We start from the raw sequence: 144,179 nt of genomic DNA on the forward strand, positions 1-144,179 counted from the left end.
GTGGACACAGCTACTGCATGAACTGTATTAAAGGCCACTGGGATACAGAGGATTATAAGGCAGTCTATACCTGCCCTCAGTGCAGACAGGACTTCACACCGAGGCCTGTCCTGAAGAAAAACACCATGTTGGCAGATTTAGTGGAGAAGCTGAAGAAGACTGGACTCCAAGCCGCTCCTGCAGATCACTGCTATGCTGGATCTGAAGACGTGGCCTGTGATGTCTGCACGGGGAGGAAACTGAAAGCCTGTAAGTCCTGTCTGCAGTGTCTGGCCTCTTACTGTGAGAATCACCTCCAGCCTCATCATGAACTACCTGTCTTTAAGAAACACAAGCTGGTGGAGCCCTCCAAGAAGCTCCAGGAGAACGTGTGCTCTCGTCATGATCAGGTGATGAAGATGTTCTGTCGCACTGATCAGCAGTCTATCTGTCACCTTTGCTCTGTGGACGAACACAAAGGTCACGACACAGTCTCAGCTGCAGCAGAAAGGAGCGAGAAGCAGAGAGAGCTCGAGGTGAGTCGACTAAACACCCAGCAGAGAATCCAGGACGGAGAGAAAGATGTGAAGCTGCTCCAACAGGAGGTGGAGGCTATCAATGGCTCTGCTGATAAAACAGTGGGGAACAGTGACGTAATCCTCTTTGCACTGATCCAAGGCTTGGTGAGAAGACGCTCTGATGTGAGGCAGCAGGTCAGATCCCAGCAGCAAACTGAAGTGAGTCGAGTCAGAGAGCTTCAGGAGAAGCTGGAGCAGGAGATCACTGAGCTGAAGAGGAAAGACGCTGAGATGGAGAAGCTGTCAAACACACAGGACCACATCCAGTTTCTACAGGACTACCCCTCAGTGTCAGCACTCAGTGAATCTACACACTCATCCAGCATCAAGATCCGTCCTCTGAGGTACTTTGAGGACGTGACAGCAGCTATGTTAGAAGTCAGAGATATACTACAGGGCGTCCTGAGAAAGAAATGGACAAACGTCTCACAGGCAGTGACTGAAGTGGATGTTTTATTGTCAGAACCAGAACCAGAACCAGATCCAGAATCTGAGCCCAAGACCAGAGCTGGGTTCTTAAAATATTCATGTGACATCACACTGGATCCAAACACAGTAAACACAGAGCTGTTATTATCGGATGAGAACAGAAAAGCAACATTTACAGATCAGACCCAGTCTTATTCTAGTCACCCAGACAGATTCACTGGTTGTTGGCAGGTCCTGAGTAAAGAGAGTCTGACTGGACGTTGTTACTGGGAGGTGGAGAGGAGAGGATTAGGAGTTTATGTAGCAGTCACATACAAGAATATCAGCAGAGCAGGGGATGAGTGTTTATTTGGATTTAATGACAAATCTTGGATGTTAGATTGTTCCATCTTAGGTTATAACTTTTATCACAACAAAGTCAGGACTCCTCTCTCAGGTCCTCAGTCCTCCAGAGTAGGAGTGTACCTGGATCACGGAGCAGGTATTCTGTCCTTCTACAGCATCTCTGAAACCATGACTCTCCTCCACAGAGTCCAGACCACATTCACTCAGCCTCTACATGTTGGACTCAGGGTTTATGGTTTTGAATATGGAGAGTATGCTGAGTTGTGTAAACTGAAATAGACAGAAGTCCTTAAGGAGACAGATGTTTCACTTTCTGTGTTTGAAATCTTCACCTTGATTTTTATCCATGCTCGTTGCTGAGATGTGATGGTCGTCACCTGTCAATCAAACTGTATGGGCGGTACTTTGACCTCTTCTCGTCTGTTCTGTAAATGTTTGAGCGTCTTTAAGTGACGCTCCTTCCTGTGTCTGTTTAGCCGTGGACTCTTTCACTGCTCACCGTGACTTTTGTTCACCTGAACTGACATTTCTCTGTGTGAAAATGATGATTTGTGTTCATACATTTATATGCTGTTGTTTCTGTTCTGATTCAGTGTCTGGAGAGAGAGAGAGAGAGAGAGAGAGAGAGAGAGAGAGAGAGAGAGAGAGAGAGAGAGAGAGAGAGAGAGAGAGAGAGAGAGAGAGAGAGAGAGAGAGAGAGAGAGAGAGAGAGAGAGAGAGAGAGAGAGAGAGAGAGAGAGAGAGAGAGAGAGAGAGAGAGAGAGAGAGAGAGAGAGAGAGAGAGAGAGAGGCAAACTTTTCTTTCATGCTGATTTTCTCTTCTCACCACTTTGTACATTTGTATAAAATCTATCAAATCCCACTTAAAGAAAGGAGTTAGTCAGAATAAATGTTGGTGTTCATATTCAAAGTGATGTAAAAATGTGTTTTCAAAATGTAATCGTCCTGATGAAATCAATAAGGAGATAAATCCTGGTTTAGATTCTGATCAAACAAAGTGATTGTGTGGATGAAGTGAATGTGTTCATGAAATGATTGAAGGAGAGACATTGAACACACTTTACTGATTTGATGTGTGAACAAGCTGAAGTTTGACATCCTGAATAAACTCACATGAACTCAACCTTTTCTTCTTTGTCTTCATTACAAACAAACAAAAAACCTTCTCCTGTTTGTACCAGCTGAGTTTCTGCATGTCTGCAATTCTGCATGAAGTTAAACAACTTATTCTGTTCTGTTCAAAGTCCTGTTGTACTAAAATTCAGACTTTAATGTGTTCATTGAAAAAGCTCTTTTATTTATTTTTTTGAAATTTTATTTATCCCTGTGGGGCAATTAAAAGCATCAGATCCTCATTTAGAAGCAGAAGACGATTTTTATTTGTATTTATGCTTTAAAAAATGAATTAATAATATTCAATCAATCAATCAATCTTTATTTATATAGCGTCAATTCATAACAGGCGTTATCTCGAGACACTTTACAAAAGCAGGTAAAGGACCTTACTGTTTGTCTGTTAACATTAACAAAAGAGCAGGTAACAAGACCATGCTCATTGTTATGTTTACAAAAAGCAGGTAAAGGACCTTACTGATGGCTATATTACAAGAGCCCAGCTGAATCCATCATAGCGTGGCAAGAAAAAACTTCCTTTTAACAGGCAGAAATCTTCAGCAGACCCGGATCATGACGGAACAGCCATCTGCTAAACTGTGCTGGGCTTGAAAATGGGACGAGATGCAGAAAGAAGGATAGGATAGGTTTGGGGGGGTCGCTCAAACATTTACAGAACAGACGAGAAGAGGTCAAAGTACCGCCCATACAGTTTGATTGACATGTGAGGTAACAAATGCATGTTACCTCCAGGTTGGATTACTGTAATTCTATTTGCATGCATATTAGATTTGAACTGGATCTATTATTGAATGATTAATTTTGTGGCTCTGATGTAAAATCTTAACAAATAACATCTGCTTTTGTTTTCAAATATTGCTCTTGAGCGCGGCTGCTAAGGCTTCTGGGTAATTGTGGCATGGTGTGTTTTAATAGACTGGTGTAGTTTTGAGTCCTAAAACCAGGAAGTGAGTTAGCATGTTAGCTCCATGGGTTCTAACCTCTAAAAGTCAATGGAGATTTTGAATGTGTTTGTGTTTAGACGCCTGAAATAAGGTCTGTGGTTAACACAAGCTGAAGAGATGTTGACGTTTTGTTAGATGAGATAAACTACGTTAGCTAAGACCCCACTGGTGAATTTTAAAGTTTTTACGCAAACTTTAAACGGCGGTTGCTAACAAGTAGCTAACTGAAACTACAGTGGTTGTCATGGAGACATTAAACATCATCACGCCGGGAACTCTCTCCCTAATCCTCCTTACAGCCTCTAGTCATGTTTTTCAGCGTTCTTGTAAATATTAGGTTAATAAACAACTTATTAAGCTAACGTTTAGCTAGCTTGTCAAATCCGCTGATTAGATCGTGGTGTAGTTAGCTTGTAGCAAAACGTTAGCTTATTACTTCTCTGGGCTGCATTAACACTAAATTGACAGATTTCAAAGCAGAGAAGACTTTGTTTGAAAAAGTTTCCTTTTAATGACCAAATGAGTCTGTGAGCATTTGAAAGAGAAGATGGAACAAAGGAAACAGAAACATGTGAAACATCTCTTCAGCTCATCACAAACTTTTTACATTTCTCTTTATTTTTATTTTTTTGTACATTCAATAATCTTTTTGTAAATCTTAAACATCACTCATCTTTACACACTGACACTTTAAACTGTTTACAGTGTTCTGTTCTATATTTAATATTTTTGTACAACTCATTTTATTGTTTAGTTTATATTCTATTGTTGTGAAACTGAGTGTTTATTGTTATCATTGTTATTGCATGGCCTGTGGTAAAGTCCTTACATTTCACTGCACATCTGTCTGAGCACATTACAAATAAACATCTTGAATATTGAATATTGACTGTTCACAACATGTTCACACATACAGGTCACTACAAACAAACACACAACAGAGATGTACACTTTAACACTGGAACAGGTACAACTGAGCATTTGGGATGCTAACCGAATTAGCCGGCTAAACTGTTGGCTTAACTCGTGGTCATAAACTTCACAGAGAAATGACCTTTTGTGACACAAAGAACTTGTGGAAGGACTGTTGATTTGAATCTAACACCCAGGATATGACACACAACACTTGTGTTCCAGTTCATCTGTGAAAAAGGAGATTTGAGTCCAGAGTATCAGACAGGACACGTTCCTCAGCTCAGTCTGTATATTGACTGCTGAGGAAGCTCAGTCTCACACATTACTCAGTTGTGGTTGCTCCCCCTGCTGGTGTCTCCTCAGAACTACATCAACATATTAGAATAACTTCACATGAACCACATACAGAGCAAAACTGAACACGTCTGTAACTGACTGTAAATATCACAACAGATTATAATATGTGAAGTCATTTCTAACCATCACATAGTGGGCGAGTCGTCCCGCGTGGTCGTTTGAGCTTCATGTGATGAGCTGAGGAAACATTTCAAAACATCAAATGAGACTCAGAGAAAAAGAGTCCAAACTTTGAATTCATGTGAGGAGATGAAGGGCCGTGTTTGTGTAACGGTCCAATCAGTGAGCTGTGTGGACACTGAAATGATAAAGTCACCTTACTCTATGATCACACATTAAAGGCACACTCGGCCATTTTAGAAAACTAGCATGATTTTAAAAGTAGCATTCTCTCAGTGCTCCTTCTGCGTCTCTTTCTTCCTTTTTCAGAGAACACGAGTTCTTCATTTGTGTCAGGACCTAAAGACACTTTAAAGCAACATATTCAAAAGTGAATCTGGAGGAAATGAGCCACTCTGACTTTGCTCCTTTAAGTCTGGACTCATTTATATGGACTTACTTTTCCATCAGTGAATTGTGGAGGATCATCTGTGGAGCAGTGACTCTTCTCAGAAGATGTCGATTCTCTCCCAGGTTTTATCCTCGTCCTGATTTTAGAAAGATAATGATCATGAGGAATATTCATCAGCTGATATTAACTCATTATGATGTGCTGATTATTTTCATGTATTCAATTGATTCATGTTATTATCATAAAGTGTAGACTGGGAAAATGTTGTAGTGGTCAGCTGACAGACATCATCTTCAGACTGATCTTTGTACCTCTCTGTTCTGAAACTTGGAGGATATCCTTTGGAGTGCCCTCTTTTCACAGTAATGATTCTGGGTGCTGAAGATCCACATTCACTCATCTTCATGTCATTGGTGACTTTCTAAAATGAAATGAATAAATCACACAGCCAGCAGGTGTCACTGTTAGTCAATCCAGTACATGAACACTTCATGCCTGAGAAATCTAATGTGTTGATCACGTCTCCTCCTCTTCAGGTTCAATAAAGTGTGTTGTTGTAAATCCACTCTGATCCTGTATTTTTTTTAGCTTTTTCTTTTCTCTGTGCAAACACAAACATAAACACCTGAGACAAACACTTTTACTAACATGGTTTACTGACACAGGGGAGATACAGGTGGCGTCACGATAGGGTGCTATCAGTGCTCGCAGACATCCTGGAGCAAGAGAGGAGGAAGAAGCAACCAGCCAAAACAAGACCGCTGTTCAGCACCATCGCTTTTGTGAAAGAGGGCCATAGAACGGCTTCCCACAACCAAGCCAGGCAGAATCTCCTGCAGTCAGCCCAGAGATGGGAAATGGTGGTTGACCTAGGGAGGAAACTCCACTTCCCAGAAGCAGTCCTGTCCACCACCCAAAGACCTGACACTGTCATTTGGTCTCCAGAGGGGAAGAAGATCATCATGGTGGAGTTGACAGTGCCGTGGGAGGAGGGCTGTGAGGAAGCTGCAGAGAGGAAGAAAGCCAAATACCAGCAACTTGCCCAAGACTGCCGGGATAAGGGGTGGACAACATGGCTGTTGACAGTGGAAATTGGATGTCGAGGATTCCCAGCTCAATCTGCGTGGGATCTAATGACAAAGATTGGGCTGAGAGGCCACTTGAGGAAAGCAGCTGTTCGTAGACTGGGGGAAGCAGCAGAGAGAGCCTCCTGTTGGCTCTGGCACAAAAGAGAGGACACAAGCTGGAAGCCTGGAGGAGAGAGGCAGTGACCTGGCCAGTCACTGCTGACCCGCCAACTGGAGGGTGTTGTGGTTAAGGGTCGAAACACCCAGTGAAGGTTGGGGACCACCTGAAGACCTCTCTTCTAGGCCAAGGCTTCACCCATTGGGAATGGGTGTATGTTTGCATAGTAGATGTGTTATACAAATGAACTCCCTGGACAACCAGTGACTTCCAGGAAAGTCTGGATGGCAACCGAGGAAGGTCGGTGACGCTGGAGAGACAGCTGACCTCCAGGAAAGACTGGCGGGGTAACAGGGGCCAGCAACCCCTGTTGCAGCACTCGCAAGAGGGCACCAAGAAAGCTACAGAATCAACAAAAGAGCAATACCCCCAGAGTCTCCCGAGAGGGGGGGAGGAAGAGAGACTCACCAGGACAGATTCAACGGCAACAAATTGGACAGTGACACAGACACAGAGAAGGCTCAGGCAAACCACCTTGACTGGGGAGGCGGCAGAAGTGAAATGCAGGTGTGGAAGGATCTGCAAAGGCATAAGAGGGCTAAAAATACATCAGAGCAAGTCAGTGTGCGGACAAGGATGGAGGCAGGCACATCGCTCAGGCGAACCGTCTGGTGAGACGCAGGAGAACCCTAGGCAGGAAGCACACCATAGTCCTAGTGATCTCTCAGTGCCGGCAATACCCCAAGACCGCACAAGGACATCCTCGAAGGTCATTCCAGATAGCTCACCCCAGCCGACGAGGGAAAGAATCAAGTGGCCCAAGATGAGTGATGGAAAGGAGTGGTCCATGTTAGATGAGGACCTAGACAAGGTGCTAGGAGCAGTCCAAGCAGGATCAGTAGAAAAGAAGGTGGATTCATTGTCAGCCATCACCTATAATGTGGCAAAAGAGCGGTTTGGAACAATGCCAAGGAAAGAGAACAGCGACAGAGCAGAAAAGCAGGACAACAGAAGAGAAAGAAAGATCAAACAACTTAGGAAGGAAATCAAGACCCTGAGGAAGCAGTTCAAACTGGCAAGTGTAGGAGAAAAGGAAGGAATAAAAGAGCTGACAGCCAGCCTCCGCGAGCAGCTCATCAGAATAAGAAGAGCTGAGAGGTTCAGGCAGAGGCGGAAAAAGCAGGAAGCGGCACGAGCTCAGTTCATAAAGGACCCCTACCGCTTCACCAAATTACATCTTGGGGAGGCAAGGTCGGGAACTCTAATGAGTTCCAAAGAGGAAGTGGAGCAGTCTGTTGAGGAATCATTTGGAGACCAGTCAAGAGACGAGGCCCTAGGAGGAAATCATGGGCTTGCTAACATCGACCCACCTACTACATCCCTCAGCACAGCGTGTCCATCATGGGGAGAGGTTCAACAGGTAGTAAGGCATGCAAGATCATCTTCTGCTCCAGGTCCTAGCGGTATACCATACAAAGTATACAAGAAATGCCCTAAGCTCCTCCGAAGGCTGTGGAAGCTTATGCGGGTAATTTGGTCTAAGGGATCCATTCCAACAAGCTGGAGAAGGGCAGAAGGGTGCTTTGTGCCCAAAGAACGGGGATCCACACAGATCAGCCAGTTCCGAACTATCTCCCTACTTAGTGTGGAAGGGAAGATGTTCTTTTCAGTGCTGGCCAGGAGAATGAGCGCTTACATGACCCAGAATGGATATATTAATACCTCTATCCAGAAGGGCGGTGTTGAAGGGTTCTCAGGGTGCTTGGAGCATACAGGGGTCCTCAGCCAACTTATCCAAGAAGCAAAGGAGAAGAAAGGCAGCCTAACAGTTGTCTGGCTTGACTTTGCAAATGCATATGGGTCTATTCCACATAACTTGATCCAAGCTGCTTTGGACTACTACCACATCCCACCTGACATCCAGGGCATGATCACCAGTTACCTGAGTGACATCAAGCTGCGATTCCAGTCCGCTAAGTTCACAACAAAGTGGCAGTCAGTGGAGAAGGGGATAGTGACAGGGTGCACAATCTCTCCCATCTTGTTCATCATGGGGATGAACCTGATCATATCCGCAGCGAGCACAAGATCAAGAGGGGTGAAGACAGCTGCAGGATGTCAACAGCCAGCAATCAGGGCAATCATGGATGACCTCACTGTGATTACACCAACTCACGTGCAGGCAAGATGGGTCTTGGAAGAACTGGACCGCATGGCCACCTGGGCAAAAATGGCTTTCAAGCCCATGAAATCAAGGAGCATGGTGATCCAAAAGGGCAAAGTAACTGGAAGGTGTGAGCTACGAGTTCAAGGGGAAGTGATCCCAAACATCCAGGGGAACCCAATTAAATGCCTTGGGAAGTGGTATGATGATTCCCTGTCAGACAAAAACAGTATCTCCAACACAGGGAAACAAGTCGAAGAATGGCTTATGAAGATTGACAAGTCTGGCCTGCCTGGGAAATACAAGTGCTGGATTTACCAACATGGCCTGCTCCCAAGACTCATGTGGCATCTCACCATATATGAGGTACCCCTATCAACTGTTGAAGAAATGGAGAGGAAGTTCAACAAGCACCTTCGAAGATGGTTGGGAGTACCCCCAAGTTTTACATCGTTGGGGCTCTACATAAGATCAGGCCAGCTCCAGCTTCCAATGTCATCAGTGGTTGAGGAGTTCAAAGTCGCCAAGTGCAGACTGTCATTGACATATAGAGACTCTCAGGATCAACTCACCAGGGAAGCAGGAGTCAGGACAAGATCTGGCCGTAAGTGGGCCGCCAGCACGGCGATCAACCAGGCAGAAAGTTCGCTCAGGACCAAAGACATCATTGGTAACCCTTGCACTGGAAGACAGGGTCTAGGAACCACACACTTCCAGCAGTGGTCAAAGTCAACCCCTAGGGAAAGGAGAACCTTGATCCAGGATGAAGTCCGAAACCTTGAAGAAGAAGGGAGAAGAGCAAAATCCATCGAGCTCGCAACTCAGGGAGCCTGGACAAGGTGGAACCTCCCCAAGAGAACCATCACATGGAGTGAAATGTGGCGGCTGGAGCCCTTCCGGATATCCTTTCTACTCCGAGCAGTGTACGATACCCTACCGACCCCAGTCAATTTGCACAGGTGGGGGATGAGGGAGGACCAGTTGTGTAGGTTGTGTGGTGGAAAAGGAACAATGGCACACATCCTGTCAGGGTGCAAGACAGCACTGACACAGGGGAGATACAGGTGGCGTCACGATAGGGTGCTATCAGTGCTCGCAGACATCCTGGAGCAAGAGAGGAGGAAGAAGCAACCAGCCAAAACAAGACCGCTGTTCAGCACCATCGCTTTTGTGAAAGAGGGCCATAGAACGGCTTCCCACAACCAAGCCAGGCAGAATCTCCTGCAGTCAGCCCAGAGATGGGAAATGGTGGTTGACCTAGGGAGGAAACTCCACTTCCCAGAAGCAGTCCTGTCCACCACCCAAAGACCTGACACTGTCATTTGGTCTCCAGAGGGGAAGAAGATCATCATGGTGGAGTTGACAGTGCCGTGGGAGGAGGGCTGTGAGGAAGCTGCAGAGAGGAAGAAAGCCAAATACCAGCAACTTGCCCAAGACTGCCGGGATAAGGGGTGGACAACATGGCTGTTGACAGTGGAAATTGGATGTCGAGGATTCCCAGCTCAATCTGCGTGGGATCTAATGACAAAGATTGGGCTGAGAGGCCACTTGAGGAAAGCAGCTGTTCGTAGACTGGGGGAAGCAGCAGAGAGAGCCTCCTGTTGGCTCTGGCACAAAAGAGAGGACACAAGCTGGAAGCCTGGAGGAGAGAGGCAGTGACCTGGCCAGTCACTGCTGACCCGCCAACTGGAGGGTGTTGTGGTTAAGGGTCGAAACACCCAGTGAAGGTTGGGGACCACCTGAAGACCTCTCTTCTAGGCCAAGGCTTCACCCATTGGGAATGGGTGTATGTTTGCATAGTAGATGTGTTATACAAATGAACATCTGAGTCTGCTCTTCAAAGGACCCGCTCAAATCAGAGACAACCGTCCTGCTCAACAGGAAGTCATACACCCTGTTGTGGTCAGGACCAGACTCACCGAGACCATCAGAGTGCTCCGAGACGGCCTGGTGCTACACCGGGGCTAGGGGGCGCTATAGACCCACCACAAATCTCTGACTGGGATTTAAACCAAGACCAAGAGGAACTTTGCTTGATTATCCTTCAACACTTAGTTTAATTAAATGTCCTTAAATGTAATGTTAGTAATTTTATCATTACAATAATAATAAAATAGTAATAACTGTATTATATCATGTTGGTGTGTCATCAAACTCACAGCAAACATTGATGAACTAAACTAATCAATGTGGTATAAACAACGAGAGATCACTTCTGTGTAAATATTATTTTGGTGTGAAGTTATTGATTTTTAGTTTTCTATCTTGTTCCGTTATTATTGTGTCACATTATCAGAATCAGAATTACTCCCTCACTCCCCTTCTCTGATTGGCTGGTTCTGCTGGCTGCTGGTCCCTGCACCTTGGAGCCACAGTCTGCTCCTGTTGGCCAAAGCAAGTTAAAGCTAAGCTCAGAGCACGGCTCGTTTGGGGGAAAATCCGGTTCTAGCTTGCAGTTCTCCTTGTTGTGATTCCAACGAGGTGTCGGTTTGTTAAAATTAATGTTCCGCTGATGATTTATTGTGTGGTGCATTGATTACTGTGTGTTAGTGTGCACTGCCTCTTAAAGGTGTATTATTGTTCCACCTTGGCCAGGTTAGGTAGCCTCAGCAGATCCCTTTTTATTCCCGGTCTTTTAGACATCGTTAAATAAAGTATATATTTCTACTGATAAAAAGTGTGGTGTAGACTCTCTTTCCTCTGACACCAGAAAAGACCTGATTAACAAAGATGGAGTCAGTTTACACTCTAACACTTATAGACAATGACTACACATTTCAGCCAATGCCTAACAACACTACAGAGTTTTAATCATTCATTTAAGGAGTGTGACAGACTGCAGAGTCCAGAGGCTGGAGATGTTCTTCATCTTTGTCCATGTTTCTGTCTGTGTCGTTGTGTTTGGAGCCTGTTCTGTGCATTGACAAGTAAATGTAGGCTGATATCTAAATTCTTTCTTCTCTGAATGTGAAGTGTAAAGAGGAGAAACTCACCGTCTGCACTCCGACACAAACAGCACATCACTACAGTAAGTCCAGTCAGGAAACCTGTTTATGTTCACCCTGAGTTCTGCCTCCCTGGATGACTTCTCCTGATGAATGAAGGCGAGGTTTACTCCTCGCTGTCTTTAATACACACACCAGACACCAGACACGCCCATACCAGCACCGGAGAAATGATTAACTCAAAAGATAGTTACCTTTGAACCCTGCAAGAACATTTATATGACACCAATATTCTTGCAGGGTTCAAAACTTTTGAACCCTGCAAGAATATTGATATGACACCTCAAAACACACACAGCGTGACTCAGTCGATTAGTATACGGTTTTTTGCTCCTTTGCCCTTCTTGTATCAGTTATTTGATAACTAAGTTTTTGAACATGGAACTTGAAGACAGGTCACAGGACAGGAGTCTGACCTTACCCATACATTTATGATTAGGGAGAGCGGGGTAATGTGAGACAATTTTTACATTTGCTCACCTCCAGCTGAGCTAAAATGATATATCAGTAAAATGAACACATTGCCCGTTAATTCCGGATGTTTCCTACTTATGGAAATAATCAGAATGTCTTTAGGACAACGGGTCATGGAAATGTGTGTGTTCTTAAAAAAGTGGTCATTTCTCAGTTTGCCCCACCATCGAGGTAAACTGAGACAGAGAAGAGAAATCAATGCAGTAAAGTGAACCACTTTAAAATGACCATAAGGAAACATGTTGTAGCAATAAAAATAAAAGGTTTTAATGAACAATGACAGTGTGGGGGTCATAACAGTTAGTGTCTGGGGGTCAGCACAGGCCAATCAGAACCAGCTTGTACACAGTTTTGGTGTTCCTAAGTCGGCGACTTTAAAAGTAAATGAAAAACAACATAATGACTCAAGATGTATGAATGAAACTTCACAGTGTGGGGATCAGAACAACTGGTGTCTAGGGATCAGCATGAAGAGCGATCAACACCATCGAATAGCCTACACAGCCTCTGGGTCAGAACATGGACGCATAGTCACAACCAGCTTGTACAGTATTTGGGTCAGAACATAGGACCATCAGAACCTGTTAGCTTGGCCTTGGACTCAACAGACACAGGACCCACCTGGATAACATAAGCCTCATACTGTGCAGACAGACAATGTCTCACTTTACCCCGTAGCTGCTTTTCAGGCTAAACTTTGACTGGCATCAAGCACATGGCTGTACATGTTGGAAGTTCATCAGCTTGTATGATATACGTTTTTCTACCTGAAGCTATTTGCTATGGCTCAAGTCTGTCTCCTCGGCCTCTCGCCAATGTGGTGTGTCTAATCTTGTAGCCCTCACTGATGATGCCAGACTCCTGTTCTCAGACTTCTCCTCTGCATTCACCACCCTGCAGCCCCACATCTCTCAGCCCTCTTTATCTGGACCAGCAGATCATCCTGTGGATTCTACCCAACCAATCACAGAGAGTTCTGGTCCTCAACACCTTCTCCGACCTGCAACAAGAACACAACACACCTCAACCGTCCAGGCTTGTTCAGGAAACAGTGCCTAATAACCACGGCTGACATACAGTTCAAAAGTTTTTATATAAGAACATTATGTCATGGCTGTCTTGAGTTTCCAATAATTTCTACAATTATCTTATTTTTCTGTGATAGTGATTGGAACACATACAACTTTGTCACTAAAATTCATGAAGTTTGGTTCTTTTATGAATTTATTTTGGGTCAGCTGAAAATGTGTCTGAGAAATATACAAACAGCAACATGGATTAAAAAATTTGGTGCTTCAGAAAGTTGTGTCAATAAAATTAGCTTCATAGCAGGGCCTCTGAACTTCATGTGAGTGACTACAGTTGGTGACATCTCTAAGATAACATAAGCATGTCAAAGTATCAAAAGATAATATCAAAGAAAATGTTTAAATATACAAACACTATAGCCAACATTACAAATGAGAGTGTCAGAGTATGTCCATTTAAATGGAGCTCATATGATACAATTATAAGATCCTCCCACTAAAGCGAACTGCAACACTTCGTTTTATTGACTGCTCGATAAGCGCGACAAAGTTTATGACTGAAGGAAGAAAAAGATACTGACAAGGTTGGCTTATTGGCTGATAAGACCACAGAGACTCCCTGTGTCTCCAGTGACTTCCACTTCGGGCACCAGTGAATCATAAACTCCCTGAAGTAAAACACAATTGGCCAATGATCTCATTCTGTCGTCTCATCGTCTCATCTAGGATTCCCATTGGTATTCTGTTCCTGAATGTATGCATGATCGAACTTCCATCACCTCTATTATTTCTTTTTTTCAAACTTTGTGCTACCTGTCACAATGAGGAAGTGGGTACCTGCGCTGCTTCTGCTAACCTGGTTCACTGTGGGTCCCCTGCTCGCGTTTGAAGCCAATCATGGAAGTCAAACACTGCGGTACAGCCGGGAGGAGCTGGTATTTTTGCGGGATGTGGACTACCCAGTTCCAGCGGGTCTACAAAACTGGACGAGATTCTATCGGGCCAACGCGGAGCTGGCAGCGGGACTGCCCAGAGGAGGAAGCGGGGAAGGAGGGGAGGCGCTAGGCAGAGGCTAAAGGATCTCTCCCGTACATCCAAGAGTCCACCGCTACCATCTATCCTGCTCGCCAATGTCCGGTCACTCCGCAACAAACTGGACGAGCTACATGCCAACATCTCATGTCAGTGGGCATATAAGGATGTGAGTCTGATCTGCGTCACGGAGACCTGGCTTGACAGCACCATCCTGGACTCACAGCTCTCCCTCAGTGGCTTTGGGTCTCCCTTTCGCTTGGACCGGGACACTGTGAGTAGTCGGAAGAGGCATGGGGGCGGGGTCTGTGTGTATGTCAATCAGGCGTGGAGTAGGACGGCCACTGTCATAGACTCCAGCTGCACAGCTGATGTGGAAGTGCTCGCACTAACTTTCAGACCCAAATACCTTCCCCGTGAGTTTGGTCAGCTCGCGCTTGTGCTCGTGTGCATCCCTCCATCGGGTAATGTGACGCGCGCGGCGGAGGCTGTTGCGTCTTGGGTCCACAAGCTCGAGATTGCCTCTCCTGACTCTCCTGTGTTTGTTCTCGGGGATTTTAATGGATGCAGACTGAATAAAACTCTCCCCACTTACCACCAGTATGTGACCTGTGCCACCAGGGGCGATCAAACAATTGACCTCTGCTATGGCAATGTCAAAGACGCATACAGAGCTTTTAAAAATCCACCACTCAGTACTGCAGACCACAATGTTGTCCACCTAGTCCCAGTATACCGCACCAAACTACAGAGAGAAGGGGTAGTCAAGAGACAGGTCCAACAGTTGGACAGTGTAGTGCAGGAGACCCTTCAGGGCTGTTTTGACTGTACACTGTGGGAAGTGTTCACAGAGGGCAACACTTTAGAGGAGGCCACTGATGCAGTAACATCATACATCCCCTTCTGTGCAGAGATGTTGGTCCCTGTTAGAACAGTTCAAGTGTTTTCCAATAATAAGCCCTGGATCACAAAATCACTCAAAACTACCCTGAATGAAAAGAAAATAGCATTTAACTCAGGAAACAAACAGGAAGGTAAACTCATCCAAAACAGACTGAATAAAGAAATAAAAACAGCCAATAGAGCGTATAAAGACAGGGTGGAGAGGCTTTTTAACAATGGAAAGGCCAGGGATGCTTGGCAGGGCGTGAAAACCCTGGCTGGGCTCCCCTCCAACTCCACCTCATCTGGGCTCCCTGCAGAGGTGTCTGTCCGCATGGCGGGGGATCTTAACAACTTTTACTGCAGGTTTGATCAGTGTGACTACTCCAAGGAGAGGGAGGAGCTCACTGCAGAGCTCGTCTCTTTGCTTCAGTCCACTGAGGACCTACAGTTGCTGCCTAAAGATGTGGAGCACTCGCTGAAGCGGATTAAGCCCAACAAGTCCCCTGGACCGGATTACATCAGTGGGCGCCTGCTGAAAGTTTGCTGCAGTCAGCTAGCTGGAGTCTTCTGCTCGCTGTTCAACCGCTCTCTGGCTGAGCACTCCATCCCATCAATATGGAAGTCCTCCATCATCTGCCCTGTGGTGAAGAAGAGCAACCCTGGTACCAACAATGACTATCGGCCTGTGGCTCTGACATCACTGGTCATGAAGCGCTTTGAAAGGATGGTCATGGCCCAGCTGCAGGCCGATGTAGGGGTGCACTCTGAGCCGCAGCAGTTTGCTTACCAGCCACGCAGAGGGGTGGATGATGCTGTACTCACCCTGCTGCATGGTGCCATAACCCACCTGGAAAAACCCAAGTCCCACGTCAGCCTTGTGTTTGTGGACTTCTCGAGTGCATTTAATACAGTGCAACCACACCTCATGGGACGCAAGCTGCTCCGGATGGATGCCAACCCCCAGCTCATTCTCTGGGTCCTCTCCTTCCTCACAGAGAGGGATCAGAGGGTCAGGGGTGAACGGTCACCTCAGCACTGTTCGGACAATATCAACCGGTTCACCTCAAGGTTCGGTCATCTCTCCACTTCACTCTGTACACTAACGACTGTAGGAGCACCACCCCGGGAATAATCTACATCAAGTATTCAGATGACACAGTCATCATGGACACCACAAACACTGTGGGACTGGAACTGGACTCATTCTCACTGTGGTGCAGGGACAACTGTCTAGATCTGAACACATCTAAGACCAAAGAAATTATCACTTACTTCCACCATGACCATTTCACCACACCCTCACTTACAGTCAATAATGAAATAATCGATAAGGTCACCTCATATAAGGTTCACCAATCCATTCTGGCAGTTTTCTATAAATGTTTCATTGAATCCATCCTCACATTCAACATCACCGCCTGGTTTGGTTCACTCACTCTCACTCACCCCAACACTCTGAGTAAAATCATCAAAATAAGCAGTAAAATCATTGGTCAGGAACAGAAGTCACTCACTGACATCTACAACAGCAGAGTCCTGAGCAAAGGCACCCAGATCTCCACTGACCCTTCACACACCCTGCACCCTCACTACACTCTGCTGCCTTCAGGGCCCTCAGGTACAGCACCCTCACTACACTCTGCTGCCTTCAGGGCCCTCAGGTCCTGCACCCTCACTACACTCTGCTGCCTTCAGGGCCCTCAGGTACAGCACGCTCACTACACTCTGCTGCCTTCAGGGCCCTCAGGTACAGCACGCTCACTACACTCTGCTGCCTTCAGGGCCCTCAGGTACAGCACCCTCACTACACTCTGCTGCCTTCAGGGCCCTCAGGTACAGCACCCTCACTACCCTCTGCTGCCTTCAGGGCCCTCAGGTACAGCACCCTCACTACACCCTGCTGCCTTCAGGGCCCTCAGGTACAGCACCCTCACTACACTCTGCTGCCTTCAGGGCCCTCAGGTACAGCACCCTCACTACACTCTGCTGCCTTCAGGGCCCTCAGGTACAGGGCGCTCCCACTGAGGACAAAGAGGGCCAGCTCCAGCTTCCTCCCCACCTCCATCCGCCTGTTAAATGGCTGACTGTGACTGTGATCACTTTTCTGACCTATTTGTTCTTAATCTACCACTGCTTTTAATCTATTGTCGTTTTTAAGATATTTATTAGGGACTTCGTGACCAATCAGAATTTTTAAAGTGTGAATGTTGTGTGTTGTGTCTTATGTTTCTGTACTGGCGCTTTCCCTGCAACCAAGTTCCTAACGGATATATAAAGTTTATTTGATTTGATTATTATACTGTGATATTACTTAAGCAGTCATACTGAATATATATATATATATATATAAAATTATACTAACTGAATGAATACTTTTCAAGGACTCCTACTTCTGGCTGGGGACAAGTGATGTTCTGTTTCGCTGCAGACTAGTGATGCTAGCTGTGTGCTAGTAAGAGGAAAAGCAGGGATGTTAGCTCGATGCTGGAGCACACTCAGCCGTATGAATCTTTAGTAGATTTTTTTCTTGTACTTCACAGCATGATGGAAGCCTGATGTGAATTACATGTATCATGTGCTCTGTGTGACTGCAGCAACATAGATCAGTTATTGATGTGTTTGATAAGAACATATACTGAATGGCCTCATTGAAACATTATCAGTATGCTAATTAGCAGAGCAGAGGCATTGATGTAGTCACTGATCATGTCCAGTAGAGGGCAGTGCTGCTTCACTAATGTAGATAAAAAGGCTTCATGATATGCTCAGAAGCCTGTCACACAGTCTCTTTGTTGTGAACTGCATGTGTAAGTTAAGAAGCCTGTTTATATCATTCATATGTTCGTGTAACATGTCTGTTCATACTGACCTGTTCTGTGTTGGCTTCATACAGAACCACTGACTCATCACAGAACATCATTTGTGCTGGGCCCACTGCCCAACACAAATGATGTTTTGCTTAATATGTAAATTATGTGATCTGATTTTTTTTTTTTGAATCTCAGAAATAGAATCTGATTATCTATGAACCGCTCAGACCACTCAGGTGGTCTGGTCCAGGTCTGCTCTCTGTCCCCAGAGTCAGAACTAAACATGGAGAAGCAGCCTTCAGCTTCTATGCTCCGTATATCTGGAACAGAGTCAGAACTAAACATGGAGAAGCAGCCTTCAGCTTCTATGCTCCGTATATCTGGAACAGAGTCAGAACCAAACATGGAGAAGCAGCCTTCAGCTTCTATGCTCCGTATATCTGGAACAGAGTCAGAACCAAACATGGAGAAGCAGCCTTCAGCTTCTATGCTCCGTATATCTGGAACAGAGTCAGAACCAAACATGGAGAGGCAGCCTTCAGCTTCTATGCTCCGTATATCTGGAACAGAGTCAGAACCAAACATGGAGAGGCAGCCTTCAGCTTCTACGCTCCGTATATCTGGAACAGAGTCAGAACTAAACATGGAGAAGCAGCCTTCAGCTTCTATGCTCCGTATATCTGGAACAGAGTCAGAACCAAACATGGAGAGGCAGCCTTCAGCTTCTATGCTCCGTATATCTGGAACAGAGTCAGAACCAAACATGGAGAGGCAGCCTTCAGCTTCTACGCTCCGTATATCTGGAACAGAGTCAGAACTAAACATGGAGAAGCAGCCTTCAGCTTCTATGCTCCGTATATCTGGAACAGAGTCAGAACTGAACATGGAGAAGCAGCCTTCAGCTTCTATGCTCCGTATATCTGGAACAGAGTCAGAACCAAACATGGAGAGGCAGCCTTCAGCTTCTATGCTCTGTATATCTGGAACAAACTCCCAGTAAACTGCAGGTCAGCTGAATCTCTCAGCTCTTTTAAATCCAGGTTAAAGACTCACCTGTTTACAGCCTTTAACTAAAATGTTTTAATAAAGGATTTTAATCTTTTACTCTGCACTATTTTAAATCCTTTAAATTAATTTTATTTGAATTATTATTACTACAAATTTTAAGTTTGAATCATTTCAGTAATTTGTACCTTTTCTTTCCTCTGCCATGATGCTTTTGATGTCTTGTGTGAAGCACTTTGAATTGCCTTGTTGTTGAAATGTGCTTCATAAATAAACTTGTCTTGTCTAACAAATAAACAAGTGGAAGTTGAAGACGTGTGATTGTTAGCGATCAGCTGCAGCAGGTTCAATAACATCCAGCACAGTTAAAGAGGGGAAGCTGCAGCTCTCTCTCACAACATGTGCTAAACTTACAACCCCGCCCCCCCCCCCTGCCCCCCCCCCCTCTCTGCCCCCGTGAACACTGAACACTGAAACAACTCTGCACATTTATTGCACAAGTCCAATTTACCAGGGGCGTGAACCCCTGTGTGTTATATATATTATATATTCAAATAAATATATTCAAAGACTGTCTGCATCACTAATGACTCTATCCTGTGAAATCCTTCAGACTCACCTTTCCAGTAGAGATCTCTCCCCTCTCACTCCCTGTGCTCCTCTGTCCTGACTCCTGCAGGTCAATGGGGTGGTGGACTGATTATTATTATTATCAGTGTATTTTTATCATTATTATTATTGTTAATATCCAATGATGATAATCATAATGGATTTTCAGTCATGTGGGCGGTCTCTATATGAACAAGTGGAATGGACTGAAGGGTCTCTCTACCTGACACGGTGAAGTGAAGGGAAACTGACAGATTCATCATCATATTTAAGTCAATAATGACAGGTTATATGATCATTTATTTAAACTCATATTCTGGCCACTTTATATTGAATTTGTCAGGACGTTTTTATTAAAAAATAAAAAGGGGGGGGGGGTTTATGTAAAAACACCAAATTATTTAGGGAGGCTTCAGACCCCTAAAATCGGCCTAATGACGCCACTGCTCAGAATAACATCAATAAACACTGAGCGAGTCCGACCGGGTTTATGAACTTGCTGCTCGTCTCTTTTCTACAGGTTAACATAACTCCCTGTCATCAAACAATGACCCTTCACCCACGGAGAGCCCCCTGCCCCGGGTCTGACAAGTTCAAAATCCTGGAGGACTGAAGTCCCGTACTCCAGCCGGGCTACAGTTCCGATAGCCGGGCAGCCGACTCAACAAAGCCAGCGCTCAACCAGAGCTCATTTCTCAAAGTGTATTTTATAGCCTCCATGTTATAAAGTGGTGTTTGTGCTCAATAGACAGCGGGGCACGCTCCCATGGTGTTAATGTGCTTTGATAATAAATCCTCTTCCTCGTCCTCCTCATTTGTAAAGACCTCAGCAGAGATTCAGTGAGACGCAGCCCGGGTCTGTCTGGATCCACACACACAGCTGGTTTCCTGTAAATGGAGGAGGGAGGGGCAACATGTGATCCGGGCTAATGATTAACAGGTAGGTCACCTGAGGAGGCTGAAGGTGAAAGTATTCACTTAGTTAGACTCCATTTTAAACGGACAGAAAGAGAAGAGAGAAATAAAGCGTAACGTGTGGTGAGTGTATTTAGGTCTATGTGTGTGTGTGTGTGTGTGTGTCTGTTTGTGTGTGTGTGTGTGTGTGTGTGTCTGTTTGTGTGTGTGTGTCTGTGAGTGTTTTTAGGTCTACGTGAGTGTGTGAATGTGTGTGTGTGTGTGTGAATGTGTGTGTGTGTGTGTGTGTGTGTGTGTGTGTGTCTGTTTGTTAGTGTTTTTAGGTGTGTGTGTGTGTGTGTGTGTGTGTGAGTGAGTGAGTGAGTGAGTGAGTGAGTGAGTGTGTGTGTGTGTGTGTGTGTGTGTGTGTGTGTGTGTGTGTGTGTGTGTGTGTGTGTGTTAGATCAAACTGTTTCCTGTTCCTCTTGTGTTGATCTCTCAGTGAGTGTTTCTGTGTTTCCTCTCAGACTGACTTCAGATCAGATCATGGATGTGAGTTCAGAGGAAGAGGAGGACGGAGCAGAGTCTCCTGGACCCAGCTGTTTGTCTATGAAGAGTGATCGGTCCAAACATCAATCTCTAGAGTTCAGTAAAGAATCTGGAGCCTCAGACTCAAAGTAAGTCTTCTCACTAACTCCTTGTCTCCTCACATGTTTCCTTGTAGGCTCAGTCACCTTGTAAAGCTGTAATCTAAGAGGACTCTTACAAACCTTTGAACCTGCCCGTTATCCTCCTACTTCTCATTAGTTCGTTTATTAGCAACAGAAGATTCTCTATCGTATCGAGACCACCTCTCCACTACATATTCCATGTTTCTGGCTGACCACTTTCAGACCGGGAGATAGGGTCACATGGGTCCTGGGGCTTATGGCATCATCTGTCCAGGCTGTGCCATTAGCCCTTTTCCATATGCACCCAGTGCAGCAGTGTCTCCTGGGTCTAGGGTTGAGCCCAGGAAGCCGGCTGCAAGACCCCATGTTCATCACCAGACAGCTGCGGTTGGCCCTCTGTTGGTGGGAGAACAAGGCAAATATTGGCAGGGGGAGCTTACTGGGCCCAGTGACTCATCGCCAGCTTCTGGAAACAGATGCTTCTCTGACAGGTTGGGGGGCAGTGCTCAGGGGGTATGGTGTCAGCAGTCGTTGGCACGATCCCAGCACAGCCCAGCACATCAACATTTTGGAGCTGAAGGCGATCCACCTCGCCCTTCACCATTTTCTCCCGCAGCTTCGAGATCAGCAGGTGCTTGTGAGGACAGACAAGCAGGGCAGCCTGGGTTCCCAGTACCTGTGCAAACTGGCAAACCAGTTGTGGCTTTGGGCTTACCCCAGGTTACGGTCCCTGAGGGCGGTTCATGTGCCAGGGGTGACCTATCTGGCATCAGACCGGCTGTCCAGAGGGGGTCTAGACCCCGGAGTTTGGAGGCTACACCATCAGGTGGTTGCAGCTTTCTGGTGCCACTTCGGATGAGCGCGGGTCGATCTGTTTGCATCACAGGAATCCACCCACTGTCCCCCTGTTGTTTTTGCTGGGGAAAGACAGCCCTCCCCTCGGAGTGAACGCCCTGGCTCATCCCTGGCCAAGGTCTGTGCTTTATGATGATCCACAGAATCAAGATTCAAATCACATCATTAGTGCAGCTCTAGTATAAAGACCCTCCTGCCAGGGAGCACGTTGTGTTCAGGTGCAGGTTGTGTCAAAACGCTGTGGAAACCGTACCAAACTGTACTGATCCGTACCGCACTGCTTTGTGGAAACGGGGCTTAAATGGCTCAAAATAATCCTCAAAGTCCTTCAAGTAGCTGTCCTGTTCTCCGTGTTGTTCTCCGATGTGCGGACGCAGACTTTACTTCACGTTAGTTCACAGTCTGTCTGTGTTGTAAACTAAGTACGCTTCAAGTTCACATGAAGCCGTGCATGTGTTGTATTACCATGTTATGAAGAAGAGGTTACCGTGCTCAGGCCCGGTTAGTCCTGGAGCAGTGTGAGTGCAAGGCCAGCGGGGGAATCAGGAGGGGGGGTCAGTCGTTGGGTCAACTGGACGAGGAGGACGGAGCAGAGAGTTCACCCTGATACTGCTGATCCAGCACAATGTAATTCACAATGTTTCACCACGTCTAACCTGAGGTCAAAGGTGGACTAACCTGAGCTCAGCTGTCTGAAGTGAAACAGTGGATGACAGGATCAGACTCTTTGATTCTCTGACTGTGAAGAAGTGCACATGGTGTTCAGTCTGACTGAATCAAATGAATCCAAACAGAAGAAAGAAGGCGTTACCTGCTCTCTGTGATCATCTGACTGTTTAGATTGTGTTTGATAAATCTTCATATTTTCTATCAGTCAACCATCAGTTCAGTTCTAAAGACATGTTTTCACAGGGGGACAAAGAGGACTCATGTTAGAGAGGAACAGATAGGAGGATCCAGACCAGGACCTGGACTGCAGACAGTCAGTCAGAGCAGCACTGAACAAAGTAAGACTGTACACCTTTGTGCTTCTGTGATCTCCTAAAACACGACTTTTATTGGTCAAAAGTCTAGAAATTAAAACTCTTTTTACTTCTTTTACAAAAACATCTGAAAACAATAATCAGATTGTATCATTCTCTCTTTCAGTAGATAGAGGTCAGCAGGAGGTTTTAGATCAACATAAAGACAGTCTGAGGACGAGATGTGAACGTGTGACTGAAGGAAGTGATGAAACAGGAAGTAGGACCCCCCTCAACAGGATCTACACTGAGCTCCACATCACAGAGGTGCAGAGTGAAGAGGTGAACACCCAACATGAGGTGAGACAGATGGAGACAGACTCTGAAAAGAAGAAGACCCTCCATGAGACTCCAATCAGGTGCCAGGACCTCTTTAAAGCCTTACCGGACCAACAGGAACCAAAGACAGGAGCTCAACCCGACCAACAGGAACCAAAGACAGGAGCTCAACCCGACCAACAGGAACCAAAGACAGGAGCTCAACCCGACCAACAGGAACCAAAGACAGGAGCTCAATCCGACCAACAGGAACCAAAGACAGGAGCTCAACCCGACCAACAGAAACCAAAGACAGGAGCTCAACCCGACCAACAGAAACCAAAGACAGGAGCTCAACCCGACCAACAGGAACCCATCAGAGTGGTTCTGACATACGGCGTGGCTGGTGTTGGAAAAACCTTCTCAGTGCAGAAGTTCACTCTGGACTGGGCCGAGGGCTCAGAGAACCAAGACGTCAGTCTGCTGATCCTGCTTTCATTCAGGGAGCTGAACTTGATCAGAGATCAGCGCTACAGTCTTCTTGAGCTGCTCCGTGTTTTCCATCCAACATTACAGAAGGTGGCAGCAGAGACGCTCGCTGTCTGTAAACTGTTGTTCATCTTTGACGGCCTGGATGAAAGCAGACTGTCATTGGACTTCACAAACAGGGAGGTTGTGTCTGATGTCACACAGAAGTCATCGTTAAACACACTGTTCACAAACCTCATCAAGGGGAATCTGCTCCCCTCAGCTCTCATCTGGATCACTTCTCGACCTGCAGCAGCCAATCAGATCCCTCCTTCATGTGTTGACAGGGTAACAGAAGTACGAGGCTTCACTGATGCCCAGAAGGAGGAGTACTTCAGGAGGAGGTTCAGTGATGAAGATCTGTCCAGCAGAATCATCTCACACATCCAGACATCCAGGAGCCTCCACATCATGTGTCTGATCCCGGTCTTCTGCTGGATCACTGCCACAGTTCTGGAGCACATGATGAGCACAGAGCAGAGAGGAGAGCTGCCCAAGACCCTGACTGACATGTACTCACACTTCCTGCTGGTTCAGACAAAGAGGAAGAAGAACAAGTATGGTGAGGGACATCAGAGTCCACATGAGCTGACGGAGGCCGACAAGGAAGTTCTTCTGAAGCTGGGGAGGCTGGCGTTTGAACATCTGGAGGACGGAAACATCATGTTCTACCAAGAAGACCTGGAGCGGTGTGGTCTGGATGTCACAGAGGCCTCGGTGTACTCAGGAGTTTGTACAGAGATCTTCAAAACAGAGTGTGTGATCTTCCAGAAAACAGTCTACTGCTTTGTTTATCGGAGCGTTCAGGAGTTTCTGGCTGCAGTCTACATGTTCCACTGTTTCACCAACAGGAACACAACAGTACTGAAGACTTTTCTGGGAGAAACACGTGTAGATTCAACTTTTGATGTTCTCCTAATGGAAGCAATGAAGAAATCCCTGAAAAGTAAGAACGGTCACCTGGACCTGTTTGTTCGCTTCCTTCATGGTCTTTCTCTGGAGTCAAACCAGAGACTCTTAGGAGGCCTGCTGGGTCAGACAGACAACAGTCCAGAAATGACCCAGAGAGTCATCAACAACCTGAAGGAGATGAACAGTTATAACATCTCTCCTGACAGAAGCATCAACATCTTCCACTGTCTGATGGAGATGAAGGACCTCTCAGTCCATCAGGAGATCCAAGAGTTCCTGAAGTCAGAGAACAGATCAGAGAAGGAACTCTCTGAGATCCACTGCTCTGCTCTGGCCTACATGCTGCAGATGTCCGAGGAGGTTCTGGATGAGTTGGACCTGAAGAAGTACAACACATCAGAGCAGGGACGACTGAGACTGATTCCAGCTGTGAGGAACTGCAGGAAGGCAAAGTAAGTCCAGATGTGATGAGCATTAGAAATCAGTGTCATGTACTAATTTACTTATTTTAATATAAACTAAATATAATTCTCTCTGTTCACTAAAAACTGTTCCTCTGTTAATGTTCAGGAGAAACAGTCAGTCGTAGTTTTTTATCTTTTTGTCCTGAGTTCATAAATGTTTTTGATAGTTTTTTATCAAGGTTCAAGGTTGTTTATTGTCAAATATGCTCCATGTTAAACATACAGCACAGATGAAATTGCAATCCCCCCAACCCCCAGTGCAAACCTGCAGTGCATAAAAAGAGCACTAAGAAAACTAGCAATAAAAAACGATACTATAAAACAAATAACTTAACTAAAGACATTTGGCCAACAAATAATGAACAATCGACAGACAAGGGCACTTGTGAGTATTTCACCATGAGGCAGTATGTGGATAAGTTAAAGTATTAACAATATAAACAGAGTACAGATTAAGTTAAAAAGTGAGGTAGTGCGTTGTAAGGTAGCAAATAGTGCAAATAGCATAAACAATAAACGGCTGTGCAGAGTTTTTAGAGTGCGTGAATTAGTGGAGCACGCGGGGGGTGGAGGTGGAGGGGGGTGATGTCAGATACTGTAGGGGCAGACTGTGGCAGGAGGCAGAGGGGGGATGGAGGGCAAAGGGGGGGAGGAGGCAGAGGGGGGGAAGGAGGCAGGGGGGGGGGGGGGGGGGGGCAGAGGGGACGAGTGGGGAGGAGAGCAGGGAGGGAGTTCAGTCTCCTGACTGCCTGGTGGCTGCCTGCCTTATGTGAACACATTCAGGAGAGAATTCCCAAAGAAGTGACTGAGATGTGTGATAGTGTTGATCCCTGAAAAGAGAGATATCAGATACTGTGAGCGCCCCCTTCCAGCCTCTGCAGGCATTACTAATCAATCATGAGCATCATCTCTGAACATCTCAGCAGGTAGATCACAGATAAACTGTTCTTACAGGAGATCCTTCACCTCACTACATTTGATTCTTTGCTGACTTGTTTGATTTCTGGATCATTCTGCAGCAGTCTCTGTATTTTCATGTTTATAGAAGTGAGCCAGACGAGAATGAGATGGTCCTCCTCCAGAGTTACTGTTCAATGAGTTTCAAATGGTTTTCTACTCCAGAGAGAGTCCTCTGAATAGATCACACTTCAGATCACAGACTATAGATGAAGAATATTCGAGAGGACAGAGGCTCCACCAGTTCCAGGGAATAAGTCCAACTCAGTGGTCTGTCAGGACCAAAGAGCTCAGATCTTTCCAGTCCAATCGAATATTCTCCAGTTTTTAACTGGTTTTCTGTCAGAGGACAAAGAGTAACACGTCATCTATCTTCACATCATAATCCAAGTCACAGATCAGATGTAACAAAGGCTAATGTTCATCTTTAAAACTTACAATATAATTAAAGATATGACTTAACCACAACCAGAGCCGGCCCAAGGCATAAGCGAACTAAGCGCTTGCTTTGGGCCCCGCGGCCACTAGGGGCCCCCCAAGAGCACTGTCATGCAGTGTGCACTGTCGCTGTAAATCCAAAGAGGAAGAGTCAAAAAACGTTTTAAAAAAAGGACATATCCTTCAGGTGCAGAAAAAGAAAGTGGAACGGTGTAGCCATAATTAGCAGCCACCTAATTTTAAAACAGCAGTTATGTAATGGGCTTGCTGGTGGTGCAGTGGAACTGCTCATGTCTTTATATTTTACAATCTTCGTGCTGGCGGCCCGGGTTCGCGTCCAGCTCGTAGCGGTCCCTCCTGCATGTCTATCCCCACCTTCCGACCCTATCGACTACCCTTTTCTGCAATAAAGGTTGTAAAACGCCCAAAAATGAATCTTAAATAAATGTTTTTTTTTCTTAAAAGCTAAATGTATTTTTTAACTGGCCGTTCAAATAGCAAAATATTCATGCCAAAGGAATTTAACTTTGGTAGACTGTGTTCTCTCTGTACAATGTGAACATTAAACAATAATTAACTAAAAATAAAAACAGGTAATTTAAGACTAATATGTACAAGACTGATGAGACAAGAGGACTTTTACAGGAAATACAAAGCTTTATCACCTGGAACGTTCAACCCCAGGCCACGCTTGTAGCTGTTGTTTGCTGATGTTTTACATTTTGAACAATATGTGGCACCCTGGACATCATTCATTGGTATTATTTATGTTCTCAACTGGGCCACCACCATGTCTTTATAAATTAAGTTTCAAACTCTTCATGAAGATTAAAAACAACATGAAGCCTCTGGTTTCCTCTGGTTCTGTTAAGAAGTGAAATCATGAAGACCTGTGATTGAATAATGTGTGATTTGATAAATGTAGTAAGATCACAGAGCTGAATGAGATCAGCAGCCTGTTCTTCATCTGTGCACATGAACAGCTGGATGAATGTTGAGCTGACATTTGGAGGATTTAGATTTAGTGAATACACAATCAGAAATGATCCTCTAATCATTTAGAGAAAACTTGATTCATCAGGACAAAGTGATGTTGAGATACTCATCACAAGCTGAACACATGTCATATGTAAAGACATGCCAGGCTGACAATAGGATAATTTAAACAACACTGCCAGAGCCACAAGGAGTTTATAATAGGTGTGTGAATGATCAACAATCAATATTATTGGCAGAAATAGAGGGCCCCATGGAGGCTTGGGCCGGCTCTGACCACAACCAAAGTAGATCAGTAGATAAATCAATGAACTCATTCACTGCTACTTATTGGACTTCAACAAAGGAAACTTCCACAGTCTCACAGTCCAAACTATCAGGATTGATGAGGCATGCACATGCAGTCAGCTCCATTGTTCCCAAAGAGTTCACAGCAGGTGAGCTGGCTGCCTTTATCAGCTCTGAAGCTCCGCCCATCCAGGAAACATAAAGCCAGGTAGAGGAGAGTGAGTGAAGGAGGGGGGATTTTACACCATAGACATGATGTCCTCCTAAATAAAACTCCATTAGTTTCCATTCATCAGTAACATTTAGTGAATGATTGACAGGTGAAGAATGTGCAGGTTTGAAAACCAGTGATGAGACTGTTTGTGTCAGCGACAGATTCCACTGAAGTGTAAAGTTAAGACCAAACAGGACAAACTGTTTAATCATCAGATGTGAGACGTAAATATCAAACGCTTCTTTTATCAGTTATATTTCTCTGTTTTATGTGTCTCTACAGACTTTCTAACTGTAAACTCTCAGAGACTCACTGTGACATCGTGGCCTCAGCTCTGAAGTCCGACCCCTCCCATCTCAGAGAGCTGGACCTGACCTGGAACAGGCTGCAGGATTCAGGAGTGAAGCTGCTGTGTGAGGGACTGCAGAGTCTAAACTGCAGACTGGAGACTCTGAGGTCAGATCACTTCTTCAGTCCTCTCTTAATTTAATTAAATGTATTTACATGTTATTATTCCACTCCATCGTTTCCTTGACTCATTTACTCCAGTTACTCATAAAGTCTCTGTTTCTTAGTCTATACGTGATTCTTTCCATCCTTAAAGTTCTTCAGCTGTTACCTTCATGCATTAATAGATGCAGATTTATCATCCAATCAGCTCCTTGTCATTTGCTTTCATGCAGCTATGTGTATTATTGTGTATAAGTATGTATTCCCTTCTTCTCTATTCCTGCTGGAGCAACACCAACTATTTATTTTATTTTTATTGAAGCTGTAGTGACGATCAGCTGATCGGCCACTCAGCTGGGTGCGGGAACAGATCTTGGGATTTGACGCGCTGAATGAATTAATGTCCAAACATTGTCTCCTGTTGGGTGAGGTTCCCATTTAATTTATATTCGGATCTTATACAACAATATGGTTTCTTAAGTGATGGTGAAGTGATGGTTGAGGTGATGATCCTACATGTCCGTGACAGCGGTAAAAACCGTCTGACCTCCCCGTCACCCATGCCTCATTACCTGGCTCCTAACACCCGTGCAATATATAACTTCCCCTGCCACACCAAGCTACACTCCCCCCTGTGGTAGACAACTGATATATATATTTAGCACCTACACACCGGCCCCTAATTGTGAAGACATGAACAATTACAAACAAACAAAAAAGAAGCAACAAAGAATAATCTTCTTCCATCTTCTTTGAGTCAGGAATCTCCAGTGCCTGACTCACTCATTGGGTCATGACCTTTACACTGCTTCTTGGAGTAGAAAGAGCTTGGATATGGGTCGTTCCAACTGTCCTGTCTTTGTTCTCAACTGTACTATACGTACAAATCCATTTTTGTCTGAGAAAGTCTTCATCACTCTTCCAATTATCCATGATCCTCGTGGAGCAGCTTGTGGACCACAACAATGTCTCCTGTAGTGAAGCTTCTTCGAGGCGTTGTCCACTTTTCTGGTTGTATGGCTGAGCCAGCAGAGGTTACAGCAGCAATAATTTCCTTCCTTTTCCTACTTAGCTCCACGAAAACTATCTTGAACCGAAGGAACCAAGCGACTGAGGTCTTCAGCTTAGCCCAGTCAGAGAAGTAGTTTAGGAGTTTAGTAGTCGCACTTTCAGGATTTGCAATTATGATGTTCGCCATGAAATCACCTTTGACCTCTGGATCTTCTGAAGTAATGGGCTGTGGGTTAAAAGGTTTTGGCCAATCCACCTCTGGCTTTCGAAGAAAATCTGGTCCATTAATCCACCTCCTACATGGCAAGAAGTTATCTGCAGTCAGACCTCTGGAGGCTTCATCAGCAGGATTGTTTCGAGAGCTGATGTACCTCCATTGAACAACATGTGTTGCTTCTCTTATGGAAGCCATTCTATTTGCAACGAAGGTGTGAAACCGTTTGGTCTCATTACTGATGTACCTTAGCACAGTCTGACTGTCTGTCCAGAAACAGCACTCCTCCAAGTTAAGCTGTAGTTCCTTTTTATGCAACTGATCTTCAGGGACCACTTCTGCATATCCATTGTCGATCATCTCAGTAATAAATGCTGTATACTCATCCTTGTAGATCTTATTTCTTTCAAACTTTCTTTTGAGACACTGAATGCGCTGTTCAGCTATGCACCTGTTGTCTGGCATGGTGATGTCATCCACTTTAAAGGGTAAGTCTGTGCAGTAATGACCTTCCTGTATACACGTAGACTTCTCCAAGATATCCAAAAATCTTAGGTCCTCCCTTGACATCTCATGTTTCTCCTCCAGTGCCTTCTCATTGAAATCTTGATTATATTGAGCAACCAACAGCTCCTCCAGTTTGACGATGGATATCCTATTGACATAAATGGCTGAACAGCTTCTCTGACAAGCACTATTGGCCCTTAAACGACCGTTGACGACCCACCCCAATAGGGTCTTAACAGCATAAGGTCCATCGTCTTTACTGTTGATTATTTCCCAAGGCTCTATGAGTTTTGGTGCATTTGTCCCAATCAAAATTTCCACCTCAGCGTCCAATTCTGGAATCGTGATGTCTTTTAGATACTCCCACCTTTCAATATCTCGCTGAGTGGGGATGTTGCATTTTGACACAGGAATTGTTTCTTGAGTAAACATTTCTGGAAGTTCAACAAATTGGTTAGCATTCAATCTGGACACTTTAATAATGTCACTTTCAACAACCTTTTCCTGGCCCATAGTGCGCAACAGAATATTGGTCCTGGTGCCCTGCAAATTCAGCTTCTCCTTAAAACGCTTAGTACAAAAGGTTGCTGTACTTCCAGGGTCTAAGAAGGCATACGTCTGCCATGTTTTACTTCCGTTCTTTGATTTTAACTGTACTGGCACAATTGACAGAGTACAGTCTTTGTCTCCGGCCCCAGTGCAACCACCTGCCTGCAGTGAGACAAGTGCGCTACTGACTGATGTTTCCTGTGGTTTGTTAACCCTTTCTTTGTTGTACACATGCAGAACGGTTGGATGTTTTAAATTGCACTCGTCACAAGTCAGACGACTTCTGCATTCTTTGCTCATATGACCAACTCTCAAGCATCCAAAACAGATTCCTTTTTCCCTCATGAAATCTATTTTCTCCCTGTGAGCAATTTTATTCAGCTCTGAACATCGTAGCAATGGGTGTTGCTCTTTACAATAAAGGCATGCTACTGAGGCTGGCTCCTTAGATGTTGTGGGTTGCTTTGGTGTCCTGTAAACTGAGGCCTGAAGAGGTACAGTATGGTTAGTAGCTGCAACAGTTGTTGAAAATCTGCTTCTGGATAGTTGATTGCTCCTATTTACAGCCTTTGTTAAGATACTTGGTTGCACATCTGAAATATCTCCAAAGAGTGGATGAGACAGGATTTTGACTTGGTTCTCCAGAAAATTCACTATGTCTGGGAATGTGGCCCTATATCCTCGTCTTTCAATGTCACATGCTGCAGACCTCCACCTTTCCCTCAGCCTGTATGGACACTTCATTATAACAAGTCTCATGCTTGATGGAACGTTCATCTCGTCCATGTACAGTACTTCATTCATTGCATTGCAGCATCCTCTTAAAAACAATGTGTATTCCTGCAGCACCTGAACGTCCTCCGTTTTCATAACAGGCCATCCAAATGCTCTGTCCGTATAGGCTGTTGCTATTTTGTGTTCGTTGCCAAAGTGCTCCTTCAGAAGATCTTTTGCTCTTTGGTATCCTTGCTCTGGCCTCATGTGTAGACAGCTTTGTACCAGCTGCCTTGGCTGCCCCCTGGTGTATTGTTCCAGATAACTCAAACAGTCTTGATAGCTGCTGGTTCGCTCTTCAATACAATGTTCAAAACTCCTAATAAAGGAAATATACTTTAAGGGGTCACCATCAAATACAGTGATGTCTCTTTGTGGTAGAGTAGTTGCCATTTGCTGTTGCACAAGCATCGCTGTAATTTCATTTTGCCTTTGCATGATTCCACAAACTGCATCCTGGTTAATAACATTTGCAATATTTTGTGAAGATTGAAGCCCGTGCCTTTTATTTTCCTGTGCAGCGACTGACCTGAAGGGTTCAGCAGCTGACGCTGTGACAACATTTTGAGATTCAGGCCTTAGATTTGAATGAGATGTTCCAGTGTTTGGTGACAACTGTAGATTGCGAGTTCTGTCCTCCGCTTGTGAGATCCCATTATGCTGCACTTGGTCCGAATTTGTTTGCATCCTTAGTTTTGGTCTCACATCATATGCAGATGAAACATGTGGTGCTCTTAAACTTTGATATACTGCTGGAGCTTTTGTTTTTGGTACAAATTCCCTTATTGTTGCATCAAGTCCAAGGTGTTGTTGTTTGCGAGAGTTTTGCAGTAGCAGCAGCAAGTTGTGTATCAAACTCCAGCTTTTCCTTCATTTTCCTTAGCTTTTCCTTTTCCTGTTTGAGGTTTTCCTCTTGTGTTTCCAGGTCATGTCTCTTTTGCAGAGCAGCAGCTTGCTCCATCAAAGCTGCTTTTTCTGCCTTTGCCTTTAAACGTGCACATGCAATCGAACCAGAACCAGATGATCTGCTGGAATGACTTCTTTTGCTTGACATTTTGCTGGACATATTAGACACACTGTCTTCAGGATTAATGTTGTCTTGGTACACAGATTTCACATTTTCATCATCATCATTTTCATTTTGTTCATCATCAACATTGTCATCACCATCATGTAAACCACCATTTTCTTTCAACCATTTTGATATTTCTTCAACAAATATGTCATTGTCAGCCTTTCTGGAATCAAACCATGTTTCCTGCTTTGTCTGCTCCTCCTGAGGCAGAGGAAACCCAGTGAACAATGAGTTATGGAGATCAGTAGCATTTTGACACAAGCTTTTGAACTCTATCAGATTTTGTTGAACAACAGAGAAGTTTTCCTTGGAAGCCAGAAGAGTGGTGATTTGTGGTTTTAATTTGCTGGCTTGTTTTAAATTGGCATTCATTTCCTTTTGTAGCCTCTCCATTGTCATTGTGATTCCTTTTAAAGAAAGTTTTCTTGTTCTTTTTCCAGTGCCATCATCTTGTGTCTCTGTAGACTCCGTTTCAGCAGTTGGGCCTTGCATTTCATTCATTTTCAAAACTGTGCACTGCTCCTTTAATGGAAGACGCTTCAGCACAGGGCTTTCACACAACCTGTGCGCTTTCGGTGTCCAATCCACACATTACAAAACCATTTGAGTAGCGTTTTCCTCCTTATATTTTAATGAATGCGAGCAGATCAACAGAATTGGGGACATGAATGAATGAATACATTGTCAACGCGGCCCACTGTCGCGTGCACAGCGCAACGCCGTTCCAAACATTTCAATCCGCGTGAACGCGCTCACCTGGGAACTCCTGGTCATGCTTTGCTTCACTTTCGGGATGGTTTTGTGACATTCAAAGAAGAAACAGAGCCGCTATCCAGGACCTTCCCGATCGTGCCCATTATCCAGGTGAGATCACGGTTTTTACTTGTGTAGTGACGATCAGCTGATCGGCCACTCAGCTGGGTGCGGGAACAGATCTTGGGATTTGACGCGCTGAATGAATTAATGTCCAAACATTGTCTCCTGTTGGGTGAGGTTCCCATTTAATTTATATTCGGATCTTATACAACAATATGGTTTCTTAAGTGATGGTGAAGTGATGGTTGAGGTGATGATCCTACATGTCCGTGACAGCGGTAAAAACCGTCTGACCTCCCCGTCACCCATGCCTCATTACCCGGCTCCTAACACCCGTGCAATATATAACTTCCCCTGCCACACCAAGCTACACTCCCCCCTGTGGTAGACAACTGATATATATATTTAGCACCTACAGAAGCGTTTATTTAAGCAGGTTGGTCCCATTGAGATGAAGAACCTCTTTTTTCACAGGAGACCTGGTCGAGACAGGCAGCAGCAACAACACAAAGTTACAGACACAATGATAATAGAACCACCTATGAGTCAAATCTGGGAGTCAGTAGCTCAAGCAGTCAAACTAAAACCATGTGCATCCTGTAGAATCTGCTTCCAGGTCTTTCATTTTAGATTTAAAAACCTTCAAGGACTCCATTCTGCAACAGATTCCAGGCTGAGGGTGCAGAAAACACAAAAACCTTTTTACCAGTTTCTGTTTGAGCGTTTGGAACAGAGAGCATGAAAAGGTCCTGAGAACACAAAGAATACTGTCCAGTACTTTTCTGTGTGATAAAAGCACAGAGATAGTGAGGAAGCAGACCAAGAATGACCTTCTACTGTATATAAAGGTGTACCAGTGTAAGCGCCTACGGGTCACCAGAGCACGCCATCCAACCCGAGAGGACATGTAGAATATGAAGTGGATGAAGCCGTTTCTGTAAATATTAATATTTGTAATCTTCTCCTGAACAAATCCCCAAAACCTTCCCAACACGGGACAAGAGTCAAAGATATGCTGATGATTGTCTTCCTGATCCCCACACTTCCTCCAGCAGGCTCTACTTCCTGATCAAATGTCTTTTGAGGAGATTTTTGCTCTTGTGAAAATCCTCAAGTTTACTTTCCAGTCAAATTCTCTCTCATGAGTCCAGGACAGCATGGACACATCAGCTGCTGAGAAACATAGAAACAAAGACAAGACGCTTCAGGTTTAACACGAGACATCACATCTGAACCAGAGGAGGGAAATACCCACAGACTTCTCTCTCTCTCTTTCAGTTAAGTTAAGGGGTTTGTTTTTTCAGTCTTAAAAGAGACAAACTCAAAGGACAGCGTTCCAAAATGGTTTTATAATCATGTTTGAACATTTTCAGGATTCAGCGCCCAGTTGTTTAAAGTTAAAATGGAGGTGAGTGTTATTTCTGCCATTAGGTCTTAAAGGAGCTACATGAGGGCCGAGAGCCACAGGTTGAGTATCACTGATTTAGAACAAGTTTCAGATTGAGTTTTGAAAACGTTTCTATATCCTGTCAAATTATTCAGATTTAAGAATCGTCGTCATGCAGAGATTTCTGACAATGTGGAGAAAAGTTTCAAACTCTTCATGAAGATTAAAAACAACATGAAGCCTCTGGTTTCCTCTGGTTCTGTTAAGAAGTGAAATCATGAAGACTTGTGATTGAATAATGTGTGATTTGATAAATGTAGTAACATCACAGAGCTGACTGAGATCAGCAGCCTGTTCTTCATCTGTGCACATGAACAGCTGGATGAATGTTGAGCTGACATTTGGAGGATTTAGATTTAGTGAATACACAATCAGAAATGATCCTCTAATCATTTAGAGAAAACTTGATTCATCAGGACAAAGTGATGTTGAGATACTCATCACAAGCTGAACACATGTGACTGGATTACACATTATTGTTATTCTTCTTTTATTCTTTATTCAGATTGGAGGACTGCAGTTTGTCAGAGATCAGCTGTTCTTCTCTGGCCTCAGCTCTGAAGTCCAACCCCTCCCATCTCAGAGAGCTGGACCTGATTGGGAACAAGCTGCAGGATTCAGGAGTGAAGCTGCTGTGTGAGGGACTGCAGAATCCAAACTGCAGACTGGAGACTCTGAGGTCAGACACCTTTTCTTTCTTTGAGTCTGTGCTGCTGTTCAACACCTCAGGAATGATGAACACTGTGTGAATCCTAACCTAAAAACAAGCTGAGCAGCATGAAACAAGCTAACATTAGCAGCAGCTCTGCTCCCAGCCCCCACTGACCTCCTGAGTCCACTGAAGAGGGTCTGCTAATCTCATGTTGTGTTTGTCCTGCCTGCCTTCATGACTCATTAGATTGTTAGATGGTCGAGCCTCTGATCTAAGAACAGCTTCCTGTACGGCTCACAGGTTTAAAGAATGTGTGGTGATAATCACAAACAGTTCATGAGCCTCTCATCACCTTTAACTTCCAAACAAGCTCCATATGAAATACACAGATCCAGAGAAGAGCAGCACAGAGACATTTAGGAGTGTAGAGAGGACTCTGACAAACCTCCATGAACTGTCCTTTAGTAACAGATCACATCATGACGGGACATGTGTTTGGATGGATTGTCTGATTTTATTGTCATATATGCTGGACCTCATCATTCTGACTGAGAGTCCACTTTACAAGAGATCTGAAGAACATCTGTTTCTGGATCATTCTTCCTCTCTTTCATACCGTTCATGTTTTTTATGATCATATATCAAAACAAACTCTGTGATTTAAAGGTACTGTGAGGAGGTTTGATCTGCTGATGAAACACACTCAAAGTAATCTGGATTTCTCTTGATGACTGTCTAAAGTCAATGAGACCACCAACATTATAAAGTCCTTTTGAAAGTCTGCCTGTTTCCAGCTGCTCGCTGTCACATGAGGAGAATCACAGGACGCTGTCTGGAAAAGCCTTTCTTTACATTTCCTACAGAAGAGATTCACACTGACTTGTAGTTTGTAGAGTTCAAAGAAAGCAGGAGGAGTTTTTAGTGAGGGAATACTGTACAGGACAAGATCAGTAAAGAGAGAAGAGGTTTCACTTTGTCCACAGGGGGGCGCCAAAACAGACACGTAATGAAAGTTCCTCACAGGAGCTTTGAGTGTTTGAATCTAAGAAGGATCAGGAAGAACTAAAGTATTAATGCATCCTAATAAAGTCCTTCAATGTTGGAATGAACAGATGATGATCACATCAGTGTGTTCATGTGGACAACATCACACATTCATGTATAAAGCTCACTGTCATCTACATTTACTTCTTTTATTCTTTATTCAGATTGAGGGGCTGCAGTTTGTCAGAGATCAGCTGTTCTTCTCTGGCCTCAGCTCTGAAGTCCAACCCCTCCCATCTCAGAGAGCTGGACCTGAGAGACAACAAGCTGCAGGATTCAGGAGTGAAGCTGCTGTGTGATTATCTGCAGAGTCCAAACTGCAGACTGGAGACTCTGAGGTCAGATCACTGACTGTAATATTTATTTAAATCATTTCAATCCACATCCTGAATTATTGCACATTTCAGAATTTATATATTTTCAGTATTTGTCTGAATTTGAATCTTGGGAAATTCCATTTCTTTGGAGATTTTTCATTTTTTCCAATTTGTTGGATAATTTAGAGATTTGATGTGAAAATGTTTTTGTGACTCTGTGAAGTAAAGTTGAACAAGGTGCACATGAAGCCTCTGGTTTCCTCTGGTTCTGTTAAGAAGTGAAATCATGAAGACTTGTGATTGAATAATGTGTGATTTGATAAATGTAGTAACATCACAGAGCTGACTGAGATCAGCAGCCTGTTCTTCATCTGTGCACATGAACAGCTGGATGAATGTTGAGCTGACATTTGGAGGATTTAGATTTAGTGAATACACAATCAGAAATGATCCTCTAATCATTTAGAGAAAACTTGATTCATCAGGACAAAGTGATGTTGAGATACTCATCACAACCTGAACACATGTGACTGGATTACACATTATTTTTATTCTTCTTTTATTCTTTATTCAGATTGGAGGACTGCAGTTTGTCAGAGATCAGCTGTTCTTCTCTGGCTTCAGCTCTGAAGTCCAACCCCTCCCATCTCAGAGAGCTGCAGCTGAACTACAACAAGCTGCAGGATTCAGGAGTGAAGCTGCTGTGTGATTATCTGCAGAGTCCAAACTGCAGACTGGAGACTCTGGGGTCAGACACCTTTTCTTTCTTTGAGTCTGTGCTGCTGTTCAACACCTCAGGAATGATGAACACTGTGTGAATCCTCACCTAAAAACAAGCTGAGCAGCATGAAACAAGCTAACATTAGCAGCAGCTCTGCTCCCAGCCCCCACTGACCTCCTGAGTCCACTGAAGAGGGTCTGCTAATCTCATGTTGTGTTTGTCCTGCCTGCCTTCATGACTCATTAGATGTTAGATGGTCGAGCCTCTGATCTAAGAACAGCTTCCTGTACGGCTCACAGGTTTAAAGAATGTGTGGTGATAATCACAAACAGTTCATGAGCCTCTCATCACCTTTAACTTCCAAACAAGCTCCATATGAAATACACAGATCCAGAGAAGAGCAGCACAGAGACATTTAGGAGTGTAGAGAGGACTCTGACAAACCTCCATGAACTGTCCTTTAGTAACAGATCACATCATGACGGGACATGTGTTTGGATGGATTGTCTGATTTTATTGTCATATATGCTGGACCTCATCATTCTGACTGAGAGTCCACTTTACAAGAGATCTGAAGAACATCTGTTTATGGATCATTCTTCCTCTCTTTCATACCGTTCATGTTTTTATGATCATATATCAAAACAAACTCTGTGATTTAAACGTACTGTGAGGAGGTTTGATCTGCTGATGAAACACACTCAAAGTAATCTGGATTTCTCTTGATGATTGTCTAAAGTCAATGAGACCACCAACATTATAAAGTCCTTTTGAAAGTCTGCCTGTTTCCAGCTGCTCGCTGTCACATGAGGAGAATCACAGGACGCTGTCTGGAAAAGCCTTTCTTTACATTTCCTACAGAAGAGATTCACACTGACTTGTAGTTTGTAGAGTTCAAAGAAAGCAGGAGGAGTTTTTAGTGAGGGAATACTGTACAGGACAAGATCAGTAAAGAGAGAAGAGGTTTCACTTTGTCCACAGGGGGGCGCCAAAACAGACACGTAATGAAAGTTCCTCACCGGAGCTTTGAGTGTTTGAATCTAAGAAGGATCAGGAAGAACTAAAGTACTAATGCATCCTAATAAAGTCCTTTAATGTTGGAATGAACAGATGATGATCACATCAGTGTGTTCATGTGGACAACATCACACATTCATGTATAAAGCTCACTGTCATCTACATTTACTTCTTTTATTCTTTATTCAGATTGGAGGACTGCAGTTTGTCAGAGATCAGCTGTTCTTCTCTGGCCTCAGCTCTGAAGTCCAACCCCTCCCATCTCAGAGAGCTGGACCTGATTGGGAACAAGCTGCAGGATTCAGGAGTGAAGCTGCTGTGTGATTATCTGCAGAGTCCAAACTGCAGACTGGAGACTCTGAGGTCAGACACCTTTTCTTTCTTTGAGTCTGTGCTGCTGTTCAACACCTCAGGAATGATGAACACTGTGTGAATCCTAACCTGAAAACAAGCTGAGCAGCATGAAACAAGCTAACATTAGCAGCAGCTCTGCTCCCAGCCCCCACTGACCTCCTGAGTCCACTGAAGAGGGTCTGCTAATCTCATGTTGTGTTTGTCCTGCCTGCCTTCATGACTCATTAGATTGTTAGATGGTCGAGCCTCTGATCTAAGAACAGCTTCATGTACGGCTCACAGGTTTAAAGAATGTGTGGTGATAATCACAAACAGTTCATGAGCCTCTCATCACCTTTAACTTCCAAACAAGCTCCATATGAAATACACAGATCCAGAGAAGAGCAGCACAGAGACATTTAGGAGTGTAGAGAGGACTCTGACAAACCTCCATGAACTGTCCTTTAGTAACAGATCACATCATGACGGGACATGTGTTTGGATGGATTGTCTGATTTTATTATCATATATGCTGGACCTCATCATTCTGACTGAGAGTCCACTTTACAAGAGATCTGAAGAACATCTGTTTATGGATCATTCTTCCTCTCTTTCATACCGTTCATGTTTTTTATGATCATATTTAAAAACAAACTCTGTGATTTAAACGTAGTGTGAGGAGGTTTGATCTGCTGATGAAACACACTCAAAGTAATCTGGATTTCTCTTGATGATTGTCTAAAGTCAATGAGACCACCAACATTATAAAGTCCTTTTGAAAGTCTGCCTGTTTCCAGCTGCTCGCTGTCACATGAGGAGAATCACAGGACGCTGTCTGGAAAAGCCTTTCTTTACATTTCCTACAGAAGAGATTCACACTGACTTGTAGTTTGTAGAGTTCAAAGAAAGCAGGAGGAGTTTTTAGTGAGGGAATACTGTACAGGACAAGATCAGCATAGAGAGAAGAGGTTTCACTTTGTCCACAGGGGGGCGCCAAAACAGACACGTAATGAAAGTTCCTCACAGGAGCTTTGAGTGTTTGAATCTAAGAAGGATCAGGAAGAACTAAAGTATTAATGCATCCTAATAAAGTCCTTCAATGTTGGAATGAACAGATGATGATCACATCAGTGTGTTCATGTGGACAACATCACACATTCATGTATAAAGCTCACTGTCATCTACATTTACTTCTTTTATTCTTTATTCAGATTGAGGGGCTGCAGTTTGTCAGTCAGCTGTTCTTCTCTGGCCTCAGCTCTGAAGTCCAACCCCTCCCATCTCAGAGAGCTGGACCTGATTGGGAACAAGCTGCAGGATTCAGGAGTGAAGCTGCTGTGTGATTATCTGCAGAGTCCAACCTGCAGACTGGAGACTCTGAGGTCAGATTACTGACTGTAATATTTATTTAAATCATTTCAATCCACATCCTGAATTGTTGCACATTTCAGAATTTATATATTTTCAGTATTTGTCTGAATTTGAATCTTGGGAAATTCAATTTCTTTGGAGATTTTTCATTTTTTCCAATTTGTTGGATAATTTAGAGATTTGTTGTGAAAATGTTTTTGTGACTGTGTGAAGTAAAGTTGAACAATATACACATGAAGCCTCTGGTTTCCTCTGGTTCTGTTAAGAAGTGAAATCATGAAGACTTGTGATTGAATAATGTGTGATTTGATAAATGTAGTAACATCACAGAGCTGACTGAGATCAGCAGCCTGTTCTTCATCTGTGCACATGAACAGCTGGATGAATGTTGAGCTGACATTTGGAGGATTTAGATTTAGTGAATACACAATCAGAAATGACCCTCTAATCATTTAGAGAAAACTTGATTCATCAGGACAAAGTGATGTTGAGATACTCATCACAACCTGAACACATGTGACTGGATTACACATTATTTTTATTCTTCTTTTATTCTTCATTCAGATTTGATTGGTGCGGTTTGTCAGAGATCAGCTGTTCTTCTCTGGCCTCAGCTCTGAAGTCCAACCCCTCCCATCTCAGAGAGCTGGACCTGACAGGGACCGAGCTGCAGGATTCAGGAGTGAAGCTGCTGTGTGATTATCTGCAGAGTCCAAACTGCAGACTGGAGACTCTGAGGTCAGATACCTTTTCTTTCTTTGAGTCTGTGCTGCTGTTCAACACCTCAGGAATGATGAACACTGTGTGAATCCTCACCTAAAAACAAGCTGAGCAGCATGAAACAAGCTAACATTAGCAGCAGCTCTGCTCCCAGCCCCCACTGACCTCCTGAGTCCACTGAAGAGGGTCTGCTAATCTCATGTTGTGTTTGTCCTGCCTGCCTTCATGACTCATTAGATGTTAGATGGTCGAGCCTCTGATCTAAGAACAGCTTCCTGTACGGCTCACAGGTTTAAAGAATGTGTGGTGATAATCACAAACAGTTCATGAGCCTCTCATCACCTTTAACTTCCAAACAAGCTCCATATGAAATACACAGATCCAGAGAAGAGCAGCACAGAGACATTTAGGAGTGTAGAGAGGACTCTGACAAACCTCCATGAACTGTCCTTTAGTAACAGATCACATCATGACGGGACATGTGTTTGGATGGATTGTCTGATTTTATTGTCATATATGCTGGACCTCATCATTCTGAATGAGAGTTCACTTTACAAGAGATCTGAAGAACATCTGTTTCTGGATCATTCTTCCTCTCTTTCATACCGTTCATGTTTTTATGATCATATATTTAAAAACAAACTGTGATTTAAAGGTACTGTGAGGAGGTTTGATCTGCTGATGAAACACACTCAAAGTAATCTGGATTTCTCTTGATGATTGTCTAAAGTCAATGAGACCACCAACATTATAAAGTCCTTTTGAAAGTCTGCCTGTTTCCAGCTGCTCGCTGTCACATGAGGAGAATCACAGGACGCTGTCTGGAAAAGCCTTTCTTTATATTTCCTACAGAAGAGATTCACACTGACTTGTAGTTTGTAGAGTTCAAAGAAAGCAGGAGGAGTTTTTAGTGAGGGAATACTGTACAGGACAAGATCAGTAAAGAGAGAAGAGGTTTCACTTTGTCCACAGGGGGGCGCCAAAACAGACACGTAATGAAAGTTCCTCACAGGAGCTTTGAGTGTTTGAATCTAAGAAGGATCAGGAAGAACTAAAGTATTAATGCATCCTAATAAAGTCCTTCAATGTTGGAATGAACAGATGATGATCACATCAGTGTGTTCATGTGGACAACATCACACATTCATGTATGAAGCTCACTGTCATCTACATTTACTTCTTTTATTCTTTATTCAGATTGAGGGGCTGCAGTTTGTCAGAGATCAGCTGTTCTTCTCTGGCCTCAGCTCTGAAGTCCAACCCCTCCCATCTCAGAGAGCTGGACCTGAGCTGGAACAACGACCTGAAGGATTCAGAAGTGAAGCTGCTGTGTGATTATCTGCAGAGTCCAAACTGCAGACTGGAGACTCTGAGGTCAGATTACTGACTGTAATATTTATTTAAATCATTTCAATCCACATCCTGAATTGTTGCACATTTCAGGATTTATATATTTTCAGTATTTGTCTGAATGTGAATCTTGGGAAATTCAATTTTTTTGGGAGATTTTTCATTTTTTCCAATTTGTTGGATAATTTAGAGATTTGTTGTGAAAATGTTTTTGTGACTCTGTGAAGTAAAGTTGAACAAGGTGCACATGAAGCCTCTGGTTTCCTCTGGTTCTGTTAAGAAGTGAAATCATGAAGACTTGTGATTGAATAATGTGTGATTTGATAAATGTAGTAACATCACAGAGCTGACTGAGATCAGCAGCCTGTTCTTCATCTGTGCACATGAACAGCTGGATGAATGTTGAGCTGACATTTGGAGGATTTAGATTTAGTGAATACACAATCAGAAATGACCCTCTAATCATTTAGAGAAAACTTGATTCATCAGGACAAAGTGATGTTGAGATACTCATCACAACCTGAACACATGTGACTGGATTACACGTTATTTTTATTCTTCTTTTATTCTTCATTCAGATGGGCACACTGCAGTTTGTCAGAGATCAGCTGTTCTTCTCTGGCCTCAGCTCTGAAGTCCAACCCCTCCCATCTCAGAGAGCTGGACCTGAGTTGGAACTACAACCTGCAGGATTCAGGAGTGAAGCTGCTGTGTGATTATCTGCAGAGTCCAAACTGCAGACTGGAGACTCTGAGGTCAGACACCTTTTCTTTCTTTGAGTCTGTGCTGCTGTTCAACACCTCAGGAATGATGAACACTGTGTGAATCCTAACCTAAAAACAAGCTGAGCACCATGAAACAAGCTAACATTAGCAGTAGCTCTGCTCCCAGCCCCCACTGACCTCCTGAGTCCACTGAAGAGGGTCTGCTAGAGGACTTGTAGTTTGTAGAGTTCAAAGAAAGCAGGAGGAGTTTTTAGTGAGGGAATACTGTACAGGACAAGATCAGTAAAGAGAGAAGAGGTTTGACTTTGTCCACAGGGGGGCGCCAAAACACACACGTAATGAAAGTTCCTCACAGGAGCTTTGAGTGTTTGAATCTAAATTTATTTGTAGGAGACATACAGGTTGTGGATGAGTTGCATGCGTGTGTGTGTGTGTTGCAGAGGCAGTGACTCACGTGGGAGTAGGCGTGTGCAAGTGTGTGTGTAAAGGTGCGCACTCACCTGTCACACAGATGAGAGAGTCAGGGTTGGATAGAAGCCATAATTTTTCTTGACCGCTACGCCACGCCACGCTATGCTAGCGCTATTCATTCATTCATTACCTTTTTATGTTTATCCATCCTTACTGCGCTCTGATCGCTCTGTGTTTGTTCATAATAAATGCACCAAACACATCTGGATCTCAGCGTTATCTGTCACAATAACATCCTAGCGCGTCACAAATTTGGAAAGCTCAGGACCCAACCTCAGACTCTCAGCAGCTAATAAAGTCCTTCAGTGTGGGAATGAACAGATGATGATCACATCAGTGTGTTCATGTGGACAACATCACACATTCATGTATAAAGCTCACTGTCATCTACATTTACTTCTTTTATTCTTTATTCAGATTGAGTCACTGCAGGTTGTCAGAGATCAGCTGTTCTTCTCTGGCCTCAGCTCTGAAGTCCAACCCCTCCCATCTCAGAGAGCTGGACCTGAGTGAGAACAAGCTGCAGGATTCAGGAGTGAAGCTGCTGTGTGATTATCTGCAGAGTCCAAACTGCAGACTGGAGACTCTGAGGTCAGATTACTGACTGTAATATTTATTTAAATCATTTCAATCCACATCCTCCATTGTTGCACATTTCAGAATTTATATATTTTCAGTATTTGTCTGAATTTGAATCTTGGGAAATTCAATTTCTTTGGAGATTTTTCATTTTTTCCAATTTGTTGGATAATTTAGAGATTTGTTGTGAAAATGTTTTTGTGACTCTGTGAAGTAAAGTTGAACAACGTGCACATGAAGCCTCTGGTTTCCTCTGGTTCTGTTAAGAAGTGAAATCATGAAGACTTGTGATTGAATAATGTGTGATTTGATAAATGTAGTAACATCACAGAGCTGACTGAGATCAGCAGCCTGTTCTTCATCTGTGCACATGAACAGCTGGATGAATGTTGAGCTGACATTTGGAGGATTTAGATTTAGTGAATACACAATCAGAAATGATCCTCTAATCATTTAGAGAAAACTTGATTCATCAGGACAAAGTGATGTTGAGATACTCATCACAAGCTGAACACATGTGACTGGATTACACATTATTTTTATTCTTCTTTTATTCTTTATTCAGATTGTGTGACTGCAGTTTGTCAGAGATCAGCTGTTCTTCTCTGGTCTCAGCTCTGAAGTCCAACCCCTCCCATCTCAGAGAGCTGGACCTGAACTACAACGAGCTGCAGGATTCAGGAGTGAAGCTGCTGTGTGATTATCTGCAGAGTCCAAACTGCAGACTGGAGACTCTGAGGTCAGACACCTTTTCTTTCTTTGAGTCTGTGCTGCTGTTCAACACCTCAGGAATGATGAACACTGTGTGAATCCTAACCTAAAAACAAGCTGAGCACCATGAAACAAGCTAACATTAGCAGCAGCTCTGCTCCCAGCCCCCACTGACCTCCTGAGTCCACTGAACAGGGTCTGCTAATCTCATGTTGTGTTTGTCCTGCCTGCCTTCATGACTCATTAGATGTTAGATGGTCGAGCCTCTGATCTAAGAACAGCTTCCTGTACGGCTCACAGGTTTAAAGAATGTGTGGTGATAATCACAAACAGTTCATGAGCCTCTCATCACCTTTAACTTCCAAACAAGCTCCATATGAAATACACAGATCCAGAGAAGAGCAGCACAGAGACATTTAGGAGTGTAGAGAGGACTCTGACAAACCTCCATGAACTGTCCTTTAGTAACAGATCACATCATGACGGGACACGTGTTTGGATGGATTGTCTGATTTTATTGTCATATATGCTGGACCTCATCATTCTGACTGAGAGTCCACTTTACAAGAGATCTGAAGAACATCTGTTTCTGGATCATTCTTCCTCTCTTTCATACCGTTCATGTTTTTTATGATCATATATTTAAAAACAAACTGTGTGATTTAAAGGTACTGTGAGGAGGTTTGATCTGCTGATGAAACACACTCAAAGTAATCTGGATTTCTCTTGATGATTGTCTAAAGTCAATGAGACCACCAACATTATAAAGTCCTTTTGAAAGTCTGCCTGTTTCCAGCTGCTCGCTGTCACATGAGGAGAATCACAGGACGCTGTCTGGAAAAGCCTTTCTTTACATTTCCTACAGAAGAGATTCACACTGACTTGTAGTTTGTAGAGTTCAAAGAAAGCAGGAGGAGTTTTTAGTGAGGGAATACTGTACAGGACAAGATCAGTAAAGAGAGAAGAGGTTTCACTTTGTCCACAGGGGGGCGCCAAAACAGACACGTAATGAAAGTTCCTCACAGGAGCTTTGAGTGTTTGAATCTAAGAAGGATCAGGAAGAACTAAAGTATTAATGCATCCTAATAAAGTCCTTCAATGTTGGAATGAACAGATGATGATCACATCAAGGTTCAAGGTTCTTTATTTGTCAATTCCAAAATATGTCAGACATACAGTGAAATCGAAATTACGTTTCCCCCCTCCCCACGGTGCAATGTAGATAAAAAAGGTAAATAAAATAAAACAAGGTAACAAAGATAAATAATATTTACATTAATAAACCTAAATGTGCAAAAGGTACAAAGTTAAATGATAAAAACAAGATTAGAAGAAAAGTGAAACTTGTGCATGCGTGCATCAGTGTGTTCATGTGGACAACATCACACATTCATGTATAAAGCTCACTGTCATCTACATTTGCTTCTTTTATTCTTTATTCAGATTGAGGGGCTGCAGTTTGTCAGAGATCAGCTGTTCTTCTCTGGCCTCAGCTCTGAAGTCCAACCCCTCCCATCTCAGAGAGCTGGACCTGATTGGGAACAACCTGCAGGATTCAGGAGTGAAGCTGCTGTGTGATCTTCAGAAGAATACAAACTATCGACTGGAGTCTCTGAGGTCAGTCTCTCAGTGTTCTTTAGTAAACCCTCCACATATTGCACTTTATTTTTTTAATAGGGACAATGTGATTGAACATAGTCTCAGCACAAATCATGAAACTGATGAGCTGCAAGAGTTCATAGTTGTTGTTAATTTCCAGCTTGTGTCTCTAGTTGGTCCTTTGTGTAAACAAACACATTAAACCCTAAAACACTTGATGAGGATCCATTAAAATACATGAAGCACAATATGACAATACAAATGCTTTAAAGCAGAGAACATTACAGATTGAAGATACAATCTAAAAGTGGCTACAGCTCTCATTTCATTCATTCAGATTCTTGTTTGTTGTTGGAGAAATCCTTTTGTGGGTGGACACTATGAAGAGAGTTCAACATACTCAGGGTTTGTTTTCTGTGATCTGGCTTCACTAACCCTGACAGAAGAGATGGTGCTGAACAGTCACATGAAGCTGCTCATCAACCTGAGAAGTAAACCCAGAGTTTCAGAGAGCACGCTCACATAAAAGGGGCGGAGCTATCTTCATTTAACCTATCACAATCATCACAGAGTCTGCAGTCAGCAGATCATCATATCTAACAAACTGTGAACAAACTATATGAATAATATGAAGAAGTTGAAGACAAACAGGCTCAAAGACTAAAGTTACACAGCTGCAGGAACAAATGCAGGAAGGACAACTGACAGAAACAAAGAAACATCAGAGAGGATTCATGTCCAAACTACGGCTTCTTCTATTTCCTTCCCATCGTTAGTTCACCTCAGAACTGAGCACAAGAACTCGTGTTTCTTCTCTGAACTGAATGTGTTGCTCTGACTCTTTCATGTGGAGACCAGAACAGTTTGAGAAGTTCAGCTGCAGCTCTGAGCATCACAAACAGAGCGGCATGGAGACACTAAACATTCATATGAAGATATCATTCAAAGGCAGAAGAAGCTCTTCATCATTGAACATCTTCAAAACAACTCAAAGGCTGCGCTGCTTTTTCTCTGTTAAAGGATGAAGGATATCAGGAACAAACAATCATGACCTTTAAGGACTATGATGTCAAATCAGACGGGACACAGGAAGTGTTTGTCGCTCTCTCTCCATCAGCTCACAGAGCTCCACCATCAAGAGATCTGATTGGTCAGTGAGATTTTCACTGGTTGATCTCTTATCTCCAACATAACCTGCTCCTGAGCAGGTTTGGTGTGCAGCATCAGTTACCATGGCGATATTCCCAGTTTAGAAGTGTACCACCTTCAGGACTGTAAACCCAGGGTTAACCCTGAAGTGACCCTAAATCCTGCTTCGTGGTGCAGGCCCCAGGTCACTACAGGTCGTCATGACGACATGTAGACATGTTCATCTCTCCCTCGTGAACCTTCTGTCATCATCGCTCCCTTTGACCATTAAATCTCTGGAATAAACAAGATTTCTAAACGGTAGGTCAAGGTGGCGCCCTCTACAGGCCTGGAGCTCCTCTGTTTGCTCCCTGTTGCATGTTTGTCCTGGTTGGAGGGTTTTTGAATTTTCATCCTTTTCTCTATTTGATGAACATTTACTGTGAATGTTTTTATTTGCTCTTTTTCAAACAGCTTCTTTATTTGATCAAACATGTCCCATAACTCAGTGTGAAATCACACTCCAATGCAACAATTCAGCAAAGTCTGAAACAGCCGAGTGACAACCCCCCTAAGCTGGCGGGAACATAATTTGAGCACGCTTCCTCTAAGGCCATCAGGCCCAGGAGCTTTGTTAAACCTGATTTTAGATAGACATCTTCCAACTTCCTCCTCACAAAGCTGGATAGGTGTGAAGCTTCCGATCTGATCACAGACAGAACTACAGCCTGCTTTACACCAATATGAAACCGTTCTGTGTTAAAGGACAGAGGTGGAGTGGGGGCGGAGCTTAGTTTCCACGCTGTGGGGGAATCTGATGACTTCCAGCTGATGAAGGGAGTCAGTGTAGAAAATGATTTCTGTCATCTCTCTTCTTCTCTCATTAGATACTTTCCATTGTGATCCCTGTCATGTTTGGGGGCGCGTCAGATCTTACTTACTTAGACTTAGTTCCTCCCGTTCCTATTGGAACATTGGGCGACGAGTCCCCTCCATTTGTTCCAGTCACTGGCGACCCTTCTAGCTCCACGCCAGCTGACTCCCATCTCTCTTAGGTCGTCCTTGGCTGTTTGTCTCCACGTCTTCTTTGGCCGTCCTCTCTTTCTCTTTCCCCCTTCTGGTAACCAGTCCATCGCCACACTTGCCGGTCTCTCTCTTGGCAGTCGGAGTACGAGTCCAGCCATTCTCCTTCTCCTGTCAGAGACTATGTCGGACAATGGTGATGCCCTTCTCATCACCTCTTCATTGGTGATGTGGTCTCTCCATGAGATCCTCAGGATGTATCTGAGGCACCGTCGGTGGAAGACATCCAGCTTGTTAGTGATGCTTGATGTCTTCATCCACGTCTCGCAGGCATAGGTCACTGTAGGGATGATCACTGACATATAGAGGCGCAGCTTTGTGGACGTAATGATAGATTTTGATGACCAGATGTTCCGGAGGCGTTGGAAGACTCCTGCAGCTTTTTCCGATTCTAATCTGTACATCCTTTTCTGCCTCTCCAGTGTTTGAGATGTTGCTTCCAAGATACGTGAAGTTGTCAACGTATTCTATGCCTTGTTCGCCTACGGTGAGCAGTGGAACATTTTGGTCTTGTGCGACGGTCATGGCCTTGGTCTTGTCTTTCAAACGTCAGATCACTGAACAATAAAATGAATGAAATCACAGCACGTCTCCGTTTTGATGAGGATTTTCAGAGGAGCAATGTGATCTGCTTTACTGAGACGTGGCTTCATGAGGACAGCGCGAGTGTCGACATGGAGGGTTACTCGCTCATCAGGGCTGACTGTGATAGTGTGTCATCTAATAAATCCATCGGAGGAGGTCTCTGCATGTATATTGACAATACCTGGGCAACACAATTCAAAGTGCATCAGAGAGTGTGCTCTCGAGATTACGAGCTGCTGTCTGTTTCCATCAGGCCATTCTACTTACCGAGGGAGTTTGATTGAAAAGGCCAAAAATAAATCTTTAAAAAAACAACAACCTAGAGACGCCCCTGTCTGTCAGTATAAGTGTCATTACCAACAGCATCATGACTTCAGAGTTTATGAATGTGGCTCTGCTGCTCTCTCTCTGTAAGTAAATTTTAAATCTTATTTAATTTTAGAAACGTGTTTCACTAACACGATGTTTCCTCTTTAAAGTGTTTGTGTACGCGCACATGCAGTGATCAGTCCTGATGAGTGTGTGGTTCCTCAGGTGTGTGTCAGACTCTGGGCAGGTCAGTCAAAGAGGACCTGATGGAGGTGAACTCTGTGGTGGGAGAGGACTGCAGACTAAGGGGGGTCAGTAGATCAGTCCGGAGGGACTTGGGTTGGGAACCGGAGGATTTGCAGGTTCAAGGCCGGGACCAAAATATAGAAGTCAGTCTGGTAGCTGGAGGCAGCCACCACACTCTGTGTGTGTGTGTGTGTGTGTGTGTGTGTGTGTGTGTGTGTGTGTGCGTGTGTGTGTGTGTGTGTGTGTGTGTGTGTGTGTGTTGTAGGATCATCTGGCTGAGTGGAAGATAAAATGAAGGTTCTGCTGTTTGTTGACGCTCTGCAGCTGGACGTAGAGCATCACTCTGTACAGACACAGAAACAGCCTGTTCTGAGCAGGGCTGAAATAGACCTGATCAAATACAGGATCAGAGTGGATTTACAACAACACACTTCACACACATGATGAAGAGGAGGAGACGTGTTAATCACATTAGATTTCTCAGGCTTGAAGTGTTCATGTACTGGATTGACTAACAGTGACACCTGCTGGCTGTGTGATATATTCATTTTTGTGAATTAATGTCTCTGACTTTCATTTTAGAATCAACAATGACGTGAAGATGAGTGAACGTGGAACTCGGAAAAGACGACGCTCCAGAGATTCTCTTTTTAATTTCAGAACAGAAGAAAAGGTACAAAGATCAGTCTGAACACAGCAGCTGCAGCTTTGCTCTTTGTAGAGTTGAAACCTTTAAGAAGACGTCCTTTAAAATGAACAGATGTGTTTTCATCCACAGCTGCTGTTTGCTTTCTTCTTCTCTTCTTCTTCATGCTTTGCACATCTGTACATGTGAGCCTGTTGTGTTTCCTCCTTCAAAGATGACCTCTGCAGCTTCCTCCAAACTCTTTCATCTGGATCCATGTTTGACCATGAAACAACATATCTCTGAGCTGCTTTACTTTCTAATCCTCTACTGCTTTGTTTCTGTGTTACAGGGTGAAATCAACTGACAGCACAGCACACACACTGCAGGTGAGCAGCGCCATCTAGTGGCCCAATAAACACATGATTTAACTCATTATAATAATAATAATAATAATAATGGACCTTTCAGTATTATCTGGGGTTTCCAAGATGATCCAAACAAATCAGGTATATTTATTTCCTTTTGTGATTTAATGTCTCTGACTGTCATTTTAGAAAATCAACAACGACATGAAGATGAGTGAATGTGGATCTTCAGCACCCAGAATCATTATTGTGAAAAGACAACGCTCCAGAGATTCTCCTTTAAATTTCAGTGAGACAACGCCACAAACAGAAGAGAGGTACAACGATCAGTATTAAATTCAAAGCGCCTACCTTCTCAAATTTAGAGGCGGGGCCTCAAATGGACTCTATATAAACTATATGACATACTGGCTGCTGCATTGTTGTCAGAGAAGCTTCATCACAGCAGGTTTCCTTAAAGTCAGATCATTTCCTCCAGAGTCACCCTTGGGAATGGCCATCAGCGCCCTGGCAACGAGTGCATCCCGTTCATGAACTCCATGTTCCTGATTGCTGCTGACTCTCATTCAAAGTGGCCGGAGGTGATACAGATAAAAACCACTTCAGAATGGTGTTAGGGGCACAGCACTACATTGGTTCAAAAGTTATACACACGATAGGGAGCAATATGTTCATGTAAATAATAATGAATCACAGTGTAACATTATTAAATATGGCGTCCCTCAAGGATCTATATTAGGTCCACTTTTTATTTTATATGTAAATGATAATTAATCACAGTGTAGCATTATTAAACATGGCGTCCCTCAAGGATCTATATTAGGTCCACTTTTTATTTTATATGTAAATGATATTTTAAATTCTTCTCCTATTTTGCATTAAGTCATATTCGCTGATGACACAAATTTATTCTGTTAAAAACTTGAAACATCTCCAAGATCATATGAATCAAGAAATAAAAAAGGTGGACACCTGGTTCAAGTGTAATAAAATATCTTTAAATATAAAAATAATCCGCTCAAATAGAAACCGAAATGATGTTGAACATGTGTGCTTAGAAATCAATGGTCGAGCTATCGAGAGGGTCGACTCCACTAAATTTCTGGGAATATTTATAGATGAATTTTTAAACTACAAAAAAACACATAAATGAGCTGAGTAAGAAATGATCCATGTATGTGGGCTTCTTTTGTAAAGTCCGACATTTCCTTCCTCTCAAAGCTCTTTGAACTCTGTACCGGTCTCTAGTTGAGCCTCATTTGAACTATTGCAATGCTATATGGTGTAATTCATATCCCAGTTACCTTGACAAATGACAGACCCTGCAAAAGAAGGTAATTAGAGTCATATCATGGACCAAGTGAAATGCCCCCTCTGATCCTCTCTTCTACAGATACAAACTTCTGAAACTCCCTGAATGTAACACTTTCCATAATGCCTGTATGATGATGTCGTTTTTAGACTCAATGACAGACTCTGCCACCTCATCCCAATTTCTCTACCCACTCATGTATACACCACAAGAGGGAGACAGCTTATAAAGGGACAGAGTCTTAGTGTGAGCGTTAAAGGACCACAGACTTGGAATGAGGTGGAGAGCACGATTAAAGAGTCTGCATCTTTGTCTATTTTTAAAAAAAGATTCAAACAAAAACTGCTGTTAAATTGTGTCTAAATCACAGCTCAGTTTGCTGTTTTTAGCTTCATGTACCTGTGACTGATGTGTTTGATATTTATGTCGTTATTGTGTTGAACCATAACTTCTTGTGCTGATGGAATCAGCCTCAGATGGTTCGGCTTAGCTTAGATTGTAGGTTAGAAATAGGAATTGTTATTACTCAAACTTGTTTGTTATTGTTGTTATTGCTTGTTATTTGTTATTGATGTCTCTGGACCCCGTTCATAAGCTACAGAAGCTTCTGTGGTTACCCTTTTTTACAAGACCATTGACTACCGTATGAGTATTGAATTTGTATTTTGTATTTTAAAATGATTTGTAAAATAAAACCAACCTTGAGAAAAGACTGTAAGTGTCCTCAGGTCAAGCTTTGTTAAAAATGGCCGCCCTGATCACAATTCACTTCAGAGGAGTTCACTCTTTTCATGAAGCAACATGGGATCAAGCATTATAAGTCAGCACCTCACCATCCAGCTACGAACGGATTAGCTGAAAGGTTTGTCCAAACCTTCAAGAAATCCATTAAAGCAAAGGAAAGAGAAGACATTACTCTCCAACACAAGCTGGACAACTTCCTGTTTGTCTACAGAAACTGTAGCGACTCCAAGCCCTATTGTCGCTGGAGAGGAAAACCCTGGGTTCGGTTTATTTGTATGACGCGCTGCTCGGCTATCACAGAAGCACAGACTTCAACCAAATGCGTTTTTGTGGCATTTAATTAAGAGTGTCGTTGGTTTTACATACATTGCAGATCAGTGTACACGTTTATGGCTGTATTCAGGTGCTGAATGAATCAAGCGAACGGTCAACAAAAACTACGGCAACCCCCGGCCCCCTCTCTCTGCTACAACTTTTCCAATTCACAAGAAGGGGAGCCTTATAAAAACTCCGCCCGTGAACATGTGACCTCGAACCCTGCAAGTCACCACCCAGTCGTTAGTGACAGGTCCCATTACCTCATTTATGGCTCCTACACAACCAGCTCCTTAATTATTACAAAATAATTACCAATAACACTTCGACTAGTAGGAGACATAAATAATTTCCACAAATAATCAATAATTAAATTTCCATAATAGTCCAATCTGAAATCTTCTTGAGTGATAGATTCAAGAGATATTGAGAGTCACATCCAAATGACCAAGAAATGGTTTGAAAATGCAGACTGTCAAAGTCACACACACAAAAAGTAATCCACAAGATAAATCGAGTAGAACAAAAAGCAAAAAAAAGTAATCCACAAAGTGCCCAAAAAAGTGCCCGAGTCCACACTGAGACCGAGCTCTTTCTGCACCTAATCTGCCTCTGCCTCCTGCAGTAGACAGACTTTGGTGATTGGTCGATCCAGGCAGCTCGTCCGTGTTTTGATCTTCACCTGCCGAACAAATCCTCTTCGGTCTGGGAAGGTTTGTATAACTCGTCCAACCAGCCATGAGTTCTGTGGAGCTGTATTATCCATAATGAGGACAAGATCTCCCTCTGTGAGATTCCTCTTTGTTCCCGTCCATCTTTGGCGCTCCTGAAGCTGAGGTAAATACTCCTTAACCCATCTCTTCCAAAACAAATCGGACATGTATTGTACCTGTTTCCACCTCCTTTTCACATACATGTCTGTGGGCTGGAACACTCCTGGCGGCAGCGATGGAGAGTTCTTCAGAAGCAGCAGGTGATTAGGAGTTAATGCTTCCAGATCATTAACATCCATAGAGGCTTTAGTGATCGGCCGACTATTTATGATTGCTTCAGCCTCACACAGTGAAGTGTGTAGTCCTTCCTCATCCAGGTTTTGAGTTTTCAATGTGGAATTCAGAACTTTGCGCACCGATCTTATGAGCCGCTCCCGTGCACCTCCATGATGGGAGCCGGTGGGTGGATTGAAATTCCATTTTATTCTTCTCTGCAGCAAGACATGATTGATCTGCTCCTTATTCCTTTGCTCCATAGCACTTCTCAGCTCACGCTCTGCTCCTATAAAATTGGTGCCATTGTCTGAACGGAGCTCCTGAACTTGGCCTCTTCTTGCCAGAAATCGCCTGAGTGCGTTTATAAAAGAGTCAGTTTCTAGCGATGGAGCGACTTCAATGTGGATGGCTCTGATGGCCAGGCAGGTAAAAATGACACCATACCTCTTCACCATGCTCCTTCTGCTCTTTACTTCGAAAGGCCCAAAGTAATCTACACCAACACGAGTGAAGGGTGGCTCATCAGGAACAACTCGTTCATGAGGTAAGTCTGCCATCTGCTGGTGAACTGGCAGAGCATTCAGGCGGCGACAGGTGATACATTTTGACAGCACCTTTCTTATTGCAGTACTGACAGCCGTTACCCAGTATCGCTCTCTCAGCTTAGACAGCATGTGGTTACGGCCTGCATGTCCCACTTGACGATGTACATGCTGTAGCAGAAGCTCTGTTATATGGAGACCTTTGGCCAGTATAATTGGATGCTTCACCTCTGCAGGCATAGAAAGTTTGCTGAGACGACCACCAACTCTCAGGACTCCATCGAGGAACTGCGGGCAGAGCTTACGAAGGTGACTAGTTGCTTTCACTGGCTGCCTCTTCCGCAGACTTGCAGACTTCTTTGCTGGCAGTACCTTATAATGGCCAGTTCAGCCTTTTCCAAATCCTCTACCGACAGTGTGTACGTGCCGGTGGTCCTCTTGAATTTCTCCATTTCCTCATCCTCAGATGATTTCTGCTGCTCTTTCGTGAGGACAGATTGTGACAGCGTCTGATGTAATTGTCTCCTCTTCCTCACGCAGGACAGAAGCCAGGTTTTAATTCTCAGTTTCCACGCCACTGATGCTTTTAGGCGTGTCCAGGAGGAGAAGTACTGGATCAGATATGAAACGGGATCTTCTTCTGTCTGCACAGCATTCACCACAGCAATTGTCTTCAGCACAGGATCTTCAGGAGGGAGCTGTCCAAGGTCCTGAGGACTGACAGGCCACTCACTCTCTGGACGTAAAAGAAAGTGAGGTCCTGACAGCCACGTAGCGTGTTCGACAAACGCCTCGACCTTTACCCCTCTGGACGCTATGTCTGCTGGGTTGCTAGCCGTATCCACATACCTCCATTGAACAGCAGTGGAAGCTTTCAATATCTGTGAGACCCAGTTAGCCACGAACACTTTGTACCACGAAGTCTCATTTCAAATGTATTTAAGGACTGATTCGCTGTCTGTCCAAAATACTGATTCGACAAGTTCTATCTGTAGCTCCTTCCTCCAGAGTAGATCCATTCGGCTTGCCATGGTTGCTGCTATGAGTTCCATCCTGGGAATAGTCACTGTTTTAAGAGGAGCCACATGAGATTTCCCCATCACAAAAGCGGAGTGCAGTTCTGAATCTGGATTTCTTGATACCAGGTAAGTGACTGTTCCGTATCCGTTTTCACTTGCATCACAAAAATGGTGCAACTGTGCTGTACAGACGTCTCCAAAGTGTGGTGGTTTCAGGCACCGGTTCACTTCAAATTTCTCCTGTGATTTTCAGGGATGACATCCAAGACTGCTGCTCTATTACTCATCCACTTTGTGAGCGTAAATCCTCCTCTAGAACACAGTGAGACCAACTCCTGGTACAGTAACACAGCTTCCTGCTCTGTGTCCACAGACACGAGGCAATCATCTACGTAAAACAGTGATGGAGCCTTTGTGCAGATTCTTCTCTGTAGAGATGCCCGTAGTCCTCTGCACACCTTCTGAGGGCATAGTTTGCAGAGCTGGGCGATGATGTGGCGCCAAACAAATGCACTCTCATCCGGTACTCAGCAGGTGCTTTCTCCATATCGCCATCTTGCCACCAGAGGAAGCTGAGCAGATCTCTGTCATTGGGGGTGACCAACACCTGGTGGAACATTGACTCTACATCACCCATTATCACCACTGGTTCCTTCCTGAAACGGGTGACCACGCCAATCAAGGAGCTGGTGAGGTCTGGGCCTTGTAGGAGGTGAGCATTTAACGATGTACCTTGACAGCTCGCTCCGCAATCAAACACCACCCTGATCTTCTTTTTTGTCGGATGATAAACTCTGTGGTGTGGGATATACCAGACCTTGCCACTGCCACAGTCCAGCTCCTCCTCGGGTACCTTCTCTGCATAGCCTTTAGCCACAAGCTCATTAATAAAGGTGATATACTCTGTGAAAAAGGTTGGATCCTTCTGCAGCCTCCTCTTTAATTGTAATAAGCGATGCACAACCAGTTTATTTGCTTCAATGGCAAGCTGATCATTTATCATTTATGGCTCCTACACACCTCATGGTGCAGAATGTACCATACATTACCATCCTTTGGTGTGCTCTTTGCTTCTTCACCATCCTGAAAAACACTATCCATACATTTCAGATAATCCTCTTTGTGCTTTTTAAAATGCTTCAGCCTGACTGTAGCAAGCTGCTTGTTGTCAGGACTTTGTGGACATTCTCTGAAAGGTAAAGGCATTTCCATTATGTGCTCTGTGTGACTGCAGCAACATAGATCAGTTATTGATGTGTTTGATAAGAACATATACTGAATGGCCTCATTGAAACATTATCAGTATGCTAATTAGCAGAGCAGAGGCATTGATGTAGTCACTGATCATGTCCAGTAGAGGGCAGTGCTGCTTCACTAATGTAGATAAAAAGGCTTCATGATATGCTCAGAAGCCTGTCACACAGTCTCTTTGTTGTGAACTGCATGTGTAAGTTAAGAAGCCTGTTTATATCATTCATATGTTCGTGTAACATGTCTGTTCATACTGACCTGTTCTGTGTTGGCTTCATACAGAACCACTGACTGTTTGTGCTGCTGTGATCAAAACTTTATCAAACTAAACTCAGATACATGAGCTCGTCTGTAAACAGAGTCTCTTCTTCAGGTCCGTTTCACCCGGTCGTCATGACTACGGTCAACTCAGAGTTTGTTCTCATGGGGGGGAGATCACTCCCATGATTCCCCACCAGTCAGAAGACTAGAACAGAAACATACACACTCATTTCTCACTACAGGTAAAAAAACAAAGCGCTGTAAAAGACTGAGAGAGGAGTTGTTGTGAGAAGTGAAAAAGGTCAAAGGTCGTGTTGAAGTTTGACAGATTTCAAAGCAGAGAAGACTTTGTTTGAAAAAGTTTCCTTTTAATGACCAAATGAGTCTGTGAGCATTTGAAAGAGAAGATGGAACAAAGGAAACAGAAACATGTGAAACATCTCTTCAGCTCATCACAAACATATTTACAAAATGTTCATCCACAATACAAGAGACTCCATGCACCTTCATCATCATCATCATCATCATCATCATCATCATCATCATGGACGACCACTTCCTCTTGTTTCCTCATCATGAAGGTTAATGTGACTATAATCTCTCCAGCACTCACACATTGATAAAAAACAGACTCATGTAGAAAAGAGTTAGAAAACAAAGTGATGGAAGTGAAGGCGGCGAGTCGTCCCGCGTGGTCGTTTGAGCTTCATGTGATGAGCTGAGGAAACATTTCAAAACATCAAATGAGACTCAGAGAAAAAGAGTCCAAACTTTGAATTCATGTGAGGAGATGAAGGGCCGTGTTTGTGTAACGGTCCAATCAGTGAGCTGTGTGGACACTGAAATGATAAAGTCACCTTACTCTATGATCACACATTAAAGGCACGCTCGGCCATTTTAGAAAACTAGCATGATTTTAAAAGTAGCATTCTCTCAGTGCTCCTTCTGCGTCTCTTTCTTCCTTTTTCAGAGAACACGAGTTCTTCATTTGTGTCAGGACCTAAAGACACTTTAAAGCAACATATTCAAAAGTGAATCTGGAGGAAATGAGCCACTCTGACTTTGCTCCTTTAAGTCTGGACTCATTTATATGGACTTACTTTTCCATCAGTGAATTGTGGAGGATCATCTGTGGAGCAGTGACTCTTCTCAGAAGATGTCGATTCTCTCCCAGGTTTTATCCTCGTCCTGATTTTACAAAGATAATGATCATGAGGAATATTCATCAGCTGATATTAACTCATTATGATGTGCTGATTATTTTCATGTATTCAATTGATTCATGTTATTATCATAAAGTGTAGACTGGGAAAATGTTGTAGTGGTCAGCTGACAGACATCATCTTCAGACTGATCTTTGTACCTCTCTTCTGTTTGTGGTGTCGTCTCGCTGAAATATGGAGGAGATCTTTTGGAGTTTCGTCTTTTCACAGTAATGATTCTGGGTGCTGAAGATCCACATTCACTCATCTTCATGTCATTGGTGACTTTCTAAAATGAAATGAATAAATCACACAGCCAGCAGGTGTCACTGTTAGTCAATCCAGTACATGAACACTTCAAGCCTGAGAAATCTAATGTGTTGAAAACATCAAATCCTGACGCCGTCCTGACAGAGACAAGACCAAGAAGATTGAAGGATGGAGACCAAGAGAAGAAGAGCAGGAGAAACACTCTGCGTGTCCTTAAAGTGGTTTAATAACATGGATTATGAGACGTGCACAGAAAGGTCTCACTTCCTTCTAACTCTGCTGTAATAAACACATAAACATCCACACAGCGTCAAAAAGCTCTCGACCTCCTTTCAGCTCAAACAGCAGACTGACTGGATGGATGACATCAGATAGTCACGTCTCTGTGTCCCACGTTTGGGATCACGTCACAATCTCGCTTTTATTTACATCGGTTCCTTTCAAAATAAAAGCATACCGTACTACTTTCCTTGAATTTCCCTCGGGATCAATAAAGTATCTATCTACATAGATACAATGTTTTTGATTGAATTGAAAGAACAGGAGAAGGAACCAGACCATGATCACTGTTGTGTCTGTAACAACTTTAAATAAATATAGACGGAGACGGAGCTTCAACTGAGAACGATGCTTTCACTGTTGAACGGCAGGTTACAAAAATCACATATCACTGCGCCAATGTAATAAACTAGGACTTCAGCTACCAAGAACATGCGCTGGAGTAAAACGAACGTATAACTCCGCATGGAGAAATAGTCCATAGTCGACTTCCTCCTCTGTTAAATTGAATGGGTAATACACAAGTATAATAATACACATCACAATCTCTCATTTATTTTCATCTTTTATTTTCATCTGTTCCTTTCATTATAAAGTTTGTCTTAAAAACAGACTTTGAAAAAGCTTGCCGTATTACAGCCCTCCGCACACGGGGTGCGATAACTCCGCATGGAGAAATAGTTCCACTGCTCGTATACTTTATTTGTTATTAAAACAAGGTGAGCACTGAGCTGGATCATCAATAAAATATAAAAATAAAATACACTTGTGCTGTAGCCTATTTGCAGCTGTATGATCGGTCGGTCTCTCTCTCTGTCTCTCTCTCTCTCTCTCTCTCTGTCTCTCCAAAAAACAGCTGAAAAGTTTCCCTTTTTCCAATCAACAAGCCATTATGGGACCATTGTAAGAGTGAATGTACACAAAGTGTAACCTGCTAGATGTTCTTTAAGGAGTGTGACAGACTGCAGAGTCCAGAGGCTGGAGATGTTCTTCATCTTTGTCCATGTTTCTGTCTGTGTCGTTGTGTTTGGAGCCTGTTCTGTGCATTGACAAGTAAATGTAGGCTGATATCTAAATTCTTTCTTCTCTGAATGTGAAGTGTAAAGAGGAGAAACTCACCGTCTGCACTCCGACACAAACAGCACATCACTACAGTAACTCCAGTCAGTCATTGGTACGGCTGGTTTGACCGCAGCCTCCAGTCCTTGGGTTCTTATAAAGCTTGCTCAAGCCACGCCTCCTTGAACGTCTATGTCTATGGTTTAAATACGGCAGAGTGATGGCGGAGTGAAAAGTAGGCGGAGTATAGGCGGCTGCTTGAGAGAGGAAGTGGTCGTCCATGATGACACAACCTTCGCTATAAGCGGCTGCTTGAGCCCCAGATCTTTTAAAAAACACTTTAATATTATATTTATAATCTATATTATATATTTATTTTTTACCATTAAAAATATAAAGAAACAATGGTGTGATTGTGTTTGATTGATGGGAATCTACAATGCAACAGCCTATCACATCTGTGTGTGTGTGTGTGTGTGTGTGTGTGTGTGTGTGTGTGTGTGTGTCCCTCTGCTGCTTTAAATGCAATGTGTGAGAGATGCTTATTGTGTGACTTCTAACATGTTGTATAGTCAAGTGTGTTTTGGATCTTCATCATAACAAGTCAAGTCCTCACAGAAGTCCTGAGTGCAGAGTTTCTCTATAAAAAGTCTCCACAAGTGTTTGGATCAGAACCATGTCAAAGATTGATTCACATCAGAACTGTTCCAGGTTCAAGCTTTACTTTATTGTCAATTCCAAAATATGTCAGACATACAGAGACATCAAAATGAGGTTTCCCCTCCCCACGGTGCCATGTAGATAGAATAAGGTAATACGGTAACATATGAAATAAAATGAGGTCAAATAAGATCAATAATATTCACACTAATAAAATGTAAATGTGCAAAAAGTCCAAAGTTAAATAAAATAGAATCTAAAACAAGACTGGAGAGAAAGTGAAACTTTAACTGTGCTGGATCTTATTGAACCTGCTGCAGCTGATCACTAACAATCACACGTCTTCAACTTCCACTTGTTTATTTGTTAGACAAGGCAAGTTTATTTATGAAGCACATTTCAACAACAAGGCAATTCAAAGTGCTTCACACAAGACATCAAAAGCATCATGGCAGAGGAAAGAAAAGGTACAAATTACTGAAATGATTCAAACTTAAAATTTGTAGTAATAATAATTCAAATAAAATTAATTTAAGGGATTTAAAAAGTATAGTGTGACAGGCTTCTGAGCATATCATGAAGACTTTTTATCTACATTAGTGAAGCAGCACTGCCCTCTACTGGACATGATCAGTGACTACATCAATGCCTCTGCTCTGCTAATTAGCATACTGATAATGTTTCAACGGGGCCATTCAGTATATGTTCTTATCAAACACATCAATAACTGAATTAGCTTAAAAATGTTCATCATGTCTTCAATTATTGTGGCGTTTTTGTTTCTTTTTTTCAGACACAAAGTATCAGAGTAGATGTGGCTCTGTACCTGACAGTTTGTCTCTCGCCTTCTTCAGAGTGTTTCACTGACAGCGTGTGACGTGTCAGCCGGCAGATCTAGACAGCCAACACCTGCGACGATCCCCGTCACCTGGAGCTCTGCTCAGCGTGACGTAGGTGTCGGCTGTCTGTGGGAACATAACTGATCTATGTTGCCGCAGTCACACATGATACATGTAATTCCCATCAGAGCCACCAGGAGGGGCTAACATGAGACAGAACTTGAGTCCAGGTGTTGATCAGAGTCCATGCAAAACTGTTTCCTTTGTTCCATCTTCTCTTTCAAATGCTCACAGACTCATTTGGTCATTAAAAGGAAACTTTTTCAAACAGTTATCTTCCGTTTGACAGATTCCCTTTCCACGAGCCAAAGTGTACAAAGTGTTTATGCCTTTTATTATAGACTGGTATAGTAATGACATATTTTTGTAGGCCAACCCGAAAAAATGGCGCGGGTGGTTCCTATGAAAATTCGCCAATTGGATTTTTGCATTGGATTTTGGATCATTGCAGAAAATAATCTCTGTGTCAAACACACGTTTCTGACGCGTTGTTGTTTTGTTAAGCGGGATAATCTTTACAGATTAACATCATTTATATGAAGTTTGAAGAGTTAATGCAGCCTAGAGAAGTAAAAAGCTAACGTTATGCTACAAGCTAACTACACCGCGGTCGGTTGTAATGCTTCATCGATCTAATCAGCGGATTTAACAAGCTAGCTAAACGTTAGCTTAATAAGTTGTTTATTAACCTCATATTTACAAGAACACTGAAAAACATGACTAGAGGCTGTAAGGAGGATTAGGGAGAGAGTTCCCGACGTTATGACGTTTAATGTCTCCATGACAACCACTGTAGTTTCAGCTAGCTACTTGTTAGCAACCGCCGTTTAAAGTTTGCGTAAAAACTTTAAAATTCACCAGTGGGGTCTTAGCTAACGTAGTTTATCTCGTCTAACAAAACATCAACATCTCTTCAGCTTGTGTTAACCGCAGACCTTATTTCAGTCTAAACACAAACACATTCAAAATCCACATTGACTTTTAGAATTAGGAACCCATGGTGCTAAAATGCTAACTCACTTCCTGGTTTTAGGACTCAAAACTACACCAGTCTATTAAAACACACCATGCCACAATTACCCAGAAGCCTTAGCAGTCTGTTAAGATTTTAAATCAGAGCCACAAAATTAATCATTCAATAATAGATCCAGTTCAAATCTAATATGCATGCAAATAGAATTACAGTAATCCAACCTGGAGGTAACGTGCATTTGTTACCTCACATGTCAATCAAACTGTATGGGCGGTACTTTGACCTCTTCTCGTCTGTTCTGTAAATGTTTGAGCGACCCCCCCCAAACCTATCCTATCCTTCTTTCTGCATCTTGTCCCATTTTCAAGCCCAGCACAGTTTAGCAGATGGCTGTTCCATCATGATCCGGGTCTGCTGAAGATTTCTGCCTGTTAAAAGGAAGTTTTTTCTTCTATGACGGATGAAGCTGGGCTCTTGTAATATAACCATCAGTAAGGTCCTTTACCTGCTTTATGTAAACATAACAATGAGCATGGTCTTGTTACCTGCTCTTTTGTTAATGTTAACAGACAAACAGTAAGGTCCTTTACCTGCTTTTGTAAAGTGTCTCGAGATAACGCCTGTTATGAATTGACGCTACATAAATAAAGATTGATTGATTGATTGAATATTATTAATTCATTTTTTGAAGCATAAATACAAATAAAAATCGTCTTCTGCTTCTAAATGAGGATCTGATGCTTTTAATTGCCCCACAGGGATAAATAAAATTTCAAAAAAATAAATAAAAGAGCTTTTTCAATGAACACATTAAAGTCTGAATTTTAGTACAACAGGACTTTGAACAGAACAGAATAAGTTGTTTAACTTCATGCAGAATTGCAGACATGCAGAAACTCAGCTGGTACAAACAGGAGAAGGTTTTTTTGTTTGTTTGTAATGAAGACAAAGAAGAAAAGGTTGAGTTCATGTGAGTTTATTCAGGATGTCAAACTTCAGCTTGTTCACACATCAAATCAGTAAAGTGTGTTCAATGTCTCTCCTTCAATCATTTCATGAACACATTCACTTCATCCACACAATCACTTTGTTTGATCAGAATCTAAACCAGGATTTATCTCCTTATTGATTTCATCAGGACCATTACATTTTGAAAACACATTTTTACATCACTTTGAATATGAACACCAACATTTATTCTGACTAACTCCTTTCTTTAAGTGGGATTTGATAGATTTTATACAAATGTACAAAGTGGTGAGAAGAGAAAATCAGCATGAAAGAAAAGTTTGCCTCTCTCTCTCTCTCTCTCTCTCTCTCTCTCTCTCTCTCTCTCTCTCTCTCCAGACTCTGAATGAGAACAGAAACAGCAGCATATAAATGTATGAACACAAATCATCATTTTCACACAGAGAAATGTCAGTTCAGGTGAACTAAAGTCACGGTGAGCAGTGAAAGAGTCCACGGCTAAACAGACACAGGAAGGAGCGTCACTTAAAGACACTCAAACATTTACAGAACAGACGAGAAGAGGTCAAAGTACCGCCCATACAGTTTGATTGACAGGTGACGACCATCACATCTCAGCAACGAGCATGGATAAAAATCAAGGTGAAGATTTGAAACACAGAAAGTGAAACATCTGTCTCCTTAAAGACTTCTGTCTATTTCAGTTTACACAACTCAGCAGAGTCTCCATATTCAAAACCATAAACCCTGAGTCCAGCATGTAGAGGCTGAGTGAATGTGGTCTGGACTCTGTGGAGGAGAGTCATGGTTTCAGAGATGCTGTAGAAGGACAGAATACCTGCTCCGTGATCCAGGTACACTCCTACTCTGGAGGACTGAGGACCTGAGAGAGGAGTCCTGACTTTGTTGTGATAAAAGTTATAACCTAAGATGGAACAATCTAACATCCAAGATTTGTCATTAAATCCAAATAAACACTCATCCCCTGCTCTGCTGATATTCTTGTATGTGACTGCTACATAAACTCCTAATCCTCTCCTCTCCACCTCCCAGTAACAACGTCCAGTCAGACTCTCTTTACTCATGACCTGCCAACAACCAGTGAATCTGTCTGGGTGACTAGAATAAGACTGGGTCTGATCTGTAAATGTTGCTTTTCTGTTCTCATCCGATAATAACAGCTCTGTGTTTACTGTGTTTGGATCCAGTGTGATGTCACATGAATATTTTAAGAACCCAGCTCTGGTCTTGGGCTCAGATTCTGGATCTGGTTCTGGTTCTGGTTCTGACAATAAAACATCCACTTCAGTCACTGCCTGTGAGACGTTTGTCCATTTCTTTCTCAGGACGCCCTGTAGTATATCTCTGACTTCTAACATAGCTGCTGTCACGTCCTCAAAGTACCTCAGAGGACGGATCTTGATGCTGGATGAGTGTGTAGATTCACTGAGTGCTGACACTGAGGGGTAGTCCTGTAGAAACTGGATGTGGTCCTGTGTGTGTGACAGCTTCTCCATCTCAGCGTCTTTCCTCTTCAGCTCAGTGATCTCCTGCTCCAGCTTCTCCTGAAGCTCTCTGACTCGACTCACTTCAGTTTGCTGCTGGGATCTGACCTGCTGCCTCACATCAGAGCGTCTTCTCACCAAGCCTTGGATCAGCGCAAAGAGGATTACGTCACTGTTCCCCACTGTTTTATCAGCAGAGCCATTGATAGCTTCCACCTCCTGTTGGAGCAGCTTCACATCTTTCTCTCCGTCCTGGATTCTCTGCTGGGTGTTTTGTCGACTCACCTCGAGCTCTCTCTGCTTCTCGCTCCTTTCTGCTGCAGCTGAGACTGTGTCGTGACCTTTGTGTTCGTCCACAGAGCAAAGGTGACAGATAGACTGCTGATCAGTGCGACAGAACATCTTCATCACCTGATCATGACGAGAGCAGACGTTCTCCTGGACCTCCTTGGAGGGATCCACCAGCTTGTGTTTCTTAAAGACAGGAAGTTCATGATGAGGCTGGAGGTGATTCTGACAGTAAGAGGCCAGACACTGCAGACAGGACTTACAGGCTTTCAGTTTCCTCCCGGTGCAGACATCACAGGCCACGTCTTCAGATCCAGCATAGCAGTGATCTGCAGGAGCGGCTTGGAGTCCAGTCTTCTTCAGCTTCTCCACTAAATCTGCCAACATGGTGTTTTTCTTCAGGACAGGCCTCGGTGTGAAGTCCTGTCTGCACTGAGGACAGGTATAGACTGCCTTATAATCCTCTGTATCCCAGTGGCCTTTAATACAGTTCATGCAGTAGCTGTGTCCACAGCTAAGAGTCCTCGGATCCTTCAGGAGATCCAGACAGATGGAACAAAAGAAGGATTCCCGTCCAGCTGAACTCCTTTCTGCGCCATTTCTCCTCTCTGTAACAACGACTGTGTGAGATTCTCTCTTCCTCTGAAGCAAGTTTCACCTGTTATCCACTAAGCATGTCTGTGCATGTGCAGCTCTTGTTGGTTACACCCATCCATAAACTGTAGATCTGAAGGGGAGGGAACCAGGAAATCTGAGGACAGAGGGCAGCAGGCTGTGTGTGAGAGCAGGAAGAAGAGGGAGGGCTGATTGAGAGAGAGAGAGAGAGAGAGAGAGAGAGAGAGAGAGACAGAGAGAGAGAGAGAGAGAGAGAGAGAGAGAGAGAGAGAGAGAGACTTGTTTACATTTCTCTTTTAAAAACACTTCTCATGTCAGATTGTTGGGGATGAATTCTTGTTTGAATCGGAGGCTTTCTTGTTTCTGAAATGAGCTCTTCTGCAGTCCTTAAAGTTCAGTCTGCTTCAATGAGGATCATTTTAATACAGTCCTTTTCTCTGAATCCCCACAGTACCTGAATGCACCACATGATCAGACTCTGCAGCTAACTTGTAGACTGTGACGACTGAATGAATCTGTAACAAAAGTTGAATATGAGGAAACCTCGTGCAGCTGCAGCTCCTCCCTCGGCACTTCCTGTCTTTTCTATTCATCATTATAGTCAATAGTTTCTGCTGCTAACTAGTCTATTCTCACTATGGCACTTTATTATATGATATGTATATCAATACTATGTACAACTGTACTTCTGCACATGTTCACCAAAGTGTGCTTACATTCACTTAAGTGATCTATCTATCCATCCATCCATCCATCATCTAATACATCATTATACTGTTTATGGCCTTTGTTAATTTGCATCAAGGTGAGCATCCCACAATGCATTGCTAATTGTCACAGTCTGCTCTGCTGCTCAGTCACACACCTCAACAGTCAAACTGCTCTCACCTGCTCGGAGTCTATATGCAGTGATATATATATATATATATATATATATATATATATATATATATATATATATATATATATATATATATATATATATCACCAGTTTATATGCAGCTTCATTTCACTCATTCTTTGCCAGATCGTCTTAGCTCCCATGCCCGACTCTCCAGCACTTATTCCCGGATTGCCTACATGTTATCGACCCGACCTGCCTCCGACCATCGTCTCTTGTCTCAGCCCCGGTAAACCTACTAGCATTCTGTTTATGACCACGAGTATTGCCTGCCTGTTCCCTGTTCCTTGTCTACCTGTGGCTGGTTGGCGTTTGGACTGTTCCTGCTCAACCAGAAAGACTCAACAGATCAGCTTCGCCTCTCCAGCTCACTTCTCCTGGTCTGTTGTCTACCTACATGAACCTGATAAATAAAGACTGTTTTAAAACGAAAACACTGGTTCATTTGTGCTGCAGTTGGGTTCACTCCAAACCCGTTACAGCTACCTACAGTTCAATCAGGAGAGACTTCATTGAGAATGAACAATCATGTATTAACAATGAAAAGTGCAACAATTATAGAATGAAAAGTGCAAAGTGTTTTGGGGGCGAGACTCCATCATGACGACTTCATGAGCTCTGAGGGGTGATGAAGATGACGCAGGACAGGATGCCCCCCTATGGAGTCTAGACCCTGGTGGGTTTCAGCCTGGATCTGGACTCTGCTGAGCTGGATGGAGGTGATGGGGGTGGAGGAGGGTTACAGCGTATGAAGCACAGACAGACTGTGAAAGGGAGAGAGAGTTTTAAGCTCTTGACTGAAGAAGATTGTGTTCACATCTTCTCCCCTGAGTTCCTTTTTATTGTTTTGATTCCTGAATCAAACATCTTCATCTCGCCTGGTTTGACCCCGGCCTTGTCCTCTCTGACTAGGTACTGAAGTCCGGCTCCCTGACTCCATATTATCGTCTTCCTGTGTTGACATTCTGATCCAGTCACAAACCAGGTGATGTCAACCGCTAAGTCCAAATTCCAAAACTGTAATCAAGAGTCCAACACAAATCCTAGTTATTTAAATGTATTTGCTTGTTTGAATTAGCCGTCCCACTCCACTTCCTACTTTCAGTCTGAGAAAGTTCCATCTGTCCCATCCAGGAATACTTCTTCTTCTTCTGTGGATTTTATTGGCAGCTTGCATCAGAAAACTGTCATTCTTCTTATTCTTTGGAGTATTACAGCAGTTGGCATCGTTATGTTGCATTACTGCCATCTGCTGGATTTAAACGGTCATTTCTCCTCCTCCTCTTGAATTATAGGCGTTACATTCTCTTGATGAGGCCAGTCTCTGTCAAAAATCTAAAGATTTCTTTTATAACTGCTCCCAAAGCTTCTTCTTCTGCTACAGAAAAGCCAATATTAGATCAATATTTGTTCTTTTCCATATGTCAGCAACACAGTGAAAAACTAAAATGAGCAAAACTGAAAAGCATTTATGAGCAAAAATTATACAAAAGCAAAAATGTAAACAAAAATTATACAAAAGCTAAGCAAAATGTCCCATGTTTTCTATAGAAGGGGCTGAAACAGTCAAGTCCAGTGAATAAGAAAGGGGGTGAAGGATCTACTGGGTCAACCGGCAAGTCAGCCATGCGCTGTTAGTCGGTCCGCACACCTTTCTGCAAGTAACAACACTTGACATGCTTGGCACTTATTATCCAATAACCAGTGGCCCTGAGTTTGTTCAATATTTGCCCCGGCCTTGGTGCTTGTGTTTTCTTGTGATAGTGATCAAGTATTAGTTGTGTGATAATTCCTTCCTTCTGAAGTATAATTGAATGTTTCAGCTCAAAAGATGCAGAGGACTTTCTCAACCATCCTCAAGTTGAAACACCTTATTAGTTTTTGGTAGCTTAGCTGATTTTTGACGAAACCACTTCAGCTCCTCTTTAAAGCTTCCTCTCTGTGCTGCCTGGATGAGTGCAAAAGAGGCCATTTTTCTCTCGTCCACACGAACAGGTCCTGAGACTTGTAATTCTTTGCCAGTCATTTTATCCTTGCAACAATGTTGAGGTCTGTATTCCAGTCCCTGTCCCTTTCAAGAGCACTTTGTCTTCAGAACCTCTACCTCTGGATCACCAACGAGAAACTCTGGGAAATGTTCAATCTTGACAATTTCTGGTTCCCATAAAAACTTTGGTCCAGTGAGCCAGTTTGAGTCAATTAAGTCTGCCACCTTGAGACCCCTTGACACGTGGGTTGCTGGATTTTGATCTGTTTCGGTGTAGAACCATTGTCTTGGATCTATAGTGTCTCTTATTTTCTGGACACGATTGGCTTCATTTTTAATGTACCCGAGCACCACCTGTGAGTCTGTCCAGAAAGACTCATCTATCTTCAGCTCACGCTCTGTTCAAAGACAGTTACTTACTCCAGCAGAAACTGCAGCTGCAGTGAGCTCAAGGCGTGGGATGGTGACGATATTTGTAGGAGCCACTCTGGCCTTACCCAGGACCAGTGCACTATGTATTTCTTCTTCAGCAACAATCCTGATATATGAGCATTGTCCGTACCCACTGCTGCTGGCATCTGATGTAGCTCTATTTTTGGACTGTGCCAAGGTTCTCAGGAATGAGACATCTTGGTATTTGAATGTTTTGAAGATTCTTCAGGTCACTGAGCCATGTTTCCCACTTGGTCTTGAGTGCAGGGGGAACAGGTTCATCCCATCCAACACCACGCTTGCACATTTCTTGCAGGACTTGTTTTCCGTACAAGATTTAGGGAGAGAGAAATCCTAATGGATCATACAAACTTGCAACCGTTGCTAGGATTCCTCGTCACGTGGCTGGCCTTTCTTTGAGGATGACACTGGATGAGAATACATCAGCTTCTACATTTCACTTCACTCCAAGTACACTCTGCATTGGAATCTCACTGGAGTTCAGATTTACATCTTTTCACTCACTTGCACATTCTGTCTCGGGAATCCTCCAGTACCTCTCTGTTGTTACACACACATTTGTGTAAGCGCAGCTTTCCTTTGCCACAGATTTCTTGTGCTTCACTGACCAGTTGTTTTGCCTTCTTAACTGAATCAATGCTGATGAGCCCATCATCCACATAGAAATCTTTGCGAATGATCATCTCACCTCTGTTTCAACTTGGGAAGGTGGTTGCAACAACCCTATCTTGTGTATTTCAAGATCTGCAGAGATTTCTCTGATACCATTTTTTGTCTTTCTGAGTCCTCAAGTTGCTTTGAACTAACACCTTTTAAGAGTAACATACAGTGAAAGGATACTTAAAACATCAGAACAATATTTTCCAACTTATTGAACATATCAAACAAGTACCACAGTTCTGATAAATGTACGATGTATTTGGGAAAACGTCACATTAACTTGAAATTAACAGTTTTCTGAACTTGAAAGAAACAGTCTGACCTGGTATTCCAAAGGCGTTGTGACTTATTTGTAGAACTGCAATGTCCATTAATGTCCTTTGATCCCTTTTCAATGGGGCTGGATTTAGCACCTGCAGCTCAAATGTCTGTCTGATGCAGGAACATGTAGGCAGATCTTCCATGTGGGCTGCTGCAACAAAGTCCTTAAAGCATGGCCATCCAAGAATCATGCTACTATCTCCTGGGATGGCGACGTTTTTCACTCTAACTGCTTCCAAAGCTTCTTCTTCTGGTACAGAAAAGCCACTCTCCAACTGATGTTAGATCAATTTGTTCTTTTCCATATGTCAGCAACACAGTGAAAACCTAAAATGAAGTAAATGAAAACAAGCATTTATGAGGAAAAGTACTGAAAATTCCGGACTATTGAGCGCACCTGGATATAAGCCGCACCGGCTAAAAATAAGCAAAAAAAAACATTTGTACATAGATAAGCCGCACTTGATTATAAGCCGCAGGTGTCCCACGTTGTAATATGAGATACGTATTAGCTCAAAAAAGTTCATGTCTTTTTAGTACTTTAAACGTGTTTTTGGTTCTCTGTTCAGACATGAAAGTGAAAAGAGCAGTGGTAGATGTTACTCGTTTCACTTTTATGTCTGAACAGAGAACCAAAAACACGTTTTTATAATATGAGATATTTAAACAGAAAGATACTACACATGAGGATTTTTTAAATTTAAATTTAATCCAAATTGTAACATGAACAAATACATATTGCAAATGCTATTTTTCAAACACTGCCTATAATAGGGCTACCTTTAAATGTGAACGTATCGGTAACAAATAAATTACGTTGCATAGGCTAAGTTTTTTTACTTAACAGTGCATGAACAACATTCTAATAGACTTCTAATCTCCATGACGGCTGGTAAAAATATAGACAGTATACTGTCTGCAGCCTACCAGGAAAAGTCATTGATCACCTTATTCATCTTCCTCCTGCGCACTAAAACCCTCAAAGTCCTCTAATTCAGTGTCTGAATTAAACAGCCTCCGGATCTCATCGCTCACTCCAGCCTCTTCGTTGTCGCTGTCACTTGAGCGCACGCCCTCCTCCTCATCACGCAGCAGTCCAGCCTTTCGGAACCCGTTGCTGATGGTGGATGTTTTGACACGGCTCCACACATTTAGGATCCACTGGCAGAGATGCCTTCGAGATGCCTTCGCATGCGGCCTGTTTTTGTAAAGGATTTCTCGCCGCTTGTCATCCAAGCCTCCCACTCATAGCGCAGTGCCACTTTAAATGACCGGTTAACACTGATGTCCAGTGGCTGCAGATACTTAGTGGTGCCGCCAGGAATCACAGCTGGAATCGAGTTTGTGCTCTTGATGGCAGCTTTCACTGAATCGGTTATATGGGCTCTCATGCTGTCCATAACCAGCAATGCTTTTTGTTTGTGGAAAAATCCCCCTGGCCGCTTGGCGTAGCACTCTCTGAGGCAATCCTTCATTAGGCTCTCCATCATCCATCCTTTCTTGTTTACTTTCACCACAATTTCATTTGGAAAGTTTTCCTTTGGGATTGTCAGCCGTTTAAAAATCACCATCGGCGGAAGCTTTACCCCCGATGCTGTGAGTGAGTGAGAGGCAGGTCAAACGTCAGCGGCACTTCATCCATATTGATGATGTCATCCGGCCCGATGGAATTCTCCGCTATTTTTGTCTGAGTGAATGTATGGAAGTTTGCAAGTTTTTCCTCGTAGTCGGGAGGGAGCTGCTGACACACAGTCGTCCTTGCCCTGACGGACGGGTCTTTTCGTTTCATAAATCTGAAACACCACGATGGCCCACCTCTAAAGTCGTCGATTTTCATCTCGGTGGCGATTGCTTTAGCTTTCAGTCTGATCTGCACAGTGGAAACACCGCGCCCGCCTGCCCTCTGTGTGTTGACCCAGTCTTCCAGAAAGTTTTCAAGTTCGGGCCATCTGCTTTGATTCCCTCTGAAAGCTTTTTTGTTTTTTTTGCACTGACTCAGTTCCTCTTGCTGGCGTCTCCACCTTCTCACCATCGATTCATTTATGCCAAAACGACGTGCAGCAGCTCGATTTCCTTCTTCAACCGCCAGATTGATAGTCCTCAACTTAAATACTGCATCATATGCTTTTCTTCGAGTACCGGTATTTTCCATGTCGATGAAGGTGAATACAAATGACTGATTTACTGTAAAAAGAACGTAATAAAGTGCGCTTGAGTTATCACACAACTTCACTGGACTTCTGTCACTACTCCTCAATTTTATTGGTCTACTGTTGCTAGGCAAAAAAAAATTTGGCGGCAAAAAAAACAACAAAAAAAAAACATGAATTAGCCGCACCGGAGTAGAAGCCGCAGTCCTCGAAGTGTGAGGAGAAAGTATCGGCTTATAGTCCAGAATTTACGGTAATTATAAAAAAGCTAAACAAAATGTCTTTTATAAATAAAAATACAATTGCATACCGTGTGCACCGTCTGTCCACAAATGTTTGGTCTCTCTTCACATTCTTCACAGAAGAGTCTCCTTCATCCGTGTCCTACCGTTGGCAATAGCTCCACGTGGCACACTTAATAACTTCAATTAAACATGTGAACACCACATGCTGCCCACTCAGCGCAATACACAATTTAACCAGTAGGTGTCAGTAACTGTACATAGCACTGGACAACCTTTCAAAATTAAACATTTCCTGAAATTAAAACCAAAATTTGTACAAAGAAACAATTTTCTGCGACAGCTTCAACTTTCCTCCCTTCATCTTCATCTTCACTTCCACACAGTAAAATGTCTTTAATGTTTCTATTGTCCATCTCCTTTTAAGGGCATTCATCATATCTCTTCTATTTCATTCTTCCTGCATTCAGTTAATACATGATTCAGTTTCCCTCTCCCCACACTGAGATGGCTGTGAAAAATGGCCGACGTGTGAATGTGGTCTGTGCTCTACCTGGGCCTAACAAGTCCCTTATTTGCACCGTGTCCTCCAAGTTGTCTCCTCCACCTGCCTCTTAGCCCCGCCCACCAGAGATGCACGGAGGAAACGAAGCCGAGGAGAGAGGACCGAGGAAATCAGCTCTAAGAGAATAGATAGATAGCTGTCAATCAGCCCAACAGCTGTTTATGTCCACACACACACACACACACACACACACACACACACACACACACACACACACTGTATTATTTCTCATCAAACACACACACACACACACACACACACACACACACACACACACACACACTGTATTATTTCTCATCAAACACACACACACACACACACACACACACACACACACACACACTGTATTATTTCTCATCAAACACACACACACACACACACACACACACACACACACACACACTGTATTATTTCTCATCAAACACACACACACACACACACACACACACACACACACACACTGTATTATTACTAATCAAACACAGTTACAGTGTTTCTTGATAACAAACATCTGAAGAACAACCTGCAGTCTGCTCATAACCAAAAGGACAGTTTCTACTGACTCAAAGATTTCATTTTGAATTGTCTATAATGATTGATTATTATTAATCAGTTTGGACTGAACCTCGCCTGTATTTAGACAACCAACTCTGTATTTTATAAACACAGATATTTATGTGTCAGGATACTGAAAATGATTGATTAGAATCTAAATGATGAAACTTTGTGGAGATCAATAAGTGAGAATATAAAACGGACTCCTCTTCATCAAACTGTCATCCTCATCATCATCAGACATTCAAACAGTCTGAGGGATGATGAAGAGAACATGAAGGATGTATTGATTTGATAGAAGTTGTAGAGCTTCATATTTGGTTGTTAATCTTCATGTCAGACTCTTTTTAATGGCAGCTCATCACAGAGCGACTCTTTACAAACTCACTGATGTTCATCATCTGTTTAAATGTCCCACGCTCCGTTTAGCCTCTTTTTAATCTCCCTCTTTTCTCCCCTATTAAACTCTGTTTCACTGAAGTCTGATCCTGTGCAGCGTCCAATCAGTGAGTGATATACGAGAAGGGGGCGTGTCTCCTCGGTCATCGCTCCTCGGATCAGCCTCCTCTCTCCTCCGTTCGCTATAAGAGCTTTGGGACGATCCTCAACATGGTGACTCTGGAACTACTTCCTGTTCGAGGAGACTGCAAATAAGGGACTTGAGCTCCAGCCCTGGTCTCTTCAGAGTTTCCTCCTCCTCTGCTGATGTGCTTCCTCCTCATGTGTTGAAGATGAGATCAAGAAACAACAATAAAGAAGAAATCAATGACTTTAACCAGCTGAAGTTTCACTAATAAAAGAAGAAATGTGTTTACGAGAAGATGAAATGTTCAGAACTTGACCTGTTTTCTGACATGAGGACTCGGGCTCGACATTACACATCACTTCAGAACTTCAGATTGAAACGTCACAGCGGCTGAACAGTTCTGTTGGTGTTCTGATACATCTGTCTCATCACCCTGATAACACCACTGTGTGGACACACTATGTCTGTGTACACAATGCAGTAAAACTTCAAGACATCATATGAGTCGACTGGTGAAGAGACTGAGAGAGAAAGAACACAAGAACAAGTTGAACTTTCACACCTTGTTCATACATAATGAAACGTTCAGGAGATTTTTCTCTTTAAATTGTGACGATTATGAAGCAACACTTACTGATAATAACATTCAGCAACACACGAGCATCTGAAACTTGTTCTCCTGATCTGAACTGTCTGCAGGAGTAACGACCAGCATCATCAAATCTGACATTTTGAATAACCAGAGAACCGTCCTCTGTAACATTTAGCCTCTCAGCTTTGGCTTTCATCACCTCATTGTTACTTATATTCCCGTCTGTAAGCAGCTCTACTGTTTCACTAATAGAACTACTGACAACCCAAGAAGTCCTGTCACATTTCTGCTGATCTTTTCCACAAGGCAAAGTCACGTCATCTCCACTTGTGACTGTGAAGGAGGCGATATCATCTCCGCTTACAGCTGGTGAAGAACAAAGAGAAATATTATGAAAAAGAAGAAAATGTACTTTTTAATGTCTTTATAGTTTTGTCAGAGAATAAAGGTGCAATAAAAAACAGCAGAGAGAGAGAGAGTGAACTGTAACTCTCTGACTTAAATCAATGTCACTGAAATGGGTAAAAACATGAATCTCCACGTCTGACTGTGAGGAGGATCGATCCTGTCCACAGGCTGTTGTTGGACATCACTGATTAATACGTAACAATCAATGTTTTTATATATTACAGACAGTGATGTTTGAAAATGTATTTAAACGTGATGAAATGGACTCAACACAGAATATTCAGAGTAAACAACAAGTTCTTATTGTGTTGGACATGTTACATGTTACACTTGCATATAGGAAGGTCCTGACTCTGTCTGACGGCCCCCACATTTCTCTATTTGTTATCATGCTACTTGTAGTGTGGCCTGGGAACATTGAACATGTTACAGGTTTAAGAGTGAAGTCACACCCATCCTTGGTGCATTTCTAAATATAACACATGTCGTCACTGCCAGGTTATAAATGTGCTGCACACATTAACAAGAATGAGATCATGATTATTGAGATATCATTAGATTATACAGATGCCAGAGTGCAATTGGAGGAACCTCCCATGTAACAAAGCAGGCAGAAGGAAAGAGAGGCGTTTCCTTTGGCATTTATCTCCAGAGTGCAGATGAGGATTTTATGAATCTGTGTGCAGAATGAACGGAGCATTGAACATGTTGGAACAGGTTAAGCAGCCTCATGTGACTGATTCAGACTGAAAGGGAGTGAACAGAGTCAGTCTAATATTTTCTATTTTAACCTCTTGGATCCTTAGTGATTATTTTTACTCTCTTTTTTTTTGTTCCTCCTCTTTGCTGCCAGTTTTGAGGGTCTGAATGAGAACGAAAACTCACGAAAATCTCATCAAAGGTCATCAAAGGTCATCAAAGGTCATCAAAGGTCATCAAAGGTCATCAAAGGTCATCAGATCTGGTGAAAAAAAAAATTGTATAAAGAAGTTTGCAAAATGTTTCAAGGTCCCTCACTTGAAATGTTGACAAAGGCCTCCTCATACATGTTCTTGTCCTACATGCATGACAGTGTTTATGAAGCATGTCAGGATCTACATCAAACCCTCTGACACCCAAAGTCCAAACATCACAGGAAGTCCACCATCTCTTTTTAAAGTCACACAGGTCACCTTCTGAGGGCGTAAACTCCACTCATCACACACTCAGTGTCAGTGTGTTGTACACATGTTGAAGATCTCCTGTTGTGCTCCTCCTGATTCTACAGAGATCCCTCTGTGTGCTGTCACACTTTAACACAAAGAGCTGCTGTTGGTTGAAACCCACCCCGACATGCACGGTGTTGGATAAAAGTTTCTATTTCATCCTTTTCCTAAATGTTAATAGAAATCTGACTCCTCTAAATAATGACCTCAAAGCTCTCTGCGTATTCTTTTGATGGGATGAGAGGAATGACTGAAGACGTCTCTTTCAGGTTAACAGAGTTTATTAACCCGATGAATCAAGAATAGAAGTTACAGAGTCTCTGGGTTCAACACGACGCGTCCCTGACCACAGACAGATACCTGGTCAGTTCATGAAGTCTGACCCCCGACTATCTTTCCCTGAACCCTTTTATACACTAGACAGAGAATATCTAACCAAATTATGCATTTTCAGATGGTTGGTTTCCTTCCTCCAATTGGGGCAACTTTCCAAATTATGTGTTTCCTGATGTTTGGTTCCTCTTCTCTCATTGGTGCATCAAACTCCTGAATCCTTTGTCCTTCTGTAGGGGAAGACACTTCCTACCTGTTTCTTATCACAACCTGACATCTCATCTAGTAACTAATTCTTTTTAAAGAGAAGACAATTTAGGTAATTAAGAATCAAGACTCACATGTAATCATATGTACATTTCAATTTGTGTAAATGTACATAGAACTGAAGTAACTACTGACAGCAGATATAACTTTAGTACTATGTGCATCACTACTTTCTATCATATAACATATTTTCACCAGCATATGTTCGATCTGTACACAGCTTATGTTGCTAACTTAGTTTAATAACCCACAGAGTTAAAGAAGATAGATAGATAGATAGATAGATAGATAGATAGATAGATAGATAGATAGACAGACAGATAGATAGATAGATAGATAGATAGATAGATAGATAGATAGATAGATAGATAGATAGATAGATAGATAGATAGATAGATAGATAGATAGATAGATAGATAGATAGATAGATAGATAGATAGATAGATAGATCTCAAACTTAGATTCATCTGTCCACAACACTTCTTTCACATCTTCCTCTATCCACTGTCTGTGTGCTTGTGCCCGTATTAACCCTTTCCTGTCATTGGCCAGTCTCAGATATGGCTTTGTCTTTGCCCCTCTGCCCTGAAGGAGTCACCTTCACTGTAAACATTGACTCTGGTGTTTTGCAGGTTCTATAATGAAGCTGCCCATTGAGGACCTGTGAGGTGTTTATTTCTCAGACTACAGACTCTTATGTACTTGTCTTCTTGCTCAGTAGTTGGGCCTCCTCCTCCTCCTCTCTCTACTCTGGTTAGAGCCCGTCTGTTCTCTGAAGGGAGTCGTACACACTGCTGGAGGAACATGGAACAGCCTTCATTTCTAAGAACAAGAACAGACCGTCGAGTTTCACATCAAAGTTCTCTTTCTGGCCATCTTGAGAGTTTAATCAAACTCACAGATGTGAAGCTCCAGATCCTCAACTAGCTCAAAGGAAGGTCACTTTTATAGCTTCTCTAACCAGCTAAACTGTTTCCAGCTGTGCTAACATCATTGCACATGGGTTTTCTAATAATCTATTAGACCTCTAACACAATCAGCAAACACAATGCATCATTAGATCACCCGAGTGATGGTTGCTGGAAATGGGCCTCTGCACATCTATGTAGATATTTAATTAAAAACAAACATTTGCAGCCAGAATCATCATTTACCACATTAACAATGTATAGAGTGTATTTCTGATTAGTTTCATGTGATCTCCATTGAAAACAAACAAACAGTGCTTTTCTTTAAAGAATAATAACATTTCTCAGTGACCCCAAACTTTTGAACGGTAGTGAATTTTTGTATTGACAGTCTGACTCTTAATGATATTTATCAGAGTCCTCTGACAGGTCAGGCTGATAAACATGATAACAGACAGACAGAGTTTTCACTGCGCCATCATGTTGATGGTTCATGATTCTGTTTCAGACACAGGTCGGTTTTGCATCTTCATAACACCACAGGGGTGCTCACACTTTTTCAGCATGGGAGCTACTTATAAAATGACCAAGTCAAAATGATCTACCTAATATAAACGTGCAAAACATATATTTATTTAGAATTTAGCTCTGTACCTGTATATTGTAAGTGTTTGGTAAAGGTTGTGTGTGGGGGGGGAGAGAGAGAGAGAGAGAGAGAGAGAGAGAGAGAGAGAGAGAGAGAGACTCTGGCCTTTGTATGTAACTGGGTCCTGGTCTGTCTCATCCTCTGTTGATTATTTTTAAATTAAAAGTCCAAGTATACTACTGAGTCATGATTACTGATTACTTTAACTGTAATGCCATGTTTAGTTACATTATTACTTATCCATCCAAATAATATTATTGATGGATAATTCATGCTGTGACTGAACATAGCCTTGAAATATTCTGATTCATTGCATATCCTTCTGTTTTCCAGCCTCGGCTACATTTACATATCTATTTTTTATCTGTTTCATCTGTCGGCTCCTTCACTGTGTTTCTCATTCTCTTAGCTTATTACAGTTCTCACCTTTCCTCCTCTCTGCCTGATGATCCTCTGTCTTTCTTGCTGCAACAAATGATAACTTGAGTGATGCAGCCTTTTAACACTACTTTACATATTTTAATATTCATTCAGCAAATACAGTCACCTCGCGACCGTCTTTACTTTCGGTTTTAATGAAACGAAACTTAAGAGGAAAATATGGAGGCTCGGAGCACTGAGCCGGTTTATTTTTTTTTCATAGTGAGGACGGACGATAGGCTGACGTCTACTTTATAATGCTTTGCGATCTACCCACACTGCCTTCACGATCGACGTATTGAGCACTCCTGCTTTAAAGAATAAGAACATTTCTCAGTGACCCCAAACTTTTGAACGGTAGTGTATTTTTGTATTGACAGTTTGACTCTTAATGATGTGATGCGACATCAGCTGATCACGTTCAGCTGATGTCGCGTCATGCCGACAGGTTGACTGAAGCAGGGTGTGGACTACAACTCTTTCAATCTGTAATTCGAGGAATAAACCCAACAGCGATAGCCTTAGAGGGCGAAGCCTATACGAAATAGAACCCACAGAGTTAAAGAACATAGATAGATAGATAGATAGATGTCCACAAAACTTCTTTCACATCTTCCTCTATCCACTGTCTGTGTGCTTGTGCCCGTATTAACCCTTTCCTGTCATTGGCCAGTCTCAGATATGGCTTTGTCTTTGCCCCTCTGCCCTGAAGGAGTCGCCTTCACTGTAAACATTGACTCTGGTGTTTTGCAGGTTCTATAATGAAGCTGCCCATTGAGGACCTGTGAGGTGTTTATTTCTCAGACTACAGACTCTTATGTACTTGTCTTCTTGCTCAGTAGTTGGGCCTCCTCCTCCTCCTCTCTCTACTCTGGTTAGAGCCCGTCTGTTCTCTGAAGGGAGTCGTACACACTGTTGGAGGAACATGGAACAGACTTCATTTCTAAGAACAAGAAGAGACCGTCGAGTTTCACATCAAAGTTCTCTTTCTGGCCATCTTGAGAGTTTAATCAAACTCACAGATGTGAAGCTCCAGATCCTCAACTAGCTCAAAGGAAGGTCACTTTTATAGCTTCTCTAACCAGCTAAACTGTTTCCAGCTGTGCTAACATCATTGCACATGGGTTTTCTAATAATCTATTAGACCTCTAACACAATCAGCAAACACAATGCATCATTAGATCACCCGAGTGATGGTTGCTGGAAATGGGCCTCTGCACATCTATGTAGATATTTAATTAAAAACAGACATTTGCAGCCAGAATCATCATTTACCACATTAACAATGTATAGAGTGTATTTCTGATTAGTTTCATGTGATCTCCATTGAAAACAAACAAACAGTGTTTTTCTTTCAAGAATAAGAACATCTCTCATCTTGTTTTCACATTATTTAAAAGTGTGTAAATAAACAGAGTGAGGTATCTACAGACACACCCAGACTTGTTCTGATGGTATTTGGCGCAGTGACAGAAGGAAGGGAAACATGTAAGTCTGTAACTATGTGGACGAGCCGGCACTGGTCGGAGAATATAAACGACACGCAGTCTGAACACGAGTTTGTAGGAGAATCATCTCGTCTGTAACGTCTGTTAGTAAACCTGAGCTGATCTCGCCCTGAGTTCTGCCTGTCAGGCTGCTTCTCTGGATGATTTCTCCTGATGAACTCAAAGTCTGCACATCAAGATCATCGTAACAACAACAAGTTTGTGCAGAGCCACAGATTCAAGTCTCGCAGCTGTCGCCTGAATGCAGAAGTGGGATTAAAAAGACGTGGTTACCTCGTCTCTCTCTCTCTAAAGTTTGTCCTGTTTGTCCTCGGAGTGCAGCTGGTGAGTTTCTTCTTTTTACTCTTCACATTCACAGAATATAGACAGAAGCAGTCGATGCAGATCTGACATGAACTTTACTCTCCAGTCGTGTTTCTGTGTAGATCACATTTCATATATCATGTATGGACTGAGTGTGCAGAGAAATATGAAAACAAACATTGTGCAATAGAAACAGGATGCATGCAGTGAAAGGAGGAACACATGTTGACATAGAAATGAAATGTTCTAGATGAAATGCTAAAGATGTTCTCCTGCATGAGTTAGACCAGGGACCTGGACTACGAAGCAGGATTTGATCTTAGCGGGGTCACTTCAGGGTTAACTCTGGGTTTTCAGTCCTACGAGGGTCGATGACTTGTTACCGGGGTATATCACCATGGTAACGGATGCTGCACACCTGACCTGCTCCGGAGCAGGTTATGTTGGAGATAAGAGATCAAACTGTGAGAAGCTCCGCCCACTGACAGATCAGAACTTTAGATGGTGGAGCTCCCGGAGCTGATGGAGAGGAGGGAGGACACTTCATGTGTCCATCATGATTTTACATTAGACTATAGTCCGTTTAGTTATTGATGATGTTTCACTGATATCCTTCAACAGAGACTGAAGAAAGCTCCGGAACATTTCAGTTAAAGATGTAAAATAATGAATATTTTCTTGTTCATGTTGAATGTGTCCTGCTCTGTTTGCTCAGAGCTGCAGTTTAACCACTTTAAAGAGTCAGAGCAGCACATTGAGTTCAGAGACCAGTTCTTAGAGTCAGGTCTAAGGTGAACTAACCACGGGACAAATACAAGCTGCACTTTTTACTCTGTTTACTTTGTTTTGTTCTTCCTGCATTTGTTCCTGCAGCTGTGTCTCTCTGCAGCCTGTTTGTCTCAACCTGTTTATATCATTAATATAGTTTGTAGTTTGTGTAAATATAATGTTTGTAGATTTGATGATCTGCTGACAGCAGACACAGTGATGATTGTGATTGGTTAAATGATGCTAACTCCGCCCCCTGTTACATGAACGCGCTCTCTGTAACCCGGGTTGATGGATCAGGTTGATAACCGGCATCGTAGGACTGATAATCACCATCTCGTATGTCAGAGTTTGTTAAACCAGATCACCCAGAGAGACCCTGATATGTTGAACTGTCTTTGTAGTCCAGACCTCAGGCGTGTCAAACTCATTTTAGCTCAGGGGCCACATGGAGGGAAATCTATTCCCAGGTGGGCCGGACCGGTACAATAACCAACGATGGTATAATAACTTAAAAACAACAACTTCAGATTGTTTTTTTGTTTGAATTTGGTCCAAAGTCGAACACGCACATTCTGAAAATGTTCACAAATCATCTTCTTGACACTTCAAGAAGCACTTTAAGTTCGCTGAACAAAAAATCAATTGAAAGAGCACAATGTCTCAGTGATAAGAACTAGACTTTGTCTCAGTGTGTCTAAAAAGACAATAAACTTTAAGTCACAGCCCATCAAAATACAGAATAAATAAAGTAATAATAAAATAACTATTCTAGGTATCAAGTTCCTCATGAGTCATGTCCACATATGAACCCTGTGATAAATCAACAAACAAGAGGGCTGACTTTCTCCCTGCATTGTATTTAATGATAGATAAATCAAAGCTGTGCAATGGATGAACTCTGAGCTGACTGACAGTATCACAGTCAATCACACACTGTTGTGTTGACTCTAAATGTCCACAGAAGACAATCATCTTCACAGAACTATCAGGGGTCTTATGCAGCATTACAGGTGACTTATCCATCAAACTCTTTCATCTGGATCCATGTTTGACCATGAAACAACATATCTCTGAGCTGCTTTACTTTCTAATCCTCTACTGCTTTGTTTCTGTGTTACAGGCTGAAATCAACTGACAGCACAGCACACACACTGCAGGTGAGCAGCGCCATCTAGTGGTCCAATAAACACATGAATTAACTCATCATCATAATAATAACAATAATAATAAAAATATTAATAATAATTACAATAATAATAATAACAATAACAACAACAACAACAACAACAACAACAATAATAATAATAATAATAATAATAATATAATAATAATGGACCTTTCAGTATTATTTGTGGTTTCTAAGATGATCCAAACAAATAAAGTATGAAGAACCTTTTTTAATTCTTAAAGATTATTATTTGAAGAGAAACTTTATTTTGAAAGGAACAGATGTAAATAAAAGCGAGATTGTGATGTGATCCCAAACGTGGGACACAGAGACGTGACTATCTGATGTCATCCATCCAGTCAGTCTGCTGTTTGAGCTGAAAGGAGGTCGAGAGCTTTTTGACGCTGTGTGGATGTTTATGTGTTTATTACAGCAGAGTTAGAAGGAAGTGAGACCTTTCTGTGCACGTCTCATAATCCATGTTATTAAACCACTTTAAGGACACGCAGAGTGTTTCTCCTGCTCTTCTTCTCTTGGTCTCCATCCTTCAATCTTCTTGGTCTTGTCTCTGTCAGGACGGCGTCAGGATTTGATGTTTTCAACACATTAGATTTCTCAGGCTTGAAGTGTTCATGTACTGGATTGACTAACAGTGACACCTGCTGGCTGTGTGATTTATTCATTTCATTTTAGAAAGTCACCAATGACATGAAGATGAGTGAATGTGGATCTTCAGCTCCCAGGATCATTACTGTGAAAAGACGACGCTCCAAAGATTATCCTCCAGATTTCAGCGTGACGACACCACAAACAGAAGAGAGGTACAGACTACAGAGAACAAAAGTGATGACGGCTCTCTGGATCAATAACTCATCAGCAGAACATTGCTCAAAACGGGCACTTGAATAAGTAGAAATAAAGACTAATAATAAGACTGTAGTTTAGGCTCTAATTCTCAGGGACCGTCTGCAAGTTGAAACAAGATAGAAAACTAAAAATCAATAACTTCACACAGGAGAGTTGAAGCGTCACCAAAATAATATTTACACAGAAGTGATCTCTCGTTGTTTATACCACATTGATTAGTTTGAAAAATATACTTTTTACATTATTTTGAGGCTTTTTAAATGTAAACACTTTTCAATGACGTCCCTTTTGTAAGCTGCAGTGTAATAAAATAAATAAATCTCTTCCTGCTGTCAGCAGCACATGGCTTTGAAAATGTGCTTTCATGTCATTTTAGTGATTTATTTTTAATCATTGAAATAAGTAATAAAATAACTAATAACTATAACATGATGTAGTGTCATCAAAGTCACAGTTTACATCGATATACTGCAACACTTTGAGTGAATGTGCTATCAGCTCATTTTAGTGATTTGTTTTAGTTCATCGATGTTTGCTGTGAGTTTGATGACACACCAACATGTTATAATACAGTTATTACTATTTTATTATTATTGTAATGATAAAATCACTAACATTACATTTAAGGACATTTAATTAAACTAAGTGTTGAAGGATAATCAAGAGAAGTTCCTCTTGGTCTTGGTTTAAATCCCAGTCAGAGATTAGTGGTGGGTCTATAGCGCCCCCTAGCCCCGGTGTAGCACCAGGCCGTCTCAGAGCACTCTGATGGTCTCAGTGAGTCTGGTCCTGACCACAGCACCAGTTGTAAAAGCAGAGCAGGGTGTATGACTTCCTGTCGAGCAGGACGGTTGTCTCTGATTGGAGCAGGTCCTTTGGAGAGCAGACTCAGATGTAAACCATGTTAGTAAAAGTGTTTGTCTCAGGTGTTTATGTTTTTGTTTGCACAGAGAAAAGAAAAAGCTAAAAAAAATACAGGATCAGAGTGGATTTACAACAACACACTTTATTGAACCTGAAGAGGAGGAGACGTGATCAACAGATTAGATGATATTACTTAAGCAATCATACTGAATATATATATATATATATATATATATATATATATATACATATATATATGTATAATTTCAGTAATTTGTACCTTTTCTTTCCTCTGCCATGATGCTTTTGATGTCTTGTGTGAAGCACTTTGAATTGCCTTGTTGTTGAAATGTGCTTCATAAATAAACTTGTCTTGTCTAACAAATAAACAAGTGGAAGTTGAAGACGTGTGATTGTTAGTGATCAGCTGCAGCAGGTTCAATAAGATCCAGCACAGTTAAAGTTTCACTTTCTCTCCAGTCTTGTTTTAGATTCTATTTTATTTAACTTTGGACTTTTTGTACATTTACATTTTATCAGTGTGAATATTATTGATCTTATTTGACCTCATTTTATTAGTGTGAATATTATTGATCTTATTTGACCTCATTTTATTTCATATGTTACCGTATTACCTTATTCTATCTACATGGCACCGTGGGGAGGGGAAACCTAATTTTGATGTCTCTGTATGTCTGACATATTTTGGAATTGACAATAAAGTAAAGCTTGAACCTTGAACAGTTCTGATGTGAATCAATCTTTGACATGGTTCTGATCCAAACACTTGTGGAGACTTTTTATAGAGAAACTCTGCACTCAGGACTTCTGTGAGGACTTGACTTGTTATGATGAAGATCCAAAACACACTTGACTATACAACATGTTAGAAGTCACACAATAAGCATCTCTCACACTTTGCATTTTAAAGCAGCAGAGGGACACACACACACACACACACACACACACACACACACACACACACACACACACACACACACGTTGCAGTGTAGATTCCCATCAATCAAACACAATCACACCATTGTTTCTTTATATTTTTAATGGTAAAAAATAAATATATAATATAGATTATAAATATAATATTAAAGTGTTTTTTTAAAAGATCTGGGGCTCAAGCAGCCGCTTATAGCGAAGGTTGTGTCATCATGGACGACCACTTCCTCTTGTTTCCTCATCATGAAGGTTAATGTGACTATAATCTCTCCAGCACTCACACATTGATAAAAAACAGACTCATGTAGAAAAGAGTTAGAAAACAAAGTGATGGAAGTGAAGGCGGCGAGTCGTCCCGCGTGGTCGTTTGAGCTTCATGTGATGAGCTGAGGAAACATTTCAAAACATCAAATGAGACTCAGAGAAAAAGAGTCCAAACTTTGAATTCATGTGAGGAGATGAAGGGCCGTGTTTGTGTAACGGTCCAATCAGTGAGCTGTGTGGACACTGAAATGATAAAGTCACCTTACTCTATGATCACACATTAAAGGCACGCTCGGCCATTTTAGAAAACTAGCATGATTTTAAAAGTAGCATTCTCTCAGTGCTCCTTCTGCGTCTCTTTCTTCCTTTTTCAGAGAACACGAGTTCTTCATTTGTGTCAGGACCTAAAGACACTTTAAAGCAACATATTCAAAAGTGAATCTGGAGGAAATGAGCCACTCTGACTTTGCTCCTTTAAGTCTGGAGTCATTTATATGGACTTACTTTTCCATCAGTGAATTGTGGAGGATCATCTGTGGAGCAGTGACTCTTCTCAGAAGATGTCGATTCTCTCCCAGGTTTTATCCTCGTCCTGATTTTAGAAAGATAATGATCATGAGGAATATTCATCAGCTGATATTAACTCATTATGATGTGCTGATTATTTTCATGTATTCAATTGATTCATGTTATTATCATAAAGTGTAGACTGGGAAAATGTTGTAGTGGTCAGCTGACAGACATCATCTTCAGACTGATCTTTGTACCTCTCTGCTTTTCTGAAACTTGGAGGAGAATCTATGGAGTGTCGTCTTTTCACAGTAATGATTCTGGGTGCTGAAGATCCACATTCACTCATCTTCATGTCATTGGTGACTTTCTAAAATGAAATGAATAAATCACACAGCCAGCAGGTGTCACTGTTAGTCAATCCAGTACATGAACACTTCAAGCCTGAGAAATCTAATCTGTTGAAAACATCAAATCCTGACGCCGTCCTGACAGAGACAAGACCAAGAAGATTGAAGGATGGAGACCAAGAGAAGAAGAGCAGGAGAAACACTCTGCGTGTCCTTAAAGTGGTTTAATAACATGGATTATGAGACGTGCACAGAAAGGTCTCACTTCCTTCTAACTCTGCTGTAATAAACACATAAACATCCACACAGCGTCAAAAAGCTCTCGACCTCCTTTCAGCTCAAACAGCAGACTGACTGGATGGATGACATCAGATAGTCACGTCTCTGTGTCCCACGTTTGTGATCACATCACAATCTCTCTTATTTACATCTGTTCCTTTCAAAATAAAGTTTCTTTAAGAATGAAAAAAGGTTCTTCATTCTTTATTTGTTTGGATCATCTTAGAAACCACAAATAATACTGAAAGGTCCATTATTATTATTATTATTATTATTATTATTATTATTATCGTTATTATTATTATTATTATTATTATTATTATTGTTATTATTGTTATTATTATTATTACTATTATTATTATTGTTATTATTATTATTATTGTTATTATTATTATCAATATTATTATTATTATTGTTATTATTTTTATTGTTATTATTGTTGTTGTTGTTATTTTTATTATTATCATGATGAGTTGAATCATGTGTTTATTGGACCACTAGATGGCGCTGCTCACCTGCAGTGTGTGTGCTGTGCTGTCAGTTGATTTCAGCCTGTAACACAGAAACAAAGCAGTAGAGGATTAGAAAGTAAAGCAGCTCAGAGATATGTTGTTTCATGGTCTCATTATAAAAATAGTAATAGTCTCTCTCTCTCTCTCTCTCTCTCTCTCTCTCTCTCTCTCTCTCTCTCTCTCTCTCTCTCACAGCGCTGTGGTAAAGAGCACGTGATTCCCCCCATCCTACTTTAATGAAGGGAAGTTCCAAAAAAACCGCAACACTGAAAAGGTTCCCTTTTTTCCCATATTGTGTAATGTTTTTCTGTCACTTTAGGAAAATAGCCTACACACACACACACACACACACACACACACACACACACACACACACACACACAGGAAACAGAGACAGCTGAAGAGAACTTTCACATATTCTTGTTTCCTGTCTTTTAATTATCACTAACAATTCCATCCTTTACTATTCGTCCAGTCAGTTCTCCTTCTGACAGAACACCAGATCTTTGTCTGAATCTTCAGCTACCTGAGACAAACACTTTTTACTAACATGGTTTCAATCTGACTCTGCTCTCCAAAGAAGCCACTCAGAGAGTCAGGCACACACACAAGGAAGAGCTGGTGTTGTGGTTAAGAACACTAACCACAGGTTGTTAAAACATTCAGTTATATTTTTAGTTCATTTCCTGCTCTGTGTCTTTGAATTGACTCAGGGGACAAATAAAGTTGTTGTTTTATTGAATTGAACGTGCTCCAGGACCCTCTGAGTGCTCAGAGGCCCGGTGCTACACCAGCACTAGGGGGCGCTATAGACCCATCACTAATCAGTCTCGCCCCAGTTAAGCCCACTTCACATATTTTGGTATTTATGTTTCTTTTTAAATAAACTGTAAAAGAAATGTTTTAGTCCAGCTCGCCCTCAGCACAGGGAGAAAACAAATCCTGACTCCGTCCCTGCAGAGACCAAGACATTTAGGGATCAAGACCAAGAGGAACTTCTCTTGATTATCCTTCAACACTTAGTTTAATGAAATGTCCTTAAATGTAATGTTAGTGATTTTATCATTACAATAATAATAACATAGTAATAACTGTATTATAACATGTTGGTGTGTCATCAAACTCACAGCAAACATCGATGAACTAAACTAAAATAAATCACTAAAATGAGCTGATAGCACATTAACTCAAAGTGTTGCAGTATATCGATGTAAACTGTGACTTTGATGACACTACATCATGTTATAGTTATTAGTTATTTTATTACTTATTTCAATGATTAAAAATAAATCACTAAAATGACGTGAAAGCACATTTTCAAAGCCATGTGCTGCTGACAGCAGGAAGAGATTTATTTATTTTATTACACTGCAGCTTACAAAAGGGACGTCATTGAAAAGTGTTTACATTTAAAAATCCTCAAAATAATGTAAAAAGTATATTTTTCAAACTAATCAATGTGGAATAAACAACGAGAGATCACTTCTGTGTAAATATTATTTTGGAGACGCTTCAACTCTCCTGTGTGAAGTTATTGATTTTTAGTTTTCTATCTTGTTTCAACTTGCAGACGGTCCCTGAGAATTAGAGCCTAAACTACAGTCTTATTATTAGTCTTTATTTCTACTTATTCAAGTGCCCATTTTGTAAGAGCAATGTTCTGCTGATGAGTTATTGATTTTTAGTTTTCTATCTTGTTTCAACTTGCAGACAGCGGAACATTATTTTTACAGAACTGACACAGCAAGGTGGACTACAAGCTACAACCCGAGTTTCTTCAAAACGAGGCTGCAAAGCGCAAGACTAAAAAAAGATACCATATTAAACATCGAAAGCTTCACACAGAAGCGTAAAAGTGTCACCAAAATCATTTTACACACGTGATCTCTCGTTGTTTATACTAAATGGATTAGTTTGGAAATATAATACTTTTACATAATTTTGAGGATTTCTAAATGTAAATAATTTTCTTCTAAACTGTGTAAAAAAAGTAAAGTTTAGTAATTTTCTATCATTAAATTAGGTGGTAAAATAAACATCTTTACTATAACATGCTGTAGTGTCATCAAACTCACAGCACACATTGATGAACTCCTCTTGATTATATTACAACACCTAGTTTGGTTAATTGTGCTTTCAAGTAATTTTACTGGTTTGTTTTTTTAAATTAACTGATGTTATAAAATAATCAATAACTGTATTGTTACATGATGTAGGGTCATCAAACTCACAGTACACTGAGATGAACTCCTCTTCTGGGGCCTCTGCTTCTTTAGCCTACAGTCGACATGTGTTTTACTCTATCGGCCTGTTGGAGGTCGACATTCTGTCTTTCTGGACCTGAAGTGTGATGTGGGCTGTTTTCTCTTACATTAAGGATAATTACTGTAGATAACTAAACATCATTAATGGAAAATAATTGTGTTGACCAACAGGTAAAATTAGTCCAGCATTATACAGTCTACATTCATACATGTTCATAAGCATTTCTATTGATGTTGACTCAGCCTACTGTCTAATATATCTTTATGGAAGCATACTTTGGCAAGCAAGATAATTTAACAATGTTATATAATATTTTGTTTGCACGAAAAACTTCTTCTGTACTACATTTATTTGCTAAGGCTTCTTTGTGAGGTGCTGGCATCACCTTTGCCTCACAGATAGGCTTTATAAGGCCTTTTAATTCTAATGCAGGCTATTCCATAGTAGTCCCCTAACATTCAGGCTGATTCAGCAAAACAAAATCCTTCATACGTAGCACCTTGTTTTTTAAATCAAAAGGCAGAATTTTTAATAGGTGAAAAAAATAACCATCCCCCCAGTAATTTTTTCACAACTCGACTACTGCATATGAAATGTGATCTACACAGAAACACGACTGGAGAGTAAAGTTCATGTCAGATCTGCATCCACTGCTTCTGTCTATATTCTGTGAATGTGAAGAGTAAAAAGAAGAAACTCACCAGCTGCACTCCGAGGACAGACAGGGAAGAACTTTAGAGAGAGAGAGACGAGGTAAACGTCTACTGTAGGCTAAAGAAGCAGAGGCCCAGAAGGAGGGGATTGGAGAGGAGTTCATCAATGTGTGCTGTGAGTTTGATGACACTACAGCATGTTACAGTAACGATGTTTATTTTACCACCTAATTTAATGATAGAAAATTACTAAACTTTACTTTTTTTACACAGTTTAGAAGAAAATTATTTACATTTAGAAATCCTCAAAATTATGTAAAAGTATTATATTTCCAAACTAATCCATTTAGTATAAACAACGAGAGATCACGTGTGTAAAATGATTTTGGTGACACTTCTACGCTTCTGTGTGAAGCTTTCGATGTTTAATATGGTATCTTTTTTTAGTCTTGCGCTTTGCAGCCTCGTTTTGAAGAAACTCGGGTTGTAGCTTGTAGTCCACCTTGCTGTGTCAGTTCTGTAAAAATAATGTTCCGCTGTCTGCAAGTTGAAACAAGATAGAAAACTAAAAATCAATAACTCATCAGCAGAACATTGCTCTTACAAAACGGGCACTTGAATAAGTAGAAATATAGACTAATAATAAGACTGTGGTTTAGGCTCTAATTCTCAGGGACCGTCTGCAAGTTGAAACAAGATAGAAAACTAAAAATCAATAACTTCACACAGGAGAGTTGAAGCGTCACCAAAATAATATTTACACAGAAGTGATCTCTCGTTGTTTATACCACATTGATTAGTTTGAAAAATATACTTTTTACATTATTTTGAGGATTTTTAAATGTAAACACTTTTCAATGACGTCCCTTTTGTAAGCTGCAGTGTAATAAAATAAATAAATCTCTTCCTGCTGTCAGCAGCACATGGCTTTGAAAATGTGCTTTCATGTCATTTTAGTGATTTATTTTGAATCATTGAAATAAGTAATAAAATAACTAATAACTATAACATGATGTAGTGTCATCAAAGTCACAGTTTACATCGATATACTGCAACACTTTGAGTGAATGTGCTATCAGGTCATTTTAGTGATTTATTTTAGTTTAGTTCATCGATGTTTGCTGTGAGTTTGATGACACACCAACATGTTATAATACAGTTATAACTATTTTATTATTATTGTAATGATAAAATCACTAACATTACATTTAAGGACATTTCATTAAACTTTATTTGTCCCCTGGGTCAATTCAAAGACACAGAGCAGGAAATTAACTAAAGATGAAACTGCATGTTTGAACCACCTCTGGTTTAGTTAATGTATTCTTAACCACAACACCAAGCAGGGTGTTTGACTTCCTGTTGATCAGAACAGTTGTCTCTGACTCTCTGACCTTCTTTGGAGAGCAGAGTCAGATTGAAACCATGTTAGTAAAAAGTGTTTGTCTCAGGTAGCTGAAGATTCAGACCAAGATCTGGTGTTCTGTCAGAAGGAGAACTGACTGGACGAATATTAAAGGATTGAATTGTTAGTGATTATTGTTAATAACTGATGATTGTTGTCTTTGACATTAATACACAGTGATGAATGACAGAAAATGTAATATATTATTTGTGTTTGTTAATAAAATCTGTTTGGAGGATTATTTCATGGAGACAAGATTATTAGGGTGGTTGCCTGAAAGTCAAACCACACGACTACTATTGTAAATATTATTATTATTATTATATCCTCAAATTTTCGCACGCTACTCCTCCCACAGCGTTTGCACCACACACACAACAAAGGTATCAAAACGAGCGGCTCGGTCATGACATGGGTGCTATTACTTTGTGGAAACTTCGGTCACATGGTGTGGACACAAATCGAGTTTAAACGACAAAAAATTCAAATCCGAGTGTAACTGCCAAAAACTTCAGTTTTGGAAACATATTTGTAAATCGCCATCCTGAAGTCATTGTTGCTCGCACATACAAACAAAATACATCAAAATAAAGCTCTGAGTGTCCTCTCACTCATAATGCAAAAAATAAAACAATGAAATGTTTCAGTCTCCCAGGGGAGCCATTTGTTTGACAGTCACACACCACATACACACACATTGGGCTCTCACTCTAACTGATGTCCAGAATTTCACAGTTTTCACTCATGTTTTAAAATTGTCACTGTGGTCCCAGTCTGAATGTTAGATAAAAATAAAATACATCAAAACGTGCGCCTATTTGTGCTGTCGCTTGTAGTTTCTTAAGTCCTCCTCCTTAGACGATGATGTGTAGATGATGAAGAAATATCCGCTGACACTGACTTGCTTGTAATGTAAGACATTTATTTACAAAGTCAAGAAACAGCATCAGTCCAGGTTAGCCATGATACCTGGGAGAGTCACCAGCCAAATGTGATTCTCCTGAACAAAGAAAAGACCCTCTTATTTATACAGTATTGGTCAAAACAACATCAGGACATTTATGACTTCATTTAGGCTTTGATCCTTCAGGTGTGCATCTCCTACAGTCCTGCACCCCCTGTGGTTCCTCAGGACATGTGATTTCAAAGGTTACCATAGGTCACTGTGAGGGTGACGTCTTATCTCACCCAATGTAGCCTAAGAGTCTGTTCTCATTTCAATACCAAACTGTTTATCTATCACAGTCTGAAAGAATGACCCCTAATAGACCCCTTCATTGTCTTTGATGTTGAACCAATCTCTAACCTTAAGAACACCATTTGTCCCATCAACAGCTCACATGTTTCAGCAGCATACTTACACTTAACATACTTATTTATATTACATTGTGTTGCATGTAAAATACACTTCATATTCCCCCCTTCGAGACTTTAGTCTCGAAAAAGAATAACACACAAAATACTTATGACATAACCCTCTGATCATGACTCACCTTAAAATGTGTAGAGTGTGAGAGTGAAAAACCCATCGAGCAGACATCTTTCAAATACCATCATTCAATCTAGACAGGAAAATTCTCTCACGGCCCCACTGCCCATGGCGATCACTTTTCAGCACTCCAAGCCAATTAAAATACTAACAAAATCAAATAACATACATGTACATGCATATACTATAAGAATCTTCAGATATAAAAACTTTTGATTTGTTCAAAGTCTGGCTGGTCAACCCATCGAACCCTTCAATGAACCTGTCCTAAAAATCGAAAAAAGAAATAAACACCTGAAGTCTTAATATATACTGACACAGTTCCCAAAAACTCTAAATAATAGATCCCACTAAAACATCTGCTGTAAAATACTAAATAATAATCAATGACACTTGAACAGATACATCAAAATGTTGCTTTTCAGGTGTATCAGCTTCTTCCATTGGACTGTAAAGATTTTTCATTCAAGAACTCTCATCATGATCTCCTCATTCAGTCCACTGTCCATCAGGATGTCCTCATTCAGTCCACTGTCCATCAGGATGTCCTCATTCAGTCCACTGTCCATCAGGATGTCCTCATTCAGTCCACTGTCCATCAGGATGTCCTCATTCAGTCCACTGTCCATCAGGATGTCCTCATTCAGTCCACTGTCCATCAGGATGTCCTCATTCAGTCCACTGTCCATCAGGATGTCCTCATTCAGTCCACTGTCCATCAGGATGTCCTCATTCAGTCCACTGTCCATCAGGATGTCCTCCACTCGCCCACATTTGAACTTTCACATCCTTTAGGCTGAAGGAATCTCTGGACAGTCCATCATGCTCATACTGGTCTCCCCAAGTACCATCCTAGGGAGAGAAATCACAAACCAGTATCTTGCACAACAAAAGCATCAACAATATAGTCATGTCATATCATACTTTTACATAATACCCATGTATGATAAAATAAAGCATATTTAAATGTCCTCCCTTTATCCATGCAGTCACTATTCAATTCAATCATATGCATTAGCAGATTTTAATACACCAGTCATTTTTCATCAACACCTTGGCTTTGCAGATGATATTATTTCTCTATTTTATTATTTCTCTATTTTTATCCTCTTGTTTTAGTCACTATTTTATTCACTATTTTATTCACTATTTCATTCTCTATTGAATTTTATTTAAAAACTCTTCACCATTTCACCTGCTTGTAACTTCACACAACAAAAACTTATCAACAGAAAACTTATCAACAGACTGAACATCAGCATCCTCCAAAAAACTATTTCAAACAGATTGTAATTTGTAACTTTAATCTTTAACTTCCCTCCTTGCACATGAACTAATCATGTGCCCTCTGAATCATCAGAGTAGCAGATCTTAGAGTGCTACCATCAGCCTTTCACATCATCTCCACAGAGCTCAAGTGACCCTCAGTCAGAGGCATAAATAATACCACAATATTTTAATGCTTCCTTCATTAAAGTCTCCCTGAAGTCAAAGTTAAAGTCCCAGTTTAAAATGCACTCAAATGAAAGTAGACACCAACTCACTGAAAATCTACTTTAAGTAAAAGTATCCTATCACTGTCTCTTTTTATTTATTGTTAATTGAAAACAAATGTTTGCAAAAATGTATCTTACAAACATCCTTTTTACTCGTTTCAAACGGTTCCCTTTTTGAATAGATATGTATCTATGTGTTTGTAATTTTTAAGTCTTAGAGTAGGTGACATCATCATTTAAGTTAAACAAACTTCTGAGATAGTTTCAAACAAACAAATATCTTTACTGATCACAATGTTCAGACCTAAATTTACACTCAAATTTCAGAACAACTTATCTTCATGATGAGCTAAGCTGAACCTTCGGTCTACCACTCTTCTGGATTACTTAACCTATTTTCTTAAACTATGAAAGCACACAGTACAAATACTCAACTTAGCATGAGGCATTTGTGCTACAATAAACTTCTTCCAAAGCTTAGCTGACTAGTAGCTCTGGACTCTATTACACTCAAGATGTCTCGGACACTGGTGTCATAAATAGTTGATGACTAGTATCACTCAGCACATCCACCAGACAGCCTTCTGGTGTACACCTTATTGTGTAATTCATCTTACATAAAGCATCTCTTCCTAAAAGTGCAATAGATGTATGTTCTAACACCAATATAGGTATTAGTATTTTTACAATGTCTATAACAGAGCTCAATTGGTTGTGTGATAGGAATCAGCTGTTTCACAATCTGCCTTCTAATAGTTGATCTTTACTTTTAATTTTATTTTTTAATCTTGTTCTTGTCATGGTTTGGGTTTTGTTCTGCGTTTAATCCTGTTTTAGTTTTCATTATTTCCCTTGTGTTCTGTGTTTCTATGTTCCTAGTGTGTTTTCCTGTATCCTTGTGTTCTTCTATGTTGCCTGTTAGTTTATTTCCTGTCTTGTGTTTTAAGTCTAGTCTTTAGTGTTTCCTGTTTTATTTTGTATATCTGGTTTTGGTGGTGTCAAGTTGTACTTGTCTTCAGTGTTCTGGTCTTGTGTCCTTTTGTTCCTTGTGTTTCCCGCCTTCCTGATTACCCTGATGTTCCTCACCTGTCTCGTTAGTCTCACCTGTGTCCAATTACCCCTGTCTATTTAGTCTCTGTGTTTTTCCTCAGTCTCTTGTCGGTTCATTGTATTGTTATGGTCATTGTCGTCCTGGAATATGTTTCATCTCCCTGCTCCCTGTGTTTTCTCTTCCTGGTTTTTGGATTTTTGGTTTTTGGTTTTTGAGACGTTTTGGATTTAGTTTGTTAAGTAAGTTTTTGTTTGCCTTTTTGTTAATAAATTTTAGTTCTCTGCATTTGGGTCCTCCTCTCCTGTTTCCTGCCTGCTAACACGTGACAGAATGAACCGACCAGAGATGGACCCAGCGGAATTTTTTGATCTGCGTGAGGTTACATATAACCTCACATGCATTAGAAATGACATTAAAATGGCGTGCTGCGAGGAGGAAAGGGAGGCAGCCCTTGCCGAGGCTCGAAGGGAGATTTACTCGAGGCCTTGGCTGACTCATATGCTCCCCGACTGGACGAAGATATTTTTTGAGTCCAGCCCTCCACGGCAGTCTAAACCTCAGTCCAGGCTTCAGCCTCCTGGTGCCTCAGAGCCTCTGCCTCCTGTCCCTGTTCCAGCAGAGCGCTGTCTGCCTCCTGTCCCTGTTCCAGCAGAGCGCTGTCTGCCTCCTGTCCCTGTTCCAGCAGAGCGCTGTCTGCCTCCTGTCCCTGTTCCAGCAGAGCGCTGTCTGCCTCCTGTCCCTGTTCCAGCAGAGCGCTGTCTGCCTCCTGTCCCTGTTCCAGCAGAGCGCTGTCTGCCTCCTGTCCCTGTTCCAGCAGAGCGCTGTCTGCCTCCTGTCCCTGTTCCAGCAGAGCGCTGTCTGCCTCCTGTCCCTGTTCCGGCAGAGCGCTGTCTGCCTCCTGTCCCTGTTCCAGCAGAGCGCTGTCTGCTACCTGTCCCCGTTCCGGCAGAGCGCTGTCTGCTACCTGTCCCTGTTCCAGCAGAGCGCTGTCTGCCTCCTGTCCCTGTTCCGGCAGAGCGCTGTCTGCTTTCTGTTCCCGTTCCGGCAGAGCGCCGTCTGCTTCCTGTCCCCGTTCCGGCAGAGCGCCGTCTGCGCCCCCCTTGAATTTCCCTCGGGATCAATAAAGTATCTATCTATCTATCTAGGCGGCTGCTTGTGCCCCCCGCTTGAGCCCCAGATCTTTTAAAAAAAAAAATACTTTGATATTATATTATCATAGATGCATGTTGCATTGATGTTGCATTTTTTTTTACCATTAAAAATATAAAGAAACAATGGTGTGATTGTGTTTGATTGATGGGAATCTACACTGTAACAGCCTATCACAGCCTGACTGAAAAGCTACTTACGTGATGTCACTACGTCACTGTAGCCACTCGACGTTACCGCGGCTTTTTGAAAGCTGGATGAGTTTCCTCCGGCTTACTCACTTAAGGCAAGACACGGCAGGTGAAAACATTGTTTTTTTATTCACTGGTCCATTTTGAGATTTTGGGCTATATTGCTTCCTTAACATGTCTTCTTTAAGTATAGTGGACAGAAAACGTCCAAAATACACATTTAGGTGTTTATTTTACTACATTTTGCCCATTCGTGCCTGTCGATTTATCCAAAATTCACTGAAAGAAAAAAGCTGAGGAGAATGGGGAAACACCATGCTGGGAACTGTCTAACACCAGAGGTGGGGAGGAAGTGCATACCACCGCATGTCATGTGACAGCCTACTTCTGAGAATGCAGCATGGTGGCCTCAACTCCGTTATATGGGCGCGATGCCCAAAAACAGTTTTTAATGGGGAAAAGCAGGGTTGAGGCAGCAGCCAGTATGGCCATCTCCATGTTTCATGAAGGGGCCTCTGCCATGCTAGCTGTAATGGAGAGGCTGTGGCTTCAGAGTACAGATGTTACAGTTGATGCAATGAGGGAAACTGATACACTGAGAATTGCAAAAGTGTATCAGTCACCTCTGCCAGTGTGTCTGAGCACAGCTAAAAAACAGCTAAAAAACTGATAAGACATCAGCAGGAAATGGGGGAAGGGCCGACATATGGAGCTGGCATGGACAACTAAATTGTAAATCCTTCTGTGTTAGTGTCCAAATGCTATGATGATGCACAGAGGTCCAGACTTTAGTAATAGTACAAATAGTAATAGACTTTAGTTACCTTGTTTAGCGAGTTTGGTGGGAGTTCTACTGGAGGCAATGTGTGTATTACGGTTTGTGTGTTGTGTTGCTGTGGTTCTGTTCATACTTTATTCAATTTATATGTATTTAATATGTTCTATGTTGTTGTTGCTGTGTAATTGATTAGATATTATGTTTGTAAATAGTCATTTCCAGTAAGAATTTATGGAATTTTACAATATAAATCTTTAATGTCCATTTTCTCAAAATGAGAATTTTCTCAGACTTCGTCACATAAATCTCCACTTCAGTACCACTTGCATACACCAAACTTTCCAGGTTTATTCCTTGGTATATTCTGCAGGGATTTATAGAGGGGTTTGTTGATATATCATTCATAGCCTGATTTATGTAACAGTTTATTCCTAAAAACAGGGCGAAAATCAAACATTTTCTTATTTATGAAGTGATAAAAAGAGATATACAAAATCCCCTCTGTAAATCTCTGGGTAATTGATATGTTAACTAAATGAAAAAATAATTTTGAACCTGGCCATTTCCAATGTTCAGATTTATATCCCCTCAATGTATGCAAATTAGCGTATATTTCATTAAATAATGCCTTATTTGCATATTTAAACATCATATTTCAGAAAACTTGTAATATTAAAAATATTTATCTTGATATAAGTAATCAACTGTAGAAGTTTCATGTTGATATCTGTGAGTAATTTTTTTTCCCTATTCACCTGCAGTGTCTCGCCTTAATTTCTCCATGGATATCTGTATAACTCCAGGCTATGAAGACTGTTCTCACAGCACACACGTTTAACTTCAGGAGCTTCTACAGTCATGTGTGAAAACTCTTCTCAGAGCATCGGTGCTGTATGCTGCTCAGAAACAAGGCCCAGCTGATTCAGCTTTTATAAAGAACCTCAAACAAGTCTAAGTCTGGATGGAAGGATGAGAAGGTGTGTGTCACAGAAACACACACACACACACACACACACACACACACGTGCCACGCGTGTTTGTTTGTTTGTTACCTGTAGTTTAGTTTATAATAGTTTGTTTGATGGAGTTTCATTGATTAACTTGATGTTTCTTTGTTGAATAAATTCTGTTATAATTTAAAGAGCAGTTGTTTGTGATTACTGTGTATTTGCATTGTGACTCAGGCTGGATGAAAGGGCTTTGTGTTCGGATTTCACACCTTCAATTAAATACAGATTATTAATTATTAATGATATTGGTATTTAATTAAGTAATTTGAGACTGATATTTGTAATATTTTGGTTGTTCCCTGTTTACAGGGTGGTGCTCCAAGGTTTATTAAACTCAGTTTAATAATAATTATTGATTTATTTTAATAGTTAAGTAAACTTAATTTTTACATTTAATTTGACAACTAAATTTTACATCATAAAACCCAACATAATGATGCTGCCGTGGGAGGTCCCTACAACTTCCTGGAACAGACTTTAGTTCAGGGGAAAGTCCCTCCGGTCTTCACAGCCTTTCAGACTACAGAGAGCAAAACATGATGACGGCTCTCTGGATCCATAACTCATCAGCAGAACATTGCTCTTACAAAACGGGCCGTGCTCCGCGCACTTGAATAAGTATAAATATAGACTAATAATAAGACTGTGGTTTAGGCTCTAATTCTCAGGGACCGTCTGCAAGTTGAAACAAGATAGAAAACTAAAAATCAATAACTTCACACAGGAGAGTTGAAGCGTCACCAAAATAATATTTACACAGAAGTGATCTCTCGTTGTTTATTCCACATTGATTAGTTTGAAAAATATACTTTTTACATTATTTTGAGGATTTTTAAATGTAAACACTTTTCAATGACGTCCCTTTTGTAAGCTGCAGTGTAATAAAATAAATAAATCTCTTCCTGCTGTCAGCAGCACATGGCTTTGAAAATGTGCTTTCATGTCATTTTAGTGATTTATTTTTAATCATTGAAATAAGTAATAAAATAACTAATAACTATAACATGATGTAGTGTCATCAAAGTCACAGTTTACATCGATATACTGCAACACTTTGAGTGAATGTGCTATCAGCTCATTTTAGTGATTTGTTTTAGTTCATCGATGTTTGCTGTGAGTTTGATGACACACCAACATGTTATAATACAGTTATTACTATTTTATTATTATTGTAATGATAAAATCACTAACATTACATTTAAGGACATTTAATTAAACTAAGTGTTGAAGGATAATCAAGAGAAGTTCCTCTTGGTCTTGATCCCTAAATGTCTTGGTCTCAGCAGGGACGGAGTCAGGATTTGTTTTCTCCCTGTGCTGAGGGCGAGCTGGACTAAAACATTTCTTTTACAGTTTATTTAAAAGAAAAAACATAAATACCAAAATATGTGAAGTGGGCTTAACTGGGGCGAGACTGATTAGTGATGGGTCTATAGCGCCCCCTAGTCCTGGTGTAGCACCGGGCCTCTGAGCACTCAGAGGGTCCTGGAGCACGTTCAATTCAATAAAACAAAAACTTTATTTGTCCCCTGAGTCAATTCAAAAACACAGAACAGGAAAATGCTGGAAAAAGAAAAATGCTGGAGAAAAAAAAGCAGGAAATGAACTAAAAATGAAACTGAATGTTTTAACAACCTCTGGTTTTAGTTAATGTTCTTAACCACAACACAAAACACCAAGCAGAGCAGGGTGTTTGACTTCCTTGAGCAGAACAGTTGGAGAGCAGAAACCATGTTAGTAAAAATAGTTTGTTTCCTGTGTGTGTGTGTGTGTGTATGTGTGTGTGTGTGTGTGTGTGTGTGTGTGTATGTGTGTGTGTGTGTGTGTGTGTGTGTGTGTGTGTGTATGTGTGTGTGTGTGTGTGTGTGTGTATGTGTGTGTGTGTATGTGTGTGTGTGTATGTGTGTGTGTGTGTGTGTGTGTGTGTGTGTGTGTGTGTGTATGTGTGTGTGTGTGTGTGTGTGTGTGTGTATGTGTGTGTGTGTGTGTGTTTGTGTTTGATTAGAAATAATACAGTGTGTGTTTGATGAGAAATAATACAGTGTGTGTGTGTGTGTGTGTGTGTGTGTGTGTGTGTGTGTGTGTGTGTGTGTGTGGACATAAACAGCTGTTAGGCTGATTGACAGCTATCTATCTATTCTCTTAAAGCTGATTTCCTCGGTCCTCTCTCCTCGGCTTCGTTTCCTCCGTGCATCTCTGGTGGGCGGGGCTAAGAGGCAGGTGGAGGAGACAACTTGGAGGACACGGTGCAAATAAGAGAAGTGAGAAAGGCCCAATGTGTTATACAAGTAGTGTATGTCTGTTTGTGAATGGCTGAGTGTGCATGCGCGTGGGTGAGTAGAGAGGAGCTCACTGAGATCCTCTCTACACCAGACACGCCCCTTCTCTCCAAGAGAACTCTGGTGAGTGTATTAAAGACAGTGAGGAGTAAACCCCGCCTCCATTTATCAGGAGAAGTCATCCAGAGAGGCAGAACTCAGGGTGAACATAAACAGGTTTCCTAACTGGAGTTACTGTAGTGATGTGCTGTTTGTGTCGGAGTGCAGACGGTGAGTTTCTCCTCTTTACACTTCACATTCAGAGAAGAAAGAATTTAGATATCAGCCTACATTTACTTGTCAATGCACAGAACAGGCTCCAAACACAACGACACAGACAGAAACATGGACAAAGATGAAGAACATCTCCAGCCTCTGGACTCTGCAGTCTGTCACACTCCTTAAAGAACATCTAGCAGGTTACACTTTGTGTACATTCACTCTTACAATGGTCCCATAATGGCTTGTTGATTGGAAAAAGTGCTGAGAGCGATAGAGAGAGAGAGAGAGAGAGAGAGAGAGAGAGAGAGAGAGAGAGAGAGAGACAGAGAGAGAGAGAGTGTCTTTATTATGGTGGTTTCCTGAAAGGCAAACCACACTACTACTAGACTTAGACTTAGACAAAACTTTATTGAATCATCAAATTTAGGTTCCAGCAGCAGATACAATAATAGTACAAAATAAAGATAAAAATGTAGCAGGTAACAGAAAGTAACAATATACAGAATAATATAGCATCAATAACAGAACACTCTTCCATTGGAAGGAATATACCAAGAATATGCATGGAAGAAGCAAAATATACAAAAAAGGCTATAAAAAAGGTAATGATTATTATTGGGATTATTGCACTTGGTTGAGATTATTGCACATACAAGTGAAAGTGTCCATGTGTTATTGCACAGTGAGGGTAGAAGGAAAGACGCTCCTTCCCCTCTGTCCCGTGTGCTCTAGTCCTTCCTCTAAGTGAGGAGGTGTAGAGCGTGATGGCATGATGGACAGAGGAGTTTTTGAGTCTGTTGGTTCTGCACTTGGGAAGGAGCAGTCTCTCACTGAACCGGCTCCTCTGGTTACTGATGGCGGTGTGCAGAGGGTGGCTGGCATTGTCCATAATGTCCAGTAGTTTGTCCAGTGTCCTCTTCTCTGCCACCGTCAGCAGAGAGTCCAGCTTCATGCCGACCACAGAGCCGGCCCGCCTGATCAGTTTGTCCAGTCTGGATGTGTGCTGATTGGATATGCTGCCCCCCAGCATACCACGGTGTAGAAAAGCACGCTGGAAACGTGCTATAGTACTATAGTCATTTTTACCTGATATAACCCGGATAATTCCCTTCTACAAGCTTGCATGTCAGGTTTGTAGAGAGCGATAGAGTCAAGTCACGTCCCTGAAGCCTGCATGCAGAAGTTGTTTAGCCGAGCAGCGTTTAGTTAGTGAGATGCTTTATTGTCTCAAACCATCTAAAGAACTACAAACACACACAACACACCCTGCAACTAAAAACGAACCAATCTCACACACTAACAATAAACACTCAGCTAACACAACAACTACCACATATATTAAATTCAATTTAAAGTCCAAAAGAGTAACACTCACTCAAGAGCTCCACATGCTCTCTCACCAACTCTCAGACACACACACAGGGAGAGAGGAGAGAGAGAGAGAGAGAGAGAGAGAGAGAGAGAGAGAGAGAGAGAGAGAGAGAGAGAGAGAGAGAGAGAGAGAGAGAGAGAGACACACACAGGGAGAGAGAGAGAGAGAAAGAGAGAGAGAGAGACAGAGAGAGAGAGAGAGAGAGAGAGAGACACACAGAGAGAGAGAGAGAGAGAGAGAGAGAGACACAGAGAGAGAGAGAGAGAGAGAGAGAGAGAGAGTGTCTTTGCTCTCCGTGCTGTGAGCTTACGGAATTATGTTTGTGCCAAATAATCAAACGAAACTTCTTGAATTGCAAACATAAAATAAGACTTTGAGATATATACTCAATGAAGCAATAAAAAGTCTTAAAAAATAAAAAAACGTTTCTATGTTTATAATCAGACCATGAAATTCTTTTGTTTGTTGACGCTCTGCAGCTGGACGTAGAGCATCACTCTGTACAGACACAGAAACAGCCTGTTCTGAGCAGGGCTGAAATAGACCTGATCAAATACAGGATCAGAGTGGATTTACAACAACACACTTCACACACATGATGAAGAGGAGGACACGTGTCTCCCGTTCCGGCAGAGCGCCGTCTGCTTCCTGTTCCCGTTCCGGCAGAGCGCCGTCTGCGCCCCCCTTGAATTTCCCTCGGGATCAATAAAGTATCTATCTATCTATCTAGGCGGCTGCTTGTGCCCCCCCCCCGCTTGAGCCCCAGATCTTTTAAAAAAAAAAATACTTTGATATTATATTATCATAGATGCATGTTGCATTGATGTTGCATTTTTTTTTACCATTAAAAATATAAAGAAACAATGGTGTGATTGTGTTTGATTGATGGGAATCTACACTGTAACAGCCTATCACAGCCTGACTGAAAAGCTACTTACGTGATGTCACTACGTCACTGTAGCCACTCGACGTTACCGCGGCTTTTTGAAAGCTGGATGAGTTTCCTCCGGCTTACTCACTTAAGGCAAGACACGGCAGGTGAAAACATTGTTTTTTTATTCACTGGTCCATTTTGAGATTTTGGGCTATATTGCTTCCTTAACATGTCTTCTTTAAGTATAGTGGACAGAAAACGTCCAAAATACACATTTAGGTGTTTATTTTACTACATTTTGCCCTTTCGCGCCTGTCGATTTATCCAAAATTCACTGAAAGAAAAAAGCTGAGGAGAATGGGGAAACACCATGCTGGGAACTGTCTAACACCAGAGGTGGGGAGGAAGTGCATACCACCGCATGTCATGTGACAGCCTACTTCTGAGAATGCAGCATGGTGGCCTCAACTCCGTTATATGGGCGCGATGTCCAAAAACAGTTTTTAATGGGGAAAAGCAGGGTTGAGGCAGCAGCCAGTATGGCCATCTCCATGTTTCATGAAGGGGCCTCTGCCATGCTAGCTGTAATGGAGAGGCTGTGGCTTCAGAGTACAGATGTTACAGTTGATGCAATGAGGGAAACTGATACACTGAGAACTGCAAAATCTGAGGCCGTCACCTCTGCCAGTGTGAAACGTAAGAGTCTGAGCACAGCTAAAAAACTGATAAGACATCAGCAGGAAATGGGGGAAGGGCCGACATATGGAGCTGGCATGGACAACTAAATTATAAATCCTACTGTGTTAGTGTCCAAATGCTATGATGATGCACAGAGGTCCAGACTTTAGTAATAGTACAAATAGTAATAGACTTTAGTTACCTTGTTTAGCGAGTTTGGTGGGAGTTCTACTGGAGGCAATGTGTGTATTACGGTTTGTGTGTTGTGTTGCTGTGGTTCTGTTCATACTTTATTCAATGTATATGTATTTAATATGTTCTATATTGTTGCTGCTGTGTAATTGATTAGATATTATGTCTGTAAATAGTCATTTCCAGTAAGAATTTATGGAATTTTACAATATAAATCTTTAATGTCCCTTTTCTCAAAATGAGTTTTTTCTCAGACTTCGTCACATAAATCTCCACTTCAGTACCACTTGCATACACCAAACTTTCCAGGTTTATTCCTTGGTATATTCTGCAGGGATTTACAGAGGGGTTTGTTGATATATCATTCATAGCCTGATTTATGTAACAGTTTATTCCTAAAAACAGGGCGAAAATCTCTGGGTAATTGATATGTTAACTAAATAATTTTGAACCTGGCCATTTCAAATGTTCAGATTTATATCCCCTCAATGTATGCAAACATCCCCAGAACAGCTACCCAAACAAACAAATACCCAAATACCCCCCCCCCACACACACACACACACACACACACACACACACACACACACACACATGCACAAGCAGGACCTGTGGACATTAATGGAGAGATGTCAGAGTGCGGCTGGTTGGGGTTCAGCAGTGCTCAAGAAGCAGTCTGGCATCTCTCCAGCTACCAGGCGCCCTCTGGTGGACGTTTCTTCCAGCGGGTTTCAGGTTTCACTTGTCAGTTTTGCATGGACTCTGATCAGACAACACGTCTCAACGTGTCTCAGCATGGACTCAAGTTCTGTCTCATGTTAGCCCCTCCTGGTGGCTCTGATGTGAATTACATGTATCATGTGCTCTGTGTGACTGCAGCAACATAGATCAGTTATTGATGTGTTTGATAAGAACATATACTGAATGGCCTCATTGAAACATTATCAGTATGCTAATTAGCAGAGCAGAGGCATTGATGTAGTCACTGATCATGTCCAGTAGAGGGCAGTGCTGCTTCACTAATGTAGATAAAAAGGCTTCATGATATGCTCAGAAGCCTGTCACACAGTCTCTTTGTTGTGAACTGCATGTGTAAGTTAAGAAGCCTGTTTATATCATTCATATGTTCGTGTAACATGTCTGTTCATACTGACCTGTTCTGTGTTGGCTTCATACAGAACCACTGACTCATCACAGAACATCATTTGTGCTGGGCCCACTGCCCAACACAAATGTAGTTTTGCTTAATATGTAAATTATGTAATCTGATTTTTTTTGTTGAAATAGAATCTGATTATCTATGAACCACCCAGACCACTCAGGTCGTCTGGTCCAGGTCTGCTCTCTGTCCCCAGAGTCAGAACTAAACATGGAGAAGCAGCCTTCAGCTTCTATGCTCCGTATATCTGGAACAGAGTCAGAACCAAACATGGAGAAGCAGCCTTCAGCTTCTATGCTCCGTATATCTGGAACAGAGTCAGAACTAAACATGGAGAAGCAGCCTTCAGCTTCTATGCTCCGTATATCTGGAACAGAGTCAGAACTAAACATGGAGAAGCAGCCTTCAGCTTCTATGCTCCGTATATCTGGAACAGAGTGAGAACCAAACATGGAGAAGCAGCCTTCAGCTTCTATGCTCCGTATATCTGGAACAGAATCAGAACCAAACATGGAGAATAATAATTTCAGTTTTAATTTTTTTTTTTATGTACCTTTTCTTTCCTCTGCCATGATGCTTTTGATGTCTTGTGTGAAGCACTTTGAATTGCCTTGTTGTTGAAATGTGCTTCATAAATAAACTTGCCTTGTCTAACAAATAAACAAGTGGAAGTTGAAGACGTGTGATTGTTAGTGATCAGCTGCAGCAGGTTCAATAAGATCCAGCACAGTTAAAGTTTCACTTTCTCTCCAGTCTTGTTTTAGATTCTATTTTATTTAACTTTGGACTTTTTGCACATTTACATTTTATCAGTGTGAATATTATTGATCTTATTTGACCTCATTTTATTTCATATGTTACCGTATTACCTTATTCTATCTACATGGCACCGTGGGGAGGGGAAACCTCATTTTGATGTCTCTGTATGTCTGACATATTTTGGAATTGACAATAAAGTAAAGCTTGAACCTGGAACAGTTCTGATGTGAATCAATCTTTGACATGGTTCTGATCCAAACACTTGTGGAGACTTTTTATAGAGAAACTCTGCACTCAGGACTTCTGTGAGGACTTGACTTGTAATGATGAAGATCCAAAACACACTTGACTATACAACATGTTAGAAGTCACACAATAAGCATCTCTCACACATTGCATTTAACACACACACACACACACACACACACACACACACACACACACACACACACACACACACACACACACACACACACACACACACACACCTTCTCATCCTTCCATCCAGACTTAGACTTGATAGGCTGTTGCAGTGTAGATTCCCATCAATCAAACACAATCACACCATTGTTTCTTTATATTTTTAACGGTAAAAAAATAATATATAATATAGATTATAAATATAATACTAAAGTGTTTTTTAAAAGATCTGGGGCTCAAGCAGCCGCTTATAGCGAAGGTTGTGTCATCATGGACGACCACTTCCTCTTGTTTCCTCATCATGAAGGTTAATGTGACTATAATCTCTACAGCACTCACACATTGATAAAAAACAGACTCATGTAGAAAAGAGTTAGAAAACAAAGTGATGGAAGTGAAGGCGGCGAGTCGTCTGTTGTAGTGGTCAGCTGACAGACATCATCTTCAGACTGATCTTTGTACCTCTCTTCTGTTTGTGGTGTCGTCTCGCTGAACTCTGCAGGAGAATCTTTGGAGCGTCGTCTTTTCACAGTAATGATTCTGGGTGCTGAAGATCCACATTCACTCATCTTCATGTCATTGGTGACTTTCTAAAATGAAATGAATAAATCACACAGCCAGCAGGTGTCACTGTTAGTCAATCCAGTACATGAACACTTCAAGCCTGAGAAATCTAATGTGTTGAAAACATCAAATCCTGACGCCGTCCTGACAGAGACAAGACCAAGAACATTGAAGGATGGAGACCAAGAGAAGAAGAGCAGGAGAAACACTCTGCGTGTCCTTAAAGTGGTTTAATAACATGGATTATGAGACGTGCACAGAAAGGTCTCACTTCCTTCTAACTCTGCTGTAATAAACACATAAACATCCACACAGCGTCAAAAAGCTCTCGACCTCCTTTCAGCTCAAACAGCAGACTGACTGGATGGATGACATCAGATAGTCACGTCTCTGTGTCCCACGTTTGGGATCACATCACAATCTCGCTTTTATTTTCATCTGTTCCTTTCAAAATAAAGTTTCTCTTAAAATAATAATCTTTAAGAATTAAAAAAGGTTCTTCATATTTTATTTGTTTGGATCATCTTAGAAACCACAAATAATACTGAAAGGTCCATTATTATTATTATTATTATTATTATTATTGTTATTGTTATTATAATTATTATTACTATTATTGTTATTATTATTATTATTATTATTGTTTCCATGTCAACAGTTCCTGCTTGTGTGTGTGTGTGTGTGTGTGTGTGTGTGTGTGTGTGTGTGTGTGTGTGTGTGTGTGTGTGTGTGTGTGTGTGTGTGTGTGTGTGTGTGTGTGTGTGAACTAAAACTAACTGAAAGTCATGGTTGTGTTTTCATGTTGTGATGACTGCAGTGAACAAAGGCAAATCACCATGAACACAGCTGGCACACCCAAGCTTTAACTGACAACCTTCATTCATCAAGTCAGCGGCGGTGCTGGACTGTACTTCTGTGTGTGTAACGATACAAATACTTCATCAGTGAAGTCATCATGCAAAACAAACAGCCTGACTTACATAACCTCCCTGAACTAAACGGAGCATTGGTGGAAAGGAGGCAACACCTTGTAAACCTGTCTGAACCTTTTGGTTTGTTGAAGAGACGTACCTGAACCTGCTTGGACATAAAATATCAATCTGAACTTTTTGTAAGCATTGCAATATATATATATATATATATATATATATATATATATATATATATATATATATAGCTACATACAAACACCAGGACCCAGCTACCGACAAAGACCAGGACCCAGCTACATGCAAAGACCAGGACCCAGCTAGCTTGTCTGGGTGACTCTGTACTTAGTCTTCCCTCAGTTCCTTCACACAACTTTTGCTACAGGCAAAAGTCATTAGTGGGAGAGTGAGAGGAAGGTTTAAACCTTCAGTCCCTCCCTCTCCCTCTGACTATCATGATGTCACTCCCTCCCTCAGTATAAAATGAAGGTTTTGCTGCCGTTTCGTTGAAAGGCTTCATCTTTTTGAGAAGAAGTTATTTGTTTTCTTGTGATCAATTGTGGAAGTTGATCTTTGTTCATCCTGACAAGCAGAACTCAGGCTGAATTCTCCACAGGTTTCCTCAGTGGACTTACTGTAGTGAGCTGCTGCTGTGTCAGAGTGCAGATGGTGAGTTTCTCCTCTTCACACTTTGATGGAGCCACTCAAACATGTTGGGCTGGGAAGACAATCTTTGAATGAACAACTACAACTCTGTAGTGCAATATGTACATATGTACATCTGAACTCATATGTGCTGCTCATTCATATGCATGCTTTGGGACACTTCTATTTTCAGTCCAGCTTTACACGTGTGTTGCTGACTTTTGACAAACACTGTCTATGACAGAGACTGTGAGAGGACGCTGATATCGTTATGTTAGCTGTAAACACGGAGAGAGAGAGAGAAAGGAGAAAAGACCGTTTGACCGGATCACGTGTTCCCGACTGGGTCGTGTGGATCTAGACTAGTTAAAAGGGGCACACCGCGCTCGCGTGTGTGTGTGTGTGTGTGTGTGTGTGTGTGTGTGTGTGTTTGTGTCAGAGAGAGGAGCAGGTAGCTGCAGATACATTAAACGTGTTTTATACTCATACCAAAGTTTAAGCATTAAAAAAAAAAAAAAAAAAAAAAACTAAACGAAGCCTCGAGACAGCGAAAATTCCTCGATTCATTTTTGTGATCGAATCATTGGAGGAATCGTTTCAGCTCTACACTGCACACAGGGCTGGAAATGTAGCGTAAGGCACGCTTATACAGCACGCTGAACCCTCTACTGGAGGCACGTCACTCTTTGCCTCAACACACATGTATCCCACAATGCACTGCACACATGAACGAGCTCGCCCCACACTAAAAGACACTCTTACACATGACTCTGCACACCACACATTTACACCGTGTGCATTTATTGATTTCTATATTTCCTTCCACTCTTATCCCTGTCCCACTTCTGTTTCACTTCTTTTTTTGACCGTTGCCTTTATTTATTTTTTTAAAGCCTCAACAAATATGTCATCATCTAAAAGCTCCGCCTCCAGTTCCTCCTTGGTCGACCGAGAAATTAAAAATAAATAAATAAATAAAGCACACGCTCTGTTACTTCTAGAGCATTTTAGACTCTGGGCAGGTCAGTCCAAGAGGACCTGATGGAGGTGAACTCTGTGGTGGGAGAGGACTGCAGACTAAGGGGGGTCAGTAGATCAGTCCGTAGGGACTTGGGTTGGGAACCAGAGGATTTACCGGTTCAAGTCCGGGACCAAAATATAGAAGTCAGTCAAAACCCAAAGCAATGTAGGATCATCTGGCTGAGTGGAAGATAAAATGAAGGTTCTGCTGTTTGTTGACGCTCTGCAGCTGGACGTAGAGCATCACTCTGTACAGACACAGAAACAGCCTGTTCTGAGCAGGGCTGAAATAGACCTGATCAAATACAGGATCAGAGTGGATTTACAACAACACACTTCACACACATGATGAAGAGGAGGAGACGTGTTTATCAGATTAGAGTTCTCAGGCTTGAAGTGTTCATGTACTGGATTGACTAACAGTGACACCTGCTGGCTGTGTGATTTATTCATTTCATTTTAGAAAGTCACCAATGACATGAAGATGAGTGAATGTGGATCTTCAGCACCCAGAATCATTACTGTGAAAAGACGACTCTCCATAGATTCTCCTCTAAGTTTCAGAAAATCAGAGAGGTACAAAGATCAGTCTGAAGATGATGTCTGTCAGCTGACCACTACAACATTTTCCCAGTCTACACTTTATGATAATAACATGAATCAATTGAATACATGAAAATAATCAGCACATCATCATGAGTTAATATCAGCTGATGAATATTCCTCATGATCATTATCTTTGTAAAATCAGGACGAGGATAAAACCTGGGAGAGAATCGACATCTTCTGAGAAGAGTCACAGATGATCCTCCACAATTCAGCTCACTAAAAAAGTAAGTCATTATATTGCACGCATCGAGGCCATAGTCAGTCAGCATGTGAACAACACAGCAGCTGCAGCTTTGCCCTTTGTAGAGTTGAAACCTTTAAGAAGACGTCTTTTAAAATGAACAGATGTGTTTTCATCCACAGCTGCTGTTTGCTTTCTTCTTCTCTTCTTCTTCATGCTTTGCACATCTGTACATGTGAGCCTGTTGTGTTTCCTCCTTCAAAGATGACCTCTGCAGCTTCCTCCAAACTCTTTCATCTGGATCCATGTTTGACCATGAAACAACATATCTCTGAGCTGCTTTACTTTCTAATCCTCTACTGCTTTGTTTCTGTGTTACAGGCTGAAATCAACTGACAGCACAGCACACACACTGCAGGTGAGCAGCGCCATCTAGTGGCCCAATAAACACATGATTTAACTCATCGTCTTAATAATAACAACAACAACAATAATAATAATGATAAAAACAACAATAATAATAATAATATTAATAATGGACCTTTTAGTATTATCTGGGGTTTCCAAGATGATCCAAACAAATCACGTATATTTATTCCCTTTTGTGATTTAATGTCTCTGACTGTCATTTTAGAAAATCAACGACATGAAGATGAGTGAATGTGGATCTTCAGCACACAGAATCATGATTGTGAAAAGACAACCCTCCAGAGATTTTCCTTTAAATTTCAGTGAGACAACGCCACAAACAGAAGAGAGGTACAACGATCAGTCTTAAATTCAAAGCGCCTACCTTCTCATATTTAGAGGCGGGGCCTCGAATGGACTTAAATAAGATGTGCAGGCCTTAGAGGCGGGGCCTCGAATGGACTCTATATAAACTATATGACATACTGGCTGCTGCATTGTTGTCAGAGAAGCTTCAACACAGCAGGTTTCCTTAAAGTCAGATCATTTCCTCCAGAGTCACCCTTGGGAATGGCCGTCAGCGCCATGGCAACGAGTGCATCCCGTTCATGAACTCCATGTTCCTGATTGCTGCTGACTCTCATTCAAAGTGGCCGGAGGTGATACAGATAAAAACCACTTCAGAATGGTGTTAGGGGCACAGCACTAAATTGGTTCAAAAGTTATACACACGATAGGGAGAAATATGTTCATGTAAATGATAATGAATCACAGTGTAGCATTATTAAATATGGCGTCCCTCAAGGATCTATATTCGGTCAACTTTTTATTTTATATGTAAATGATATTGTAAATTTTTTTCTCCTATTTTGCATTAAGTCATATTCGCTGATTACACAAATTTATGTCTCTGGACCCCGTTCATAAGCTACAGAAGCTTCTGGTGTTACCCTTTTTTACAAGACCATTGTAAATGACTCATATGGTAGGAGTATTGAATTTGTGTTTTGTATTTTAAAATTTGTAAAATAAAATAAAACTAACCTTGAGAAAAGACTGTAAGTGTCCTCAGGTCAAGCTTTGTTAAAAATGGCCGCCCTGATCACAATTCACTTCAGAGGAGTTCACTCTTTTCATGAAGCAACATGGGATCAAGCATTATAAGTCAGCACCTCACCATCCAGCTATGAACGGATTAGCTGAAAGGTTTGTCCAAACCTTCAAGAAATCCATTAAAGCAAAGGAAAGAGAAGACATTACTCTCCAACACAAGCTGGACAACTTCCTGTTTGTCTACAGAAACATTGATCTCCTGAAACCGAATCTGTGGAGGGAAGTGCAGAACAAGCAGTCCAGCCAAATGTCCAGTAAGACTGAGAGAGACTTTGAGATTGGACAGGACATCCTTGCACGTGACTACAGAGGAGACAAGTGGATATATATATAACTTATTATAAAAAGAAAAGGGTCATGATATAATGTTCATATCTGAATGGATTGTTTTGTGTTATCCATTCAGTTTAAAAGGGGAGGAAGTGTAGTGTATGGACTATTTCTCCATGCGGAGTTATAGCACCCCCTTGTGCCTTGTAGCGCACGTCATGGTTGATTACATTGGCGCAGTGATATGTGATTCTTGCAACCTGCCGTTCTACAGGTTCAAGGTTTCTTTATTGTCAATTCCAAAATATGTCAGACATACAGTGAAATTGAAATTACGTTTCCCCCCTCCCCACGGTGCAATGTAGATAAGAAAAAGGTAAATAAAATAAAACAAGGTAACAAAGATAAATAATATTTACATTAATAAACCTAAATGTGCAAAAGTATTAAGTTAAGTTAAATAAAATGGAGTATAGAACCAGATTATAAGAAAAGTGAAACTTGTGCATGCGTGCAATGTGCAATAAGTGACCAGGGTTCTGTTTCAATGTTCAAACAGGAGGAGGTTCCAGTGATTCAGTGTTCATGGGGGCAGAGGGGAGAGAGGGGAGGGAAGAGAGGGGAGAGAGTTCAGCTTCCTGACAGCTTGGTGGAAGAAGCTGTTTCTCAGTCTGGTAGAGCCGGCCCGCAGGCTGCGGTACCATCTCCCCGATAGCAGGAGGCTGAAGAGGCTGTGTGAGGGGTGGGTGGGGTCACTCACAATGCGGGTTGCTTTGCGGGTGAGGCGGGTGCCGTAGAGGTCCAGAAGAGAGGGGAGCGGGACACCGATGATCCGTTCAGCCGCCTTCACTGTGCGCTGCAGGGTCTTGTGGTTGGCAGCAGTGCAGCTCCCCAGCCACACAGTGATGCAGCTGGTCAGGATGCTCTCCATGATGCCTCTGTAGAAGGAGCACATGATGGCTCGGGATGCTCGTGCTCTCTTCAGCTTACGGAGGAAGTAGAGGCGCTGCTGGGACTTCTTGGCCAGTGATGTGGTGTTGGCTGTCCAGGAGAGATCCTCACAGATGTGGACCCCCAGGAACTTGGTGCTGCTCACTCTCTCCACAGCAGCACCGTCGATGGTCAGGGGGAGTTTGGGAGTGGGGGCCCTCCGGAAGTTGACAACAACCTCCTTGGTCTTGTCGATGTTCAGGAAGAGGTTGTTGTCTTTGCACCACGTGGCCAGTTGGCCCACCTCCATCCTGTAGTGCGTCTCATCGTTGTTGGAGATGAGACCGACCACTGTTGTGTCGTCCGCAAACTTCACAATGTGGTTGCTGCTGAAGGATGGAGTGCAGTCGTGGGTCAGCAGCGTGAAGAGCAGGGGGCTGAGCACACAGCCTTGGGGGGCCCCAGTGCTCAGGATGGTGGTTTTTGATGCGTTGCCGCCAACCCGCACAGTCTGAGGCCTCTCGCTGAGGAAGTCCAGCAGCCAGTTGCACAGGGAAGTGCTGAGCCCCAGCTGGTCCAGTTTGCCGATCAGCTGCTGAGGGATGATGGTGTTGAATGCTGAACTGAAGTCTATGAACAGCATTCTGACGTATGAGTTTTTGGAGTCCAGGTGGGTGAGGGCTGGGTGAAGAGCAGAGCAGATTGCATCCTCGGTTGATCTGTTGCCCCGGTATGCAAACTGGTAGGGGTCTAGGGTGGAGGGAAGGGAGGATTTGATGTGGGCCATGACTAATCTTTCAAAGCACTTCATGATGATGGGGGTCAGTGCAACGGGTCTATAGTCATTGAGAGTGGATGGTGATGGCTTCTTTGGAATGGGTACGATGGTGGTCGTTTTGAAGCATGTTGGAACAACAGTCAGCCTCAGAGAGGTGTTGAAAATGTCTGTGAAGACATCTTTGAGCTCCTCTGCACAGTCCTTCAGCACACGGCCAGGGATGTTGTCTGGACCTGCAGCCTTGTGGGTGTTGACCTTGGAGAAGGTTCTCTTCACGCTGGCTGCAGTCAGGCACAAGGTCTGTTCGTGGGGAGGAGGGGTGGTCTTCTGTGCGGGAATGCTGTTGTTTGCTTCAAACCTGGCAAAGAAGCTGTTTAGGTCGTTCAGCAGAAAGTTTATTTATATAGCACCTTTCAAGAGCATAAAAACGTCACAAAGTGCTTCACAATCAGAAAAATCAGAAAAAAAGTAGAAACACAATCACAATAAAATACAATACAGAGACAGATTAGACGAAGGCACGTTTGAACAGATGGGTCATCAACTGCTTTTTAAAAATGTCCACAGAGGTCAGGGCTCTCAGTTTTTAGGATTTAGGAGCCACAACCTCAAAAGCACCGTCTCCTTTAGTTTTTAACTTTGTGCGTGGAACAGCCAGCAGACCCTGATCAGAGGACCTCAGGGACTTGCTGGTGTTATAAGGCCTCAGCAGCTCGGTGATGTAGGCTGGCACTGACCATGCAAGGCCCTCAACACCATAACAAGGACTTTATACTGGACACGAAAACTAACAGGGAGCCAGTGTAAAGATTTAAGGTGTCACATGAGAGCGTCTGGATGATCCAGTCAACAGCTTGGCAGCAGCATTCTGGACCACCTGTAGGCGGTTCAGAGAAGTGACACCAAGACATGTAAACACAGAGTTACAATAATCAAGTCGAGATGAAACAAAAGCATGGACGATCATCTCCAGCTCAGCTCTGGTCACAACCCATCTGAGTTTCGCTATATTTCACAGATGATAAAAAAAAGAGCGAACCAAAATGTTTACATGGTGGTCAAGATTAAAAGCCTGACCAATATGGACCCCCAGATTACGCAGGGCAGGTTTAACAGACGAGGAAAGAGGACCAAGACATTTCTTTACCTCATGTTGAGGAGCAGAGATAAGAACCTCAATCTCATCAGAGTTCAACTGGAGATAGTTATTTGACATCCAGGCATTTATACATTTTACACAGTCAAGCAGAACAGACAGTTTGGAAACATTTTAGGGACTAAAAGACATTTGAATGTCATCTGCATAGCAATGATAAGACACGTCTTTAAAAGATCTTATAAGATGTCCCAGAGGGAGCAGATACAACAGGAACAACAGAGGACCCAAAACAGATCCTTGGGGAACCCCGCAAAGTCGGGTTTCCACAGACGAAGCATGTTTACCAGCAGTAACTGAAAATGATCTGTCTGATAAATAAGAAGAGAACCAGTCTAGGGCTCTTCCAGAGACACCCTCCCCCTGCTGGAGTCTCTCAGTCAGCACACTATGCCCCACAGTGTCCAAAGATCACTGAGATCCAGGAGGACCAGGACTGAGCGCTCTCCAGCATCAGCCTGTATCTGGAGGTCATTGCTGACCCTAAGAAGGGCCGTTTCCGTTGAATGGCGCTGGCAGAAACCGGACTGACATTTATCTAAAATGTTGTGCTCATCTAAGAAAAATGTAAGTTGGCTAGCAACCACTTTTTCAAGGACCTTAGAAATAAAAGGCAGATTGGATATAGGCCTGTAGTTCTCAGGGAGAGAGGGGTCAAGGTTTGGTTTTTTTCAAAGTGGTTTAACAACAGCATGTTTAAAAGAGGATGGAACCAGACCAGAGGTTAAAGAGTTATTGATTATAGTGAGTAGATGTGGGCCAGTCGAGTCTGTAACGTTTTTAAGCAGAGGAGTGGGGATGATGTCAAGTGAGCAGGAAGAAGTTTTCATGCCACCTATTATTTTTTTCAGCTCATTTAAGGAGATCGTGGAAAAGTTCTCCAAAACTGGTGGCCGAGAGGAACAAAGCGAAGGAGGACAAATTGAGGGAATAATATTTGAACGGATGTCGCTTATTTTCTGAACAAAAAAATGAAAGGAAATCATTGAACTCATTAACAGAGGAAATCGGGACGGCATTCTGTGATTACTCAAAGGCTCTGACTCAGTACTTTTCTGCCAGTATCTTTGTGACCCAATATTCATCACAATATTACCGACACTGACAGGCTGCAGAGAGACACGGTGTGTGTTTATAAGGTCAAACTATATGAACCTTCAACACATAAACACAAGCTGTTTAGAACTGTTACATCCCAAAGCTTAGCTGGAACTTTACTTCAAACATCAGAACATCTAGGAGAGCACAGACAACATTAATGACACTTACCTTTATTTCAGTCAATCTTGATTCTCCTGAATGATTCCTTTGTTTTGTGTGTCGGTGCCACAGACGCACAGAACAAAATTCAGGGCATTGAGCTGTCACTCAAAAACTCAGCCACTCATGAGCCAATGGGGACGCATTTTATGGAGCTAAATCAGGACCAAAGGTTTTCATCGTTTGAAAAAGAAAAGCAAAAGTTTTTACACATGTTCTTAACAGGAGTTACAGTCGAGAACATTTCTCCTGACAAACTGGAATTCAGTCTGCTGAGTCCACGACCAGCACGTCCACATACCAAAGTTAAAGTCTCTCTCTCTCACCCGGTCGTCATGACTACGGTTCACATGGGGGGGAGATCACTCCCATGATTCCCCACCAGTCAGAAGACTAGAACAGAAACATACACACTCATTTCTCACTAAAGGAAAAAAAACAAAGCGCTGTAAAAGACTGAGAGAGGAGTTGTTGTGAGAAGTGAAAAAGGTCAAAGGTCGTGTTGAAGTTTGACAGATTTCAAAGCAGAGAAGACTTTGTTTGAAAAAGTTTCCTTTTAATGACCAAATGAGTCTGTGAGCATTTGAAAGAGAAGATGTTAAAGACCACAGTATAGGCAGTGTAGATCACACTTTATTCTGATAAATGAAGATACAACAGAACAGGTGAACGAGTTTAAGTTTCTGTCTGTTTCAGCTTTCTCCTCAGTGCGTAATGACTAATGACACATTAATCTCACACATGAGTCCGTCCGAAATAATCTGTTTCTCCCTCAATTGCTACTGAAACATTTGCATCAGTTTGGAATAGATACCGAAATATTCTATAGTCAAAAAAGGTATGTTTGGGCAATGAACCGGTGTTATGATGACTTGGCTTTAGAAGGAGGAGACGACAAAGACAATGCCCATTTCAAAATAGAGAAATAAAGAGCGAAATAGAAAGACATACATGTCAATGTTGAAATCATTTTTAATGTGATGTTCAGTTTTGTTTAGCTATAAAAAGATAACTGATCTTCGTTAACGATAATTGACGCAAAATAAAAAAATGAATTCATGACATTTAAAAAAACATGTTGATGTATTTTGGGAAAAACGTGATCTTTATGCCTCCTTTCATTGAGCCTATATGTCTCCTCCTGAGCACCATACCAGCAACCTGTTATGTGTAACGCCGGTCTCCTGCATGAGCAGTGTTTGTAGTTTGGTCAGGTTTAGTCAATTTATAACTCAAATTCTCAACGAGCGTCATTAAATTTACAATATGATGAACTTGTGACTGTTGAATTGGTAGTGTATGTGGAAGCCAATGCATAATATTTGGCAGGTTTAAACAGCATGATGCTCGTTGATCCGTGTCAACAACCGTGAATCGTTCGTTAATATTTCATTAAACCGCAGCAGGTTGTTAATGTTTGCGTTCACCTTTCTGTTAGTCTCTGTAATAGACTAAAAATGTACAGTCAATAAACCTATGAGCTGATCTTTTATTACGATCTCTTGGTTTTAAATACAATTCCAATCACAATAACGATATAACAATATCAAGAAACATTGCAAGTCAGTTATTATTTTATTATTTGCTCACTGTAATAATAAAAAAAACATAAATCATGCTGGATAAGTAACCTAGCTTAGACCGCTTATGTGTTAGCTTGCTAGATTATGTAAGCTATTTTATTATGTTATGCAGGTTGGCTTTTATTTTGTAAAGGTTCAAGGGACGGAAGTGTGTGATTGGGGACCCGTGCGGGGTGCTCCCGCCGTGTGCGGCAATAAAGGAGCAGACAAATGTTCAACTCATAACAGACTCCGTACTTCTTTCTTTTATAGTTTCACAAGTTCATGCATAGTCAACCCGCTCGGTTACAATAACACTTGACACGTAAATCAAATCTTTTTTTACTTACTGAAAAAACTGCAAAGATCCCTTAGAATCCGCATGTCGGTTAGAACAGTTTACTGCAGAACAACTCATTTTGACCTTAAAAAAGATGAAAAACCTGAACTGAAAAGTTAAATGGCTCCTCGGCTTTCATTAACGACGCAACTGATATTCACAAGGAGAGCTACGCAAGATCCGCGGCTGTCAATCATCGTCATGTGTGACGTAAAATCCCGTTTTTTAACCTCAAATAACTTATTTAAAACAAACTTCACAGAAAAATGAGCACTTGAACACCATGTAGGGTGATAATATCGAATGATCACAGCAGAGTTTAGGTCTGGAAAAAAATTATGTAACGAGTATTTTAACTTAACAGTTTGACCAGCATCCTGTCTGTTATCAGACATTTTCTGGGGGGAGAAATTTTTTAAGGGGATTTAGTGGAATATGTCACCTTTAAACAAACTTTCAAACAAAGAGAAATTTCTCCGAACAGGAGAGATCACGGAAAATTCAACTATTTAAAACGTTTAACAAAATACCAAAGACAAGTGATCTGGATCTTATTTATAAGGCGACACTCGACCTGCTTCACTCTTCCATGTGTAATTGTATTCTTGTGCTGGAAGCTTCAGTCTTCACTTAGTCACTAAAGTAAATCTTATCTGATCCCAAAGTGCATCTTGAAATGGGGAAAAGGAGTTTCAGGATTAGATTGGACCAGAAAAGCTTTGAAGGCCCCCCCACACACACACGGCTGTTTTGGACGCCCCTGGGTTTGCCAGATATGAGAGCAGTTATCAGGTCAACAGGTGCTGCAGCGATGGAAGCAGAGGGACACAAAAACACAAAGACGACCTCCAACATCTGTCAAAGAAAGACAGAATAATGCTCGTAGGTGCGCAGACCATGATGAAGGTTTACACGCTGCATGATAAAGATGAAGTACGTGATTTATTCTATTTATTTGATTTGTTACAGACACATTCAAATGTTTTTATTACATAAAGGTATAAAAAACTGCATTCAAAATATAAAACCTGTTTGTACTTTAAAGACATATATACCAACAGCCAGAAATATGAATATATATTATGTTTTTGTAAATGTAATTTAATAAATCGACAAAACAATTGATTGTTTATTTCCTAACAACATTAAAACAACATAAAAATAATTTTAATAAATAAAAAAAACAGAACAGTAGTATTCAAAAAAGGAGCAGGAAGAAGTATAAAACGTATACATTTCAACCCATATTACATTTCTTCTCTTAGTTTCAAGATTATTACCATCTTGACGATTATTTACAACACGTACAAATATTTACCCGGTTTGTTTGCCTCCTTAAAGGTATAACAATCCCAGTGTATGTGTATGTGTCACTGTAAGGTAACCTCCTCTCTGGATTGCATATAAGGATTTGAAATGTGAAGGTTTGGGAGAGAACGCTGCAGACTGCGGCCTCCTCTCCAAGCTGCGTGTTATTAAAGAGATCTGATTCAGACGCCGAAGTCTGAAGTTCTTCTGAGACTTAGCAACTCTCCACCTCACAAAGGAGAATTTCCACGACATTATGGCGACGAGGGATGGGGATGGACGTTCCACTGATTGCTTCCTGAGCCTGGACTGAAGGAAGCTGCCGGTGGGGAAAATTCCGCTCCGACAAACGGAGATTTTGGATCCCACCTGACGTCAGGTACAGGGTGCAGACAGCGGACGCTCTATCTAAGTGAGTACGGCGTTTGAATCATTTGCTCAATTTCTAAAAGCCTAGGTAGCTGAAATTATTTTTATTTATTTTTTTCTCTCAGTTTGAGAAAATCTTCATCCTGTAAAAAGTCTTTCTCGCTCCTGCTCACAGTTTGACACCTCAGGAGGGTCTCTCTTCAGGGCTGAGACACTTTGTGAACAACGTTCATATTTAAAAACAATCTAGTCTGAACTTTAAGGGGAAACTCTTAGAAAATCTCCTGATTCAGAATTTTCTCATTCAAAGCGACTCGGTGCTTAGGAGGCTTCGTGAATTCGGCCCCTGGTGTTGTCATGATAAAAACAGCGCCACGTCAGGACTAAAGGAGGTCAGTGAGACCCTCAGTCAGTGAGGATGTCCTGGCCCCTGCACTCCTGTTTACGAGCCATGATCGGATTGTCACAGCGGCTGCTCCTCTCCTTCGATCTGAACCGAGTCCTCACGGACAGCTTATAATCCAGAAAAAGCTCCTTGTGCACTTGGACAGCACTGCTGACTTCTTCTTCCTCATACAGGTAGAAGAAGTCCTTCAGGGTGGCAGTCAGGTCCTTTACGGGGTCCTGTTCCCGCTGTTTCACTCTCACCAGTGTCAACGCCTTCTCAGAGTGAAGACTTTGAACGATGGCGAGCATGCTGTGGTACTCTCTCGTTTCCTCGGGTTCGCTCTTCAAAAACTTTTTCAGTTTTTGTTTCGTCCTCAACATGTGGACCAGCCTGTGGACCAACGTTCCCTCGTAACACCTGGAGGACATCAGGGGGAAAAGATGGAGATTTATCATCACAGGTGCCACTTAGCTGACGTCAGGAAGTGAAGTTTGCTGTGTCCTTGAACTCACCGTGCGATCTGTGGTTCAGGTAAGGGGAAGCCCAGCAGCTGGTTCATGTAGACGCTCTGCCTCAGGCATCCCTGCCATTGGTTGAAGGAGTGGAGGACATCAGGGTCCAGGGGTAGATTCAGAGCTGAATCACAAACACACACTGAGGATTGAACAGTGCTCTTTCTTGCATTGCTCCTTACATCTCCATAAATAATGAGACAATAAACAGCAGATTCATCCTGAGAGTTAACATTATGTTGGGACTCATTTATTACCTGCTCTTTGTCCATGACTTATTCCCAGCAGGAGCGCCTTCAGCAGAGTCTCGTCCGGTTTAGGCTCGGCTCTCTGCAGCCAGAAACAGGTAACTGCCACCAGGAGGCGCAGGTGAGGCTGCAGTCCTTCCAGAGAGGCCTCAGGTACCCCCAGAGCCTCCAGTAACACCTGCAGACGCACAGAGGGCTCCACCTGGAGACAAGAGGTCAAAGGTTAATGGGGAACAGTGTGGTTAAATTCAATACTACTTTGTTTATAGCACACCAGATTGAAACAGAATATATTTAAATAAACCTGCTGCATTCTGTTTCCTGTTCTCCAGGATGTTTTTCTCCACTCTATAGTTCATAGTTGATTCTGTTCAACTGCACGGAGCATGGATAGAAAGACACAGATTCTTGTAATAGTGTGGACTCTACTGCCCCCTCATGATGGGGAGAGAGAGAGAGAGAGAGAGAGAGAGAGAGAGAGAGAGAGAGAGAGAGATGAGGAACAGTTCTATTTCGTATAGGCTTCGCCCTCTAAGGCTATCGCTATTGGGTTTATCCCTCGCGCGCATGCGCAGCACTGAAGAGTTGTAGTCCACGCCCACCCACGAGGTGGGCCCCTCCCACGGTCAACCTGCCGGTATATAAGCGGCTGGGACCGTGTGTTCTGTTCCCTCTTTTCTTCAGCGAGTAAGTATGCAACAAGCACCTGTAAGAGAAACATAAATTAACCATGTCTACCTCTTCCATCCGTGTGTGTCCAGAGTGTCAGACCGGGTACATCATGCCGGCTGATTCCCACCGTCTCTGTGAGGCCTGCCTTGGGCCAGAGCATGCCAGCCTGGCTTTAACTTCACGGGCAATGGGTAGCAGCTGCCTACGCCTTCCCCGTGATGACCTGCAGCGGAGAGCGGAAGCCTTCGCTGTAGCTGCAGAGCCGGTGTGGCAGGTGGGGGAATGCACAACGGAACGGGAGATGGACATGTTGGACCATGGAGAGGAGTCTGCGGATTCACCGTACTCCATCCGTGGGTCAGTGTCAGGGTTCCCATCCCTCCCCCCCCCCCCTTGCGGGAGGGCTCGCCGAGTCAGATTGCCCAGGCTTCCCTGGGAATCGGGCTGCGAGCGGCTCCCGGCCCCCGCCGTCGGTGGGGACCGGGAGCCGCTCGGATAGTTCAGAGAGCCGAATTAAATTGCCCAGGCTCCCCTGGGAATCAGGCTGCGGGCGGCTCTCGGCCCCCGCCAGTGGTGGGGGCTGGGAGCCGCTCTCGGCCCCCGCCGGTGGTGGGGGGTCTGCTTCAGGAGCTGCCGGGAATCATTAGAACGGCTGCAGCCCGACGGGGCCTCACTGTGCCGGTGGCACGTGAGGTGGAGCCGATCGATGAGATGGCGGGGGATTTTCCGCTTCTCCGGCCGGTCCGGCGAGACCCGGTGTGGCCGCGGTTCCCGGCTTTGATCCCCTATTAGGAGGGGGCAGCGGCGGATCCGAGGCTCTTGAGGGCTCCGGTCTCCACCTACACTTCCATCACAAAAGTGGGGGGGGGTGGCGGACCGTGGGTTCCCTCCGGTGCCGCCTTTGGAGGCTAACCTGACGGCCGTTTTCGGGGTCCGGGCCGGGGGTTCGGGGCGGCGTCCTGTCCCTCCTTCGAGCCGGGATCTGTTAACAGAGCGCCTGACGGACAGGTCGCACCAGTGTGCCTACCAGGCCTCTGCTGCGGCTAATAAAATTTGTCCCTGTTGGCTCATTCCATGTCGAGACTGGCAGTCTAGTCCCACAATGAGCGTACAGCCAGCTCGTTTTTTTGTGCTAAGGAAACCCAGCGGGGCTGTATGAGCCAACTGCGACGTCGGCCGCGAGACACCTGCTATCTCCTCAGTCCTTTTTTTCACCGGAGTGTTCCTCACTCAGTGAGTTCTCCGGCGGACAGGTGGGGGGGGGGGGCCATCATGAGCCCACGAGCGCTGGCTCGGCGCGTCGTTTGGACCTTTCTCTCCCGTCTCCATCCTGTGTGTGAGCTTCTGCGGGCTCCCCAACAGCCCTGTCGATTCGGCCCCCTCTTGGGCTGCACGGGAGCTTGCTCCTCATGCAGTGGTCGGGGCGCTGACGTGGCTGATGGACAGGGGGCGGAGCCTCCTCTACATGTACGCCCGCTCTCGGAGCATTACTCCGTGTGGCGGCACGTATGTTCCCTGGACAGCTGGCTGGACAGACTGCTTCAACGGGGTTACACCCTGCAGTTTGTGTCTCCCCCTCCACGATTCAATGGGGTAGTGGAGACGATGATGCCATCCGGGGAGGGACGCCTGGCTCTTCGGTCAGAGCTGCAGGAGCTCTTGACGAAGGGTGCCATCTCCAGAGTGGAGCGAGAGGAGGAGAGCCGGGGTTATTACCCCGCTACTTCTCTCGTGCGGAAGAAGACAGGCGGGATAAGGCCCATCCTCGACCTGTCTTTTTCTAATAAATCGATTGTGGTCAGACCATTTTCATATGTTGACAATCAACATATGGAGTGTGTTCACCAGGACGACTGGTTCACGTCCATCGACCTAAAGGACGCCTACTTCCATGTCCCCATCCTCCCGAAACACAGGCAGCTCCTGCGCTTCGCGTCCGGTTATTTCCTGGCCCCACGCACTTTCTCCAAGTGCATAGAAGCAGCTCTGGCTCCGCTTCACCGGGCAGGGATGAGAGTGTTATCTTGTCTGGACGACCTGTTGTTACAGGCTCGCTCCAGAGAAGAAGTAGCTCTCATCTCATCAAGTAAGTCTCATCTGTCGAGCTTGGGGTTCATCGTGAACTGGGCGAAAAGCTCCTCCATCCCATCCCGGTCCAAAATGTACCTGGGGGTGATGTTGGACTCGGCCGACATGTCAGCGCGGCTCCCCCAGCAGAGGGTGGAGGCGCTGAGAGGATTATTAAGCCGAGTGAAGCCACACAGCACGGTGACAGCTCTCACTGTCATGCGGCTGCTGGGCATGATGGCGGCGGCCCATGTCGTTATTCCTCTGGGCCTGCCCCACATGAGACGTCTGCAGCGGTGTTTCTTTGTTAACGCATCGATCCCCGGCTGCAGCGGAAAACGTCTGCTCCGCGTTCCTTTATCCGCGTTCCTTTATCCGCGTTCCTTTATCCGCTGGATTGGATTGGCCCACTGGGGGAGTCCCTGCGTGACGTCAGCGGGGATTCCCTTGGGAAGGGCTACGACATAGAAATCGACCTAAAGGACGCATACTTCCATGTCTTCATCCTCCCGAAACACAGGCAGTACCTGTGCTTCGCGTTCGAGGGGACATCGTACCAATACAACCGTCTGCCGTTCGGTTATTCCCTGGCTCCGCGCACTTTCTCCAAGTGCGTAGAAGCAGCTCTGGCTCCGCTTCACCGGGCAGGGATGAGAGTGTTATTTTATCTGGACGACCTGTTGTTACTGGCTCGCTCCAGAGAGGAAGCAGCCCTCCAGATGAGGGCGCTCCTGTCTCATCTATCGAGCTTAGGGTTCATAGTGAACTGGGCGAAAAGCTCCCCCATCCCATCCCGGTCCATAATGTACCTGGGGGTGATGTTGGACTCGGCCGACATGTCAGCGCGGCTCCCTCAGCAGAGGGTTGGAGGCGCTGAGAGGACTATTAAGCCGAGTGAAGCCACACAGCACGGTGACAGATCTCACTGTCATGCGGCTGCTGGGCATGCCGGCCCATGTCGTTATTCCTCTGGGCCTGCCCCACATGAGACGTCTGCAGCGGTGTTTCTTTGTTAACGCATCGATCCCCGGCTGCAGCGGAGACGTCTGTTCCGCGTTCCTTTATCCATTGTATTGGACTTGGCCCTGGGAAGGGCTACGTCACGTATCACAAAAGAAAAGAAAAATACAGAGAAAAAGTTTTTTCACAGACGCATCCCTCTGCTAAAAAAATCATCATGTGCTGATCAGCACAGACAACAGGGCGTCAGCCCAGCTTCTCGGCATAGCCAGAAAGCTGCTGGTCTGGGCGAGCACACGGTTACTTTCTCTCCGTGCTCTGTATGTCCCCGGCGAACTAAACCGGGGAGCGGACATCATGTCAAGGAAGGGTCCTCGTCCGGGATCTTGGACCCTTCATGCAGACCTGGTTTCCCAGTTATGGGAAAGGTTCGGCAGAGCAGAGGTGGACATGTTCGCAGCACGCGAAAATGCACAGTGCCCCCTTTGGTTCTCCCTGAGCGCAAAGGACGACCCTCCTCTCAGGGTGGACGCCTTTTCGCACCGGCTATAGCCGAGGACGTTCATTTTTGCATTTCCCCCTGTCCCGTTGATTTCGAGCTTCCTGGACAGAGTGAGGAAGGAGAAGCTGTGCGCCATCCTGATCGCCCCGCTGCGCGAGCATGCGATGTGGTTCCCGTGTTTACGTCAGATGACGTCAGGCGAGCCCTGGGAAATCCCTTGGAGGGGGGATGCCCTCTCGCAGGCAGGGGCGTGCTCACGAGCCACCCGATCATCGGCCAGCGTCTCTGGGCTTGGCCGCTGAGCGGACACATCTGGTAAGTATGGGGCTGGCTCAGGATGTGGTGCGCACTATTCAAGGCGCTCGGGCTGCCTCCACAACGGCATCTTACGCCGCAAAGTGGGCTGCGTTTCAACGCTGGTACGGAGAGAGAGAACTCTCCGCTACTGCGTGTCCTCTACCTCAAGTGCTTTCTTTCCTCCAGTTCTTAGTGGACCGAAATCTGGCATTTAGCACTATCAAAACATACACGGCTGCAGTTTCATCATGCCACGAAGGTTTTGGTGACCGTTCGGTGTTGGCCACCCGCTGGTGAAGCGGTGTTTAAAAGGGGTACAGAGGCTTTGGCCGGTGGTGCGCAGCCTGGCCCCGCAATGGGATTGGCACTGGTGCTGCGCGCACTGATTGTGGCGCCGTTTGAGCCTTTGGATCAGATTCCCCTACGTTTTCTGTCGGCTAAAACGGTTTTGCTCTTAGCTCTGACGTCAGCAAAACGTGTCAGTGAGCTGTCAGCTCTCTCTGTGGCTCCGTCCTGCCTCAGGATTCAGGAGGACGGTAGTTCGGCTGTATTACGGCCAAACCCGGCGTTCATGCCAAAAGTCATCACTAGCGAGTTCAAGTCGCGAGTGATCACGCTGGAGGGGTTTTTTCCTCCTCCCCACACATCTGGGGAGCAGGTGACCTCTCACCTACTGTGCCCAGTGCGCGCTCTGGCATGCTATGTTGCGCGCACAGCTGCCATACGCTGTTCCCAGCAGCTGTTTGTACACTACAGGGCACATTCTGTGGGACAGCCCCTGTCAACACAGCGGCTGTCACACTGGCTGTGTGACGCCATCACACAGGCTTTTATCGCCTCAGGAGCTGAGCCTCCGGCGGGCATTCAGGCGCTCTCCACCAGGGGAGTTGCTTCCTCGGCTGCCCTGCACGGGGGCGTGACGGTGGACGACATCTGCACGGCAGCTTCGTGGTCCTCTCCGTGCTCCTTTGTGCGTTTTTATCTACGGGATGCTTCCCGTTTCTCAATGTCTCACTCAGTGCTCAGCACTCTGTCTGCGTAAGAGTGGGATGTTCCATTTTTTCCCCTGATGCTGTCAGGCGGAAAATGGTTGTTCGGGGTGTTGTTGTGCTTGTGGTACCTTCCGGACCCAGTGTGGCATTGACTACATCCTGCTTCGCCTCTAACCCAATAGCGATAGCCTTAGAGGGCGAAGCCTATACGAAATAGAACGTTAGTTACGTACTGTAACTCCAGATTCTATGAGTATAGGCGCAGCCCTCTAAGCGGTGGGCCCCACTGACTCCGTAACGGCTGAAGAAAAGCCCTTTATTGGGGAACAGAACACACGGTCCCTTCCGGTTATATACCGGCAGGTTGACCGTGGGAGGGGCCCACATCGTGGGTGGGCGTGGACTACAACTCGTCAGTGCTGCGCATGCGCGCGAGGGATAAACCCAATAGCGATAGCCTTAGAGGGCTGCGCCTATACTCATAGAATCTGGAGTTACAGTACGTAACTAACGTTTTTGAGTTACACTTTTAATGTTTCCTGTTAATTAGATATGTACATTACAGAAAATGTAATGCAGCCGTTTGATTACATAGATTAATCTCGAGTTATTCAGGAGATTTCCATAAATGTGAAGGGGTTTTACATACGTATTTAATCTACCAGAATAAATCTCTTCTCTATGAATCTGGGCTGATAATCAGTATCAGTGTAACAGACTTAAATCACTCTTCTTTGAGTAACCAGTTATTGTAAAGTGTTATTTTATTTGTGCAATTTTTGATTTCAACGGGTCTTTTATTTTGGTAATCACTGGGCAGAAGTGAACGTTCTATCTAAAAATGCATGACTTGATATAAACAAGGGAAACAGATATGCGGAGCAGAGAACAAGAGAGGGACACTATCTTATTGTGTAAATTAAGCGCCTCGCTGGAAGGGGAACAAGGTATTTCTATGGTTTAATTGTTTAATTGTGCATTGCTTATATGGTCATGCTAATTTTAAGTTCTTTTCTGTGGTCACGCTAGCTTTTTGGCACCTTAGCATTGTTTTATTTACCGTAAATTCCGGACTATAAGCCGCTACTTTTTTCCCACACTTCGAGCACTGCGGCTTCTACTCCGGTGCGGCTAATGCATGGATTTTTTATGGGGGACAATGAGCTTCTGCCGCAAAAACATTTGACTTCGTCACGTCGGATCTTAATATCAGTCATTTTGCGCTTCATGCACGCACCCTCATGATGGAAAACACACGGAGAAATACATATGATGTAGCTTTCAAGTTAAAGGCGATCGACCTGGCTGTCAAAGAAGCTAACAGAGCTGCTGCACGTTAAGATGACACTGACAGCGACAACAGAGACTGAGGAAGTGAGTAATGAAGTCATTCTGAGGCAGTGAATGGATGGACTTTTTCTTGTGAAATATATTACGGTCATCTTTTTCATCAGCCGTGTTACAGACACCGTCGGCTAGGCTTCGTATTGTAACGGTTCATGTTGTAAAGTCAGTAGTTGATAATGTGTTCATAATTCCGATTATGTGGAGAGTCAGTGAATGCACCAGCGAGAACGTGTTGAGTGGCTGTATGAGAGAACGCTGGGGGAGAAAGTTGGATTGTTACGGCAAGTTATGTGTTGCTCTCTGCTGTAAACGGCGTGGTCACGGCCGACAGTGATCGGGTTATTAAAAGTTATTATTTGAACGCTCTCGTCGTCCTTTAACGTCCGTACGGACGCTACAGTATTTGCGGATGTTACCGGTAGCCTACGTCTGTGTAAATAGCTCTTGTTATAGCGTGGACACCTGCGGCTTATAATCAAGTGCGGCTTATATATGTACAAATACATTTATTTACTTAATTTTAGCCGGTGCGGCTTATATCCAGGTGCGCTCAATAGTACGGAATTTACGGTACCTGTGTTTGAAAGAGCTAATTGTATGCTATTCATTATTTAACTCTTACGTTGTTTCATGGAGAAACTAGATTTATGTTCACAATAAGGACTAAAGCTGAACATAAATAAAGACTCTAAAACATCCGTAAGCTTCACCATTGTCTGGCTGGGGTTCGCTACAATCAGACTAGATCAAGTGATTTGCTAAAGTTGAGGGTCCATCAGTTAGCACCATCATTGGGAAAACATAATTTACTTTTAGTGCTGCACACACCTGGAACACACTTACAAAACACATTCAAACTCAATACAATGGTTACCATGGTTACCACCTGTGCTCACGAGTGTAAACTATCATGCCTGCTGTGCCACTTATTCTTCTGGTCTTATCATCTGCGTATTTTGTCTTTGGTGTGTTCGTCAATAATTTCTGGAGAACATGTGATGGTAAAATGTAAATTTTCAGGAGTGAAGATGTAAAAAAAACAGCTTTCGTAAAGTTTGGCATTAGATGGGAGGTAAAAGTTGGGTAGCATCTGCTCGTGTATTGTCAGTGAAGAAAGAATTCTATGGGTGATAATAGTGAGAGCACTCAACACAGTCATGCAAGGAACAAACGTCTGAAAGCTTCACCTGGTTCAGTGACTTGAGGTCCAGGTCTTCAGGGACCCCGCTGGCAGCAGGTTGGACTTGGAAGGTTTTCAGCTCGAAGCCTTCTCTGTCATGCTCCTCCACTGGAGTCTCTCCTCTGCCCAGCAGCAGCCTGTACATCACCTGGCGTATCGGCCTGGATGTCAGGTGAGCACTGGGAAAGTCTGCCCTGTCCACCAGGCAGCTGAGGTTAATACTTTTGCGCATTAGCACATGGAAGAAGTTTGAATTCAGCCGTGCCTGCATCAACGGCTGCAAGACCCAACCTGCCATCTTCTGGAGGACAGGACAAAACTACATTTAACCAGGTGTGTTCAAATGTTCTTTATATTATACTGAAAGGTCTGAGATGGTTGAGCGTTTTAGCAGACATTAAATACTATCTTTGTTCATCAAAATTAAGATGAGAGTTCATCCTTTGACTGGTTTAACTTCCCAGAGTCCAAAGGAAGGACTTTGTCTCACTGACAGTCTGAGCCTAAGAAAATGAAAATGCACCAAAACCTCTTCAATGATAACATATTAATTACCTCTTCCACTTCTGGGTATGGAGGGGCAACCCCATGAATGAAGAACCTCTTCAAGGAGCTTGGAGGAAACTGGTACGCCTCCATGCCTAGATTCAAGCCCTTCTTCACCTCTGCCTTTTTCTCCTCACTCAACTCTCCCAACAGTCCTAGTGCTGCCTCAAAGGCCTCCTCGGGTTGCTTGAACTTCTTCAGCCAGCAGAGCAGCCCCTTCAGGTGCTGTGGTGATTTCCCATTGACTTCTGGAGCAAACTGAGCCCAATTAATAGAAGCATTCATCCTGTCCAGCTTCATGAAATCATTTCCAGCCAAGGCAGCAAAGGCTGGCAGGAGCTGGCGCTCTATGTCAAAGACAATGCAGAAGCTGGAGGAGTAGTAGATCTTAGAAGGGATGTAGCTCTGTGAGTCAATCCTCTTCATCGCCTTCCAATGGAAATGAGAAATGGGCAGCAGCCCCCCTGGGAGGTCAAAGACGAAGAAGTCGCTGTCGTTGGAGAGAATCGGGCACTTCCACTCCTTGGCCAGGGCAGCGATCTCCTGGTCAGCCTCTGTATAACACTGAGCCATCGGGACCTCCAGCCGGGCCAGGGTTTGCCTGAACACCAGACTGGCCATGTGTGGCAAGACCTTGCCCTCCTGAGATTTTTGATGGCCTTCATTGATCCCATTCACAGCCTGCATGGTTCCCTCCATCGCTTGATTGGCTTTCCTGATCCGATCCATTGATCTTAATCTAACGGTTTCATCCTTCTTGGTTGTAAGATCAGCACCCCCATCCAGCACCACGTACGGTGAGATGCCGCAGTCTTTGAGGGCCTTGACAAACCTCTCAACAAGCTCCTCAAACGCAGCATACTGCCCACCCCGAATAAAGTCCAGACCTGCAAAGAAAAATGAATGAAACCACACATTTTAACGGACAAACATCATGTCTGAAAACATATTTAAGAAGTCATTTGGTTCACGTGGATGAGAGACAAGAACTCCCAGAATGCACAGCACCGCAGGTCGTTCCACTGAAGCTACGGAGCTCTACAGACATTTACTACAACACATGCAGACTTTTCCTCAACTGATTCCAAGATTTCTTTCAGAAGGAATTGGCATCTTAGAAATTCCTGGCAACAAACAGACTCTATGTCCATGGGACACTCTGTGTCCTTTGGCAAAAAGTTTGAGCTCTGACACCACCAGTCTGACCCAGCTCGAGTTAGCCTGGACTCCTTGTCCTCACATCTGCCGACAAGCAGGTCTTGTGACAAACATCCGATTTCAGCTCAAGACTGTCATCGTTTCACATCCATATCGTTTGAAATTGAAAATACTTTTTCACATTCTCGGTTCTTCTCAGCTTTCTCCACAGAGCCTGTTAGCATAGCTTCCAAGCAATATGGCCGACTTTAAGTTTTGATTCTGGCAGTGAGGTCACGCCCTTCTGTGATATGTCTGAAGCTTTAGTGGTTGAAAAAAGAGACACTTGGGATGTAGTTTTCCCTCTCTAACCACAGCAACCTCCAATAATGTAGGGTTAGGGTTAGGCTCGTTTACAGAAAACAAATATGGAGCCGTTCAGGGTAAAATGAGGGCCTGATGCACGACTGTTCAATAATACTACCAAGTTTCTAATGATACAAACCTTCATGCAAATGGGGGAAGAAACCCTTTAAATGAAAAAAAGACATTAATATGGAACTTTAAATACATTTTTAGTGTTGGTTATTTGTTTTTTTGAAGCAGGCTTTAAACATGTTCATGTCTGCTGTAAAAACAGGCTTTTTGAATCGGTGTGGATGTGACTTCCTGTGCTTCTACAGCCAGCCTCTAGTGGACACTCATGGAACTGCAGGATTTTGATACATATTGCACAATGGACAAATGGACTTTTTTTTTATCTTTTAAGGAAAAAGCTCCAAATCACCGAAAAGCAAAAATAAACACATTTTAAATGAAACACAATGTTCCTTTATAGCAGCCGAAAATCCCCTGAGAAGTTGAGTCCTCACAAACAGACTCATTTACACACAGCTCGTTCTCTGATTTATATCAGGTTACAGCAACATCAGACCTTAGTCATGTTTATTTTTATCCATGCTGTGGTCACTATGCATAACACTGTGGACCAGACTGCAATTATTACAACTGTCCAACTGATTGCTGTGAAAGTTTGTTAATGCACTATTTATCCTCCATAGGACCGATGTTAGCCTCTGACTTTTCCTGTAGCGCCACCATGTGAATCATTTTGGTAGTTTGAGTGAAATATCTGAACAGTTCAGGGATATTTTTACTGTGTGTTGTTAGGGCTTGTACACATGTGCAATAATGCAATCACATTTATTATATGTTTATATAGCTGTCTCCAAATATCATCACTTTCAGTCAAACTAACAACAGCTGAGAGCCTCTTATCAATCCGCTACACCGCACCCACTAGTCATTTTGGTTAGCTACGCACCTAACTATGGATAACACCTATCGTTCATTAAATCAAAATGAGTCATTTTATAAAGAACGCACCACCCATGCAGTGTCTGCTGAACGAAACATGAGCTAATCAGACCTATTTGGTTTTTGAACCAGGCTGTAAACATGTTGATTATAGCTGTAAAAGCAGGCTGCTTTATGGGTGTGTACGTGACTTTCTGTGTTTCTGCAGCCAGCCTCTAGTGGACACTCGAGGAAGTGCAGGGTTTTGCAAAAAGCAGGCTGCTCCCATAGTTTCATTCTTTTCATATCAATGTGGCATATTTTCTTTTGTTTGTACATTTAAATAAAGACTTTGCACATTCATTTCATGAGACAGGTTAATAGGAAACAAAGTCCCCGTGATCTAATCAGACCTATTTGGTTTTTGAAGCAGGCTGTAAACATGTTGATTTAAGCTGTAAAAGCAGGCATACTTAATGGGTGTGTATGTGTGTGTATTTTTCGCACTTCAACCAAATGAATTCCCTTTGAATGCATTTGTTGCAGTGCATCGTCAGGTGTGTTCAAATGTCTTTCTTTTGTGAAGAGAGAGAGAGAGAGAGAGAGAGAGGAGAGAGAGAGAGAGAGAGAGAGAGAGAGAGAGAGACAGAGAGAGAGAGAGACAGAGAGAGAGAGGAGAGAGAGAGAGAGAGAGAGAGAGAGAGAGAGAGAGAGAGAGAGAGAGCTATAGGGGAGCCAGAGTCAGGAACTTTCCATTGGTCGGACAGGAAACTAAAATTTTAATTGATCATCTATCTGCTCTACAGTTTACAGCTCTGTTAATTTCAAACCATGAATTATTAACTAATCATAAACCATGTACCTTCAGTGTGAGATTTTAAAGGCCCTATCTGTTGAAATTTCTTAAATCATTTGAGATGTTGATGATATTCTAAATATTTAAAATACTAAACAACACAATTCATGAATAATGTGTGCTTTTGCTCAGTTGATCAAATAGAAGTATTCTCTCAGCACTCCTCACTCAAACTGACTGCCAGCGTCCCTCCACTGACGTCACATGTTTATAATACACTGAATGTTGCAGAGAAATTATGCTAATTTGGACAAGAGGGCGGAGCTGGAGAGCATCTGACCTTCTGTCTTAGGGTCTCCATCAATGGGCATCAGTCTCTGGATTTCATGCTCTGACAGTTTGTGCACGAGCCCAAAAAACGGTTCAAAGACTTTTTCATATTTAGCTTCTTAACTTTGCACTAAATTGATGCATTTTTCTCCCGGAGTCCCAGTCCAGCGTCAATGTACATTTATAGGGAGTTTTTATGGAGGAATTATGAAGCTTTTCATTCTTTAACAACAAATATTAGACTCAAATAAACTCCCATTACACTGACGTCATCCAGTTAAGCGCTGTTAGGCATTACACGTTATGTAACAGATATAAGAGGTAAACAAAGCTTTAAATGAAAAATAAATGAAACATTTAAATGATTTATAAGAAGTCTGCAGACTGGCTGGTTGGTCAAACATAAAGGTAAAGTATATTAGCTGCCCTGTAGACTTATAAAGTATAGAATAATAAACTGCAATGACAGCTTTTTATTTTACTCACGTGAGCCCAAGTACAGTTGGTAAAGGAAGTTGCTGCCGTCGATCACCAGCCGACTCTCCTTGAACTTGACGTCCCGGTAGACCTTCGGGTTGGTCTCTATCAAAGTGGTCAGGCCTTGAACCCCCATCCTTGGTCTGTTTTGTTTTTGACGCTCCGCTGTCAGCTGCGCTCTTTATACCGACTCTGTTTCCTTAAGTTTCACTTTCCTGTCATCACATTGACGTGACTGTCAGCATCAGCAGCTGTAATCAGCCCGCACGCAGTCACTCATGTCACTCTTATCTGTTCCGAAAGTGCATCTTGAAACCAGTGGGTGTGGACTGTAGCTGTTTCCGTTCTACGTTCGTGAAGCTTTTTTACGGCCCTCATGGGCGCTGTCATCTTGGAATTTTGACGTCATTTGCAACTGATAGAATATTAGGCCTTTTTCTGCTTATAATGTGTTTACTGCAATAAAGTTTCATCACCCGGTCCAAAGCAAAGGTTTGATATTTACAGTTTGAATGATTGTTGTTCACATTTATATTATACCAGTTATTTTATCATGTTTTATTCTAGGTTTGTGTGTGTTAGTAAAATTGTCTGACTTTTCAGTGAGGTGTTTGTGTGAAGAGGGCTTGCAGAAGTGCATTCCAACATGTGTTTGATGTGGCCCTTTAAACTGAATCACTCACCAACTCAAACATAGGTTTAGTTTAAGGCCCTGAACAGTTAATCACTCACCCACTTTTATATAGGTTGAGTGAGTCTTGATTCTTAATTACCTAAATTGTCTTCTCCTTAAAAGGAATTGGTTACTAGACTAGATGTCTTTCTTGTGATAAGAAACAGGCCAGGCAGGATGTGTCTTCCCCTACAGATGGTGAAAGGATTCGGGAGTTTGATGCACCAATGAGAAAAGGGGAACCACTCATCCGAAGACGCATAATTTGGAAGTTGCCCCAATTGGAGGATGGGAACCGCACATTCTTGAATGCATTATTTGGTTAGATAATCTCTGTCTAGTGTATAAAAGGGTTCAGGGAAAGATAGTCGTGGTTCAGACTTCATGAACTGACCAGGTATCTGTCTGTGGTCAGGGACACGTAGTGTTGAACCCAGAGACTCTGTAACTTCTATTCTTGATTCATCGGGTTAATAAACTCTGTTAACCTGAAAGAGACGTCTTCAGTCATTCCTCTCATCCCATCAAAAGAATACGCAGAGAGCTTTGAGGTAATTATTTAGAGGAGTCAGATTTCTATTAACATTTAGGAAAAGGATTCAATAGCAAACTTTTATCCTTCACTTGGTGACCCCGACGATGGGGGATGAGGTTTGATGGAGGACATAAGTATTGATTAATTTATAAAAAAAATTGGAATATGTTTAATTCAAATGTATTAATTTCTTAAGGTAGTAGAACGACTGCATTGAAGTCTATGGTACAACATCCAGACCTATCCAGACATCGAGAGGTCTCACAAAAACCAAAGGTGAACACAAACCTTTTCCATAAAATTGTGCACATTGGAAAACCTAAATTATCGTTGTCTGGTTTGGGTATAGACGGTGTTAATGTCTAAATTTAGAAATTTGAATCAAGAATACAAGTAAGCGATCGAACAGAAAGCCGCGCGAAGAGAAAAGCGATCGAGCAGAAAGCCGAACGAGGAGAAAGCTAGCTGGGTTGAATGTTGGGCTGGGTCTTTTCTTCTGACACTGAATGACAATGTAAAGAAGGCAACAGGTTGAGCGCTGGTCATTTCAGTCGACAGAGAACTGTGTGTGGGATCATTGGGGAGGCGGTGAATCAGCAGAAGTGTATTAAAACTGTTTGTGAGTCTGGGATATAACCCCCAGTGACTGGCCGCAGTTGTCATTAGGACTGCTGTAGAAGCTTGCCAGTTAGGACTCCAAATAGGGCATTGCGTCTATACATTTTCTGCTGTTCACGTGTATATAGTGTCTTCTGTTGTGTGTTAATTTGAACTTAAGTTCTGTTCCTTAAGTTCAAGTACGAATATTTAGAAGGGGAACCACTCATCCGAAGACGCATAATTTGGAAGTTGCCCCAATCGGAGGATGGGAACCGCACATTCTTGAATGCATTATTTGATTAGATATTCTCTGTCTAATGTATAAAAGGGTTCAGGGAAAGATAGTCGGGGGTCAGACTTCATGAACTGACCAGGTATCTGTCTGTGGTCAGGGACACGTAGTGTTGAACCCAGAGACTCTGTAACTTCTATTCTTGATTCATCGGGTTAATAAACTCTGTTAACCTGAAAGAGTTTATTAACCCGATGAATCAAGAATAGAAGTTACAGAGTCATTCCTCTCATCCCATCAAAAGAATACGCAGAGAGATTTGAGGTAATTATTTAGAGGAGTCAGATTTCTATTAACAACATTTAGGAAAAGGATTCAATAGCAAACTTTTATCCTTCACAACCAGAGTCTGCGCAGTAGGGTCCGGCGGGAGGAGCCCTGGCAACACGCCCCGCCCACTTTGCGTACCGCTCTGATAGCTTACGCAGCCCAGCTACGCCAAGAACTTAAGAAAGTCGGTAGAGAAATTCATCTACCGACCATAAACGTGAGTACAAAACCACCATATATTTCATGTCAAATAACCAAACGTAGTTCATTCAGACATTAAGAAAATCACACTTTTTATATTAATTATTGAATTTAAACGTTTTTTCTTTGTGTCCTGTATGTCTTGTATATTGCTACTGGATGCCTTGAATTTCCCTCAGGATCTATCTGTCTATCTATCTGTCTGTCTGTCTATCTATCTATATATCTTCTTTAACTCTGTGGGTTATTAAACTTTTTATTTTTGGCAAAAAACGAACTAAAACTATTTTAGCTAAGTTAGCAACATAAGCTGTGTACAGATCGAACATATGCTGGTGAAAATATGTTATATGATAGAAAGTAGTGGTGCACATAGTACTAAAGTTATATCTTCTGTCAGTAGTTACTTCAGTTCTATGTACATTTACACAAAAATTGAGTATATGTGTTTCTGTGCATAACTGTGGAGTTTATTTTTACAGTCTATGATTTCAAAGCAGAGAAGACTTTGTTTGAAAAAGTTTCCTTTTAATGACCAAATGAGTCTGTGAGCATTTGAAAGAGAAGATGGAACAAAGAAAACAGAAACATGTGAAACATCTCTTCAGCTCATCACAAACATATTTACAAAATGTTCATCCACAATACAAGAGACTCCATGCACCTTCATCATCATCATCATCATCATCATGGACGACCACTTCCTCTTGTTTCCTCATCATGAAGGTTAATGTGACTATAATCTCTACAGCACTCACACATTGATAAAAAACAGACTCATGTAGAAAAGAGTTAGAAAACAAAGTGATGGAAGTGAAGGCGGCGAGTCGTCCCGCGTGGTCGTTTGAGCTTCATGTGATGAGCTGAGGAAACATTTCAAAACATCAAATGAGACTCAGAGAAAAAGAGTCCAAACTTTGAATTCATGTGAGGAGATGAAGGGCCGTGTTTGTGTAACGGTCCAATCAGTGAGCTGTGTGGACACTGAAATGATAAAGTCACCTTACTCTATGATCACACATTAAAGGCACGCTCGGCCATTTTAGAAAACTAGCATGATTTTAAAAGTAGCATTCTCTCAGTGCTCCTTCTGCGTCTCTTTCTTCGTTTTTCAGAGAACACGAGTTATTCATTTGTGTCAGGACCTAAAGACACTTTAAAGCAACATATTCAAAAGTGAATCTGGAGGAAATGAGCCACTCTGACTTTAAGGAAACCTGCTGTGTTGAAATACTTCTACAGCTTCCTCTCTTTTTTTAAGTCAACAAATGAAGGAATAATTTACGACCTTTCTGCATTCAAACCTGCAACACCTGTTCACCTGATGACTGCTCTCATATCTGGCAAACCCAGGGGTGTTCAAAACTACCTTCAAAGCCCCGCCTACCTTCTCTGGTCCAATCAAATCCAGAGCATTCAGGAGCAGAATCTAAAGTTAGGAGGAGGACATACTGGCTGCTGCATTGTTGTCACAGGAAGAGAGCAGCTCTCTGATTGGTCCTTCAGAAGAGAAATGATGGAACAAAAAGAGAGGTGTGTGTGTGTGTGTGTGTGTGTGTGTGTGTGTGTGTGTGTGTGTGTGTGTGTGTGTGTGTGTGTGTGTGTACTCACAGACTTGACGCTCTGTTTGATGTAGTCCTTCTTGCTGGTCAGGTCGTGATCTGGATAAGAGTCAAACACCTGAAACACAGAGGACGGTATCATTGATTATTTAATCTAACATTGTGTGTGCGTGTGTGTGTGTGTGTGTGTGTGTGTGTGTGTGTGTCTCACCCTCTGACAGATCTGCTTCATGGTCATCTCCTCCAGGTTGGCCTCCTTCAGCAGCCTCTGCACCGTCTCCTTCAGCTGCTCGTCCGTCGGTGCTTTCTTGATCATCTTGATGAGCGGCTCGTCATCGTCCGAGCTGTCCTCAGCTGCACACACACACACACACCCCAGAAGCTTTAACACAGTTCCCAGTCAGAGAACGAGTGGAAACAGACCTGTGTATGTGCTTTGAATCATATCTGACTGTGTTGATATCTGAATGTGTTAAATCTGATTTGCAGGTTTAATGTGACCAAAGCTGAAGAAGCAGACTGAGCAGACTGACTGTGCAGACTGACTGTGCAGACTGAGCAGACTGACTGTGCAGACTGAGCAGACTGACTGTGCAGACTGTGCAGACTGAGCAGACCGTGCAGACTGAGCAGACTGAGCAGGTCTCACCTGTGTTTGTGTTGTTCTTGCTGTTGCTGCTGCTGTCGGCCTTCTTGGTTTTAGCTGCAGGTTTGGTCGGAGCAGATTTCTTCTTCTTGGGCTGAAAAACAAACAAACAAACACCTCAAAGACAGTGAAGAGTCACAGTCATGTGTTGTCATAGTCAGCCACCCAACAACCACAATCCACATCCAGCTTATGTGATCTGTCTATGTTTTATTGTATTGTGTGTGTACTCTGTGCTGACCTGCATCCGTCTCAAAGAGAAGCCGCTTCCTACCAGATAAGAGCAGAAACTGCTCTAATCTGGTAGGAAGCAGCTTCTCTGTGAGACTGATGTGATCATCCCCGACAAATCAACTTAAAGACAGAATGGGGAAGTCTGAGGTCTGGCCAACTTCAACTTCTTGCTGAATCATAGTCAAAATACAAAACCTGTGGTGACTTTCCACATTCTCACACTGAAGCAGTGGAATTCCCTTCCTCTAAATATGAGATCAGTCGCGCGTGAAATCTTGATGAGGCAGTTACAAAACACTTAGACAGGCTTTTGGTTGACCAGCAGCTGTTTTATTCTACTCTTTTATCTATTTTACATGTTGTATGTTTGTTTATGCTGTTTCTGTTTTGAACCGTTACTCGCCTTTTATTGTGTGAAAGGTGATCTATAAATAAACGTCACTTACTTCCTGTTCCACCTGTGTTTAAACTGCAGAGCCTACAATTCAATTCAACAAACTTAATTAATCCCTGTGGAGCAGTGACGGGGTTTCTCTTCACCACATCAGAAACACAGGTTTGAGTACGATCCAGTCGATGTGCATCGTGTAGTGAGCGTGCACCTGGAGGGGCGAGGAGGAATCTAACCCTCATGACACCCTCTGAAGTGTCTTTATGATGTCTGGTACCTTCTCCTCGGCCTCGCTGTCCGCCTCAGACTCAGACTCGTCTGAAATGTTCTTCTTGGCTCTTTTCTTAGGCGGACCCGTCTTCTTGGCCGGCGTCCTCTGCCTCTTTACCGGAGCCGATTTCTTTGGAGCCGACTTCCCTCTGCCCGACTTTGATTTGGGAGACTGAAAGGAAACGTCGCTGGATTAGGAGTTTAAACCCATTTCTCTGTTTTAAACACACGCTGCCCAGACTGTTTGAAACATTTAGAAAAACAAGAGATTTTCTTTAAAGTGGAGCTCAGGAGACGGCGTTTGTTATGATCTCAGCTGCCCTCCTATTGGACACACGGAGGTGACATCAGAGCGGTGTGCAGATCACAACGAGAGATCTTCAACATGTGTAGAACACACAGACACTGACTTTGCTTCAGTCAGATAAAAGCTTTTAAAGGAGTTCGTTCAAATAGCTAAGCTGTGAAACACGAATTTGAACCACTCAAAAAAAAAATGGCGGACTTCCTGTTTGGTTTTGACCATGGGTGTAAGAGGATTTTATGTGCTTAATGTGCATAAAAAAATGTCATGCACGTACAACGAAAAAACCTCAATGAGGAGACCCTTTTGAAAATGTGAAGGGGGCGCCACTGAGTCATTTTGCAAATTTATTTTACGAAACTACGAGAATATCAAATTTTTCACCAGACCCCAGAAATTTTGGTGAGTTTTTATTCACGTTCAGGGAGTGAAAAATGGCGTCATCGTCAGGGTTACAACAGAGGCCTTCACACTGGTCAGTGCTTCGGTCCCTAATGAGAATAAAATTAAAATGTGTGGGGTCAAAAAGTATGAAAGAGTCAAACATGTTGAACCTATTAGTATCTATCTATCAAAAAAAAAAAAAAAAAAAAAAAAAAAAAAAAAACTTGAATTTCCCTCGGGATCAATAAAGTATCTATCTATCTATCTATCTATCTATCTATCTATCTATCTATCTATCTATCTTTTGTCTGGAGAATGTGACTCTTTAGTGACATCTAGTGGCAGCTGGAGGAACTACAACCTGCTGATCATTAATTTAACAGGGACGATGTGTTGACTCTGCAGGTGTGTGGACATATTTTAAAGGTTAGAACATAGAAGACCTCACCTCCTCCTCCTCCTCTTCTTCTTCATCATCATCCTCCTCGTCTTCGTCAGCAGACTCCGATGACTTGTCAGACGGCTCCTCCTCCTTATCTGACGTTTTGTCTTCTGCGTCCGATCCCTCGGCCTCGGCTGAAGCGCCCGTCTTCTCGTCCTCCTCCTCGTCGTCCTCGTCGCTGCTCGAGTCCATGACGATGGCTTTGGACTTGCTCCCGGGTTTGGACTTCTTGGGACTGGACGACGAGCTCCGGGGTTTGGGTTTGCTCTTCTTGGCGCTCGTCTTCGAGTCGTCGCCGCCGGAAAGCTTCTTCTTTGATTTTCTCTTTTTCTTCACGGGCAGACGCTGCAGGACGGCAAAACAAACATGCAGGTCAGTTACCATGGAAACGACTGAACAGCCTTACTTTTTACTGCACGTCTCATATTCCCTGCTCAGACACGGAGCGAGGTCAAACATTAAGCCCCGCCCCCCCTCACCTTCCCGCTGTTCTTGGGCGCGATGAGGAAGGTCATGATCCTGTCCACCAGGTCGGCGTGAGTTCCTTTCTTCTCCAGATCCAAAACGCCACAGACGACCTTCAGCTTGGAGTTTGTGAAATGTGAATTCCTGAATAAAAAACATTTAAAAACTTAATAACGGCGTGAAAAGAGACATTTTGTCTGAATCCCGCTCTCACACTCACTTCAGGAGTTTCTCTCTCTTCTTGGCGAACAGCTCGCTGTCGGCGTCGAACGGAAAGCCGTTAAAGAGACGCAGGTTCTTCTTTATGGTGGCCATCTGAGAAAACAACAAACAGTGATTGGTCGTGTTCTCGGAGCGCCGACCTTCCAAAGAAACAACCGGAACAATCTTTAGAATTTAAACTGGCTGTTTATGTCCCCGTGTTTTTCTCTGCACTTTACAACACGACGTGGCGTGAAGGACCGATCCTGACGGACGGCGAGCTCTGATCTGTCCGAGTGTTTGTACCTTCCCCGGGCGGTCGAAGAGGAGGACGTGCAGAGGCTTCAGGTCGGCTGGCTTCATCTTCGTGATCTGGTATCCGGTGCGAGGAATGTCTCCTAACTTTTCACCGCTACCTGCAGAGACAAGCAGACGTTTTTACACACACACACACACACACACACACACACACACACACACACACACACACACACACACACACACACACACACACACACACACACACACACACACACACACACACACACACACACACACACACACACGACTGTCTCACAAGGTTGAAAGTTTACCGTCTCCAAACTTCAGCTTCTCCTTTTGTTTTGGCGCCTGGAGGTCGAGCCGCTCCACGCTCTTCTTCGCCCGTTTGCCTTCAACGATTTCCCCGACAGCTGCAGCGACAGTGAAACAAGAAGAGCGTTATGAGCTTCTGACTGTCAACCATTAACTCCAACAGTCAGCGCGGCGGTGTACGGCGAGCGCTGTCAGACATCAGCGAACTACGAGATCACACAGAACAAAGAACCAACACGCGTCTTTGTCTCTGTGAGGAGGATTTGAGGATTTGTTCATCCGGCGCCTGTTTGGACGCCTTGTTGATGAAGTGACAAGAAAACACCATCAGGAGTCTGTATGTTGTGTTTTATTTTGAAATTGACCAGAAGCTGTGTTGTGTTTTATTTTGAAATTTAAGTTCTGAGTTGCGTTTTATTTTGAAATTTAAGCTCTGTGTTATGTTTTATTTTGAAATTGACCAGAAGCTCTGTGTGTTGTGTTTTATTTTGAAATTGAAGCTCTGTGTTATGTTTTATTTTGAAATTGACCAGAAGCTGTGTGTTGTGTTTTATTTTGAAATTGAAGCTCTGTGTTATGTTTTATTTTGAAATTGAAGCTCTGTGTTATGTTTTATTTTGAAATTGACCAGAAGCTCTGTGTGTTGTGTTTTATTTTGAAATTGACCCCAAGCTCTGTGTCTGACTTCAGCCGCCGTGCTCCGGAGACGGGCGGCGGCGCTTGATGTGGAAACAAGAGAACTGATTGGATGTTGGACAATGTTGATGGAGTCTACGCAGCGAGAGAACCAAAATATAAACGAGAGGCGAGAACACTTTTGATAAACGAAGGCGGAGTCACCGTCCTCCCGTTTCCTGTACCTGAGATTTTGGAGCTGCTCTTTCTCCGACTCGACTCGTCTTTCTGCGACGCCTCCTGCTGGTCCTCCACTTCCTCCTCCGACACCGCAGAGCTGTCCATCGCTTCCTCCGCCACCTCGCTCATCGTCTCGCTGCCGTCTGAGTCTGCCGGAGAATCTATCAGACCGGAGAGGAGAAACACGTTCAGATCAGCGTTGACACGTTCACCTCACGTTTTTATGAATACACGTGCGAGAGACATCACAGACATGCTGGAGGGGTCAGGGGTTCGATGCCTTGCTTAAAGGGAACCTGTGTAATACTCAGGAAGTAACCTGGCACAGACTGAACCACGTGTGATATCTTTCAGCGGTCCAAAAGTACAAAAAAATAAAACCCAGATGAGTCTGGTTTATTTTATTTACATATTAGGTCTGCATGATATTCACAAATTATACAATGTGTGATTTATGAGTTCAATACTTCAATAACAACTAATACCTGCATCTTTAAAATAACACAGAAGCAGCAGCTGAAAGTTCCTGCGGTGCAGAATCACTTTTTTTTTTTTTTTTTTTAAAGAGGACAGTTTCCTGAACTATAAAAAAAAAAGTTCCTGCAGTCTGAAAACACTTCATGTTATGTCAGGCATGTATACAGGTGTGTGTTGATTTAATGCAGGAAAGTCCTCTCAGCTTGTTATAGAACCTGAGTTTAATCATCTGATGATAAAAACTTTGGACAGACTTCCCTTTCCTGATCTTGTGAGAAAACACATTTAAAGCATGCCGAAAATGTATTAAGCGTGTAATAATTCATAAAGTCTTCACATGAGGAGGATTGTGAGAGAATATTGCACCTGATGGGAGCTTAAAAACAGAAATGAGTGTTTTTCTGACGCAGTCCGGCGGGTTCAGTCAGCCGGCAGAAACAGCTGAGGAACATTTATCAGTAAATTCAATTCAGAAGAGCTAGAAACGTCTTAAAATTCAAATAACATCCTAGAATGATTAAAAAATACAAGTCACATACCTGTTGAGAAACTATCGGCTCTGTTTTTAGTTTTATTTTTGCCCTCTTTGTTCCGGTTTAAAGCTGTTTTGTGTCTTTAATCTTCCCGCGCTGTAACTTCACATCACTTAGCTCGTTAGCTCGTTAGCTCACATCTGAGCAACGATTTCTAAATCATCTCCACCGATGTACAGGCGTGTGTTTGTTTGTTGAGAAGCGTGATTAAATATGTTGAAGATAAATTTTAAATGAAAGGTACAGAGCCGTTAAC

The 144,179-nt window shown here is 42.7% G+C and overlaps 5 protein-coding genes and 3 long non-coding RNA genes across 9 annotated transcripts in view; 3 read left to right on the forward strand and 5 right to left on the reverse strand.

The window, feature by feature from the left end:
• The window catches only part of LOC306823295 (tripartite motif-containing protein 16-like), a gene marked incomplete at both ends in the record, with an annotated part of 1,698 nt that extends 88 nt beyond the window's left edge, over nt 1-1,610 (forward strand). The window contains one exon of the mRNA XM_079342751.1: nt 1-1,610. This exon is cut by the window's left edge and continues 88 nt beyond it. Coding sequence (XP_079198877.1) covers nt 1-1,610 — 1,610 coding nt within the window.
• A 2,558-nt stretch (nt 1,611-4,168) lies between these two features.
• LOC306823727 lies at nt 4,169-11,627 on the reverse strand. The gene is made up of 4 exons (XR_013779042.1): nt 11,535-11,627; nt 5,504-5,613; nt 5,241-5,328; nt 4,169-4,858 (listed from the first exon to the last, which is right to left on the reverse strand). It is a non-coding gene; the product is annotated as an uncharacterized lncRNA (long non-coding RNA).
• Nucleotides 11,628-22,709: 11,082 nt separating this feature from the next.
• On the forward strand, nt 22,710-111,212 carry LOC306823296 (NACHT, LRR and PYD domains-containing protein 12-like; the record flags this gene model as incomplete). Its single annotated transcript, XM_079342752.1, has 20 exons — nt 22,710-22,740; nt 22,959-23,227; nt 23,459-24,981; nt 28,169-28,342; nt 35,235-35,408; nt 36,590-36,763; nt 37,317-37,490; nt 38,670-38,843; nt 40,025-40,195; nt 40,749-40,922; nt 42,102-42,278; nt 42,833-43,009; nt 43,868-44,041; nt 44,595-44,768; nt 46,184-46,357; nt 50,273-50,363; nt 82,677-82,713; nt 83,418-83,545; nt 110,715-110,796; nt 111,135-111,212. 17 exons carry the CDS (start codon nt 22,710-22,712, stop codon nt 82,689-82,691), a joined length of 4,020 nt encoding a protein of 1,339 aa, XP_079198878.1. The 3' UTR covers nt 82,692-82,713; nt 83,418-83,545; nt 110,715-110,796; nt 111,135-111,212.
• On the forward strand, nt 50,612-52,705 carry LOC306824435. The gene is made up of 2 exons (XR_013779140.1): nt 50,612-50,704; nt 50,873-52,705. It is a non-coding gene; the product is annotated as an uncharacterized lncRNA (long non-coding RNA).
• LOC306824271 lies at nt 57,464-60,080 on the reverse strand. The gene is made up of 4 exons (XR_013779117.1): nt 59,987-60,080; nt 58,480-58,607; nt 58,217-58,304; nt 57,464-57,834 (listed from the first exon to the last, which is right to left on the reverse strand). It is a non-coding gene; the product is annotated as an uncharacterized lncRNA (long non-coding RNA).
• Nucleotides 64,123-65,819, reverse strand: LOC306824289 (tripartite motif-containing protein 16-like; the record flags this gene model as incomplete). Its single annotated transcript, XM_079344375.1, is given in 2 exon segments — nt 64,123-65,792; nt 65,795-65,819. Coding segments are annotated over 2 exon segments (1,695 nt in total).
• Nucleotides 111,213-119,494: 8,282 nt separating the features above from the next.
• On the reverse strand, nt 119,495-134,392 carry LOC306823719 (single-strand DNA endonuclease ASTE1-like). The gene is made up of 6 exons (XM_079343496.1): nt 134,004-134,392; nt 129,968-130,845; nt 129,420-129,713; nt 121,405-121,597; nt 121,148-121,271; nt 119,495-121,052 (listed from the first exon to the last, which is right to left on the reverse strand). The coding sequence occupies exons 1-6, from the start codon at nt 134,128-134,130 to the stop codon at nt 120,653-120,655; spliced, it is 2,016 nt and encodes a 671-aa protein (XP_079199622.1). The 5' UTR covers nt 134,131-134,392; the 3' UTR covers nt 119,495-120,652.
• A 2,680-nt stretch (nt 134,393-137,072) lies between these two features.
• Nucleotides 137,073-144,179, reverse strand: part of dek (DEK proto-oncogene) — a 7,398-nt gene continuing 291 nt past the window's right edge. Inside the window, exons 2-12 of one of the 2 annotated variants that reach the window (XM_079343499.1) lie at nt 142,919-143,074; nt 142,058-142,156; nt 141,771-141,880; nt 141,484-141,578; nt 141,278-141,407; nt 140,808-141,143; nt 139,676-139,840; nt 138,777-138,867; nt 138,339-138,481; nt 138,177-138,245; nt 137,073-137,428 (exon numbers count right to left, since the gene is read on the reverse strand). In XM_079343499.1, the coding sequence (XP_079199625.1) occupies nt 137,417-137,428; nt 138,177-138,245; nt 138,339-138,481; nt 138,777-138,867; nt 139,676-139,840; nt 140,808-141,143; nt 141,278-141,407; nt 141,484-141,578; nt 141,771-141,880; nt 142,058-142,156; nt 142,919-143,042 (1,374 nt within the window). In that variant the 5' untranslated portion in view covers nt 143,043-143,074 and the 3' untranslated portion in view covers nt 137,073-137,416. Of the gene's footprint in view, nt 137,429-138,176; nt 138,246-138,338; nt 138,482-138,776; nt 138,868-139,675; nt 139,841-140,804; nt 141,144-141,277; nt 141,408-141,483; nt 141,579-141,770; nt 141,881-142,057; nt 142,157-142,918; nt 143,075-144,179 lie in introns of both variants that reach the window. The other variant, XM_079343498.1, reaches the window with a different exon arrangement.

This window comes from Symphodus melops, assembly GCF_947650265.1.
Source record: "Symphodus melops genome assembly, chromosome: 5".
NCBI lineage: Eukaryota > Metazoa > Chordata > Actinopteri > Labriformes > Labridae > Symphodus > Symphodus melops.

Excerpts from the sequence above, each read along its gene's own strand:
- LOC306823719 (XM_079343496.1), bottom strand. The coding sequence starts at position 134,130 with ATGGGGGTTCAAGGCCTGACCACTTTGATAGAGACCAACCCGAAGGTC. Across the intron at positions 121,272-121,404 it reads AAGTCATGGACAAAGAGCAG|CTCTGAATCTACCCCTGGAC; the intron begins GTAATAAATGAG and ends TTTGTGATTCAG. Across the intron at positions 121,053-121,147 it reads CCTGAACCACAGATCGCACG|GTGTTACGAGGGAACGTTGG; the intron begins GTGAGTTCAAGG and ends GATGTCCTCCAG.